This window comes from Pagrus major, chromosome 24, assembly GCF_040436345.1.
Source record: "Pagrus major chromosome 24, Pma_NU_1.0".
In the NCBI taxonomy this organism is placed as follows: Eukaryota; Metazoa; Chordata; class Actinopteri; order Spariformes; family Sparidae; genus Pagrus; species Pagrus major.
This window is the reverse complement of record NC_133238.1, coordinates 10,548,810-10,670,705: the sequence shown is the minus strand read 5'-3', so window position 1 is coordinate 10,670,705 and position 121,896 is coordinate 10,548,810. Positions and strand designations below refer to the sequence as shown.

Below are 121,896 nucleotides of genomic sequence, written 5' to 3'. Positions count from 1 at the left end.
GGCATAATACTCCACCTCTTAGCTTTTGACACGTCCCCCACCGCCCTCGGTTACTACGCCTGTCAAGCTTTCCATTCTCGCATGTAAGCAGTTTACAATTCAAAAGCTGATAGAAGTGTTTACCACTAATAATTCTGGGTAATTTCTAAAACAATGGCTAATTTATTTCAGACATAAGTGGACAAAAGCAGGCTCCTCTTTTTTTAGCCGGCTAGCGTCAATTTTGCCGGCTTTAATGGCGCTAGTGACTCAAAGGAGCTAGCTAGCTATTAGCTCAGTTAGCAGTTAGAGAACTCAGCTTTTTAACCTTTGACTTTTTAGGTGAATCTTTTTTAAAGGGGCTATGTGTAAGAATTGTAGTTGAAATGAATGTATTGTGTAATGTCTAACTTGTGTAGAGATATCTAGCTAAGTTAGCATGTGAACCAGCTAGCACCGGCACATCCTGGCATAGCTACCAACTCTCACACGAAAGCGTGAGAGTTGGCAGCTATGTCCTGGTCCAAAGCCTCTATGCCAGTCCCCTGATCCCTGAGCTCCCAGCCCAAACCACTATAGTTGCACGGCTAACTGAGCTAACAAGCTAAGGGCAGCTACAGTTAGCAGCAGTTAGCAGCTACTCTGGTATTTGATATATTCAACATGTAGCCAATCGTTACATATTGCACCTTTAAAACCAGAATCTTTTAAAGTGGTTATTTAATGAGCTCTTAATAGCCACATACACAATATAATGCTAAAAGACTTTAGAAGATTTAATTTCTAATATAACACTGTTTGGCTAATTAGCTTACACACCTTATAATGTAAAATAGTAGGTTTCACTTTAAACGCTAGGACAGAAACAGCTTTGAGGATTTGGAATTACTGATGTGTTTAGCAAACATAGCTAACGCTATCTCGGTTAAGATCGTCTGGGGGTTGCTTGAGTGTAAACAAATCCAATAAAGAGCAGGACAGAGCCGCTAGCATTACCCTCACCTCTGTTAGCATCCAGGAGCTAGTTCTAAAAAGGGACTGCACCTTTACCATGCTGAGAAATCCAAAGCTTGATAGACCCCACTGATCCTGGCTACGCTTGCTCATCTGTGATTGGACGATCCCTGCTCAGGGGAGGGGTTTAATGAACGGTCATTTGCAAACTTTTTTTCCTCAATAAATGAAAATCACATTATTCTTTGGAGAAATATCAACAGAACAATTACCATTAATAGACAATAAACAGGGGGGAGGGGGCACTAAAGTGACTGTGGCTGTGGTGCATTCATTTCCCCAACCTCTTCGCAACATCCTTATAGGCTAGCTCGATTTCCTCATTAGAAGCGCATGTGTTGGTGAACTCATCTCGTTCGTAGGCGTTGGTAAGGTAACGCCACACCCCCCTGAATTCAGACGGGATGTCATACTTTCTGTATTTCTTCGCAACCACCTGGCAAAAAACAAGATGTTGTCAAGTAAGTTACAGTCAAAGGCAGACTCGTAAGATCAACATGAACAAAGCCGAAAGCAGGTTACCTTGATAACATGAAGTTTGGGCAGAAGGTTGCAGTCGGCCAGCGTCAGTTCGTCTCCGTCCAGGTATTTGCGTCTGGATTCTCCTGAATGACCCTCGTCAGGAAGGGGGCTCATCAGATACTCGTCCAGCTTGGCCAGGGCCTTGTCTAGACTCTGCTCCAATGCTGGAACACACATGAACCACATATCCAGGTCATGAGGTCAGGAAAGTTGATAAACCAGTGCATTCTGTTGGGATCCTTATATATATCTGTTACATACTGAGTTGTGCCTACCTCGATTTTTATCCGGCCTTGTGTTTTTGACGAAAGCGGAGAACCTGGCAAACGTGTCATTTCCTGCTGTGTTGGATTCACGATTCTTTGCTGCAAGTTTGGGATACCTAAAATACAAAACGTTAACATGTTGTTAGTCAGGATGTTGCTCGCCCTGTTTCCTATTCTTGTGTGTGATTCTGATGCCTACTTTGGTGGAGCGAGCTCCGCCTCCAGGTACTCCTCTATCTTGTTGACGTCGGTAAGGACCTCCCCCTGGAAGGTGAGGAAGGGCGGGTGTGTCCCTGGAGCCAGGTTGTGGAGGTCAGCTGGTTTCCTAATCAGAGTGGAACCTTTTTACAACCTCTACTATAAACGTGGTATGAAATACTATTTCAATATCACTGATAATATCACCAGTAAACAAATGCCCCTTTATTTCTTTATCTATTCAGCCAAGGTAGCTATTGCTGCAAAACGCTAACTACCATGGGGCTCATTTCCCAATAAAAAATCCTCTTTAAAATAAATTGTTTTTAAATGTGACCCTCTGAGAATTTCTTTATTACCTTCATGTAATTCTCCAAGCAGCGCTTGGAGCCACAGTATAATTAAATGCATGTGTGAAAGCTGCTCTTAAGCTATCTGTTAGCTGCTTAGTCGCACATTAAGCCACAGTAGGTCCATGCAATTCTAGAAAGATATGTAAACAATTGAAACAACTACATATGTTTACAATGTTTTTTGAATTTCCCAGTATGTGATTTAAATAAGGATTAAGCCATGAAAACCACAATATTTGAAAAAATTCCCTGCACCTTATGGAACATTTCTTTTGAGCATGAATTAGCATGTTATATGTATGTATTGTTATATGTATTTTGCATCCTGGGTATGTATATAGCCTGTCACATTTAGCATTTTATGCAAGTATTCATAGTGTGCTAACATGGTAGCATTAGCCTCAAAGTGCAGCCAAGGCAGAGGGAAATTTGGTCATTACTTTTTAAAGTATCTGTTTTTTTTTCTGTTTAAACCTGCTTTTTTGGCCACTGGGAAGATAATACTGACATGTTAGCACATTTTAGGTTGATATGGCAGTTTTTAGCATTGAGCTGCCTAGCAGACACAGAGCTACATTAGCATTCAGGTGTTCTTTTGAATGTAAATCCAATATTTACTCTCATTTTTTTGTCTCCATTATCTCCTAAGGGAAATATGTGGCTCGTTAGCTTCTAAATGCTACACTATGCTAACCAACTTGTTGCTAACTTTGTCTGCTGTTTGATAGCTTACAGTAGGTTTATTAAAGCTTCTTTACTGATAACATCTACCTGCTGGAGCTGGAAAAGGTCAGGATAAAGAGAGTGAACTGAAACAGTAAAGATGTCTGCCAGAAGACCAAAATAATGAGCTGAAAGATGCTAAAACGCTCCATAGGGCTAATGGGAATTGCAGAGTTTGATGATAATTCTCTGTGGATTTAAAAGTTTGACCTTTAATTCCTTGTTAATACAGTCCAAAAAATATTGATCATAGCAGCTTTAACAAACATTTCTTCCATTTTCTCTTCAAGTTTTGTATCTCTTCGGTTTGCACACCAGGACTATGTAAAGCTAGAGCTAATATTGATCTTCTATCCTCTATTCTGAGTGTTTTACTGTAATACTATAGAGCTATAATATGATATTAGTATTACCTCTTGAGGTCGACGGTGGTGACATTGAAGACTACGCCTTTCAGCCAGAGGATCATAAAGAGGCGTTGTGAGAAGGGACAGTTTCCAATGCTCTCGCCATCACTCCCAGCCTGCACACACACACCAAGACAGATACATGAAGAATTAAAAAAGAGTTTAGACACACATATTCCTTAGCCCTCATATGCTGCCCTACTCCTGTACATGCACACACTCCTTAATGACTGTAATACACTGATTCACACACATACGCAACGCAAACACTTGAATCAATTAATCAAGTTGCAACTTCTACAAGAAGACCTTATAGTTTAAAGTAGTGGGTTTGAGGTCAGGTCTGTGTGTGTACATACTGTACTCGCATTTATAATTGGCCTATGATCAAATACAGTAGGATGAATGTGCGTGTGTGTGTGTGCTTGAGTATGTGTGTGCGCGCAAAGCTGCAACAGGACACTGAAATCAGACACCGAGTCCGACATGAATAATCCACACTGCTTCCATTAGCCGCCTCACTGCCCGTTTGGACTTCTTGTTCCTATAATACTGAAGTAGTGTATCAGCTTTAGAAATCATACAGCCTCCTGTCCCGCCATGATACTTTTCTGTCAATCAAAAGAAGTCGCGTGGTTCAAAACGTGTTTTATGAAATTCCCGAGGAACCAAGTCTGGTCATCTGACCCCATTTGGCAGATTTGCTGTGTACAGAAAACACTTTTAAGCCCATTTACTAGAAATCATGTATAATTTACATAAGAGCTAACTACTGTATAAAACATGCTGTGGTGTTTTGAACATTTAAATGAAGCATTGCTATCCCTTCGTGCAGCCATTGCTGTCCATTTCTTTCAGTACAATATGCAACTTAATTAGAAAAGCAGTCATTGTTAAATTAGCTTGATTACAATACTGTGCTGCATGCATTAAGCAAACATGTTGAGTATGAATCAATTGTAGTTCAGGAGCTAAAACAAAATATGTGTATTGAAAAAAACAGAACAAATAGAAAGTCATATTCATTTTTTGCCAAGACATAGATGAGAAAGTTATTAACACTCTCATATCTATAAGTCAAATGGGAAGGTACAGCCAGAAGCCAGTTAGCTTAGCTTAGCATAAAGATGAACAACAAAAAACAGAAGCATATGTGGAGAAAACACCATCTGTCCAGCCAAGAAATAACGAACAACCATTAAAACACATTTTAAAAAAAATATTAGTATTATTATTATTATTATTATTATTATTATTATTATTGCAGATAAAGCAAACCAGAAATAACTAGTTAATTAGCTTTATAGGTGATGGCAGGCAGATTGTGTTAGCTCTAGTAGCTGGTAACCCCTGATTCAAATGTAGCTGCTGGCTGTAGCTTCATATTTAACATTCACATATGAAAGTGGTATCGACATTCTCATCCAACTCTCCCAGAAAAAGTGCGTTTTCCAACTTTTTGTACTAATCCCTTGAATATTTTTTCACATACAGTCATTTCAACAGTCTGTCACAATATATACTGCCTTTTTTTCAGTGAATGACTGTAAGAGAGCAGTATGTCTAAACTGTGTTGGTCAGCTAACAAATGGAAAGTGCACACATGCATACATATAAATACATAATAATACTTATTGTATCATAACATTGGACCATTTAAAGCCGCTGTTCTCGACACTGAAAGGACCCCAGCAATAATTCATGGGAGAGAGAAAGAGAGAGATTGTCTATGCACGTGGGTGTCAGGTTAACACACGGAAAAATCAGCACACAACAACAACAACATGGCATGCACACGCTTAAAAGAGCCATCCCCAACATACACACACACACAACACACACAGCAAATATTTCACAGATGCAGTGGAAATTTTGTCATACACAAAAATAACAAGTGTGTGGGGTGAGATAGTGAAGTTTGTACAGGAATGTAATTTAGAAGTGAGAAGAAAACTGACCTAGTGTCGAGTTTGTGTTCATCACAAACTCTGCAAACACCAAAACACACACACACACACAAACACACAACTCCCCACCTTGACAAATAGCTCAATATCAGGGTCCTTGTCCTCCTCAGCTGCAGTATCCGTCATGGTCAAGAGAAACACGCTTTGCTTGTGTGTTTTGCTTCCACAAGTGTGTAGATGTGTTTGTCTCTCTCTGTGTGTGTGTGTGTGTGTGTGTGTAAGCCGTTTCAGTTTACAGCAGATTTTTACTCCAGGTCCATGTGGTGAAGTCTGCTCGGTCCCATAGCAGCTGTGTCAGAGTGTCAGCTGAGGACGAACGCCAAAGAGAGTGTGTGTAGGGAAAAGAGAGAGAGAGAGAGAGAGAGAGAGAGTGTGTGTGTGTGTGTAAGAGAGAGGTCCAATTTGTACCCGAGGCCTCAGCAGTGGGGCGTGACAGTGACGGGCAAAAAATAACCCCCTTAGGTGGGGTGGAGAGGGGGTGTCACTGAAAGCGTTAATGCAGCGAGGAGGGAAAGGGCAGAACAAATCACCCAAGGGTGCCCCGCTCCTCCCACCTCTTAGTGCTCTGATTGACATCACAACCGGGTGACTTTGAATCATAGAAAGTCATCGTCTCCATGTCAGACTCATCAGCACCCGTAGGTCCCATGCTGTGGAGTAACGTAGTAAAGTTTGGAATTGATCCCAAATACACTGAACTGGTGCTGTACATGCTAAAGCACGAAATGTGGATTCATCCGCAGCTGAAAGTAGTCCCGAACAAATGCGCTATTTCTGACTGTTTGGTCAACATTTGCTAAAAACTACAGTGCCCAGATGTTTAAGGTAATCACCGAGCATTTTCTCAAAATGAAGCCAGATCTTTTTAAAATCCATTTTAAAAGATTTAGATCATGTCACCTGTTAGACATTTAAGCTCAAACACGGGCTGCTTAATAGATGTATTTTCAGTAAAAGAAAAAGATTCTGTCTCACCAAGACTTTATGATCCTAGAGTACTCACAAATTGCAACTTCATATCTCTGCTTTATCCCTTGTACAGTGGGGATTGGTAGAATTAGATAGATGGCAACATTTACTGTATAATATTTTACTGTCAAGTTAATGTTCCATTACCACAATCTAGTAAAGCAATGTTTAGGTAGGGTTTATGAGGTGTGATTAATGGCTTTATTCATGGTAATTAATTATTAATCATGCTTCATGGATCAGTTACAAGCTATTGATAAGAATAACCTTTCGGTAGCCAGGTCATGGAAAACCTCTTTTAGCATAGCTGTGTCTTTTTAGCTAGCTCTTTAAGACAGATCCTTAAAAAAACAAAAAAAAAAAAACATCTACAGAGCTTGGAGAAAGGTGCAGAATAAAAGAATAAAATCTATTTTCATGTGTATTGTATTTATATTTATATATTTGTATTTATCATGTATTTAGGCCAAGATGCCAAAAGAGGAATTCAACAAATTTAAAAGCTAGCTAAGAAGCTAAAGCAAGTGTCACAACCTGGCAACCCTGAAGTTGTTTTATAAAGCTTCTACATGATCTATAAAGTATTAGGTAAAATGATTTGTTAACCATTAACAAAGTCATTACTTATAGCTTCTTAACTTAAATAAAGGGTGCCTTACTATAACGGTACTTAAATGTTAGCTAGCTAACGCTTGAATCATAGCCCACTGCTACTGTTGTAACTGAGGTAAAGTGACATTTGGCGATGTTAAATTTGCTAGATTTGTCTTTATATTTAATAAGTATGCTACTGAGTAATTCAAGCAAGGCTCCAATGCTAACACTTCAAGGAAACATTTGAAAAAGGCAGCATTAAAATAGTTTGGAGCCCGCTTAGCTTGGTGCTGCCAACGACAGACCTCAGTCACTCTCATTCTACCGCTATGACCTCAGGGTTATATTGTTATAGGTGTAGTTTCAAAGTGTCATATTTATGATGTTCCAGTGCAAGTGGACTGTTGTGAGGATCACGCCAGATTATGTAATAAGTACAGTTAGCGAGCATGTTTGGGTATGTTTGCTTTATAGATAGATAGATGGATCACATGGCCGTGCGACGGGAACCATCCCCAACTATCCCAGCACTGAGTCAGAACATTCTTGTCAGTTCAACTTAACTTATATTTAGAAACACAGTAACACACACACACACACACACACACACACACACACACCCTCACTCTGACGCTCACACACATGCAGGAATGACTAAACATGACGACCTATAAATAGAAGTGTATGTGCGAACAGCCCAGTCCGGTGTGTACAGGGCCCGAACAACGGGGCATGAAGTCCAACTCTGGATGAGCCACAATCACATTCCTCACACACACACTGACCTTGCACACTTGCTCATGAGCAACTGATATGAATGTGATTACGGCTGAGATTTATGATCCTGGTTCAAAGACAGTTTATAGGTTTGGGGCATGCAGGCTACATGACTTTGTGTGTGAGTGTGTGTGCAATATGTGCACAGCCAGAGTTTAAACTGAAGTAAATCAGAGAATGTAATGAATCCGACACTCTTCTTCCTTACCTTCACATAAAGTGTGACTTTCAGTTCCCCCTCTCCAGACTCTGCCTTCTCCTCAGCTTCCTCCTTCTCAGAGGCCGATGAAGATGATGATGACGAAGAGGAGGACCTGCGTGATGACCTTTCCCCGTCCACATCGGCCTCGGGAGACCCCAGCTCCCAATTCAGCACTGTGCTGCTCTGCTCCACCTCCTCCAACTTCTCCACCACCTCCTCCACCTCTACTTTCTCCTCTTCTGATGATGACTCTTCCTCTTTCACCTCCTCCCTCGTCCAGTCCTCCACCTCAGCTTTCTCTTCATCTTCTGCGTGCATGGAATGAGACGATGAGGATGAGGAAGAGGAAGAGGAGGAACTGCCTCGCCTCTCCTCAGTGGGGATGCGAGGTGGGGGCAGAGCAGGTGGACTGGGGGCCCGTCCAGCGTTCATGTACTCTCCCGTCAGGGCGGATGGCTCTTCGTACGGTGTCTCGTAGGTCAAGTCATAAATACCTGACGACTCGTTCTGGTAGGTGGCCTCTGGGTTCTCGTACACGTTCTCCTCACAGGGGTCCATTCTGGCTGAAGAGGTCAAACGATGGGTCGTCCTGAGATGGTGGAGCGTGTCAAGGTGTGGAGCAGAGTGACCGTGATGCCAGTGGTGCCTACCTTATCAAAAAGCAGCCCGGGCAGGACTTTGGACAGGGGAGGCAGATAGGCGATGCCAAGGTAAGACGGGGTGATCCTTAAAGGAGAATACAAGTTGAATAGATACGGCATATTACTGCTATTGTTGGGTAGAGTCATAGTAGCTGCAAAGAGTTAATTATTAGTAGCTGTGAATACAAAGTCCATCTTTTATTGTGGCGTCTTCAATATTTTTAAAGGTGCAATATGTAAGAATTGACAACCTGTCGGGCTCAAACAAACACGGGTCAGCATATTGCTCAATTAAGCACTAACTTCTCACGTTAGCGATTTAGCTCAGCGTGTTTACACCACTAGCACAGGGACTTGGAGCTAGTTAGTTAGCATGCTAACTTCAGGATGTATATCTTTGCAACACGATACATAGATGTCATCATCATCATTAGAAGTGTTATTCGCTTTCTATTGGTAATTTTAGTTAAAGGGCCACTATATAGTTTGGAGAAGAAATTCAAACTCAGAATTTTAATATTAACATTATTAATGAGGTAATAATACAAACTCAGAAATATTTATTTTGTCCATAACTGAATAAACAAGCTGTTCTCAGAGGAAAATAAGGTCCCCAGAACACTGTTTGAAGCTAGAAAAGGTGGCAGGGTCCGCCACATATAAACAAAGTAAAACAGTATAAATTGTGTTGTCCTTTAAGGTCAGTTTGTTTATTCAGTTTATTCAGTCGTGAAAACAAAGAGAGTTTGTTTGTTTAGTTAACAGTCAATGAAGATGTTTCTCTTCTGATTAAAGTTTCTTCGCCAAAACTACATAGTGCACCTTTAACTTTTGAATGTTTTCAACTAAAATTCGACATGCGAGGTAATACTGTACACATGCAAGCAGATCGGAACATTTTTTGGTACTTTCAAAGTAGGTTCAACATCTGCAATTTTAGAGAATGACCAGTTAAGTTTCTTGTAAATCTTAATCCCACATTTCCCCAAAATGCAACAGTGCCTTTCATTAAACGCTCTCTGTCTGGTAAATACCCACATCTTTCAAACTCAATGACCTGGTAATGATGAACTCTCAAAAGCACTGTATCAAAAAGTTCAAAACGTACCATACTGCTTTAAAATTAAATAACAGATTTGTTGACAAAAATGTTAAGTAGATTTTTGCTGGATTGTCTCATGTTTTTCTGCATTTTGGAGGATAATATGACAAAGTGTTTCTTAACATGAGACCATTCTGTGACGATTTCTGGCACCAAAAATGTGAAACCCTGGACACAAGCTGGCTGGACATTCATTGTAAAATGTAATAGTAGAATTGTAATAGCTGATCTATTAACCCGAGGAGTCTGACCTACAGTAAAGATCCCCTGCTACCCTACTACATCTATGTCATGATTTGACCAGGATGGTCAAACATGAACTTTGTATTCTTGTGTATAAGATTCAGAGATAAAAGTTCCTACTTGTCATAGAATTGCATTGGGATGGGAACAATGTGAGCGCCTGCCTGGTAAATACCAAGACAATGCTGTTATGTAATGCTGAGAGGTATTGTGTTGGAGTTGATCATGCACCTCTAATAAGCTAATTTACCACAACACTATCTCATAGACGTGTTGTGAGGTGATTTAACTAAAAGCTACAGGCAGAACCGGGCTATTCTGATCATAATTCATCTTCTACAACATTTAAAGATTATATATTTTTCAACAAAACTACAACAGCTGTTATTATTTTGGATGCAACCCTGACAGGGTCACTGTTGGTGAACGCTGATTGGCTGCTTTAATTGCCAATTAAGTTAATGCGCATGTCGACTGTTACGTCAAGGCGGCGACAACAAGAGCAGAGGCGTGCCGCTGCTACGTCAAAATAAAAGCGTGGCGTTATTAAACATATATGAAACAATTTATATATCTTGGTAGATTATTTTAATCATAAAATAAACCAACTGTAGTGCTATCTCTATTGAAAACATAACTATATACGACAAAAATAGCATATTTCTTTGTATTTCCGCATGTTAAGCTTCACGGAGGGATTTATTTTGAAATGCCCGGACGGAAGTTGCTGAAAATAGCCTTCGCTAGCTCCACAACATGTCAGTTTTTTGCGTACATTGAGGAAGTGCATTGACATGTTGCCACGAAAATAGGCTGAAGGGGAGAAGTTATCCAACAACACTGTCTGGAGGACACCTGCCTGTCACACCTCGACCAGGTAAGGTTATTAAACAAACCGTTTTCATAATGTGACCCTTGTAACATTAGCAAGCTAGCTAAGCAGACAGCTAACCGGCTCCTTTTGCTGGGAGCGAAAATGAAATTATTTGTGTTGCTCATTACATATCTGCCATTCTGCGTTTTCATTCTGTATTTTTCTTCCGTTCTCATTAATGTAATTAATCGTATTTATGACATGTCCTTGGTTGTTATCATTTCGTCGTGAACGGTGACTTCCTGGTTGTGGTTTTGAATTTGATACGTGTTGCTGAAGCATGTTGACAGTCCGGTTGGATCTGTCATGGACCTGTCGTGGGTGTTAAATTATAAGTTACAAAAAAGACAGAGAGACAAATGTAGAAAAAACACAAATTTGATTATACTTACTAAGATATTATCTCTCTAATCTCATCTAATTTTAGATTCAGTGCATCTCTGTCTTGCTAGTGTTTCTGCAGTCAATCTAATTTATTTAGATTGGCCTCAATTTCATGTGTCTTAGAGATCACTGAGCTGAACTGAATTACTTAACAGTAAATGAGTTATACTTGATTAGAAGTGTGTGGAATAGGAAGAGAGCGTGGAGGAAATGACATAATAGGCCAGTCAAACTGTGGCTGTGTGTGTGTGTAAGGTAAGATTTTTGCAATCCTGCAAGTTATTTGTCCTTGTTAGTAAAATACACATTTTGCTGTGTAAAACCAAGCTTGGAATAGGCTGTCGTCCTGAAAGACTAAATAAAAAAGTGGCCCAAGTAGACCCAACTCTGATAATAAAGTTTTTACAAGACTTCCTCGCAATTTATACGAGCCATAAACATAGCCTAGAAGTAAAAAGTTTCTGTTTATAGTCCTCCTATTAAATTTTTTTATATAGTCTCAGGGTCCACCAAATATAAACAAAGTAAAACGGTATGAAAATGGAAACTCAAAAAACACACAACATAGTTAAAAATGTTGAAATTTTGTCGCCTTTTTGTACAGCATGAATAAACCACCAAGTTTTACTTCCTAGAAAACAAAAGTGAGCAATTCAGTGACACATTAAGGGAGTCACTTTCTCTCTGTGTGTATCTGAAAATGAGAATGATAATTGGTTGGTTATGTTGCTTTCCAGCCAGGCATTTGTTCTCAGTTCTCCTTTTGTTCTTTTGTGGCTTTACCCTCAAGCCTGGCTGCTACTTTGGTCTCATGAGAGTTTAGAAATGTGAATGTGAAACTGCATGTTGACATCTAGGATGGGCGCCTCACAGAGCTGCTAACATGGCTGGAAACTCTTTGTCTCCTCTATAACTGTTTTTCTTCACACCTTTTCAGGATGTTACTAAAAATCCTGCTGGGCTTCCTGTGTGGCATCAGAGCTTTTGCCACAGGAGACAACAAACCCCAGCAACGTCCTCCTCCACTGCTGCTCGTGTCATTCGACGGTTTCCGGGCGGACTACCTAAAGACGTACCCCATGCCCAACCTGAAGCGCCTGTACAGCCAGGGGGTCCTGGTGGAGGAGCTCACCAACGTCTTCATCACCAAGACGTTTACCAACCACTACACCCTGGTAAACATGCTGCTCCTGCTGTTTGAAGGAATAGAAATTGATTTATGACGATCAAAACAAAACCAACAATGTTGCCATTGTTTCCTTCCCAGGTGACAGGGCTATACGCTGAGTCTCACGGCATCCTGGCCAGTAACATGTACGACCCCGTCAGCAACAAGACCTTCACCATCAGTAGCAACGACCCGATGTGGTGGAGCCAGGCAGAGCCCCTCTGGCTCACGGCGCTGGACTCTGGCTACAAAACGGCGGCCATGATGTGGCCCGGCTCCGAGGTGGTCATCAGAAACCGCACAGCGACCCACTTCATGCACTACAGCCCTGCTGTGACATTCCAGCAGCGATTGGGGAATGTGACAAAGTGGATGCAGGCAGATGGAAAGGTAGAAAAGCTACTTTAGTGAGCAAACGTTCACATGTAATGTATAGCTCTTTAGTTACATTATTTTAAAACTGTGTTCATGCCACTTCAGAGGAAAAGGGATTGGTATTTGGAAGGTCTGGAGAGGATAGAGGTTGTCTGACACTGTGTATCATGAACCCCATTCCACCAGGAGCAAGGAGCCATGTTTGCAGCTCTCTACTGGGAGGAGCCGGACCAGTCGGGTCACAAATACGGCCCTGACAACAAAACTGAAATGAGCAAAGTGCTGAAAGAGGTTAGTGTTTCTCACAGGTTAGGAATGTATATGTGGTGGTAATGGGTGTGGTGATGACAAGGCGTGTGACGCGTGTTGTGTGATTTAAATGTTGTGTGACGTTTAATAATGAACCAGTCAAACAAAGGTATTATTATTTTGAAAACTAGAACCATCAACTTCTGACAAAGTTCTCTAGTGTCTTTGAGCCTGTTGTTACGAAATTATTCATACTTGCACATATGACATTAATCAACACATATTCGTAAGTATTTGTCAACGTCCACAAGAATATCCTCTTCTCTAATTAGCCCCGATAGACACGTTTTTCAAGATTAGATGTAGTTTCATGATAGCAAGTCATTAGCAACATTGCTGCCATATGTCTTAGTTTAAATTAGCGAATAAATAACCTGTCAGAATGCTTGGTCGTGTCATTGTGGAGGATTTTGACCTGCAGGTATTTTATTGAATTAGAAAAGCTGGAAGCTGGCAGCAGGGTCTTTATTATCTACTATCAATGATAAAAAAATACAATAAATATGGAAATTCATTGTCAATATGTCATAAACTTGGCATGTTGCTATCACTCAGCACACTTGAGTTAATCGAATTTGTACAGAACACCTCTGACTACGAAATTGGCTCGATGGCAACAGTTGTTGATGGCTGTGACTCTCTGTATGCAATCAGGTGGACGACAACATTGGCCTGATCATTTCAGAGCTGAAGCGGGTCGGCCTCTGGGGTCACATCAACCTCATTATAACCAGTGACCACGGCATGGCTCAGTGCTCTTCTGAGCGCCTCATACGGCTGGACGACTGCCTCCGTCCCGACACCTACACATTGATAGAGCACACACCTGTCGCCACCCTCATCCCACATTCAGGTAATCAGTTTCACATCATCATTTAATCACTTATGGAAAAAATAAACTTTTCTGAATTTTGTATTATTACCTCATTAATATTGTAAACAGATGTTATAGTCCATTACTCACACTATTTCTGTGCGTGTGTTTTGCAGACCCAAAGGCCGTCTTCAAAAATCTGAGTAGTTGCCATCCTAATATGACCGCATACATGAAAAAGGACATCCCTGATAGGCTGCATTACATGAACAACGAGCGCATCCCACCAATCATACTGATTGCCGATGAGGGCTGGACTATCATGCAGCGAGGGATCAAGGTGGAAAGATGTACGTCTCTTAATTGTTCTCTCAATACTGTGATGGCAAAGTCATCTGTGCTGTTTTGCTCTGAAATTTGCTCTGAATATTTTTGCATTGAATATTTCTATTTATAAGTAAACATCCACCGCAAGGATCTTAACCCACAATGCTCTTACTATCCTTCCCTCCCTCAGTGGGCAATCATGGCTACGACAACTCCCTGCACAGCATGCACCCCTTCCTGGCAGCGACCGGGCCCAGCTTCCGTCAGAATTTTAAAATGCAGTCTTTACAGAGTGTGGACATTTACCCGCTCATGTGCCACCTGCTGTCGGTGCCCCCGCGGCCCAACAACGGCACCCTGGCCCAGGCTCAGTCACTGCTGGCTGCCGAGACCGCTTCTAAAGTTCCTGTGATGGTTGGCTTGGTGGTGGGCGTCCTGCTGGTACTCAGTACAATCACCGGTAAGTCGCAGTGTTTGCAACATTATATTTGTAAGTAGCATGGCGTAGCGTAACAATTAATCGATTATCAAAAGTAGAAACTAATATTCTACTAATGGTTGCAGCTCTAATGTAAATAGAGAATAAGAAGGGGACCCAGGATAGACTACCACTTGAATTATTTGGACTGATTGTTGTAAAATAGTGCTTGTATCAGAAATTGGTGAAGATATTTTGATAAATAGAAGCGGGGAAGATTCAAGCTCAGGTGAAATGTCAGTGTAAACGTACACTGTAGTGTTTACACAGGAAACCTGAGGTTTTCTACCTGCGCAGCGAGCTGTGGTTACCGGTTGTTGACAGAACTCTCAGTTTCAGTGGAAACACCGACAAAACTGAAACTTGCCGTTATACCTGGAAACTCCTAACCTGGTTAGGCTGAGATAAACTGAAAAGCACTTTCAGCTGATCAACAAACTAACTTTTCTCTCATTTTTCTTCAGTTCTGTTCTGGTTGGTTAAAAGACGTGATTCGTTAGGGCCCCGGCCCTTCCAGAGGCTGCAGATTGACGACGACGACGACGACAATCCCCTGCTGGAGTAAACCAATCAGATCCTGTCACCACACATTAACCTGTGTCACCTGTTCGTGCTGCAGTAGGTACATGACATGTCGCAGTTAACCCTGCTCTCCTACCTTTCCCACTGGCATTTGTGTGCGTACGTACATGTATGTGCAGTAAAACAAAACCTGTTGTTTTAAAAGCCTGCAGACAGACTGAAGCCTGCTGTGGAGTTGTACACTGGTATAGAAACAACTGTAGAAGGAAGTGAATACTATCGTTGTTACTGATTCTCTATGATGTTACTGTTATGATAGACTTGAAAATGCAACAAGGAGCCACCGGAGTGTTGTTATGGAATGTACCTTATTTTGAGGAAATATTCAAGACTTTCTGGAAGGAGGTTGATAACATTGAGATTAATAATTTTTCTTGTGGGAGTTTAAACAAAGACTTCTAAGATACCGAGTCAAGAGAGATATATATTTTTCTGTGGGAACTGTCTTTTATAGAAAACTTTATTTTGTATCTGTGTTTTCCTTTATTTTGTACTTGTAGTGCCACTTTTTGTCAGCAGAGGGAGCCATTGGCTCATTTAAGATTCATATTCTGTCACACTGAGTTCCTGTTTCTCATGAAGAGGAAAACTTGAACGATTATTCCTTATTACTTTCCTTTGTTACTGTTTTGGTTGGTTTGTTACACTGATATCTGAGTCTATGTCGCCTCTTACGTTTTCTTTTCATCCAGACTTACATGTCTAAAAGACTGAAATCTGCATTGAAACATTTTACCACTAACTTATAGTGTAATAGGCAATGATAGTAAGTAAGTGTTGGTGTGTCAGGTATCCATTCTGTATTTATATTATGTATATGAATTATACCAAAGACTGTTTTTAAGAAGCACAACAGATGCTCCAAAGAGATATTCACCCTCTGAATGACAAGAACACACTGGATTAGATGGATTTTTAAAAATAATGAATTAAAGGGGCACTGTGTAGTTTTGGAGAAGAAATTCAAACTCAGAATTTTAATATTTACAATATTATTGAGGTAATAATACAAACTCAGTAATATTTATTGTTTCCATAACTGAATAAACAAGCTGTTCTCAGAGGAAAATAAGGTCCCCAGAACACTGTTTGAAGCTAGAAAGGTGGCAGGGTCCGCTACATATAAACAAAGTAAAACAGTATGAAAGTCTGTTGTCCTTTAATGTCAGTTTGTTTATTTGTTTTTTTTCTTCTTTCCCAAAACTATGTAGTGCTCCTTTAAAGCTCGACAAAATCATTTTTATATACATAATTATTTGATGGTGCCTGTTTTCTTACAATCAACAAATCCTATGAAAAGACCAAAGCCAACAATCAGTGCATCCTATGAACTATGAAGTATTGTGTGTTTTTTAACTCTGATAAATCATCTGTGCTATAGAGCTCCACTGTTTTACAGCTATTTAAAACACATCATTGAGTCACACTGGTGATTATAATGAACGTGGGCAATGTAGTTTATTTCCATTCCATCCACCTAACAACAAACGTCCTACTGCTGTAAATACTCAGTGGCAGGAAATGAGTATTCATCCGCAGCTGTAAGTAGTCCCCTACAAATGCACTATTTTTTACTATTTGAGTCACGTTTGCTTAAAAAACTACAGTGCCCAGCTGTTTCAGGAAGTTATTTAGTGTTTTTCAAAGATGAAGTAATATGTTTCTGACCTGTTTTTGTAAGACTTATGTCTACAGTAGTATTCACAGACCCACTAACACGTTGTTGATTTTGGTCTTTTGGGGGGATTTTGTGGGTACCATCTGAGAAGTCATACTTGGAAACTTGGACGTCCCAGTTGTCTATAACTTGAACCAATCAGATCGACATTAGGAGAGCGCTACCAGCAGAGCTAGCAGCCACAAAGCCAGTTGGGAGGAGAGCTAAAACAGCTTTTCCGCCAAAATCTAACCTCTTTAGGTAGCTATTGTCACACTTAAAATCACTCCTGTATCTGCCAGTAGTTCCTTATTGGACACCGATAGTTCCGAACCACTGTGGTTAAGCCACGGGCATTTAACTTCAAGCCTGGCAAGATGGATTCACGCGTGATCTCGCAGATCCAACTGCCTGGCAAGGTAAGGGATTTCTTGATAACCAAAATAAAATATTGTCAGCCTCTAGGGATATCTAGTGATATGTATATATTGCTCATGCATCTATTTATGAGTGTGTTAATTATGCTTCCTGCTGCTTGAACTGCTGAAGAAGAAAAAACACACATCTAGACGTTTGGCATGTTCTGTTCTTTCTTCTCCATATAGCTTTATATTATCACCATTCGCAGATGAGACGATGTTCTACATGACTGACTGACTAACTTTAGTAGTATTGTCTTTTTAGGTACTTTTGGAAGAAACTTTATTTTTCCCCATAATAAGGAGGATAAACATTTTACAAGAGATTAGTGTTTTTATCTTTATCTGCATCCTCTTCTGTGCATTATACTGTAAAACATTATAATTTTGTGGCATAAAACAATCTCAGTGTAGTAGTTCAGACAAGTGGTATGTTGTGAAATCTCAAGACGATGGTCTCATCTTATTTATGTGTTTAAGCTGCATCTTTGCACTCTATTTGTGTTTGACCCTTTATGTTCCTGTTGTACAGTAGGTTTCTAGTTTTGATAAGTGTAGAACAATCCTTATGGTACTATGCAAATCTTGCCTGGCCTGTTAAAACTACATAAAGTTGATCTGAAAATCTGATGTCTCGTGTTGTGATTCACATCATGCGTCTCTAAATGTTTAAGGAGAAGCGACACACATTTGGAAAAATTAATTTATATTCCTTTATATTTTTTTTTCTCCATCGCAGTCACAACATTACAATGTAATAAAATGGTAAATATATAAAATCAAACTCAATACTGACGCATATACATTTCTGTATCGTGTTCAAAACCAAATGAACTGTACATATTTTCATTTATATCTGTTTTACATCATTTAAAATCTGTCATAGTTTCTATGTCATCTGTATTATTGTAAATCTTTGTCTCTTCACAGATAAATAGACTTTATTTTCAGGAGGTATTGTAACAAAAATAACACATTTCCTAACGCTTGGCCACCTGGAGCCATTTGAAAATATCATTCAACTCTTCCCCCGAATGCTTTTACACTGTCGCAGACACAGAATACACAGACAAACAAGAGATACACAAGGTGTCGTCTCGTTTCTCTTCCGTTTGTGGTTGGTCAGAAAACATTCGGTGTGAATTTGGGAATCCCATCGAAGACCAAAAGATTCCTGAATAGTGATTGTATGAGCTGACGCAGGAGCGGTTTGAACACGGTTTGATGACAGCAGCCATCGTTTCTACAGTGAAGTCAGGAGATGTCAGCCAGACAAGGTTGAGATATGTGCTTATGTACTAAACTGTTTATTGGCATGTAGCGCACCTGCAAATGTGACCATCTTACCAAGCTGACTCCTAAATTACTCCAATTTTTCTTAAAGGGTTGGTTCCCAAAAATGACAAGAAATCATATTCTCTCACTCAACTATCGGCTTCTGCCTCCACTGTATGTAACGTCATCTGAAAAATATACCATTAAAAAATACAACCTTTAAAAAATAGTAGTTTGACATTAGGGAAGGTGCTCGAGCCAAGAGCTAGTTAAGATTGAAACCACTCTCACGTCTCTATGCTAAAGCTACAGCTAAAGCTGAGACATAACTTAAAATTAAAACTGGAAAAAGGATTAAAAAAAAAGCTAACATGGCTCTTCAGTTTTGTATTTAATAAACAAGGTATACTCTGTTAAATAGTGAGCGTTGGAGGTTCTGGTAGGTGGCTAAATGTTTCCCACTTCTTCCAGTTTTCAGCTAAGGTAACTTTGTTGGGCGGATATTTGGCTGAAGTGAAACATTTTTGCGAGAACTTACAGCTTGTTTTTAAATAAATCAGTTTTCGACTTGACTTTGGCAAATAGACTTACTCACTTCATGGCAGAGAGTTAGATAAGAAGATTAATACCATTTGTACGCCAAATATGAAACTACACCCAGGAGATGTTAGCTTAGCGAAGCAGAGGGAAACCGCAAGCTAACTAGCTAACTGGACACTGCTTTTTTCCCTCCATTTTGGAATTTTTGAGACACTCAAGTTTCGGGTTCTCAGATAAAATGGCGGACAATAATTGTATTGTACGTAAGTAAACAGGGAGTGACTTCGGACACAGCCTAAGGGCTAACTTTTTAAACTTTTGACACAACTAGCTAGATGGCTAAGTCCAACTTTTAAAACTTTTTACCAGAGCTAGCTGGCTGTTTCACCGTGCTTCAACTCTTTGTGCTAAGTTAAGCTAACCGATTGCTGGCTAGAGCTTTAGCATACAGGTATGAGAGTGGTGAATCTTTGAGCACTTACCCCATTGGCAATTTGAACACGAGGGTTTAAAATAAACATTTTTGTACTAGAAAGTTTTCGCTTGTGTTGATGGTCTTTCTTTGCAGAACAATTAAGAATTATTATTAGCGTTCATCAGGAATACGAGAGACAAATATTACCTGTCTGGTGAGAGAAACAGAAGCAAAGTTTGGTTTGTGGCTGTCTGGCAAATCACCTCCAGAGACTCCATCCTGCCTACAGATCTAATATCAGTGTGCTTATACTCAAGACAACACGATGGCACAGACTCCTACGAAAACAGTTTTCCAGTTAAGCCGTATTTTTCTCCTCTCGTCTTACATTCTGGATATTTATAAAGAACATTTACTATCGGTACATTTGAAAGAGCCATCTAAGCGAACTCATCGAACATAGATCCAACTGAGGAGGATTACCAGAAAAAGGTATTTACAATCAAAATGCCAACCACGAGAACAGAAAAAGGTACTTTTGCACATCAAATTCTCTAGAGCTACTTTCCCCCCCCCCCCCCAAGCTGAAGAACACAGTAGAAAAGCATGACCCCAAGAAAATAAAAGTTCATGGTACATCTTATAGGTACATCCACATTAAGGTTTAGTTTGAGCCTGCCCTGTGCTTATAGTGTCCACACCTGAGTCAAACCACTGAAATCCTTCCGACTCATTTTTCCATGATTGAATTTTAGTATTTGTGCCAAAACAACCAAACGTCTGCGCTTCTAAAAAAGGATTTCAATGGTCGTCGGGACTCAGATCTGGTAGAAACTGGTCTGAGATCAGAAACATCTGAGCGTCTGGCCTCCATTTCTACAAAACCACGATGAGTAATGATGAGAATTTCACAGCTCTGGACCAAGCAAGTAAAACTTCGGCTAAAGAAAAAAAAAAAAAAAAAGCATATGAAGCATTGCTGACACATCACTCACACACACACACACACGCACGCACACACACACTGCCCATCAACAGGCCTCATATGCTTTGCAGACCCTGATAGTGGAACATTTGTGTGTTTATCCAAAGAAAATAAAACACCCTTCTGGTTTTGCACATTCTTTTGTCGGGAGGTTGCATCCCCTTCTCCCAACGTAAAGGTACATTACACTGTTTTTACACCCTCCCGACCCATTTTTAACAAGTTATCATAAACAAAAATGTTTCAAAAGATGTAAACAAATGGTGTTTGCATTGTAGCGCATTAAAGGTGCAGTACGTAGTTTTAGGGAATCAGAAGAAAAGATCTTCATAGTTAAACTCTTTGTTTTCATGACTGAATAAACTGAATAAACAAACTGATCTTAAAGCACAACACAATTTTCATACTGTTTTACTTTGTTTACATGTGGCAGACCCTGCCACCTTTCTAGCTTCAAACACTTATTCTCATTATGTTATTGTAAATATTAATATTTCTTCTCCAAAACTACACAATGCCCCTTTAAATGTTTTCACCTCTTTTCAAAACAACTGAATTAAAATAAGGACAAGCATAACACGAAAACAGTGATGTGGTATTTTTTTTTTTTTGTAAAGGTTATCCAAGCCCAGAACCTTGCATAGCTGTGGATGTGTAGCCATACAATAACACCAACTGGGTTTTACGTTCCGACAGAGCGGGCCTGGCTAAGGCTCTGGGTTTTTAGTGTGAAGGAAGAAACATGTCATCTGTAGCGTTTAGACTCGGCCGCGGGGTGTGGATTCATGACTTCTTGATTAAAAAAACAAAATAGAGATGATACCTGCAGTTTGAGTATGAGGCCACAGCCGAGTCTGAATGCCACACATGAATACTTCCGTATAAAGAAGAAACTGTATTTTTTTGGTTGTGTCAGACCTGATTTGGCTGTGTTAAACCTGATCTGTGACTGGCTGGAGCTCTGGGTGCAAAGGGGGCCATGGTTTGAGTCAAAAAGGTCTAGAGGTCAGCGCTAGGGGAAAGCTAGCTGCAACATAAATCTCCCTTTAACAACCCAGAAGCACATACGAAGCCGTGACTCTTCAAACCCTCGAAGCCTGCGCAGTGGCCACTTAGTTCCCTCGAAACTAGAACATTCATGCAAGAAATTCACGAGCACGATCTTGTGTAACGAAACAGAAAAATGTCTTGACTGTGTTCTCTAAATGTCACATATTCAGTTGTTTTTAGGACGACGTGCTAACACAGTTTTCCCTTTTTGATTGCTGTGCTCTGAAAACACTGAACCCATGCTTAATGTACAATGCATGTCCCAGATCAGAGTGTAGCAAAAAAAAAATAGCACCACCCTCCTAAGGTTCATCGGATATCTTAAAATAAAATCCACCTCCACTTCTGTCAAGCGGATAAGGCATCATTAGTTTCACCGAGACAGAAGGTGTTGCTGTTTTTAATGCACACTCTCTACATGAGGAAACGCAGACTGATCGGATCAACACCGTTCAATCAGTCTGAATGTGAAACACTCTAAACATATTTGGCTAAATTCTTCACACCACTGTAACCACGACAATACAAAAACCATCCAGCTTTACTCAATAGCACCATATGAATATTGTTCCCAAATTATAAAGGGGAAAGGGATTATTGGACATTAGTATGTGTGAGTGTGTGTGTATGTGTGTGTGTTCAAGCGGTGAGGTAGGGATGCATCCCATTGTCTGCATGTGTGCGCTAACTAACTAGCACATCTCCCTGCAGTGGAGGAAAACCCTGTGTGTGTGTGTGTGTGTGTGCGTGTGTGTGTTTTGTGAGCGTGTGGACTAAGCACATCTCCTCGCGACGGAGACTTGCATAGCTTCTGCAGGACAGGAAGAGCAGTTGTCCGTTTGGACGGAGCCTTTGGCACAGCCTTGGCCGATAACTGAAGGCAGTACTCAAGTTGCACCATAGAATTCAAAGTGACAATCTGCCCTTATTGCACCATAAGTACATGTGTGTTTTTCATATTTGCACCATATGAAGTGGGATTAGCAGCCAATTGACTCTGTAGCTTGAGCATGTTGCACCATATGAACACCGATGCTGCTGCTTCTGTTGGATCTACTTGCCAGTTTGCAGAAAATTAGCTGATTTGACCTTTTTTTCTTTTTCAAATCGGCTAGCACCACGGAAAAGTAATGTAGGCTCGCTCTTTTTTTTCCACGTTGTTCAAACTTAAAGGGATATGTCAACATTTTTGGTGTAAATCTCCTTTTTTTACCTGCAACAAATGCCCAAAAAATGTAACAACAACGGCAACGACTGATTATTTTCTTGTTGAAATAATCAGTTGATCATTTTTTAGATTAAAGGACCAGTGTGTAGGATTTAGCTGCATCTAACCCTCTACCATGTTGGCCACTAAAAATGTAAAATGTCATTCTTAGTTAAAAAAAAACAGGATTCTTACTTTAAATGTGCAGTATGTAAGAACTGGCCACCTCTTGAATTCCTACTCCAAACAAATAGGGGGCAGTATATCACCAGAGGAACTGCTAACTGCTGCTAATTGTAGCTTACATTAGTTAGTTAGCTCAGTTAGACATGCAGCTAGCGTTCAAGTCTGGGAGCTCAGGGTGGTATTGTGAAAAAGGACAGGCTAGCTAGTTAGCATGCTATCTTCAGTGGATATCCCTGCAACACAATACATACATATACATAACTAAAACTTACCAACAGAATGTAAAGAGATATCAGTTTTGGCGTTATGTCGAAGACTATGTATTGTGTCATAGAGATATCTCCTGAAGTTAGCATGCTAACTAGCCAGCCCCTAGACACTTTCTTCTGATAGTAAACAACAACAACACTACCCCTGTGCTCCGAGCTCCCAGTCCGGGCAGAGTCAGCTTATCAGAGCACTATTTGCCTGGCTAACTGAGCTAACTAGCTAACGGCAGCTATAGTTAGAAGCAGTTAGCGGTAAATCTGGTGATATGCTGCCTCATATTTGTGGCCATTTTTTACATATTGCACCATTAAATTGATTATAGCATATTATACTATTATTATAGTCCATTTCTTCTTATAGATCCTCCCTAAAACCTTTCTTAAATCCTACACACTAAACCTTTAATTGATCAATCATCCAGTCTGTAACAGTGGTTCCCAACATAGAGGTGGGTGTGGCTGTTATTTGCTTTCTTCTCCTATGAATTAATAAATAATTTGATCTCTTCAGGTCGTTAAACGTTTTTAGATAAAACAAGGTAAAATAAATAAATCAGCTTTTGTTGTACTACTACTGGATATAATACAAGCAGTGCTGAGGGGCTGCTTGTAGACTTTACTAGGATTTTACAGCATCAAAGTTTGTTTAGACATCTCGGGGAGCACTACTGATAAATTGCCTAAGGTGATGTCACTTTTAGCATTAGTTGTGCTGAAGACAGCAGCTCCAGGCTATATTGTAGGCACCAGGTTTTGACAGGGAAGAGTATTTCGTGGAATAAAATAAAATGGTTCTGCTGCATCAATTTTGATCCCTTTTTTAAAGTGTGAGTCAGACAATGTTATAAGTTTGCAATGCTAAATCGGTAGAGTACTCTCTTTAAGGGTCATGAGCCAAAAGGATTGGGAACCACTGGTCTATATATGTCCAAAATACAAAACTATTCAATTTATAATGATATAAACCAGAGAGAAGGAGTGAATTCTCATAATTAAGATGCTGAAAACAGGGGCGTTTTTGCTTCATTACTGACTTATCAACCATCACAGTTGTTGTCACTTAACTGTCTCACTACTCAAGGTGTTGTTTCAGCACTTAATTATGATTTCATCCTTAAAAAAGGCAACTTTTCCTACAACCTGACAGACCTGGACAACAAAAAAAAGGAAGCCTCCCTCCAAAAATGTTAAATTACCCCTTTAAACACTTTTCACGTGCCCTCAAATACAATATATTTTTTATCTTGACCTGTGTGATCTTTTTTGTCAGCAGCAATAATAAGAAGCATGTGTGTTTTTGCTCATCTTTTATAATTGCACCATTTGAAATGGCCGGGTTTCACCTGCTCTACCACAGACATGGGACTGGAGAAAAGGTGTGGAGCTTTGGATGGCGAAGATACTTTCACCGCCTTCCAAACCCTTTATTTTCACTCGCCGCCACGCAGTGTTAAGGTGTGTGATTTCAGGATCAACGTTCCCGCCGACGGGGGGCCGATGACTGATATCTTGGCTCATTTGTTATCGCCTGCCAATGTAACAGCTTGGATTACAGGGATAAACAAACAAAAAAATAAATAATGAGCCATACATCACAGCTCAGCCGTGGGTGGCTTTGGAGGAGCTGGTATTGGACGTTTTTCAGCACGACTCATCGAGCGGGTTTGGGACGATTGAAATCCGAAACTGTTTTATACGAGCTTCAGTGGCAGCACCCTGTTAGCGTGGGACCAACATGATTAAGACATCACACACTGGTAGGTGCTGGTAGATCAAAAATAATTAGTCTTGCATTCGCTCTTTCTGTTGAAAATTTGGAGACAATTTCCTCTTTGTTTTTCATTGCCTAGCAAAGTAAACCGACGCGACGAAGCATTTGCAACTGTGGACAACCTGTCGAAGCATAACAGGAAATGATGGAGAACAACTGTAGGACCCCTACACACACACACACTGAGAAAACAGTGTGATAAGCACATACTGCCCTGTGTTCCTGTCTGATTTAATGGTGATACTTATAAGATAGATATAACCATAAATTAGTAGGCTAATACTGAAAACATCAGCAGGCGCTAACACTTCTTCCACAAACATGGAGGCTTGTCTGTAAATCTTCTGTTTGACTCAGCAGTAGTAAGCAGCAACCTGCTTTTAATGGTATTTTTTTATGTTTAATGGCCTGCTTTTATACTTCAGGTGGGAGATTGGCACATTGACGAGAGTACATGTTTAGCAATAAGAATCGTAACATTAAAATCATCTGTCCTCTGTAGATCTTTAGCTCTAGCTCCATGCTAACACCTTAGCATACAATGTGTTGAGTGAGAGGAAGTCTCTAGGCAATTGAAAAGATTTGTTTTTTAGTACAATGTCTGTTCATTCAAAAAATTAAAACTTTATTCAGCTAATATCTGAATACATTGGCTATCTAACCTAGCATTGACGATTAAGCTGGTTTAGTTTTTTGGCGGGAAACCACGTACTATTTCACTCCACAGCCATTTTGGCACAATATTTAATGTTAAACATAGCTAGCCAGAAATTGGGTGTTTTGTTTCTAATTTTTTACAGCTTATGTTGCTAACTTTTGCTTAACATCATGTGCTGTATGCTCAAGTGTTAGCATGAGAAATAGGATTATTTTCTTTCTGGCAAAGAGACAGATTAAAAGTTTGACACCACTATTTTATCACTTGGTTAAGTATGAAGCTATAACTGTAACATTTAGATCATCTGTCCTCGGTAGATCTTTAGCTCTAGCTCCGTGCTAACACTTTAGCATACAATGTGCTTAGAGTTGGAGAAAGCGGCAACAACATATGGGCCTCTTGACAATGAAAAGGTTTGTTTTTTAGTGTTTTACCTGTTCATTCATAGCATTTAAAACTGAATCTCAGCTAGCTAACCCAGCATAGCCTATTTAGCTAGTTTTGTATTATTGTTCTATTAATGTTGGCACTATAGTATAATTTCACATGGCTATCTTGATTTTCGGGTCTGTTTTTGAGCTGCTACAACATGTCATGTTGAGCTAATGTAGCTAACTCTCCCTTAACATAGTGTATGCTTATGTGTTAGCATTCTTACAGGAATATATTGACATTTTGGAAAATCTGATTATTTTATTTCTGGAAAAGAGAGATTAGAAATCTAACATCACTCTTTTATCACTCGGTTAAGTATGAAGCTATAGCCAGGAGGCTAAATTTTAAATTTTGTGCTAAGCTAAAGCTTAGCGAATTGATTCCTGGCTCTAGCGCAATATTTAGTTCACAGATATGACAGTGGAAAACATATTGTTATCTAATTCTGACAGGAAAACGAATGTGTGTATTTTCCAACATGTCAAATTATTCCTTTAACAGACTGCAGCGCAATCTTTAGATGATATTTAGATTTTTTTTCAGTGCGCATTAAATGCCAATACTCTCTCCATCTCTGTCTCCATCTTTCCCATCATGCTCTGCCGCATTCCTCGGTGACCTCGTCAACCAACTCCAAAAATCCGACGTGCCCAACTGCTCTGTCTCCAACAACGTAACGGTACATAAAAAACATCCCCTCTGTACATAGAAAATATATACACTACCTTTTGACTAGACTAACGACAACAAGATCACAAACTCCTTTTATTAAAAGTGACATTTGTTCGTTCTTTGTGTCACGTCTTTTTATTCTACTGAAACCCGTGAAAGTGTGAGCAACGCAACGTAAACAGCATGCGGTGGTCGAAGACTCTAGAGTGAAACTTTGGCGCTCGTTTTTTCTGTTTTGTTTGTTTTTCTTCACAGCGCGGAGTGGTGAAATTAAATCAATGGGAACAGATGAGGACGGATCAGAGGAGTTGGAAATAGAGAGACAGAAGGATAAAGAGAGAAAGAGATGGACTCCCGCTGAAGCAGCTTGTTGAGTCATGGCCATGGGACTCGCAGGTCGTAGGTGCCCGCGAGGAATGTGTGTGTGAATGTTTGTGTGAGTGTGTGTGCTCATAAAAGTATGTTAGATTGCTTTTGTCTGTGTGCTTACATCAAGTGCCACATTGTGTGTGTGAGACTGGGTTTCTAAATCTTCTCTAAATCTGAACACCCATGTATACATGTCTTTTAATGGTGCCAATGTGCTTATGTGTGTGGACATGTCTGTGTGTCAGAGTGAGGACTCATACTGTAAGAGTTCATACAGCAGGGGTCCGTCACGGTAGCGGATACCCACAGCGGCCGGCGTTATGTACTGCAGGATGTTTATAGTCCTCCGCAGGCGCCTGTCTACGTAGTGGGCGTCCCACGCTGGGTAACGCTTCCTGGGCATGTCGATCTTTATCAGCGGGCCCTCGGGCTTGGCGGTTGGGGGCGCCGACCTCACCTGGAAGACAGGGAGACACGTCTCGGCCACATCCTCTTCTGTCTGTGACTTTGTCATGTGGGCCGGGGTGGGCGGGGCTGTGGGCGGAGCTGACGGGGGCAGGGGGAGGCCCCAGAGCAGCTGGGCGCAGCAGGACGAGGCGGGGCTCGGCTGGAGGTGAGTGGTGGCGGGATGCAGGAAGCCGTAGTACAGCAGCATGACCAGGACGCCACCGGCAAACGTCAGGTAGACGCCGCACAGCGCTGGGACAGCGTAGGAGTCAGTCATTACTGGGTCTCTGTAGGCGTACCTGCAGGATGGTGGTGACACAGAGGGTTACAGGTGCTCTCACTGTGTAGTTTTGGGGATAAACAAACTCTTTGTTTTCATGACTGAATAAACAAACTGATCTTAAAGGACAACACAACTTCATACTGTTTAACTTTGTTTATATGTGGCGGACCCTGCCACCTTCCTAGCTTCAAACAGTGTTCTGGGGACCTAATTCTTCTCTGAGAACAGCTTGTTTATTCAGTTATGGAAAAAATAAATATTTCTGAGTTTACCTTTAAAGCAGGTTACAAATAAAAACTTTCATTTTTGTAAAAGGCTCAAAAAACTTTCTGAAACAGCAGGGCAATGTTTAGCAAACATTACTCACACAGGACAAAACAGTTATTTGTTTGGGACTATTTTCAGCGGCGGATCAATCCACATTTGGTGCTCTAGTGAATATTTTTGGGCAGCAGGGCTGCGTAAGTGGGAAGGAATCAAAATAAACAACCGTATGTGTGTCGCCCAGTGCAACACTGTGGCTCATTCATGTGTTTTTTTTTATAGTTTTGGAGAAGTAAGCCCAATGGCACGGAGGAATAAGATATATCAGGCTTTAGGTGAACACACAATACTATTTTTACAGAACTTATTCGTAAGGAAAGACAAATATACCAACTTAACATTTGAGATCGTTTTTTAAAATGTGAGTTGGAGACCGAGGCGGTGTTTCATTACTCTAAGGTGGGAAGATGGAACATCGGAGGCTAAAATACTTCTTAAAAGCCATTTTTAACCACCTAAAACAACATTTTTATCTACATCGCTGACAACGTTTGCAATTCAATCCAAACCAACATCCTCAGGAAACAGATTTTTTTCTACCGTTTCCACATATTTTTTTGGAATAAACACCAAGTTACCTCAGGGAAGATAACTCTCTTGAGATTTTAAAACCCACGCTTTTTTTTAAGGGGTGTTTACCCTTCAATTTTGTTTAAAAAACAGTCTCTGTGGTGTAGGAAAGTAGTTCAGGCTTCGCTTAGGCATGGCAAGGTTTAGCATAGCTTTAGTTAGTAGTTTTCTTTAAGGTTTGTTGTCTGCTCTTTGAGCTACCTCAGGAGACTTGATGCTTGTCTTTCTTTTTGTATGGTATTTCTCCACTTACAGCTGCTATTGCATACAGTACTAAGTCACCCAAGGAAGAGGAGGATCAATTTTTGAATTTCATTTTTTTTGTGAATTTTTTTTCTTGTCTTCTTACACTTCTTACAAAAGGAAAGCCCATTGGGACATGAAATCTGACAATAAACCCTAACATCTTCTCCTATGAGGCAAGGCGACTGTGTTAGTTGCATTATATGCAAAATGACACTTGTTCTAACTCACCACAGCCCGGTGAGGATGGTGTTTTCAGCCAGCACCACGGTGTAGTACGCCACCATCCTGTACCGTGTCCGGCCCTCCTTCACGTTGAACCAGCAGAAGATGTAGACGATGCCGACCACCATGTTGAAGAGCACCTCCTCCCACTTGGACATGCAGAAGTCGGTCCCCCCGTGCACCACCCAGAAGGCCATGGCGCACCAGTGGACCACCACGAAGATGCCGAAGTAGATGTGGAAGAGGGAGGCGAAGAGGGCGAGCGAGAGGACGCGGGACGAGATGGTGAAGAGGCGCCAGAAGAGGTGCAGCAGCGCCCCGCGGTAGCTCATGCTGCGCTGGTCGTCACGGGAGTCTCGCAGGAGTTTGTGGTAGGAGGCCAGAACCCAGGCGAGAGACAAGAGGGAGCCCAGGGAGGAGATGCCTACAGAGAGGAGGACATGAGGAGGAGACAATCAGAACAAAGCAGAGTCACGGCTGAGACAAAAAGCACAAAATAATTATGAGTCATTGGAGGCGTTTTTGGCGAACAATGTGAGCATATTGTTAAATAAGAAGTCGTGTGTGACACAACAGAAACGTTATTTTTAATGTCCCTGCTGCTGTGTACATCCACCCCCTGTGCTAGTCACATATTTGCATCAAACTAGAAGGTGTCCCAAATCTGCAGATTTGATGGGGATGAATAACACCTGTGGGTGGCCGCCTAGATGAGACATAGCCTGGATGAATAAGGAAGAGGAGGCTGATGGACTTTGGCTAGCACATCCCCCGAAACACTTATGATTGTGCTTTCTTTCTTGGACTACCTGAACAAAAAACACAGTGTGAAAATCCAAAAGCAGCACCATCTGCAACCACAAATGACTGAGCGTGATGTGTGCAAATTGCTAATTACTGTTTGTGCAGCTGTTCGTTTGTGTGTGTGTGTGTGTGTGTGTGTGTGTGTGTGTGTGTGTGTGCTTCGTGGGCAACATGAAAACACGGTGTTAGGTTTGTAAATGTGGCAGGACGTAGGTTGTGTAGTCTGCGCTCCACCTACACTGCAGCGTCTCGGCTCGGTTCTCCTGGATCATGATGCAGAGCTGCAGGACCAGCTGAGGGGCAGACTCCAGGAAAGTCTCCAGCAGCCGCAGCATGTTGACATCCGCGTACTCGAACATCATGGCCCAGTACCAGCGCCGTTGGTGCTCCTTCTGCCGACGCGACATGATGCCCAGGTACAGGGTCCTGATGTACCTGCAGGGTACGAGTGCTGATTAGTGACACTGCTATACAAGTTTTCAGCCTTATAGTTTTCATCCTCCGTACCATCCTCCGACATTATCAAAGATGAAAAACAGCTTGCTTGATGAAGACATGGTGACTAAAACAATAAAAAAAATTTTAATGTGTTTTTTAATTTTTTTAATGTGTTTGTGGACTCTCGAGTCTCGAGTCCACAAACCAATGGCAAATGCAATACCAGTCACAGCAGTTCCCCTTTAAATCTACTGTAAGCGTTGTCGTCGTTTTAGCTAACTTCCTGTCTGTTTTGCGGTTAACCATCCCCTCCCGTCTCTCTACGTCACCACATGACATTGCAGCAACCAGGAGGATCCTGCTGTCAGCCCGTTCCCAAGCAGACAGGACCGCCTCTTTATGGAGTTCTCTGTCCTGATTGGATAAAGCGGGCAGGGATACCAGAAAATGCCTTTTCTGTTATACTGCATGAGCAGGGGGAGGAGAGACATAAGCTTTTCAGGATGTCTATGATTGTTATTCATCTGACTTTAGTGTTTGATTTTCCTTTTTTTTGTTTAAATATGATAGTAAATATTAACTTAATCTCTTACTTTTGCTTAATTTGACTTATAGCGACTTATAGCCCGACTCAACTTGTACTGTTAATAACTCTACCTTCATTTTGGTCTGAGTATTGACAGAAATTCTTCCTGAACAACATTTAGATCCATACATACTGAGTGGATTTCTACATCTGGGAAACTACAGTACACGTGGGTGGGAACTAAGCAGTGATTTGAATTGAAAGTGCCTCAGGGCACTCTAAGAGTGTGTGTTGGTGTGTAGGCATGTACTGTATGTGTACATGCACGTGTGCATCGATATCCTCCTGCTTCCCCCGTACGTGCATGGGTGTCATTGCGTGTGTGTGTGTGCGTACGCCTCTACATTATGCAGAGCTCTGTATGAACAGCTATTACAGCCATCTGGTTCGAAACACAGAAGCTTAATTGACAAAACATAAATAATGCACGAAACCATGTGAAAACGCCTACATGTGCACGCACACGACTCATGTATCGTTAGAGAGGCACGCTGATGTGATGCAGGCGTGATGCGGAGGCCGGGGCATGAACATCCACTCATGCTGCCAATCAAAGGAGCACTCCTGGCTAATTAATGATGTAGTGGCACAGATAGTGACTGCTTTATCCGTCCCATACTTGGCATGTGATGCTCCACCATGTGTGCTCTGATGACACAGTAAGTTTATTCTGGAAATTCTGGAAAAAACTTCTCCTGTACTGATAATACACACACCTACGCTATAGCAGAAAGTTATCCATTCCGACTTCCTGTGTTTTCACTGACGCTCCTGGGGCGTCCTATATATCCCCACCTATCCTTACCATTATATTCTATTTATATGTTAAAGGAACAGTTCACCTAAAAATGAAAAGTCTGTCATTATCTACTCACCTCCATGCTGATGGAGAGTCAGAGGAAGATTCATAGTCAACATAACATTTCTGGAGCTTCACAGCAAAACAGCATTGCAGCATTCTCTTAAAGTAGATGGGGACAAAAAACACCATAAAATGGCTCAATAAGGCTTGTCCGGCATAATCCAAGTCTCCAGAAGCCCTGAGATGCAAAATTGATTTGAAAAGACATTTTTTACACCCTCGTTATGCGGTTGAGTTGGTGCACACACTTCAGATGGGTTGCGCGGTTTTAGCTTAGCAGCTACATTGAAGACTCAGAAGCTTTAAAAAGGGTGTGGATAACATCTTTTCAAATCAATTTTGGATCTCTGGGCTTCCGTATACTTGGATTATCGCCTGATGAGCTGTATGGAGCCATTTTATGTGGCATTTTTTAGTTGTTTTGCTGTAAAGCTCCAGAAATGTTTTTCGGACTACAAAACTTACGAAACCACCTGACTTTCCATCAGCATGGAAGTGAGATGATAATGACTGAATTTAACATTTTGAGTGAACTGTTCCTTTAAGTATTTTTTCATTTTATCCATCCTGACTTCCTGTGTATTTACAGACACTCCAGGCGAGGACCGTCCTATATACCCCGACCTATCCTTATCACGCTTTTCTTCATATACGTTAATTCTTCTGAACAAACCATATAAGGCTGGATTGATGGATTTTATAGCTTTAAAATAAGATCCAAACGCCAAAATTGTGTTTGTCCTTGACTCAAGAGCAGTGAAGGATAAACAACCGGCACCATTTGTTTGGCTTCTTTCAAACACGTAAACAGGAAGTCCTCGTATTCACGTTCATGTTAGGGATTGAGGCTTCGCTGTGTGGCGCGGCAGCCATACCCTGACGACCACTTATCGCCTTCAAGACATGGAGGGTTTCGAAACCATATGTATCGAATACAGTAGATCCTCCACTCCTACACCCTCCCCCCACCACTCTCACTCCTCCTTCTCCCTCTCTCCCCTCGTTCTCTTTCTGCTCCCCTCCCCCAATTCACTCACACTGTGCAACCTTTCCTCCCTCCTCCGTCTCCCTCCTCACCCTCTCTCCATCTCTAAGCGATCTGTCTCAATCAGACGGTACCATTTCCTCCGCTACAAACATCCCCCATCCCTCCCCCCCTTTCTCCCTCTTCTTCTTCTTCTTCTTCTTCTTCTTCTTCCTCCTTCTTCTTCTGCCCCTCCACTTCCTCCAGGTGGGAGAGTCCATTCCGCAGGCTCGTGGGGGTGGCGACTGGGTGGGGTGAATGGAGATAGAGGGATGTGTGTGTGTGTGTTTGTGTGGGGGTTGATTTAACCCTACAACCACAGAAGCAGAGGAGTAGCACAACAGGATGTAAACACACACACACACACACACACACACACACACACACATTCACTCATTACTGTCCCTGCTGCCCGCCCAGAGGCAAGTGTGGAGACCATTAAGGAGTCTTCTCTGAGAGAGGGGTGGGGAGGGATGGAGGGTGAGCACCGTCCCTGTGCAGACACACACTCCTGCTACTACTACGACTTCTGCTGTCAAAGCTACACACACACACAAAACAAGAAACAAAGAGAGCAAAGAACCTACAGACTTGTGTGTGCACGAGCAAAAGTGTGGATGTGTGTTTCAGTTTTTTTCCCGCCAATGCTTTTAGCACTACAATTAGCACCTACCCATGTCCAAGTGTGTGTATGGTATATGTGTGTGTGTGCGAGATGGAAGAGGGTGATGTGTTGCCAGAAGCGCAGATGCTTTTCCTCTTTGTACTCTCCATGCCTGCTGACACTCATGGGAAGAGCCGTGACACCGTTTTTCCACTAGTCACACACACGCTGACACGCACATGCACAAACACATGTAGCTTTGAGTCCCGTCCTACAGTGACTGAGACCCTGTCCGTGGTGCTGGAAGTGTCTTCAGCACCACGGACAGCAGTCGGACCCTAAAAGCACACTCTAGTTGTGGCTTTAGATGAATATAGGAGGTAGTTTAGAGTTAGTCTCAGCCATCAGTCCAGCAGGTTGTTCAGTATGAGTTGCAGAATGAACTTTTCAGTCGGTGACCCACTAAAGAAAAGAAACTCAAAGAAGTTTCAACTGTAAAATAGGATCACTGTCTGTCCGACCGTCCCTGCATATCTGTCTGTCAGTCCCTGTTCCTCCTCCTGCTCGCCTGTCACTGTGGAGCAGGCTCTCCCTGCTTCCAGCTACATCGAGTGGACAACCCTCTCTATCCATTAGTGACATTAAAGGGGCACTGTGTTGTTTCTAGGAACAAATTCAGACTCACCCTGTTTGAGGTAATGAAACAAACTCAGAGGTGGTTATTATTTCCATAAGTGAATAAACAAGCTGTTCTCAGAGGAAAATAAGGTCCGAACACTGTTTGAAGCTAGAAAGGTGGCAGGGTCCGCCACATATAAACAGAGTAAAAAGAAAGTCAGTTTGTTTAGGTTTAATGAACTACATAGTAAACCTTTAAGTGTGTGTGTGTGTGTGTGTGTGTGTGTGTGTGTGTGCTGACAGGTCAGGATCAGGTGTGTGTTGTTGCTTTTTGTGCCCCCCCTCCACCCTCCTACCTCCACACTTGTCCCAGCTGAAGGATGTGAATGGTGGCCTGCCACAGCCAGATGGTGGCCAGCTGCAGGCGGTCCCTGCCGGGGTACAGGCACCCCAGAGCCACCGTGCCCCGCTTAGTCAGCCCCTCCACCTCCCCGAGCCCCCCGCCGGTGTAGTCCTGAACGAACCAGCGGAAGCTCAGAATCTGGACCAGCACCGAAGGCACCAGCACGAAGAAGAGAGTGAGGCCGAACCAGAGGTAGTCCTGCCTCTGATAGTAGTCCAGCGCCAGGCAGAGGTCCGTGCCAACGTCCCAGAAGAAGACGAGGAGGGCGAGGATGATCCAGAGGCAGTCCAGCCACAGCTGCTCCCGGGGCGGGCAGTGAGTCTCCCGGATGCCGACCCCTCCGGTCGGCTGGCCCCCACCGAGGAGAGAGCCGAGGCAGGCTGAGCGGCAGCCCCAGTAGCAAGCCGAGGTGCGGCAGCACTGACAGATGTGGATCGCGGCGGAGTCCAGCGGCTCCTCGGCATCAACATCGTACAGCTGGGCGAAACCGCCCCCGCCGCACCCGACCCCGGCTTTGCCGCCGTCCGACTGCGCGGCCATGTTCCCCTTCCCGCTCCTGCCCTCCTGCGAAACGCACGACAACCGCACCGTTTTGCTTGCTCGCGGGGCGCGTTTACCACGTCACTTCCCAGATACCTGCTGTCCCCTTCCCTCTCGCACCGCGGCGACTGCTGTGTCTCTTTCCCGCCCGGGGCGCGAGGAGCCATCAGAGCCGGCGGCCGCGCGACGGCGGCTCCCCTTCTTCCTCGTCCGCTCGAGACACCGCCACCGGGCGCTCGCGAGCAGCAGCAGCAGCGGAATCAGTTGTAGTCCAGCAGCCCCGCATCATCCCGTCCTGCGCGCGCGGTCATCTAGGGCGACGGGAGGCTATGACGTAATGCATCTCCCGCTGTTCTTAAGACGTGTGAGTGTGTGTGTGGATGTGTGAGTGTGTGTGTGTGTGTGTGTGTGTGTGTGTGGGCGCGCTGGACACCAACGGACCCTCAAACCACGACTCGTGCTAATAAGAGCCTCTCTGGTCAGGACCCCCGACTCCCGCCTCTCACTCCCCCCGCTCTCAGGCTGCAGGTTCCCGGCATCCGTTGCAGCCCGTGTCCGCTCCGCTCCTTTCCGCAGCTCCAGCCCTCTGCAGCTCCCGCTTCCCCACTCCTCACTTTCTCTCTCTCACTCTCTCTCCCTCTCTCTCCCTCTCTCTCTCTCCCTCTCTCTCTCTCTCACTCCGCCCTCTATCGGATGGCAACTTCAACCCCGAATCCACATCTGCACGCGCACGCGCGCCAAGATATAAGGGTCGTGCAGCAGCGCTGTGTAGACTCAGGGTGATTGTTTTCTAGTGAAGACAACTAGTTTTCTCCTTCTAGCAAAAATGAGATTTCCATCCATCCATCCATCCATCCATCCATCCATCCATCCATCCATCCATCCTCTCTCACTCCTTCTCCCCCCCTCACACTCTCCATCCATCCCTCCATCATCATCTTCCCCTCCAGTGGGCTGACTGCTCTGTGGCTCTGCCAGCCTAATCAGCCGGAACATATGTGTGTGCGATCCCTGCTAGGCGAACGTTTAGGATTTGGGAATGTGAGAAACTGGGATGGACATTGTGTGTGTGTGTGTGTGTGTGTGTGTGTGTGTGTGTGTGTGTGTGAGAGAGAGAGAGAAAGAGAGGGGATGGGGTAGGAACTAGGGGAGCTGGAAAGCCGAGAGCCTATAGAGAAAGAGAGATGGATTTAAGAATTAGAGGAGGAATGAATGTGTGTGTGTGTGTGTGTGTGTGTGTGTGTGTGAGAGAGAAAGGATGATTCAGACTGAAGCTTTTTTCCGAGGGATGAAAAGACTGACGGAAAGAACGCAGGAGAGAGGATGAGTGGAAGATTTAGGAATTGTTGGAGGGAAGAAAAGGGTGTGTCAGGAGCAGAAGAAGGAGGAGGACATGGAGGATAAAGCCACCAAAAAAGAGAAAGATTAATGAGGAGGAGAAGAAGAAGAATGGGTATATTTAGGAGTTGCAAGGAACAGGAAGTCATGAGGAGGAACTGGACAAGGGATTTTTTCAGGAATTTTGAAGGTCAGAAGGAGGAAAAATGAGGGAAAGTGATGGATTCAACATCACAAACACGTGCCTGCTGCTCACACACACACACACACACTTGATTTTGTCCAAAACACACACATTCTCAGAAATATGCAAGTATGCACTGCATCTCTTTATCACACTTGCTCCTCGTTCTCAGAGGCACGTTTCTGTACAAGCACTCCCTCTCTTCCTCCCTCTCTCTCCCTCTCTGTCTCTCTCTGTCTCTCTGTCCACTGGAGATTAGCCTCTCTGTTGTCATGACGACCGTGGCTGTGCGGCTGAAGGACAGGGAGAGCGAGTCGATGGTTGTATAGCTGCGTCTAAGTGTGTTTTTGTGCGTGTGTGTGCGAGCCGGAGAGAATGAGAGTGAGTGACAGTTATTCAGCAGCAGAGAAGGAGTGTGGGCTTTTCTTCACCCCGACGGCTGACTTAAAGGCTGAAATCCTTCAGACGTGCAGTGAAATATGACCTGAACACCTGAAGAGGCATGTGTCAGCAGCAAATCGGGTGGATGCCGGGAGCTGTTGTCCACATGCAAGTTTAGCTTTTTCTTCAGAAAACGTCAAGGTTGCACATTATTCACATTAGCACCCCTGGGAAACATGTACAGCAAAACAAATTCAAACTCTTTAGTGTTTTGTTGCGAGTGTGAGGCTCAATATGCCAAAGAAAGCTACAAGATTACACAGATCCTGGACAAAAATGTCATATGAAAGCAAGAAAAACCAAACCTCTCCAAAGGAATCAAAGGTTGCGCCTCACCCTCCAATATTTATCCAGACGAAGAAGCAAAAAACGCGCCAGAGAACTGGAGATCAAATGCTTCTTGTGTGCTGATGATTTGTGCTTTTCAAGACAAAAGTACAGGCAGCGGCAGGCAGCAGCTCCTGGATCAGCAGTAAAACCTCAAAAAGAGCAAAACAATGACGTTTCTCCGAGTTGATGGGAATCAGGAAGGCGCCAAATGAGAGTTTTAATCTGACTGTGAGGACAGAGCGAGATAAGAATGCGGAAATTTGGGGCTTTGTGGGAAAAACTCCATATAAAGCCGGCCGATTATAAATAACAGCTAACTACGGAGAACAGTCCTGAGTTTCTCTTAGTTTATTCAGTCAGACAAATTGAAGAGAGGCACTAACAATGAAAACACAAGGTTAATTGGAGCTTTATTTGGCTCTAAAGAGAGCTCCCACAGTTGAGGATAATGTGAGCACAGTAGGGAGGACAACAGCGGACGACAATGACTTACTTCCAGCACCTAAATAGAGTCTGACAGCGGTGGAGAGAGTATTCAGATCCAGCAGTAAGTAGTAGTAACCCACTCCCTGACTAAGCAGATATTTAACATTGGAGCCTGATGGAGCAGCATTAAAGGTGCAATATGTAAGAATTGGCCACTCCAAACCAGTAGGGGGCAGCATATCACAGATTAACCGCTAACTGTAGCTAACATCAGGTAGTTGGCTCAGTTAGCCGGGCAGCAAGCGGTCCGGACTTGGATCTCGGAGCAGCAGGGGGATTGTTGGCGTTTACGCCGGACGTTGGACCATGACAGGCTGGTGCTAGCTGGTTAGCATGCTAACTTCAGTACAATATATATCATTTCTTGAATGTTTCCAACTATAATTCTTACATATTGCACTTTTAAAATATAAAAATAAAGTGAATGTACTCTGCAGGCCTTTTTTTTTAGACATGTCATCCTGTCACAAGGAGAAATGTTTGAGAATATAGGCATCTCATAGGGGAATAAAAACACAGATTATGTGAATGTATCCCAAAACCGTGGAGAAGCTAACAGACCGGAGCTATGAAGAAAGTAATTATACAGGCTTGTCATGTCTTCTATGTTCATTTTGTTCAGCTCACAGAAGCAGTTTAACACCCTTTTCAATGGAAAGTGATGTGTCACCATTTCAATGCTTTGGCAGCATAAGAAATCTACTCGCAAGCTTATTTGAATTTGAAGCCAAATAAACAGGAAAGACATTTATATAATCGTATGTATAGAATGAAATCAAATGCAGAGAGTCTTTTCCCCGTGAGCCTTCAAGGATCTGTTTTCTCTTCCAGGGTTTGACGACTGATTACGAGAAGAACCACTTAAGAGTTGATGACTTTCTTGCTCCTTTGGGGGGGAGGATTTGTCAGGAATCGAGAGCAAGGCTGAGACTGAAGCAGGATGGGAAGGAGGTCTTGCAGCTTCCTTAAAATCAAAGGACCTTTCATGGTTTGGTGCCAAGGTCAATGTGCAGTGCAGCGCTGCGGCAGGCTTGACTTGACTTGTGAGTATCGGGAACCCGCGGATCAACTCTGGTCGAGAAGAATTTATTATTTATGAGGAAGCTTCTATGAAAAACAGGTTGACAACACATTTCTATGCAAAAGGTAGTAAAATGGAATGGAAAAAGTGTAGCCGACAAATTAATCATAAGAACAAAACACTGCGTGAAAATCAAAACAGGGAAAGGACTTGAGGCACCGCAGTGGTGACCAAGGAAGATAGCAAAAACACTGCCTCTTCACTGTTTTCTGCTTCTGTGGGAAAAAAGAAGGTGCAATATGTAAGATTAGCCACCTCTCAAACTCCAAACAACTGGAGTAACCGCTATCTGCTGCTAACTGTAGCTGCCGTTAACTAGTTAGCTCAGTTAGCCATGCAGCTAGCGGTCCGGACCAGGAGCTCAGAGTGGTATTATGAAAAAGGACGGGTCAGGGCTAGCTAGTTAGCATAGATAAATCTTTTAGCTAATGTCAAAACTCTTTTTTCTTGACTGTATGTAATGTGAAAGGGGTTACCTGTAGTGACAAACCACAGATAAGCATCACCTGACTCTGCAGTTCTATTGATCATTTTAGCACCTTTAAGCTTGCTGTTTTGGTTTTCGAGCCTCCAACCTTCCTGTTATGTTTCTCTCTCGCCGCTCTCATCAGCATCCCTTCCAGTTTTCAGCAAAAACCCACAACACCCACTAGCAAACAGATACAGTTATCACTAGCTGTTAAACATTTAGCATTTAGCGGCTAAAAAGACAGATATTTCCCTCGGGAGTTGGTGGAGAACAAAACAGAGGTAAAAGTAAATATTGGTTGGACTGTTGCAGTCACCATGTCACATGAAACTGCCAAAAATCAATGTTTACATATCACCCAAAATATTTGATTGAATGTTTAATTAGGTTTTTAGCTTAGCTTTTAGAGACATATAACCTCTTAATGTCACAGCGTGGCTTAGCTTTTCGCACTCAGTTCTGACACTTCTGTGTTGCTGCTGCCAACAAGCTACGAAGGCGCATCATCCTGACCGCCCTACGCACAGCTCGGGTGTTGACTGACTCAGAGAGGTTAACAACAAGCTGTACTTCAGATGTCTGATATCATTAATAATCAGCGTGAGCCAGTAATGAGTCGTACGAATGCATCACTCCACGGACAGACAGCCACAGGCCTTTGCAAGCGTACTGTAAAAACCGAGGCGAAGTTATGAAGTGTGAGGAGAAATATTTGTCTTTTCTTTGTAGATGGAAGTCGATGTGAAAAACGTCCTTGCCGCTGTGTCACTGACAGCAATTAGGCCGGCAGTTATGACAGACAGTAGTGGGAGTTTGGAGGAGTGAGGCACACTGCAGCAAACAGTTTGATCGAGTCCAGTGAAAGTGATGAAATGTATTAGACGCCACAATCTGCCGGGGTGTAAATACTTGCACACTGCTGAGAGTCAGTTGGATCTTTTGAACACTGTAGGGTTGACAAAATGAAGGCACAATATCGCTGTTAGAGGTTTTTTTTTATTGTGAGCCAACACGCTCTGAGCTCAGATCAGGGAGGATTTTTCTTTTTCAACCAGTCTCATGCTGAGTTTCAGTTTGATCTCCACGTTCTGACTGTTTTTGCTGTGGTGCATTTTGTGATTTAAGACTCAGGTATCAGTCATGTTTCATTTCTGTGTTTATTTCTCCCTTGTTTGCCTTAACATAGCTGCAAGAATGACTTCTGCCATTAATCCACAGGTACTCTGGGCATTTGAGCTGGTGTGTAACAGAGAAATCCATACTTCCTTTCACTCCTCGGTCTCAAAGGTCCTTAAGTGAACTTTGTCACTACAGATCGAGCCGAGCACTTTGTGGTTTTCATTTTAAATCGCCATAACTGACAAAAAGGAAGCAGGCAACACAGCGGGACGTTTCCTGAGACAAACTGTTTGTGGCAGAAGAGGACAGACTCGTGCACGATGGCAGGATCAGACTGGACTTGTAGCCTCTCCACTATGCGTGAATGGGAGGTAAGTTGAAGCAGTAAAGGAATCTTGGGTGTTTGAATTTTAAAGGTTAAGAGAATTTTTGAAAAGTATTTGCTTTCTTGCTTGGAGTCAGATGACAACACTGATGCAGCTCTCATGTTTGTATGGTAAATACAAGGCTACAGCCAGGAAGTGCTTGGCTAGCAGAAAGACAGGAAGTCTGCACTGTGCCAAGAAAAAGACTGGCATGTAGCCTCACACCAAAAAAACAGGAACTAGTTATTTTAACACATCTGTTCTTACACTGATTAAACAAAACAATGAATTAATGAGCTTAAGAGGTTCTGGTAGATTTTTTTTTCTTTTGGGCAGAGCCAGGCTAGCTTTATCATTAGTTTCTTAGACTTTATGCAAAGCTAGGCTAACCAGCTGCTAGCTCTAGCTTCATATTTAGCATGCAGACGTGAGAGTAGTATCAATCTTCTCGTCTAACTCTAAAAAATTTTTGCAAAAATGTGAATCTCTAAATTAAAGGTTCAATATGTAAGAATTTTTTGATGAAAATGTCCAAATGTGAACTTAAATTGTCAACAACATGTGGGAAAAATAGCAGTTTTGATGTTATGATGTCTTTGTATTGTTGTGCAGAGATAACAACGACACTCCCCCGGTTCCGTGACCTCCCACTGTGGACCGCTAGCTGCACGGCTAACTGAGCTAACTAGTTAACAGCAGCTACAGTTAGCGGTTGATCTAGTGATATGCTGATCTGTTTTGAGTATGAATTTGACAGGTGGCCCATTCTTACATATCGGACCTTTACGATACCTTATCATTATCTCACTCTATAAAACATAACACATAAACTAGCATGAAATCAAATCAACTACTGAAAAAAAGTCTTTTAATGAGTAGTTTCAGTTTACATTTTATAATCATTGGATTGAAGCTGGTAGGGCAGAAGTAATTGAATGCCACCAATATGTTGAATTATTCCTTTAATTGATATTTTCTGTTTCTCAGTGCCCAGATTATGAGCCCTCACTTCCTATTTCGGAGAAATCCAATCCCCTGACGCGTGATATCGACCGCGCTTCTGCAGATTCTATTGTCAGGATGTTGCAAGCCAGTGATGCCCAGATGTTTCAAGAAGAGACAGGAAACACGTACAAGGTACAGATAGTCCATAAACAATTGACCACATTCATACGGCGGCCATTTTCCTCGCTGCATATTATTTAAACATAGAGAATCTGGCAAATTGTTATCATTTCATCACTTCCTGATTGACCAGCAAATGAAAAGATGATTGGTAGTGAAAATATGGAGGGATATGGGGTCATATATCAAGGTAAAACAACATATTCGATAACCCGTTAGCAACATTAGCATTCAACTATTAGCAATGTTAGCTTTCCTAGCTAACATTACTGTTTGATTGTAGTGGTTGATTGTAGTTTGATCAGTCGTGGTTGGATGCTAATGTTAGCTGATGTCTAATGGAAGCTAATTGGTTATCAAATATGTCGTTTTACCTTGAACGATGGCTGGATGGTCCTCCAGTTTTCTCACTATCCATAGTTTTTTCAGTTGCTGATCAATCAGGAAGTGGTGAAATTACAACAATTTTGAGCTTCACACCCTGAGCGTGATGTCAGAGGAAAATGGCTGCCTTGTGAATATGGTCTATGAGTCACCTTAAAGTTTATTTATTCTGAAAAAAAAATGTCTTTAAAGAAATTATTGTTTGATTTTGTTGTAGAGGCTGTTGAGTGAACAAGTGGTCGAAACATTGATGGAGGTTGCAAAGAGGGTGGAGCTCATTCTCGAGGTATCTTCTCTTTGACTGCCTGTATTTCTGTTGATCAGTCAGGCATGTTGTCAAAGCTCGTCTTCTGTTTCTTTAACAGGATCCTCAGGACAGCCTTGTTGTACTGAGCGGATGTGGGACGTCTGGTCGAATAGCTTTCCTCATGGCGGTAAAAGTTGTCCTGAAATGCTCCCCACCTGATTTAGCCCTCTGTACGCACGGATTACAAGTGCATTATAACCACTATTCAAGTTATTTGGTCCCATAATGAGATCATTTTCCGATGTTCAAGAATTGAAATTGAAATTGCAAAGCAAGGCAGAACAAGCCAGACTAGGCCAGTAATATTAGATTATTGACACTCAGTCATCTAATCTAATCTCTCTCTTGTTTTATTGAAAAATGGCTTCCGGTGTTGTTAGTCCAGTTTCAACAGAGCACTGAGGGAGCTGAACAAGAGTCCTGTGTATTCATACATCATCGCAGGAGGAGACAAGTATGTTGGATTTTTGTCACATTGAACAAGATTAACACTCATGATTAAAAATACATAACCATCAGGAATTATTTACATTGTGACAAGGGCAAATGTAAGCTAATTAAGCAAACCTTTTTTTCACGTAGTGTAACAATAACACAAGCAAACACAATATCAGATATAGAAATACCTAGCTAAAGCTTGCCAACATTAGCTAACATTAGCCACCATAAGCTACTGGTCGTACAATTAAAGCTTTAGATTCTATCTATACTTCAAGGAAATGAAAATTTAATCGCTAAGCATTAAATTAATTTCGCTTTAGCTAACAGTGGCTAATGTCAGCTAATGTAAACAAGCAAAAACCTCAGCTAGCTTTTGCTGTGTGACCTACATTACCAAGTCCATGTGCTGACTTTATATTCTTTCTTTGCTTGTGCCACTGCTGTGCTATGTTTTAGCATGTTAATAATATTTTAACAAAAGCAAAAGAAGTTAACATTAAAATCGTATCTGCAACATGAAAATGTAGTGTAACAATACCACAAGCAAAGAAGAGTAATAAAGTCAGCAAACTTGTTCAATAATATCAGATACAGAAATAACTGGCTTAAGCTTGCTAACATTAGCCACTGTAAGCTAATGGTCATACCACCCCAAGTAAAGCTTACTTTAAATATGTTATAATCAAGTCTCTGTCTGTCTCTGATTTTCCTCAGAGCTCTGCTATCCTCCCAAGAAGCTCCTGAAGATGACCCCAGAATGGGCATGCTCAGTCTGAAGAAGGTCATGCACATGGTGGAGTGTAATGTGGTACTTTTATTTATTTTAGCTTACTCCGCATTTGACCATTGCATGTTTTTGCCTTCCTGCAGGTCTGTGAAGGAAAGAGACGTGTCTTGTTCATTGGTATTTCCTGTGGATTATCTGTAAGTCACTCTGATTGGTCCGAATCTGAATTTTGTGTTTGACAGGGTGTCAATTAATTAATCAGAACCTTGCAAACTTGCAGATAACTTAAGATAACCTTTTTACTTCTGCCTGCATAGGCTCCATTTGTGGCAGGTCAGCTGGACTTCTGCCTGCAGCACCCTGAGGTCTTCACTCCTGTTCTGGTTGGCATCAATCCTACACATCAGGCCAGGTGCTTCACTCTTGCTCCATTAATATCATATGATCAAAATTGTAGTAAATTAGTGATATTTTGTAATGCCCCTGTGGGTTCGAATAAAATAATAATGTTTTAGGGATGAGCCCATTCCAGGCTGCACCATCACTTTTCGCAGTGTGGTGCAAAGGATGCAGGAGCTTGCCAAAAGTCAAAAGGCCTTCCTCGTCAACCCAGCAGTTGGGGTAAGAACATCTAGCTGCTTGTTCTCATCATGCTCAAGAGAGCAGTGTGTCCATACTTTGGCTCTTGACTCTGTGTGTGTGTGTGTGTGTGTGTGTGTGTGTGTGTGTGTGTGTGTGTGTGTGTTCAGCCGGAAGCCATCAGCGGCTCTTCGAGGATGAAGGGAGGCAGCGTCACTAAGATTCTCCTGGAGGTTGTCCTGTCTGCTGCTCACGAGGCCACCTTCACAAACACACCCGTCACATACATGTGAGCATGGAGAAAAACACTGCAAAGCTTCCCAAGGGATCTCAGGCTTTATCTGCGGTTACATGACTATATCGACAATTTGCACATTGCTGTGTTGGTTTGCTGCGGCTGAAACTGTGCTAAGAGATTCAGTGTCAAAGACTAAATGAGGCTGCAAATGTAGAGAAAACATGATAGACTGAAATTAGAAATGATACTGAAAAAGTTGGTTTGACATTTGGGAAACAAGCGTATCTATTTTCCTGCCCAGACCTAGATGAGAAGATTGATACCACTCTCAAAATAACACTGACATGTCCAAAACACAAAAGACAAGGACATGTCCAAAACACAAACGACATGTCCAAAACACAAAACACAAGGACATGTCCAAAACACAAACAACATGTCTAAAACACAAACAACATGTCCAAAGCACAAACGACATGTCCAAAACACAAAACACAAGGACATGTCCAAAACACAAACGACATGTCTAAAACACAAATAACATGTCCAAAACACAACATGTCTAAAACACAAACAACATGTCTAAAACACAAATAACATGTCCAAAACACAACATGTCCAAAACACAAACAACATGTCCAAAACATAAACGACATGTCCAAAACACAACATGTCCAAAACACAAACAACATGTCCAAAACACAAACAACATGTCTAAAACACAAAACACAACAGCAATTTCTAAAACACAAACAATATGTCCAAATCACAAACGACATGTCTAAAACACAAAACACAACAGCAATTTCTAAAACACAAACAATATGTCCAAATCACAAACGACATGTCTAAAACACAAAACACAACAGCAATTTCTAAAACACAAACGACATGTCCAAAAGACAACGACATGTCTAAAACACAATACACATGTCCAAATCACAAACAACATGTCCAAAACACAAAAACGACATGTCTAAAACACAAACAACATGTCCAAAACACAAACAACATGTCTAAAACACAAACGACATGTCCAAAACACAAACAACATGTCTAAAACACAAACGACATGTCTAAAACGCAAAACACAACAGCAATTTCTAAAACACAAACAATATGTCCAAAACACAACGACATGTCTAAAACACAAACGACATGTCTAAAACACAACAGCAATTTCTAAAACACAAACAACATGTCTAAAACACAAACGACATGTCCAAAACACAAACAACATGTCTAAAACACAAACGACATGTCTAAAACACAAAACACAACAGCAATTTCTAAAACACAAACAATATGTCCAAAACAGAACGACATGTCCAAAACACAAACGACATGTCCAAAACACAACAGCAATGTCTAAAACACAAACGACATGTCCAAAACACAACGACATGTCTAAAACACAAAACACAACAGCAATTTCTAAAACACAAACGACATGTCCAAAACACAAACGACATGTCTAAAACACAAACAACATGTCCAAAACACAACATGTCCAAAACACAAACATGTCCAAAACACAAAACACAAGGACATGACCAAAACACAAACGACATGTCCAAAACACAAAACACAAGGACATGTCCAAAACACAACTGACATTTCAAAAACACAAACGACATGTCCAAAACACAACAACATGTCTAAAACACAATACACATGTCCAAAACACAAACAACATGTCTAAAACACAAACGACATGTCCAAAACACAACAACATGTCTAAAACACAAAACACAACAGCAATTTCTAAAACACAAACGACGTGTCCAAAACACAAATGACATGTCTAAAACACAAACGACATGTCCAAAACACAATGACATGTCTAAAACACAAAACACAACAGCAATTTCTAAAACACAAAACACAACAGCAATTTCTAAAACACAAACGACATGTCCAAAACACAAACGACATGTCCAAAACACGACATGTCCGAAACACAAAACACAACAGCAATTTCTAAAACACAAACGACATGTCCAAAACACAAAGACATGTCTAAAACACAATACACATGTCCAAAACACAAACAACATGTCCAAAACACAAACGACATGTCTAAAACACAAACAACATGTCCAAAACACAAACAACATGTCTAAAACACAAACATGTCTAAAACACAAACGACATGTCTAAAACACAAACGACATGTCTAAAACACAAAACACAACAGCAATTTCTAAAACACAAACAATATGTCCAAAACACAGCGACATGTCTAAAACACAAACGACATGTCTAAAACACAAGAGCAATTTCTAAAACACAAACAATATGTCCAAAACACAAACGACATGTCCAAAACACAAACAACATGTCCAAAACACAAACGACATATCTAAAACACAAAACACAACAGCAATTTCTAAAACACAAACGACATGTCCAAAACACAAACGACATGTCTAAAACACAAAACACAACAGCAATTTCTAAAACACAAACAATATGTCTAAAACACAAACGACATGTCCAAAACACAACGACATGTCTAAAACACAAAACAAATGTCCAAAACACAAATGACATGTCCAAAACACAATGACATGTCTAAAACACAAAACACAATGACATATCTAAAACACAAACGACATGTCCAAAAATTGTTGTGTTTTCAGAAAAGTCACCGTGTTTTGTGATATGTTATTTTGTTTTCAGAAATGTGGTTGTGTTTTCACCCTCAGTTCTGTTGAACTCCTCATCTAACTTTCAACAGGAAAGCAAATGAGTTTATTCCCCAAAAATGTCAAATTATTACTATAATATTAAATATATAAAGACATGATTCACATATCTGGACAGCAGGTTGACTGAGCTCCATCTTACAAACACTATTGCCATTGCAATAATAATCTTTCATGACCTTAAGTCCCCTCATAGTACCTCTGGTCTCCACCTCTGCACCCAAAGGCACAACATGCAGCTTGTTAAGTGCTTCTTTGTGTCGACAGCCATCACCAGCAGCAGCTTTCTTCCAACAGCCACCTTAATGAAAGCCTGTGAGAAAAAACCAGGACATGCTTTTTACATTACTGGGGGTGATAGGTGCATTTAGGAATGTCAAGTGTGTCAGTATATCACATCTTTGAGCACACACATGCCATTGGTGATAATGTAAATACAGAGGAAGGCACATGTGACAACATCTCTGAGTTTACATTTCATATACAGTATTTAAGAGCAACATTTTCATTGTTTGTTCCCACTGTGTGTTGCTGACCTCTAGAGGTTATTGCAAAAATGAGATTCTGTCATCGTGCTATTACTGAACGCTTCAGGTGTATGTGCAGGGACGTTTATTGGAAAAAAATCCAATCTTTAATAATTATTATATGTAGAATATAACATGCACATGCAAATACATTCATGATTGGTTGTCCAAACACCATTGCACCTGCCTGTATAGCAGAAATATCTGACGTTAGCTCATTTATGTTTGTTTTATTTCCAACAGGGGCATCCTGCAGCACATGAGAGCATACGAGAAAACTCTGGATATCACTTATGCTCAGAAGCAAGGGATTTCCGCTCTGTTGGAGGCAGCTGGACAGAGGTGGAACATCCTGTTTTACAGCTTTCACTTTAACCTTGAAATGTTTGCCGATGGTTCATGAACATCTGACAAAAACAGTGAAATAAGAAGGACTGAATGAAAAACAGCAATTTCAGTTGGTTTTAAAGGGGCACTGTGTAGTTTTGGAGACGTAATTCAAACTAATATTTACAATATTAATGAGATAATACAAACTCTGAAATTATTTTTTCTATAACTGAATAAACAAGCTGTTCTCAGATGAAAATAAGGCCCCCAGAACACTGTTTGAAGCTAGAAAATATGGCAATAACTGCTAACTAAAAATGTGTGAGATGATACAACACGTATCACTCGATGTGTTTCAGCTTGCGGTGCGGCAGGCGTGTGTGTTACCTGGGCTGGGGCTCCCTTGCTGTGATGGGTCTGATTGATGCCAGCGAGTGTATCCCCACGTTTGGAGCAGGTGAGAGGAGTTTGATGCACTGCAAAATCACAATTAAAAGATCCGTTCTTTTTACTCTTGTATGATACTGTGTATGTCCTGTTTGTGTGCGTAAGACTACAACGATGTCCGAGGCTTCATCAGCGGAGGATACAGAGAGCTGAACAACAGCGAAGGTCCTCTGATTTCACTGGTACGTGAAGGGAAACGAGGAATTACACATGGTCTTTAATGATGAATAACTGCCACTGTAAAGGAGATTTAACATTCCTGTGAGCTTCTTCTATAGTGGAGGTTTCTGTTCTGGCTCGTCTGTGGGTCTTAAACAAGTCTGAAAAATCCTAACGTGGCCTTACAAAGTATTAACATGTCTCAAATCCAGTGAAATCCAATTAAAGTGAAACCCAGCTCTTATGTTGCACAGTGTAATGACACATATGTCTCTGCGGATCCTGACTCGTAGATTAACCCGGAACAGGATTAATGTGAAATACATCCGACTTTACCTGCTTTATGATGTCTGTTTTCAATTAATCTGCTTTAGTCTTTTAATTAAACTGCTGGATGGATTTAATCCAGCTGGTCTACTACTTGAACTGGGCTTTTTTTTTTATTTGCACGCACTATTTATATCCATTTTGTAGAGGAAACAAAAAAAAATCACGTGCTGTGTCATTTCCTGTGAATCCCTTGCGCATGTGCACACCATTTTAATTCAGCGCAAGAATGGCGGACCCCGCCACTGACGATGCAAAATGCATTTTATCAAGGTAACAAATGATGCTCGCCATAAATCAAATCGAAAATTGGTTTTAAACCTCATAAAACTGTTATTTTGATGGGCTATTTCTATATAGTTCTGTCAACAGGTCTGATTTTCTTTAAATAATAACATTACATTGCTGGTTATTAATCATTTATGGCCACAAACATCTGTACAGGCAGAAAGAAATGTATTTATAATGTGTACTTTCTTTCACTCACTTCCAAAACATATGCAGACTCTAGCCAGATCATCTTTATGACAGGAGGCGGTGGTGCTCATACAGCTTTTGTCCGCCAGAATCAACAAAATATAAAAGTTCCTTTTAACTTCTTTAAAGGTGCAATATGTAAGAATAGCTGCTAACTTATGATAGCTGTAGCTGCTGCCAGCTAGTTAGCTCAGTAGGCCATGCAGCTAGCGGTCCTGTTAGCTTACTCTGCCTGAGCTTTACTATCGGACTGTCGCCTCTTGATGTACAAAGTGGTATTATGAGACAGGACGGGGCAGGGCTATCTGGTTAGCATGCTAACTCCAGAAGATATCTTTGCAAAACAATACATAGACGCCTCTAACATAACGTCAACGTTGTTGTTTCTCTACATTCTGATGATTATTTTAGTTAATTATTGAATGTTTTGAACTAAAATACTTACATATTGCACCTTTAAATAGAAACAATCAGAGTTAGAGTTTTGCGTTATAGGCATTAGTATAACAGCTCAACTAATTATCTTCATTAGGACTGCATGGGTTAGTTTGAGCAGATTTGATTGACAGTAGTGTGGCAGCAAAAGGAGGTATTTGAACGTATCATGTATTTTCTCTCCTCCAGGGTCCTGACTTTTGCATAGCACATGAGGATTTTCTGCGTCTGGTTCTGCCCTCTCTGAACGACCTGGACCTCGTTCTCCTCGTCTACACACACTCCGGTGAGAGAGAAACATATTGGCTCCCCTGTTTGGATTTGGTCCAGATCAAATCAACATGTGTCTTGACGGCTCTCTCTCCACAGATGATGTTGGCGACGTGGTGAAGCTGGCACGCCGAGTGAGAGAGAAGACGTCCAACCTCCACGCTGTTTATCATCAGGTTGATGGAGACGCTGCAGCTGCTGTACAACAAGTATCTATCTATCTATCTATCTATCTATCTATCTATCTATCTATCTATCTGTCTATCTGTCTATCTATCTATCTGTCTATCTATCTATCTATCTATCTATCTGTCTATCTGTCTATCTATCTATCTGTCTATCTATATCTATCTGTCTATCTATCTATCTGTCTATCTATATCTATCTGTCTATCTATCTACCTATAAATACATTCTGTTTTTTTGCAGGATGACATCAATAAGCTGTGTCTATCTTCACTAAAAATCACTTGGCCGTCACCTGCTTCAAGGAGCTTGCTACACATGGTACAGCACACACACAAACACACACATGGACACACACGTCGATTGAGCGACTCACTGGAGCATGAGGAATAACTGTTTTGCCTCATTTACTCTCTTTCTCCTTCAACAGAGCACTTTGCTGTAAGGACAGAAGGCGTGTCTGCTGGTTAAATGTTAAAAGACTCATTTAGACTGTATCGATTCTCAGGATTTTCCTTATTTCTCCTGATCTATAGCTCTTATTTGAAAGACTGCAGGTTATTTTTCTACGTCTTCATTGTGGGCTTATGTTATTTCTTCATCTCCGTCAGCAGTGGGAGCTGTCCACTAAGCTGCTGCTGAACGCCGTGAGCACCGGGGCTCACGTCTTAAAGGGGAAGATTTACCAGAACCACATGATCGACGTGCAGGTCACCAACAGCAAACTCTACAGCAGGGCCACGCGTTTACTGCAGGTACATCAAACTACACCCAGGATTTATACTATACATGTTTTGCAAAGAGACCCAGAAACCACCCAGTTCTGACCCTAGTTTTCCTGTGTTTTCCTATATTGAGCTCACGTGGTTTATTTTCCTTTATCAGCTAAAAGAAATCGAGGTTTTCCAACTAGGTTTTGACACAAGAGGGAGCCACAAGATCACACAGTAGTGCATTACCATGTTGACGTACAGCACATGCTCATGATTTGTACCTGTCTGACCCTGGAGTGGGAAAGCAGACGTTGAGCTTCCTGCTTCACAGACACAAGAATCAGTAATGTTTCACTAAACACTGAAAGTTTCCTTTTCCCTTAGAAGCTGTCTGGCTGTTCTGAGTCTCAGTGTGAGGACGCCCTCCTGAAGGCCATCTACCGAGTGGACAAGCTGACGGTGGACATCACGTCCTCCGACATGAACACACACACACTCACTGCTAGAAACAGGACCAAGGTGAGGAGGCAGGAAGGTGCATGAAGTGCTGGAGGATTTAACGGGTGTATTAAATTTTCCATCTGTGTCTAGGTGGTCCCTCTGGCTTTGGTGTGCTTGCTGACCGGCTGCTCTCTGGTGGAAGCGGAGTCTCATTTGGAGCAGCAGCCAATCGTGAGGGAGGCTGTGGAGGCGTGCCTGTCATAACTGACGCGGCGGGATGTCATCGTCGTGCACCCACATACATTATCCATCCTGCAGAGAGGTCATAGTCAGCTTTAATGTCGGTCTCACAAACTGATATTTGCTATATTTAGATTTCATTATATTTAATTATGACGGTTGATTCAAAGGAACTCCTCCTTTATTATTAGCTATTGTAAGCCTCAATGTGCAGAACACTTGTCACCTGGACCTGGTGGCTTTAAATGTAAAACCATGTTACAACACTGAGGGGCAGACTTGACACTCAGTACAAGCAAACCTTGTCATGATAACTGTCAGTTTGTACTGTTCTTAGAATAGATGGTCTTTTAAAGGGGCGTTATGTAATTTTGGAGAATAATTTTAATATTTACAATATTAATGAGGTAATAATACAAACTCAGAAATGATTATTTTTTCCATAATTGAATAAACAAGCTGTTCTCAGAGGAAAATAAGGCCCCCAGAACACTGTTTGAAGATAGAAAGGTGGCAGGGTCCGCCACATATAAACAAAGTAAAACAGTATGAAATTGTGTTGTCCTTCTAAAAAGAGCAATAAAACTTTTGACTGAATTGAATTGACTGAATTATGTTTACAAGTCTCAAACTGATCCTGGGTCGATGTTTGATGCTTCACCGACATTTTCACCCCGTGTTCTGTAACAGTTTTCAGAAGGCACAGCCTCTTACCATTCTGGTCCGCGTGATGTAAGTCAGCCTCAATCCCGCTGTGGCTCAGCACACACACACACACACACACAGACACACACACACAGGTACTGGATTAGCGTGACGCGGGTGCATCTTGAGAGCAGTTGAGCAGCTTTTCAGACAACTTTGGAGCGCAGCCGAACGCAGCAGGGGAGCACAGAGCAACTGCAGCCCCGGAAGGTCAAGTGCACATCAGATCTGGATCAGAGAGCATTAGCACGTAATGCTCAGTATTGAGATGAACATCTCTGAATTTGTTTTTAAAAAAAAGAAAATAAAGAAAGAAAAGTGGTATTGTTTGCCACCTAGAGACCAATTATTATTCACATAATTGCTGAGAGTTAGATGAGGACATTGGTACCACTTTCATGTTTGTATGCTAATTATGAGGCTAAAGCCAGCAGGCAAATAGCTTAGCTTAGCATAAAGACTTGAAGCAGGTGGAAAGAGCTAGCCTAGCTCTGTCTGCTGTAGGCCTATCATGTTTGTTGAATCCATACTAAACAGAAATTTAAACACAACAAATTATGGGTCGGCAGATTTTTTTTCTTTAGTTGAACCAGTTATGACCAGAAGGCTAGTAAACTGCAGGTATTGTGTGAATGCAGATTCTATGCTAGGCTAAGCTAATTGCCTTTACACATAAAAGAAGAAGAATAGCCAACATTTTGCAGAAATACGCTATTGTACTTTGTGAGTCTGTATGCTAAATATGATTTGAAGCTAAAGATAGGAGCTTATTAGCTTAGCTTAGCTAGCATAACGAGTGGAAGCAGGAGGAAACCGCTAGCTTAAGTTGTTTCCCCCTACTTCCAGTCTTTGTGCCAAGCAAAAAAACAGTATCTCCTTAGCAAGATACAACTCGAGGTCAGTGAAATAACATGATAATCAAGTGAATTTATTTTATTTATATCAACATGATTACATTCATATATTCATTGCCTTTAGGTACATGATGTTCACTTGGTGATGTCACAGAATGATGGACAGCCAAACAGACCAATAGCAGCATAGGCACACAAACACACACACACACACACACACACACACCCTCTTGGTACCACAAATACGAGGCTTTAGTCAAACTAATCAATAGGAGATACACGTTTTGCCTCGTTCACACTGTCCTGACCATGAAAAGTACAGTTAGGGAGTAAGCCCGGAGTCCAGCTCACTCAGCTTGATTCGGGTTAAATGTGAGAAAATACTCCTTCGGGTCATAGAAAGTATATTTTTCCAGCATTTTAAAAGAGCAGCTTTGATCCATTCCAGCCTCTTTAACAGACTCTCTGATTCTGCTGAAGAGCCACTCACAGAGAGACAAGATGTCAGGAAACAAAAGACAGCCACTTAACCGTGCTCTCCCCCTTCATATAACCATGGATACAGTAAGGCATCAGTAACATGCTTCACGCTGTTGTTCCACATGGCTGGTTATGCAAACCCCACCTGAATCTACAGCTTGTAACACGCACCTAAGAAAAGCTCTCGACTCGAAGCAGCAGAGAAAGGTTTACATCAACCTGAAATTCAGATGTTTGCCTCCCGGCATTTGCTTTCGTGTGTCGGACACACACGAATACGTGGTCACATTGTGCTCGTTTGTGCAAGTTTTTCAACTGGAATCCTGTTAAAGAAATGTACGTACAGTAAATGATCACAGTAATTGGGCTACATAAATATAATGAGGTAAAGTTAATGAGTTTACACATTAGCATGTTTAGAGGAAAAAAACATCTTAAATGTTAATATTCAAACAATACACAATAATACTAGGAAAATACAGTTTGTGATTTGAAATAAATTGATGATTTTTTTTTTAAATTACTTAACTTTCTGGCAAAGACTTAGATAAGATTCATACTTCTCAAGACTGTATGCTAAATATGAGGCTAAAGCCAAGAGATGGTTAGCTTAGCTTAGCACAAAGACAGAGGGAAACAGCTAGCCTGGCTTTTTGCAAAGGTCCAAAGATAACAAAATACCTCTAGCAACACTTTTAAACCTAAATAATTAAGAAGTTGAATGCCTCCGCTGTATGGTGTTGTTTATGCTAAATATTAGGCTACAGCTAGGTGTTTATTGTCTTAGCTTAGCTTAGTTTGGGAAAGTGGAAATAACTTGCCTGGCTCTGTCCAGAGGTTAAAAACTCTAGCAACTGTAGGGGACACTAACTAACCCAATGTATGTGTCCTGGCAACCTAATGCTAACTACAACATTCAAGGAAGTCACTACACTTGGCTAATATAGCCTAGCTCAGCACATAACTCCTTGTAGTCTAGCCTACACCACAACTTGAGATTTTTACCATTTGGTTTTTGCACAACTTAAACAAGAAACAGTATTTTGGGGGGTTTTGTTACTTTTGGACAGAGCCAGGCTAGTTGTTCCCCCCCGGCTTCCAGTCTTTGCGCTAAGCTAAGCTTAAAAAAGCTAAGCTAAGCTAACAGTCTCTGGCTTAAGCTTCTTATTTAAAGGTGTAATATGTACTAATTTTAGTTTAAAACATCTAAAAGGTATCAAATGAAGTTAGTATGTTAACCAGCTAGCCCTGGGCCTGAAAACCTCTTTTTCCCAGCGGTACAAAGCACCTGTGCTAGCGGTGTAAACACCAAGACTCCCCTAGCAGTCCAGCTAGCTGCAAAGCTAACTGAAGTAACAGTTATTTTTGGAGTATGAATTGAACAAGTGGCTAAATCTTAATATATTGCACCTTGAACATGAAAATGGTATCAATCCTGTCACCTAACTGAGAATAACTAAATAACAAACTATTCCTTTAAGGTAATCAGGTTACATCACAGAGTGTTAGTAGATCTGAACAGAAGTCTACTTTAAAGACTACAGATTTAAGCTGGTAGTGAGCCTAAGTAGCCTACTAGTGAGGAGATGACCTTTTAAAAACAAACTGGCTGTCCAAACCCCTGAGGATACAGCATGAGACCAAAATAATAATAACTGAGCTGATATATAAACCCAGCGTCAATACACTGATGCTGTCAATTAACATCTAACATATCTCTGAGGTACTTCATATATTAATGGCTATATGAGTCAATAAATTATTAAACCTTGTGGTCTACTGAACACAAACTGAGGTGTCATAATTTATCTTATTCATACATATACAGAAGAGAAATATACACCCCTTCATACATACAATTAACTTAAAAAAATAAAGATATAACCGTTACAAACATAATTAAATAGGATAAGGTGGTGATTTCAAGTTTCGATATTCTACACGTGACTCCAACTACACCAGATCTGGAGCGATAAAGTGCTTCAAGTGTTTTCGGTGACAGTTTTTTACCCGACATAATTGTACCCGTGAAGGGTTTACGAGAGTCTCTGTCTCTGAATCCACAGTTTGGTGTCTGTGAGAGTTAAATGTCATCCAGCTCCACGTCACACTCCTTGGGTTTGCGCCTTTTGACCCTACCTGGCGACCGGCTCCTCCTCTGGCCCGCACCACCGCCGGTGGACACATCATCAGCGGCCATTTTGGGCACTTCTATGGAGTTCACAGGGTTATGGTGCGATTCTGTGTCTATGTCCTCTAAGGAGCCGGGCTGAGACTCCACGGAGGTCCTGGTGAACTGATGGAGGAGAGCGCAATCCTCCTTTTTGTTCTTGTTCACCTCTTCCTCATCCTCCTCCTCGACGGCATCCTCCACGGCCTCCTCCTCGACTCCACTCTCTTTCTCCTCCTTGTTTTCAGTGACTCCACGTCCTGATTCATCAGCACTAGTGTCACTTGGACGTTTGCAGTCGGTGTCTGAGTCTTCGGCGTCGGCCTCCTCTCCCTCGGTCACCCCCTGGCCCCGAGGGTTAAACAAGACAACAGTAAATTATCTCTGAGTGGTCGTAATTAACTAAATTGGGTACTACTGGGGCAGTTAAGTGTCAGTAATTACACAGCAAGAGCTAAATTAATGGTTGGAATCCAAATTAGTTGCTGGAAGGCTGCAGTGAAAACTGAATTTTTTATTTAAAAAAGTACGTGAGCTTTTGACCAACAGTTTGTTGCTGACAATAACAGCAGAAGTACTGCGTTGCTCCCAAACAAAACAGATTTGTCCAGTCTGTCTAATTGGATAGCTGGATTATCTTTTCCCACAGGCTTAGACTTAGTGGTTAGGGCTTCAGTAGGTCAGATTCCTCTTTAAGGTACAGTAAGGTACACTTCAACCCGGCAGTCATGTTCAAGTACTCAGAGATGGTTAAAAATACAGTCGGTGGTGCTTAAATAGGTATTTCATAACTAGAATGGAGGAACATTCCCTTATGTGACCCTATTGTCTTTTTTTAAAAAAGCTTTACATCAAAAGAGGTAAATAAGTGTCATTACATCATCAAATCAAATTTGCTCTGTACCTTGTTAAAAAAGTTTTTATGGTTGTTTATTTGTCGATATTTAAAGCTTTCTTAGAACCTCGGCTTTATTTTTGTAGTTATGGTCATCGTCTATCTGTTACAATCAGAGTTGGGAAGGTTACTTTTGAAATGTAATAGATTACTAGTTACCCTGTCAAAAATATTACATTACATTCGATCACTTTTCTATCAAACGTTTTGAACCGTGCAATAAAGATTCGGCTGACTCTGGACATTCCTACATGACGAAAAAGACGCAAAGCAACAGAATGAATGTGATATTCTACATATAGGCTCCTAACTAAGACAATATATTCAAATGTAATCCCCTATATTTTTATTAGTAACTGTAACTTACTCACATGGGTAAATTTTTTTATTAGTAACTAATACGGTTACGCAAAATGGATGGATGGATGGATATTGATTATTTCAGTTATTTTTAAAAAGTCTTTACCATGTTGTATTTGATTCGTCCTACCTGTGGTGAGGCTGTTTCCTCTTCTGATGCCTCCCTCTCCTGCTGTTCACTCTCTCCTCCTTGTGCATCTTCATTTGACTCCCCCTCTCCTGTGCCATCATCCTCTTCATCTTCATCCTCTGCCTCTGCCGAAGCGCTGACGTTTCCCTCTGCGAGCTCCTCTACTGGTGTGGATTCTTCGTTTGCTGTGTCTTTTGCAGCATCGTCATCCTCCGTTTCCCCAGACGGCTCTTCTTCTCCGCTTTCTTTGCCGGTTGTTTCTTCTTCTTCTTCTTCTTCTTCTTCAGGCTTAAATTCAGCCACCTCGCACTCTTCCCCCTCTGCTTCCTCCTCCTCCTCCTCACCTCCACCATTTTCAGTGGTCTCTCCTTCACCTGCTGTTACTTCTCTTACGGTCTCCTTGTCACTCTCTTCTTCCTCTTCCCCAGTTCCTGTCTCCCCCTCGTTGCCCTCTGTTTCCCCTTCATCCTCTGGGCTCTCACCCTCTTTCTCTTCATCACCTGCTGCCTCATCCTCACCTGTGTTGTCACTAGTTTCCTCAGCATCTTCTCCTTCTGCTGTTTCCCCCTCTCCCTCTTCTTCCTCCTCAACTCTAGCACACTGGCATTGGCAATGTGCCTCCTCTTCCTCCTCCTCTCCATTTTCAGATGTCTCCTCTTCCCTGGCTTCCTCACCACCTGTTTCTCCTTCATTCTGCTCCTCATCGCCCACACTGCTTTCCTCTTTTTCCCCCTCCATGTCCTCCTCATCTTCCTCTGGGATCGTCTCTTCTAAAACAATAGCAGCTCTGATATCCTCTTTAGTTTCATCCTCCTCCTCTTCCTCCTCCAACACCTCTAAATTCCTCACTTCCTTGTCCTCAAACAAGGTATCAGCTTCCTCCTCCACAGGTGTTGGTGGAGCAACTGCAGGCACTGGGCTTTTTTTCAGCTGCAGTATCTTCAGGAGGTCAAACTCCATCATCACTGGTGCTTCGGCTGCCAGTGGGTTTGTCTTGAAAGGCCGGGCGGCCAATTTCTTGCGGACACAGGCATCGCAGGGGCAGTACTCGTCCTCGCTTCGCTGGTCGCTGAAGTCACCTATCGTCTCTCCGTCGCTGAGAGAGTCAGCCGTTTTCAATGACTGGTTCTTCATGACCTGAAAAATAAATCAAACATGATCTTTCTGCCTTTCAAGCAGCAGTAGACGTAAAGATCTGGATTTGTGGTGGACTTACCCTCAGCATTTGACGCCTCTTCTCCGTCATGGTGGAGTCCCGTGAGAGGTTCCGTCCTTTCGGTGGCCGAGGCGACCTCCCCAATCTGCCGGCACGACTCTGAATCTTCCTCATCTCGCGCTCAATGCTGCTCTGGATGCGCCGACTCACCTCCTCCCTCAGCTCAGACATCATGGTGTTCAGGATGAGGCTGTCGTCTAGGTCCCAGCGAACTTTGAACTCTGCCATGGCATCCACGTAGTGGCTCATGAACTGTTTCTCCAGCTTCTTCAGGAGGTGCAGGATCCACACCGGATCAGGGTCTTGGGATAGTTTTTTTGACAAAGGTGCTCGCAGGACAGTTGGTGGCGTGCCTGAGCTGGAGTCCTCCGGAGTCTCTCGTTCGTTATCGGTGGGGGATTTGGAGCTGTCGTTAGCGGAGCTCTTGTCCGATGATGAGGGGTTCTCAGTGGCTTTGGGGCTGTCCAGACTCGGAGGAAGTGTACTTTGTTCTTCACTCTGCACCTGTTCCTCTGCCAAGTCTGTCTTAGCTTCCTGTTGTTCTGCCTCAGCTTTTTCCTCCTCTTCTCCAACCTTCACCACTGCTTCATCCTCTTGTAAAGATCCTGCCTCATTTGCTTTGTTTTGCTCTGTTTCATCTCCACCTTGATTCCCATTCTCCTTCCCTGATCCGCCAGAGCCACTGCTCATATCCACCCCGGATGAGGACCTCGGCGGAGTCACCTGATCTTTTCCAACCTCCTTTGCCTCCTTGGCATCAAAGTCTCTGGGCTCAGTGAGCCAGAGGGATTGAAGGATGGACATAATTTCCTCGTACCGCTGGTTGCGATCCTTCTGTTGGTTGCAGCCGGGGTCAATGAGCTCGAGCTGTGCCAAACAGTCCAAGAAGCCCCTGGCTGATGTGCTTAGTCTACGACCGTAAACTGGAGACACCTATAGACGACAGCAGAGAAAAGAGATTATATTACAAACATAAATTGTCCTCATGGTCACATAAGCCATTCTATTTCATTGTTAATTCTTGAAGAGTACTGGTTACCAGTGTACAGACAGGCCTGCCTTCAGGAAGTCCAATGAATGGGCCCTCACTAAGTCTGAGCATGTCTGTACTCTCTCCTATATAAACACATAAACGTCTTTGCTATTATCAACATCATCCTCTTTCTCACAGGTGGTGGCAGCTCCTTCACTGATGCTAGCTACTTCTTGGGTTGGAGCATGAGTTGTAATGTTAGCCTCTTGGCTATCATTTCTTAAACCTGGCTTGAAGCAGTTCTTTTAGTTTTTTTGTAGTCAAATGCAGCCTAAATACTTTCTTCTTCAGGACACAGAAAGGAAAGCCTGAACCTTAATAGCATTTGATAGATTTTGTTACATGATCACAAAGACATTAGGTCATTTACGTTAAGTCACTGGCTCACCTCTGGCATGCTCTGACATCGACCCGTAGAAGAGCTCAGCAGGACTTTCATCACTGCAGCTGAAGAGTGCCAGTTCCTGGGCAGAGACTCGTCTCTCAACATGGGGCAAGGACCGGTCCCCTCTGCATCACCTGGAGCTGGATCTGCACTCTTCTCCTCTTCTGCTGCATCGCCTTCAGCTTCCTCCGTCTTTTCCTCCTCAGCCTCAACTTTCTCCTCCTCATCCTCCACTTTCTCATTTTCAGGACTCTCCTCCTCCTTTGCTGCCTCTTCTCCAGATTTCTCCTCCACTGCCTTCTCCTCCTCTTCCTCATGCAGCTCATCACCCAGTGCGAGCATGCTGCTGTCAGCAGGAATGCTCCGCAGCCAGTCACTGACGACCTCATTGGGGGAAGCATTGGGCAGACAGGCAGGCGTCAGTCTCAGCTCCTCCTGATCCAACTGGTGCCTGCTTCTGCGACTTTTCTCACTCCTGGGCTTGTTGCTGTTTTTGCTGGCTTTCGAATGTCGGCTGTGTGGACGTGCCGCAGCTAAGACTTCCTTCAGCAGGTCAGCAGCAGACAGAGAGTGAGACAGAGTGCTGTCACTGCATGTCTCCACTTTGCTGCATGGTCTGGAGCTGGGTAGCAGACAGGGGCTTGATTTGGCCTTGTTGTCTGTGCTATGTAGTTTCTCTTTGGCCTCACTAGCTGGTCTACTGACAGCCTGGTTTTCAGAGTCATTATTTCCCGAATCTCCAGCAGTTGTTTTGGTTACATTAGCACTTTTAATGCTAGCATTTGATTTGCTGCGAACGTTAGCACCTGCTGATGAGGTCTTGTCGCTAGCTTTTGTTGTTGAAGCGGACTTCACACTTCCTGTTTCGAGGTCAATTCCTGCTTTGGTGGGGCTCGTACTAGCATGTTGCTCTTTAGGCTTAATGTCAAGCATTTGAGCCCCTGGTTTGACGCCACAGTTGCGACAAGACTTGTGAGACCTGCTGCTTCTTGATGAAATTGCACTGGCTGCTCTCACTGTTTTTTGCTCCCCAACTTCTTCTCCTGGTGTTTCGATAGTCGGGATATCGACTGCCGGAAGATTGTGAGACAAAGTGCTCTTACTGCCATTGTTGTTGGACTTTTGAGACATTGCAGACCCTCTTCCCTCCAAGTTGCTTTTGGGGACATCAGGAGTCTTAACTTGGGACTTCCGCTCAGCGTTTACGTGAAAAGAAACACTGGACTTGCCACTGTCTGAGTCAGCTGTTTCTTGGTCTTCCGGCAACCCAAGGGAGACTGACCCTGAGGAGTTTCGACTAAGTGGTTGCTCGGTGCCTCCTGATTCTCTCCTAGTTCTTTTGGTTGAGGTTGACAGGATGCTTGTAGCCCGCTCAGAAGCTTCCTCATTATCTTCCCTTTTCTCCTCTTCTTCCTTCTCTTTCTTTGCTGAAGCGGCTCCACAGCAACATTTGGATTTGCCAGATTTGGATGACTTTATGGAGTGAACTGACAAGGCACTGGGTCCTCTTGTGTCTCCAGCGGCAGGGCCAGGCAACAACTGTTGCCCAAGTGATTGAGGAGTGCTGGGGGGTGTAGCTGGAGCTTTGGGTGACTGGGTCTGTGGGGACCTCCTGGGGGAGAGAGTTTGACCATGAGAGTGTTTAGAAGATTTAGTGCTTGGTGCATTGTCTTCTGCAACCTCCTCATCTACATCAGCTGCTCCGTTACAATTGGACTTGTGTGATGAGGCAGATGAAACATGAGATTTCCCTGATTTAGCCGATGCAGCGCTCGGTGCTCTCTCTGTTGTATCATTTCCTTCCTCGTCAGCTCCTTCTGTTATGTTAATAGTGACAACATTTGGATTTGGTGGTCCGGATTTCTTGCTGGAATTTGACTTGTGAGAAGATTTTGACTTTACAGACAAGGCACTCGCACCTCGCTCTAGATTTTGCTGTTCTTCTTCATTTGTCTCAACAGAAGGACCATCGGCTTCATTTGGACTTGGAGACGCTGTAGTTCGGTTTGACTTCTGGGACTTGGAGGACTTGGCAGACATGTGCGATTTCCCTGACATGGCACTGGGGGTTCTGTCCTCCACCTCTGTCTTTGTTGGTTCTGTGGCCGGAGAAGTCACTCCTGAATTTGCGTCACCTTCTCCTCTATTGTCCCCTGTTTCAGAACTTGCTTCTGCGTTCTCATTACAGTCAGATTTATGAGATTTAGAGGACGCTGCACTGGCTGCCCTCTCTTCATTTTCCTCATTTTCTTTTTCCTCAGCTACCCTTAAGCTTGGTGATGCTGCAGTTTCATTGCATGACTTTGAAGACTTAGCAGACACGTTAGATTTAACTGACCTGCTAGACATTTGACTCGTTGCCCTTTTCTCTTGATCTCCTCCAGGTTCTGATCGGGGAGAGAGTGACCTTTCCGAAGCTTTGCTGGACTTATTGGATTTATTGGACTTGGCAGACAGATGGGACTTGGCTGACATGGCACTAACTGCTCTCTCCTCTACCTCCATTACCTCTTCCTGTCCTGTTGCTTCCACAACAGGTTCATCAGCTACATTAGCATCTGGAGAAACTGCTTTCACACAATGACTGCAAGTGGACTTTTGAGATGTGCCAGACTTTGCTGACACATTTGATTTAGCTGACTTAGCTGATTTGGCAGACATGGCACTATCAGGTCTTTTTGACTTGCTGGACTTGACGGACACATTGGACTTAACAGAGAGGGCACTGGGAGCTCTTTTGTCTGTGTCATCCTCTTCCACAGCTGTGTCATCAGTTGGGGTGGCGTCCTTAATACCTAACTTGACTGAAGCATTGGGCTTGGAAGAAGCACCAGATTTGGCTGACAAAGAGCTCAATGCTCTCTCTACAGCGTTCTCTCCCTCTGCTTCCTCTCCTGGAACCTCACCTGTGCCGCTGCAGGTGGATTTGTGAGACTTGGCTGACATGGCACTGGGGCTTCTCTCCTCCTCTTTTTGCCCTAGAACACCAGTGATTCCACTACAGCCAGACTTGTGTGATCTATTGGACTTGTGACTTATGGCTGAGGCCACGCTAGGAGCCCTTTCTTCTTCTTTTCCCATTGCCTCAAGATCTGATGTCCCAGACATAGCACTAGATGCTCTGCCCTCCTGGACATTTGATATCGCAGAAATGCGGCCATGGTCAGTGAGGTTGGTCTTGTTGGATTGTGTTGACTCAGCTGAACCATCCGAGCCATCGTCATCGCTGCCATTACTGGCGTTCTCTCGGTTGGAGAGAGGCGTGACAGGCTTTGGAGAGGCTCGGGGGGAATGTTTGGACCTCTGTGATGCTCTACTACTGGAAACAGAGTTGACCCCACGTTTGCAGCCTCCACAGTTATGACACACACTGGATGCACTGGAGCCTCCTGAAAGTCCTGTGCGACCAGACAAGCCACTAACAACCCTCTTTATCTCTTCGTCCTCATCATCTGCAGCTCCCTCTTCCTCTGAGGTTGGGATCTTGGCTTTGCTGGACCTACAGGAGGCTCTGCTCATTTTGGAGCTGGCAGCTCTGTCCATCTCCTCTGCTCCAGCTGTTGAATGTGGGGTGGCTGCTCCACAGTGACAGGAAGAGGCTGCCGATACTACCCTGCTTCCTTTCTCTTCCCAGTCCTTTTGATTGGTGTGTTCGGTAGAGTGACCTGAACAAGCAGACATGTTGCTTGCTGGTTTGTCATCCTGGTGAATCTCAGATGTTTGGGATGGAGACGGTTCATTGCGATGACTGCATTGTGAGGCGCTTGGTGGCAAGTCATCGTCCTGGTCCTCTTTCAGTGATTGCAGGACATGAGAGGAGCTGCTGACTGTAGACAGTGGACGTTCGCCCCCTTCTTCCACCATTAGCTCATCCTCTACTGACTTCCGGCTAAGTGGTCGTAGGTTGCTATCCATGGCAACTACTTCACTGCGGCTGCAGCATCTGCTTACTCTGCACACCTTCACATGGGTGTCTCCATCCTGCTCCACCTTAACTCTGCGCTCAACTTGCTCAGTAACACACATCTCCTCTTGGACCAGTTGGCTCTGCTCTGAACCTGAGCCTCCTCCGCAGTTGGAGAGTCGCGCTCGACAGCGCACCACCCTCCTGGAGTTACCTGACGAGGAAGAGCTCGAGGAGTGTGTGTGTCTCATCACAGTATGGGTTTGCCTGGATGTATGTTGGGGAGGGACAGGATGGTGTTTGTGGCTGTGTGCTGGGTTTTCCCACAAGTCGTACTGCTGTTCTTGTCTATGGTAGCAGCAGGGGCAGTGGCTCCCGTCTGAAACCTGCTGCAGTGCCTCCACGCCCTCTGGGTCGAAGGATGTGGAATCAGGGTCGGAGCAGCTCTCTGATTGAGCCTGCTGTAGGTAATGGGGTGGGGCCTGGCTCAATGGGCAACATTCATTGGTCAGAGATGGGGATTTCTTAATTTGCGTAGACCACTGGAGGGACTCGTCATTCTGTAGGCGAAAACGCACCCTCATCTCTACTGAGAGGCTGCCATCTTTGTTGACCAGGACACGCTTTTCAATGTCTTCGTTGGAAATACCCGGTCTGGCCTGGGAATAGGCGCTGACGCCGTTGCTGTATGACTTCTCTGAAGACAAGGAGAAACGGGCGGAGCGGTTTGAGGAGTCTGAGCGAGGGTGGATGATGCTTTTTTTGGTTTCCAGACCAAAGTTAACTGAATTAAGAGAAGAAAAGCAAACATAAATATAAACTGAGTTGCACTGTTTCTGAGTCCTTTAACTACTCACATATTGGGTATGTACTCTCCTAATAGTGTTTATCAAAGAACATGTGCTTTTGTTGAAAACGTACCATTTTTCTTGCTTTCATGCCCTTCACTGTACTGGCTGGCTCTGGACTGAGCTCCATGAGGTGGGGATCTTCCACCTTGAGTAGCAGGGGATCGAGCCCCATTTCCAGGCGTCCTGGGGCCAAGACTAGGTGACTTTGTGCCCAGACAAGGCAGTTTTTCCTCTGAGCTCTTCCTGATAAAGTGTACCAGCATTGGACTGAAGGCCTCCCGGCCGACGCACACCAGCACACCAGGACAAGTCATCAGGCTTTGCACGCTGTCAATCTGGAAACAAATCACAGTGTCAGAAGTTTCCACTACACAGGGTGTCATCTATAATACAAAACCCTCCATGCATTCAAAAACAGAAGACATCCTACCCTGCGTCCCTCTGCGGTGTAGAGTTTGCGGACATGAAACTGCATCACCTCGGACACCTCATCAAGAAAGGCCCTCAGGCTCCTGGCTGACCTCCTGCTAAGCACCACGCTCCTCCTCATCCCCGGCTCGCTGTTCTTCACCAGCAGGATCCGTCGCTGCCTGTAAGGAATATGGCCGGGCGGTGTTGCAGACAAGGTTTCAGGCCGATGGGGCTTGTGGCTGTGTTGGAACCACATATTTTGGCGTTTGCCGGCTATCTCCATGTTGACTGGCTTAGCCTGCCGCCGGTCAGAGCAGAGGTAGCAGCCGCCATCTTGGAGCTGCTCCAGGTGTTTGATGGCATGGGTGCCACGGGGAGTGGTCACTGTGCGCACGCCAAATGGCAGGGGCACCTGTACATGGACACATAAGCATATGCACACAAACTTTATATACATCTTCATCCAGCTGTATATAACTACCAATGTGATCAAATTTCATGATTGGTAAACAACTATGAAATTCTCAACTGAGACAGTTTGAGCTTGATCCTCTTTGCAGAAACTTACTAAGTATGAAATCCTACTTTTATTACAGAAACATGTTTCAAACATCTCTCAGCAGGTAAAAAGCAGAGGAAGGAAACAGCAAATTCTCTTGAAAAAGATTAAAGTGCAGTACAGCTGCATCTACACAGTCAGCATCAAAAGAAACCTCCACGTCAGTGCTCTGAGACCTGTCACACTAACCTTTTGGGAAAGGTCGTCCAGCAGGGCGTCAAAGCATTTGAAGCTGCGCTTGTGGACCGCCATCCTGACGCCCCCGAACTGGCTGTCGCCGCTTTTATAGAAGGTGATCCGCTTGGCCGGGGTGGCTGTGGTCACATGGGCGAGGCGTGAGTAGAAAGGGGGTGGCTGGGGGTGGGGCGAGGCATGTTTAGATGGGGGGCGGGGGTCCCACATCTCTGCCAGGACTGTTTCCATGCTGCGATCTCACACACACCTGAGGGAAGCACACAAACGTGCAACACAATCAAAATATAAAGTAGTTGTTCAAATATATTCACATTTAGACCACACTCAAGTGTTTTATCTACTGAATGCCTTGACAACTGCCTTTTCGTTTTTCTGTTCGCACTTTCTAATCACACTCGCAACGTCACAACTGCTAATCAGGGTGTTTGACTGAGGATTCAGGACAGGACATACATTAACAGGACTACCTGACACATAAGGGTGTTACATGTGTCATTTGGCTACAACGGGGAAAGAGCTGCTTACATAATAATTTCCAAATCGAACCTGTAAAGTTCAAAGTAAATGGCTTGACATATGACAAACCTGAAAGTGCTGCTGTCCTGCATTATTTCCTGCACTGAAAAGCCAACATGCCTAAAAACTGACAGAAGACCTCTGCTTAATTTATTCAATGTTGGGACAAAAAATCCGTGGACTGGCACCAATCTTTTATCAGAAAACAGCCACATAATATGAAAAAATATCAAATACAGCAACATGTACATCTATATACTGTACATGTTAAAGACTGAGCTTCCCACAGCCTGCTATATTTAGTGGAGCAGCCTAACACACATCCAGAAATCCTATTTGGAGAGGACGTGAAAAGTTTCTGTCCTGCTTCTGAACAGCTTGCATCCCATACAGTGTATATATATATATATATATAAATATATTATATATATATATATATATATATACATATTTCCCCTCAATACTTTTGTACTTGGTTTGAATGGATAAGTGTATGGACACACATGCTAATAGAAGCATAACCAAGTTTAAACTTTACAGCAAAAACAAATGATGTGATCCCTGATATGAGAAGCAATATTAACACCCTGAACCAGTACACGAGATGACATCAAGACTGGTTACTGGGCTGACTTTCAGTAACCCATACGAAAAGGTGAATGTTATCAGCAGGCTTAGCAGGCTTTTAAGTCGCATGAGGCTAGACCACAGGACAGATCACTGCCCCCAACGTGATGCTCTGCTTCTTAATCCCTCTTCAGCTCTGTCTTTTTAACCACTTCACACCTAAAATATCATCCTGCGCATTTGACTTTTCCTTTCAAGGAAACGCAACAATTTAAACGATTTTTAAAACACATGATTTTGAAATGAGCCATGGCAGCAAATCGTTGTTTTCCAAGGTGACAACACACGAAGAAATAGTTCCTGAAGCTCGTTCTGGCCAGCATTGATTGAGATAATCCTTTCAAATAATACATTTGAAGTGCGTGGCGAGGACAGATTAAGCTATTTATTGTCACATTATTACAAAAGACCGACAGTGTGATGACATAATATTATGAAAGTCGGCCTGCACTTAGAAGATAAAGAACTCGGCTTTCACTTATGGTCTCCTGCTGAGGCCTGAACAAAAACCTGAAAACATACATTTATATTCAGGGATACGCTCATTCATTACAGAAATATTAGCCTGATTTACATTCCTTGTTGATATTAAGATTTAAAGGGGCACTATGTAGTTTTGGAGAAGAAATTCAAACTCAGAATTTGTATATTTACTATATTAATGATGTAATAATACAAACTCAGAAATCTTTATTTTTTCCATAATTGAATAAACAAGCCATCCTCAGAAGAAAATAAGGTTTGAATCTAGAAAGGTGGCAGGGTCCGCCACATATAACCAAAACTCTTCTGATTAAAATGCCAAAACTACGTAGCACTCCTTTAAGAGACAATAATCTGCATTTTCAGCACGTTATTGTTGTAATACATCGTCACTACACGTCGAATGTCGAACCTTTATAACTATAATGTCAAGTAAAAACCATCTTTTACCACTATTCACCAGTTTAAGACTTTTTAAATCCTGACATGAGAACTTAAAAACAGTTTACCCGTCTACTTCTATCCATCTATCAGGTGCACTACTCACATATTTAGGAAACATGGTCCAAAGAGATGTTAAAAAAAGAAGCTGGAGGGGAATCCGTTCCAGTCAGACCAAGAGTCAGCACTATTAAGTCATACACTAAGATGTACAGCGGAGACCCTGGCTCTCTGGCTCGCAGGGTAAAATGGCAGTCGGTAATCAGGCGCACCGGAGAGGGAGGGGGGGGCGGATGGAGAGAGGAGAGGACAGGCAGGAGGGGTAGGGCTAAGGATAGAACCAAAAGCCTGCTTAAGGACCTGTGTATGTGTTGAAGAAGGAGGGGGGGTTGTTATGGTGAGGTCAAGATGGTGGCTAGAAGAAGAAACGCACGCTGATTTGTGCTTTTTATTGTAATTCTAATTCACCTATAGATAAACATATGAGGGATCATTTGGTAGACTTGCTTTGAACTGGTGTGGTCCTACAGTTTGAGTTGTATAAATGGGGGTGCAAGGAGGAGCAAGTGGATGATTGTCCAATAAAAAGCTCATGAATTTTGATCATCATTAAATTTTCACACATCAATCTCAACCTTAAGCGGCCGCCACGACTCGGCCTGGCCTCTGGTGGTGTGTTTGTACAGTGTGTGTGTGCGTCAGGGTGAGGGGAAATGGTCATCTGAAGGTTTCTCTTTGAAATCATTCACCTTTTTTCATCACATTTCACTCCGTCTGTCTCTCTTTCTTGTTCTGCGTCTTCCTCTCGCACACACACATGCAGTGCACACATGGCTCCACTCGGAGAGGATTGTAATTACAGACAATCTGTCTGACAGCAGGGTGCCTCCTGTTTAGAAATCACTGAAAACACCAACTGCTCCTGTTGAACTGCGTCACGGCAAACTGGTTATTAGAGGAACGGGTGGAAAATCGATGATGACCTGTTCATTATTGCAGTGCCATCATTACGAGTAAAAAAACATTTACAATTGATTTTTACGCGCCATGTTTTCCCTCTGTTGTTGTTCTTTGAATGTTTCCATGAACTACAAGCTATTTGCGGGTGCAACAATGGAGTTGTAGCTGTATAGACGTTGTGTAATGTAGCTTGTGTTTGTGTTCACCCCAACAGGTGCAGAGAAGAGAGAGCGAGGACAGAGGGGGAGATGAAAGTCAGAGTCCTGAGATGAGCTGTCATCAGGAAATAAGTGAAAACAGCTGTGTGTGTTGAGCCTTCAAATAAATCAGGTAGAATCAAAAGTACAATATTTTTGCCTCTGAAGGTGGCTTGAGTAGAAGAATTAAGCGACACGAGAGGGAATACTTAAAGTTAATTACTTAAAGGTGCTCAATGGAAGAATCCGCCACGTGCCTGGGGGCAGCATATCACCAGAGTAACCGCTAAATGCTGCTAACTGTAGCTGCCAGTAGCTAGTTAGCTCATTTAGCCTTGCAGCTTAGCAGTCCAGACTGTGAGCCTGGGGCACCAGGGGAGTGTTGGTGATTACACCGCTAAAGCATCTCAACACTGTAACAATTAAACTGCCCCTTACTGTAGCTGTCATTAGCTAGTTAGCCCAATTAGCCATTCAGCTAACGGTTCGGACCAGGAGCTCAAGGACCAGATGTGTGTTGGTGTTTACACCGTGAGCACAGGAGCTTTAGATAGGGATGGGCTGGGGTTAGCTGGTTAGCATGCTAACTTCTCGACAACACAATGAATTGATGCCATAATGTCAAAAATGTTATTTCTTCATATTCTGTTGATGGTTAGTTCATTTTGGAATGTTTTTAACTAAATTCTTACATGTTGCACCTTTAAACCTGCATTGATTTAGTTTGTTGTGTGTTCTGCCATCTAGTGGCACCTTAGTTGCTGCGGTGGCAAGTCGTGGTGATGCTGCCTGCTGGGTAGTTGGATTGATGATATAAGATGATGGCCACCAGTTACTGATTAGGGTGCCTCATATGCAGGGCTGTGGTGGTAAAATAAAAAAGTGGGTAAACTTTAATATTTTTTTATCAGACGTGACCAGGTGTTAGGTTTGCTTGATTATGCAAAAACATTTTTTGCTCTCAGTTTGGTTTAGATTATGCATAATTAATTTAATAATGCTGCTGTCTTTCAAGGTTTTGTCTCAAAAACATCTACAAAAGGAAAGTCTCCTGTTGCTGTTCAGGGACAACATATAAGGGCAACTACACAAAAATGATCTCATATAAATATCTTTCCTCAGTTTACAATAAAATATTTGAGTGCTGTTAACACAACAATCCATTATGACCATTTACAATATACTCACGTCCTTGAGCAAATTATTACATAATTCATTTTTTCGTAACCCCTTATTCCATCAATCTGTATCTGCTTCACAGCTTTAATGAAAGACAGAGAGAGAGTAGGTGGGCCTCTGAGAATTCTGGGTAGACAGGAAGTCAGGGATGAGTAGTTCCTGTGCTGACAGGTGAAGCACCAGGCAGCTGCAGGAAAATGGTTGTTTCTAATGGGGGTATTCCTTGTGGATAAATCAAGGAAACCATCCCTTCTGCATTGTATCCGTTACTGATGTTACGCAACTTCATCCTGCACTGACTTTAAAACCCAAACTCTTGATTTCTTTCGGATACTGAATGATGCGCCTCACTTTTCATTTTTCTTAAAATTGACCAAAAACTAAATGAAGTTCTGTCAGCGCTGAAGTGGTTCAGTCAGCAGGACAAAAGAAGAAGAAAGCAAAGCAGGGATTATATGTTCTCAGTCTCTCATCCCATTAACAGGTGTGTGTGTGTGTGACTCACCTGATCCTCACAACTGGATCACACACACACACACACACACACACACACACACACACACACACACACACACACACACACACAGAAACATATCTACTGTATACATATGCAGACTAATATATATGTAAATAATTATGAGTTATAACTATTTATAACCAGGTCTTTGGGAGTTTGAGGCAGTAGAAAGAGATCAGTCTTACCTATATGGACGCATTCCAACAGCAATGATGCAAAATCAATGGCCGATTATTGATCCAGAAGGAAACAAACAAAGATATTTTAGATGATGAGATATAAAAGTCCAATCAGCAGCAGCAGCAGTGAGCCTGGACCGACGTGTGGTGCCCCGCTCCGTCAGACACATCGGCCACAGTAGCGCGTAGTTCCCCCCCGGAGATCTCAGATATGAGGCGCACGTTCAAACACGCGTCAAGTCAGCGGCGTCACCACCGGAAGTACACTGATTTAGACCTCCAAATTAATGTGTAACATCCGCTAAATGCTGAGAATTAAAAAAAAAATATAAATAATAACTTTAATTTGAGATTTTAGGTAGGTGTTATTTATTATAAATTTTAGGGATTTTAAAGAATTGACAAAATCAATAACCAACCAGTGTAGAGGTGGGAAAGCTCCAGGCTCCAGGCAATTGTTGTACATTTAAGGCCACTACATTTATTTGATACATAACTAGCTTCTTTGCAGATTGCATGTTGAGTAAAAGTAGCATATTTTTGAATGTATTTTTGTTTTTTGGCAATCAAAGAAAAACACCATATTTTTGAATATTGGATCTGATAGTCGCCCACAGTGTACAGTATAAACTTACATAGAAATATATATATGTATAATTTGCTTTTACTTGTATTATTAATAGGCCTATTAAAGTACATTCAGAAAATTACTTTTGATAGTTAAGTACATTCCATATCAGATGCTTTAAGACTTTATTCAAGTACTATTTCTTTCGATGGCTTTCACTTCTACCAAAGTAAAATATTTCAACTCTAATAATGGAACATGATCAATCTTTAAAGATGTTGAAAAGTGCACAATGTCCATAACAACAATAACATATTCATATTGAAGTCTGAATCTGTTCTGTAACAAAACCCTAGTGGGATGAATAGATTAGATAGAGCTTTCTCACGTGTTTCTTTTTAGATAGGAGAAATCAAACTCAGCAGAACAAGCCTGAATACAAGCCCCATAATGTTGAAAAATCTACGATTACTTTAATCCAACAAATCCAGATCATTGATCCTAAATTGATTACAACACTGGGTATGTTGTAGTAGCCTACTTTTAGTGTTTAATATTAAATGTAGAGGAGGGACCCCATTACAGTCATTTTAGGAAACATTCATTTTATGGATAAGAATGCTGAAACCCACATTTAAACTATGCTGTTATGAAAATACATGAAAACCCATTTATTTTCTAAATGTCCAACATTTTTTTTCTAGTATTAACATGTTTTTTTTTTTTTAAAAAAAGAATTAATTCTGCAGTCAGATAATCAAACTTTTATTTTTAAATCCACGACCAGAAATGTTTTGCTGATAGTTACCTTGACATAATCCCAATCCGTTATCTTTACATTAGAGACCCCTCTCACCTCCGAGTTATGCCTTGAGCAATCAGAGGAGGAGGAGGAGGAGGAGAGAGGCATAAAAAGAGAGAGAAGAAGAAGAAGAAGAAGGAGAGGAGGAGGTGGAGGAGGGGAGAGAAGAAGAGGAGTGGGATCCATGTTAAAGAGGATTAGACGTGCCTGAGCCATCTGTGTTCCCGGACTGATAAGCCTCGTTACGTACATGACAGATCAGTCACAGCTCGGTGTTCTCTCTCGCCATTAAGATTTGGAAACAACAGGTGTCAACCGACCTCAACAGGCTAATAACTATGTGGTTATTTTACTATATGTTGTGCATAATTAATTAATAAACATAATATGATATTATACATTTCCTTTAACGTCTAGTGATATGAAAGAAACCTAAAAAATAAAGCCTCTTTGAACAAGGAATCTGAACTCTGTACCCGGACGTTCCAACAGGTGCTACACGTCGTACGTACATGCGACGTAATCACGTTCACAGCGCCGTGCGTGCTTGCGTCCGTCTCCCATGGCAACCAAGTGGCCCGTCAAGGATGGATTCCCTTACAGAGAGGGAAGTAGCGCAGATAGCGAGACTGCAGGTAGGCGGCCGGACAGGTAACACCTGGAATTTGACGTTTATCGATAGAGACAGGAGGTTTTGTTATTATGGTGCATTCAAATGCTGCCAGGAATTTTTTGAACACGAACATTATCGACCCAAACATGAATTGACCGTAACGTCAACCCTAACTTCCGGTTTTTTCATAATGTCTTCCAGCTTACTGAGATGAATACTGTTTGTTTTCCTTTCTAAAGTTGTTAATTGTACGTGTACAGCCGCTAAAATACAGTAGTCAAGTACATTTTTCTGGCATTTGTACTTCAGTATTTAGCTACATTTCAAATTCATGCCACTTTATCACTCTCCTATGCTACTTTTCAAAATAAAATATCGTACGTGTAACTCCAGTTTATTTGACAGCCATAGTTAATTACTTTGCACATAACGAATTGATATACAAATAAATATAATGTGATAATAAATCTGATGCGTTGCTGTAAACTACACAAGTCTATAAGTTAAAATAGACTTTACTGTTACACCAACTAAAGAAAGTAAGATAGTAAGAAGAGTCACCTCAATAAGCAACAGTACTATATGTAAAACGAAGCATAAAAAAACAAAAAGATACCAAATACAAAGTACACCAAACCTTAATGGTCGCTATAATGACGCATTTGTATCAGCAAAAACAATGTGTGTACTGTACATGTGAGTTACTAGCTAGTTAGCTCGATTAGCCGTGCATCTAGTGGTCCAGACTGGCGGATCAGGGCACACAAAGTGTTTGTGTTTACTCAGCTCGCTCAACCTTTTTCGATAATTTTAGTGAACTGACATATTGCAGCTTTAAGTAAAACTTTGAATGCAGGACTTTATATAGATCCTACTGTGTTACAACTATGTGGTTGTGTGTGTGTGACTGTCTGACAGAGAGAGGCCGGCGTGCAGAGGCTCAGCTGTCACTTCTCGTGGCCCGAATTCTGCGATGAGCGACGGCACTTCCATCAGGAGTTTGTTTACGATGTTGCCATGTTCGCCGCGGCCCGTGGCTTCCCCTGGCCCAACGTGATCCGGGCAGCTGCGATGGCCAAAGGCATCTTCCCACAGCTGGACGGTCAGAGCAAACAGCAGGGTACTGTACATGCAGAGGCCTTGCAGGTGACGCAGTGCTTCACCTGGAGGTCATGATCACACACCTTTAATACGGCCGACAGAGACAGCACTATGTTTTTTGAGTCTTTATTTGCCAGTGATGAAAACAGGTCACTTTCTGTACCCAGTGACTCAGTGTGTTATTATCTCTTTTTGAATTTCACTTACAATAAGTGTTGATGAGATATCTAGCATCTTTTTTTAAGGAAATTGCAAGGCAACACAAAGGTAGATTATTTATGATGTAGGTAGGTTGAAAGTTGTTGTCCCTGGAACCCAAACTTGAGTGAGTCATTCCCAGTGAGTCATTCCCTGTGTGTCTTATTAAAACATTCTTCATGCTGTATTATCAATGCAGGTCCATTACACTTAGGTCTAGAAGCTTTTTTGAGCAAAGCCTCTTCTCAAAGCCACAGAGCTTAAATTTGATCTTATTCTGCTGGGGTTCTGTTTAATAAACCTCAGGCTTCCGGACTTTATTGTCTTCTATCCATCAGGTCTCGACGTACCCAAACTAGTGTCGTTCCTGGGAAAAGAGCTGCCGGAGTGTTTGCCAGACCTCGCCTCTGTCCATCGACATGAGTTCACCAAGTGGCTCACAGACACCTGCATCACCCGGAGGAGGCTTTTTCAGGCGGTGGTGGGTGGTGCTGCGAACTCGTCCATCGCTCAGCTACGCTTGGAGGTGCAGTTGCCACCCACGCCATGTCCTCTAGCACAGGTAACGAAGCCCTTCTGAAATACACTGATTACTCTGGTGATATGCTGCCCCCTATTTGTTCTATTCTTACAAATTGCACCTTTAATTTCAGGCCCTTGGAAACGTATGTTGACTTTGTACATATATTCCACGGGAGATTATTATACCTATACTCAGTAATAAGTCATATACGGTAACATTGAACGACTGAGGGACACTGACGGAGCTAGTAGCCACCATGGAGCAGAAGGATTCATTATGGCTGACCTGACATTTAATTGCAGATTGGGCTTGCATATCGAATGACTCTGCAATGAACTGATGTGTCTCTTAACCTCACTGCTGATCAGTGTATTGTGTTTTTGTTGCAGGGCACTGATGTGCAGGAGTGGGAGCGTCAGCGTCGTCGTGCCGAGCTCACCTCAATGTTGCTTGAGAAGGAGGAGAAGCTGAGGGTGCTCAGAGATGGTTCAAGGGTCACTCTTGGGGAGGTGGATTTCCCTGAGGATGAACTGGACAAAGAGGTAAGACTCACTATAAAACAGAAAACCAGGTGAGAGCATTTGGGAACATCTTTAATGAACTGACTAGCACTGTGTATGCCACTCTGTGTAGGGGGTTTTACCAGTGGTGCATGCAGCCGTGAGAGCCACAGAAGAGCAGATGATGGCGAGTCTGACCCAAGAGGCCTCCCTGCTCAGTGACATCATGCAGCTCAAACTGCAGCAGGCAGCATTGGCCACCGGGGGGCTCCACAATCCTTCAACGGCAGGTCACACTGGCTCACGTACAGCCACACCATCAAAGGCAAAGCAGCACTCAGCAAGAACAAAAAAAACAGGACTGAGGGAGTCTGGAAATTCAGGACATCAGTGAATAGAGTCAAGTGGAGGAACTGACTTTCTTGTTTGTGAATGCAACTGTTCAAAACCAAACACACCATGTTTGTGAGTGTTAATGATGATAAAGTCATATAAACTGGTTTTGAACACGTATTTATTAAAAAAAATCTGACAGAATGAAGACAGCTGCATTATAAATAACATAAATATTCAAAGAAAACAATCAGAGCTCAAATGCCCACTCCTGTTCTACACATCTCTTTCACAGAGTAAGTCATTAAGCTATTTTCCTGCATTAATTGATTCAACATCCACAAATATTTAGCACCGAGACTGCAGCCTCTAAACAGAAAGCAACAATAAAAAATAAGACAAAAATATTAAAAGCATCTAGTGCAAATGTCAAGTAGCTTTCAGAGCCTATTCTTCTTTAACTCAAACACTTTTTTTTTGCTTGCTATGACTCTCACATGCAAAACTGCATCAGGCAGCTACGGTTAAAGCACATGAGCATGTCAACTTTCCCTAAATTACCACTAGCTTGTGTTACCAGTTTCTATAGTAACAGTACCCGAGGTGTTTTTGGTCACAGTGATTATGGTGACCGGTTGGAGTGCATCTCTTTACTCAAAGCCAGCTGGATTTCAGCATGGCCCCTGAGGCAAAGCATTCAGCTGCTACAGATGACAGATGTATATTCAACAGGCTGTCATCAACTTCACATAAATACAAACATAAAGTACATTCAGAAGAGTTCAGTAACTTCAACCACACACAACAGCGATTTTGCTGGATTGATGGACAAGAAGAGGAAAATGAGACACGAGATGGATGGATGTGGAGGAAGATGAGTGCAAAATCAAATCAAAAATATGATACTGATTGGTCTAGCATGTTTTATGGCGCTGATAATAACGGTTATATCTTGGTTTCATTCTCAAATTGGTGGCCATTATCAAATCTTTAATGATGTCAAAGACTCATCTAGATTGTTTTGGTGAGTTTCCTTACGTATCACTGTCAATTGAGGATGACGCAAATAATGTTTACATCCCGTACTGTCATGAACTTGAGGCTCTCCTCCATGAGTGGATGCATGCTTTCTTCAGCTTGGTGATAGGGTGCAGTTCGGTAGAAAAAAAACAGTTCCTACATGAAAATGCTCACAACAAGGTCTGTGGACTGCACACAGAAACAATCTAGATAGACAATTACCACTACAACAAAAGTTTTCAAATTTTTGGTGATGAACTGTCCCTTTAAGGTGCAACGCTGAAGGCTCATACAAGTCACACACTTTCAAGTAAAGCTTTGAGGTGCTGCAAAAATGCTACAAACGGCTCAGTTGGCTTGTGCCAGCTGGTTGCCCGTAGTGATATGTGTCAGCATGGCCTGCACCAACTCTGAGAGGTCATACTCGTGCTTCCAGCCCCAGTCCTGCCTTGCTGCGCTGTCCTCTAATGCCATCGGCCAGCCGTCCGCTGAGGAGACAGAAAATATTTGCTGTTGTACTCAATGATTATAAAGTACCACCCCTCCATTTAATCTCACAGAAATCTCACCTATAGCCTGTCGGACAGGATCCACATTGTAGGTGACCTGGAAGTCAGGCAGGACTTTCTGGATCTCCTGGGTGAGGTTGTGTGGCGTAAAGCTCATGGCGTTTATATTGTAGGTGCGGCTGAGAAGTGTTTCTGCTGGAGCCTCCAGGATCTCCAGAGTGGCCCTGAGACAGTCATCTGGCCAGGAGGAGGAGGAGGAGAGGGAAGATAAAGAGGACGAGTACAGTGTGAATATCACTTGGAAGGTTAAATGTTGATAAGGAAAAGAAACAAACAATTTTACATACTATGGTATTACCAATGTACATCATAGGAAGCCGTGTGTCACTGCGCAGGTAGCATTCAAAACACCCACTCTTCACAGCTGCATGGAAGATCTGGACAGCATAGTCTGTGAGAGACCAGTGACGCAACAACAAGTTAGATCACATCCATTTAATGTGTTGGTGAGCTTTAGAAGTGCTTGTAGGCAGATATTATCAAGGCTAGTTGTTTCCCCCTGTTTCCAGTCTTTGTGCTAAGATAATCTAGCTGGCTGCGGAGTCCACTATCTTCCCTCTCAGACCTGCTTACCTGTGGTTCCTCCTCCAGGCTGGGAGTCAGCTGAGATGATGCCTGGATACCTGAGGCAGCGGAAATCCAGCCCGTACCTGTGGTGGTAGTACTGGAAAAAAAAAAAAGGAAACACAAAACCCTGGGCTTATAGGGACACTCAAGAAAAAAACGCAGGAATGTATTTTGAATCTGTGAGAATAATTGCGTCTCACCTCACCCATCAGCTCTGCGTGGACCTTTGCGACACCGTAGATGGTACGTGGTCTCTGCACACACAGCTCAGGCGTGGGGTCTCTGGGTGAGGATGGACCGAAGGCACCGATCGTGCTGGGGACAAACACACGCAGAGCATGTTTTGTTGCTATGTCTAATATGTTATGGAGACCTACAAAGAGAGAGAGGCTGTGCATAAGTGTCTGGCTCTAAATGCTGTCGCAACGCACCCTTAAAGAATCTTATCTTCACAGAAGTGTGTGAGCATGTACCCGTGATGTTGACCTCCTTGGCCAGCGTGACGTTGCTCTCTCCCACAGCCGACAGCACAGCCGAGTAGTGAACCAGCCAGCTGATGTTGTTGTTGACCACAATCTCCTCCAGGTTCTTAAAGTCCAGGATGTCTGAGAAGATGAATGGACCTGTGGAGGACACGTATGAACACTTTCTACCCACTCATCTGTGGACACTTTGACTCCAAGAGCCTAGTTTTAGCCCAAATTTCACAGATTAGGTTATACAAAAATACACACCATTATGGTAGACATGGTTGGGGGGTTTCCTGATGTCAGACAGGATCACGTTGTTTTTTCCAAATCGTTCCCTGAGGGTGAAACATCAGCATGGTCACTTCTGAAGAGTGAAATCATCCAAAACAAAACAGATCGACTAACCCTGAACATGACTTGATTTTTCAGGGCTTCGGGCACTTTGATCCCTTCCTGTCAATGCGCCCCAACTCTTTGCCTGGAACAATTTGATACTGAACGTGAATATGCAATTGAAAGAGTACGTTATGTGGACTCCTTACCTCAACAACTTGGCAAGCCCCACCCCTAGCTGGCCAAGCCCACCTGTAAGGATAGAAAAATAGGAAAAAGAAATAGAAAGAAACATTGAAGGGAAAATCCATTAAATCAGGAACATTTAAAGAGAGAGAATAACTGCCTGAAAAACAAAAAAAAAATGGCACAGATGATGACACGGTTCAAAACCAACCAGTGATGAGGATTTTAGGGTGGTCCGTGTCAGTGCAGGATGAAGGGGGAGTTCTCCCAAAAGCTGCAAACTGCCGTGAGGATGAGCTGATGCCACGTACTGCTGTGATCAATGCTTCCCCACTGCTCCCAGCATGCTTCACTGCACCCCTCAGCAACTGCGTCACCAGCATCATACACCTCCTACAAAGAAAAATGACAGGTGTACAGTACTTATCTTAAGTAGTTTAAAACACTGTGGGTGCATCTACTACAACAGTTAAGGTATTTTACTATGAGTAAGCAGTTGGTGCAGTCCTAAAGCCAAGACCCATGTCAGATTAGCTTCTTACAGCCTTCTGCTGACTTGGTCTATATATAAACCACTTCATCTATACATCAGACCACCTTTAAGCTTGTGAAGGAAGATTAATGTGGCCAAATCCAAAAGGCTAACCTTGACCTGTGCAAAAATAATGCAATCTAGCGAGTAGCCCTGTGTACAGTGTAGAAGCATAATGAAAACAGTACCCAAACAATTATCTAACATGTGCTGTGTATTGTTTACGAGTTAAAGACATAATGTGTGAGCGTTTTCATGTCCTTCTCGCCTTAATCAGCATCTGTGTTCAAACAAGACAGGTGCGGTTAACTAGCCGCGCTAGCCTGCTGCTAAGATAAGGCGACCTGCTACAGTCAGCAGCTGATAAGGCGGCTGTCTTTAAAGCCGCAGCAGCAGCTAACAACACGCACAAGCTAACGCTAGCCTAGCAACGGTTTAACGCCAAACGTCTGACTTTAGCTAACGTTAGCTGAAGCTTTCGTGCTTTATCTGCGCTAGCTAAAATTCAGCCGAGCCGACAGTAGACATGGCCACCCTGAAACGTTCAGTTAAAGTCCATTTGTTTCTTACTTCAGTGTGAATCCGAAAGTAAAAGACGAGCTGACAGCAGTTTGTGATGAAACAGGAGAGTAGCCGCGTGGCTATGGAGGAGGCTCCCTGCGCTGTGATTGGCTGACAGCTCGAGAGGCTTGACGACCGAGACTACTAACTTCCTGCTGTCACTTTCAAAATAAAATCATAATTGCAGACAAAGTGGTACAATTGCCTTTTATTTTGAAAACAGGATGCACACTTGATTTATAGCAAACATAATTGTCTAAGTGTCATAATAACTAATAAATGTCCGCTTTTGGAAGGGCAAATGTCTGAAAATTGACTTCCTTGTCTAATATTTAAACTCACTGACTCTATAAATACACACAAATAAAAGCTTAATGGCTTTTTGTTGTCAATCACGTAAAACTCACAAAATCATGTGATTCAATACATTTGCATTCTACTTTTTACAGTTTCCTACTTATAAAGTAGGCCACACCAGTGACATCAACTAAAATCTTCATATGAAATCTTGAGATGAATGTGAAAATTTCTTATATGTGAAAAGAGACAGTGGATTTTAACCATGTCATTTCTAGATCTGCAGGAAATAGGTCAAAGAAAGTGAAGGGATGTCATCAGTGTGATTTTCCAGCACTTTCCTTTAAGACATGGCTGTCGGGGAAAGTACTTATGTGAAATAAATGAAATGAAATAATGTGAAAACATGCAAAAAAAAATTGAGGAAAAAAACTAAATTTAATGTCACTATTTGTGCCTCGCACGCACGCACGTCAGTGAATGTCATGGAAACAGAATGATGGACAGGTATATAAGTCCTGCACAACTTTCTCATTTCTCTCTTTTCACTTGGATTTTGACCCGAGTTGACTTGTTGCAAACCCAAACTACTGGACAGAGAGTCTGTTGGACAACTGAACTAATTCTTCCACCTGAAAGCGGATTGAACAAACAAAACTACTGATTGACTGAACTACTGAGGGGAACCTGCTGCCTGACGATGGTCAGCAGAGATGTGGACCAGGAGGGACACCTGCCGACAGGAGCCCCCCCTGAGCCTGGACATCCTCCTGCAGGTAAGACAACTTTTATCATTTTATTTACGACTGATGTATCTCTTTAAAACTCTTACAGTCTTTATTAGTCCACAAATCAGTGTAACTTTGTGAATGTCAAGGTGGATAGTTCACACCATGTTATTAGGCCACAAAATTAGTGAAAACAGACTTTCACTCGACGATTTCTCCGTTTAAAATATTTTTTTTGTTGGATAACACGTCTTAAATTTCCCGGGACATGTGTGGAATATATTAATAGTCAGTGTAGTGGTTTAAACACGCTGTTATTTGGGTTTGGGGGCATCTAATTGTCAAAATATTGCCTTGAAATGATCAGAAAAAGATGGCGACCGGGCCAATTATCATAAAATGCTAAAAACATATGTTTCTTGTGCGCCATGGAGATTATGGAACGATGCGCTTCGGACGTCAGGACGCACGGGTGGAACCCAGCACGCCCTGTGTTTGTTGTGATTGTTAAAGCTAAAAAAAAAAGTATTTTAAGTTTCAGAGTTCATCACATTAAATTATTAGATTGTTTTCAGATTTCACAGATCAATGTCGTTAATAACTGAGTGGAGGAGATGAAGTGAGCGGTGTCTTCAGCCTGAACTGTTGTGTTTAATCATGGCGCAGCTTGTTCTTCACATTGAAATGCTTTTTCCCCACAATGCGCAGATTTTTCTCTTTCTTTATTTGAAGGGAGAATAGAGCTTTTTATCATGCACAGAGGTTATTGTGGTTATTATGGAGACACTGTTGTTGATTGCGCATGATTTAATCAGTGTGGATACAGTCCACTGTGCGTAATGGTGCGTCTATCATGTAGAGAGGGTCATGCAATATATATGGTATATATAATATTCATCAATATTACTATTGAAAGAGCCTGTTGTGTGTTTGATTGTGTGTGACTGTGTTTTTTCTAACTTTTACTTCAATTGTTGTGTATTTAGTCCTAAAGATTTCATGTTAAATAATTCAACTTTGCTTAAACTTCTCCCCCTCAGGTGGTGTGGACAACATCCTCGAGCGCCCTGCCGTCGGCCGTCTCCCTGAGTTCATCAGGATTGTTGACAGCGACGAGGAAGATGTCCCGGACCACATCCCCTCTAATGAGGAAGAGGTAGGTGAGGCTGAGGTAGGTATTGTGGATATTTTGGGTGAGGATCGGGTATCGGAGTCGGACGTCGTGGCTGATGGTGAAGACTCCGATGATGAAGACTCCGATGATGAAGACTCCGATGATGAAGACTGGAACTCAAGCAGCAGTGAAGATTCTGGTTATGAGACCATGTATGACGATGAGGAGGAGTCTGCTGAAGACAATGATGAAGAGGATGTCCAGCCGTTCCTCCAAGGATTTTTCCAGCCGGGATGGAGAGAAGAGTATCCTCCTGATCCCATTTCTCCTCTTCAAGTTCCTCAGAACATTTCTTTCGGGTCATCTCCAGAAGGTATAGTCCCGGTCGTCCCGCAGTGGGAAGAGTCTGCTCCCTCAACCTCAGGACTCGGCTCCTCCGAAAAGAGAAGCAGGGAAGAAGGGGACACGGAGCAGGTAAGTCCGAAGAGGCAGCGGCGGAACAGTGAAGAGGACTACGAGGACTCAGCTCCTTCAACTTCTGGCCTCGGATCCTCCACACACAAGAGCCCTGAAGAGAGCTACAGGGAGTCCACTCCTTCAACTTCTGGCCATCCATCCCTTGCATTCTGGAGATTGTGGATGTCTCGTTTTGAGGATGATGACAGCAACTCCGATTAGGACCGATTGCCCTGTTTGCTGCAGGACCGGAAAAAAAGTCCTTCAATGAGCTGCAATCATTTAATGCTTTGGGGTGGCTGTGGTTTAGGGGCTAGAGCAGGTCGTCCACCAACCGGAGGGTCTTTGGTTTGGTTTGCTGGCCTGATGAGGTCGGCATGGCCTGGCTTGGTTGATAGACTGTGTTTCAGATACATGGGCCAGATGTGGCCATCGAATCTTGTTCCCACATGCACGCACAGTATGAAATTGACGTTACAGCCAGTGAAATATCGACATCAGTAGGTCTGTATTTATTTAATAGTTCAGAAATGATTCATCTCGCTCTGTTATGCTTTTATGTATGTTTCTCTAGAAGGTGTAGATGGTTCAACTTAAAGGTAAGTAAAAACATAATGACACATGCACATCTTAATCTCAGTCACCAGTATTTTAAAGATTGTTTATATCACTCACACGTTACATATCTATCTTTACAGGCTGTGCATCAACCTGAGAAGCCCGTGAGAAGTGAAGACGAGGAGGACCGAGGCACTACATCCCGGATTTCCATGACGACAGAGAAAATCCAGACCAGACGAGAAGGATCGATGACCACAAGACCAGCTGGTGGTGGTCGGCTTTATTCAGTGGGCTGAGTAAGTCATCCTCATACATGCATATGTGTATTATCTTATAGGAAAACGATAGCTAAGGTTGTATAGTTATGTGAAAAATGTATACATGACTTCCTTTTCTTTTTCTCAGGGCAGGAGACCTGAAGACTGTCTGAAGACTGTCATCAAAACCCTCCTGCCCCTCTGTCCCAACCGCCGACACCACCTTCTTCACCCACCAGCCGGATGCTCCTCACATGCGTACACACAGGAAGCCGTCACCAGCTCTTTGCCTCTTTGTATACTGTATGTCCAGTATGTGTACTGTCACAATAAATATGACATACAGAGATCAAACTGTGAAAAAGTCTGAGAGCCCTGATTGCATGGTAACAGTGGACACACTGGTGTTTCCGTGCAGGTAGAGGACACGGCTGCACTCGAGAAACAGAAAAGTGTGTATCTTTGGGTTCAGCCTATCCACAGGAAAAGCATTTATAGAGTTAATAATAAAATGCACAATTAGTTTTAACAGCATTGTTTCAACACATAATATTGTTATGATGTGATGAGTTCTGTAGCACCTACATTACATCAGACAAACTGTTACAGACCTGGGATTTGTATTAACGACAGTGTTGCTGCACTCAGAAACTGTGGGGGGCGCCAAATCACACAAAATGCCAATTTCTACACAATGTTGCCTTAAAGTGGATTTCATTATTGATTCTGAGAACTAAGTCAGAGAGATGAGCAACAAGAATCAGGATCATATGGTTCAGCTTCAAGAGAACTTAATCTGGGTTCTGCTTAAAGTAGCTCCTAAAAGTCCAACTCAGGAAAAAAACAGATAATTGAAGCACTGTGTCTATTTTTATATACCAAGAAAGCAAAACACTACATTATTTTTTTTAAAGCAAACTAATGCATGCATATCATTAAAATCAAAATCTCCCGAAGAAGTGACCGCCCAGTTGTTGTGAGCATTAATTCCCGAGAACAGTGACAGGTGTGATTAACTTAGTAGAGATGTGTTCGTGCAGACCCCGTTAAATTAATGAAACAAATTTTCCTCCTGTAATTAAGATGAAATTTGTTGTCAGCTATAACGTCGCCCCTGCTAATTATGCACATGTGATTTATTCTCTGTTGCACGCGGGAAGATTAATCTGTGTCTTGCATCGCTCACTGAAAGCTGGAAAGAAAATGCACGCACACACGCGCGCGCACACACACACACGCTCTTAGACAAATGCAAACATCTATGCATGCATATCTAATGAAGCGCTGATCTGACATGTTCATGTTAAGCTGTAACCTCCAAAAAAACAGAGATATTCATTATGTCTGATTATCAGTTTTTGATTTCAGTGGAATATTCCACACAGTAAAAATGTAGATAATTTAGCATATGTCACATTTTTGATACATAGAAGTGTCTTACATTAGCTGTTTTAAAATTAAATGGTATTTAAATCTCAAAGATCTCCTCCACACATGTATTAAGGCGTACATACAAATTCTCCTATGTGTGTCTGACAGTCTTTTGCAGAAAAAAACAAAAACTACCATTTAAAATCCTTAAAATGGCACCTCCCTCATAAAAAACTACATAATATACCAGTTTATATATAAGGCAAGTTTAACTGCTGGACACAAGATGTCTCCTGCTTCACTTAAAAGTCCAGTCTCTGTATGTGAATGTGCCCTGCAGGCTTCACATTTCCACTTCATGCTTGTTGTAGCAGTCCAATTGTTTGAGACTTGCTATTTGTCTTTGTTTGGGCTGATTTTCCTCATGACTAATTGCAGGGGATTCAGATCACCTGTGCACAGGTGGGGAGACTGACTCCCAGCAAATCATGGTGTGACGACACCCTGTTCGAAAGACTTAAGAGAGGTGGGAAATGGCACACTGGTAGCTCTCTTTACAGCCAGTACTGCCACATTGTGCATGCTGAATATTGGACCAAGATTGGCTTCCAAGGTTTTTGTGATCATGCAAATCATACTCGTTAGCCCGCCTCTACATCAGATTTTCAATGAGCACAGAGACAGTTTACACTTTGAGCAATTCATGTGAAACAGCCTTCAGGTGTCAAACTCTGCACCTGCATCATTCTACACAATAAGGCTCAAACATTCAACTGTAGGAACAAGAGGAAAAACACATTTTTGACTTGAAGAGGACATAAGTGATGACACAGAATTCACTTGAAAAAAAGATACATGCAGAATAGTAAGTAAGAGGTGTTAAAGCAAACTCCATGCACGGACATGTCCGCGTCTATATCTGCTGGAAGCCACCAGGTGGCGCTAGATACAAAGAAATCCAAGAGATCAAGAGGCTTGTGTCTCTGTAATGCAGCCTGGTGGCCGAGCAAACGCACAAAAAAGGGGGGAACAGATCAGTTCCACTTTTGTAGTTGTCTGCTGTACACCATTTTCATTTCCTTGTATTTGATATCACTTGTAAGCTGTAACAATAACAGCAAAAGCAAATTATCAAATGTGACACATAACCAAATTAAGTTATTTGCATGTGTATTTTCATCAGTATTTTATATATTTACCTACAGTAACTTACTGTAAGATGAACTTTAAAGTTCATGTAAAAATAAAGAAACAGGGTGCTTTTATTTTGGTATAAATGGAGCAAGATTTATCCCTCCTGTCTACCTCCACATTCCAGCTTCTGGACATGAACCGATTTTTCTTCTGGATTCGGTTCCAGCCATGCCAAATGAGCCACAATAGATGATGCATGTCTTATTGTTCATTTGCTTAAATAGCCTCTGGTGTTTTGTTTTTTTTTTCCCGCCATGTTGGAGGTCTGCCAAATATCTGAATATGAGCTATACACAAATTCCAGGCTGGTTTTGCTCATTGTTGCCTCGTGTGAAATAATAGCGTGCCTCTCTGGCCGTGGCAGACTCGCCTCTCTACATGAGAAAGAAGATATTCTTTGTTTAATGTACAAATGATTGTTTACATGCACACAAATGTAATTACCACTGCCTCCTGGTTGGAATAAAGGATTTTACACTTAGGGTAACACAATGAAGTGATGGCCTATAGTGTCATTACACACACTACAATAAATCAGCTTCTCTGCAGTGTATTATGGTGGAGAGCAGGTTTTGTTACAGGGGTCTTTCTCATCACACACACCGTTTTGAATACAGAGCGTTCACACTTTGAAGCTGCATAATTACAGTTACACGCTGCTGCTGCTGCTGTTGCTGTGTGAGCACCCTGCTTCAACATTTGGGCAAATATTCTGTAACTTGTAAGGTATTGAGACCCTTAACTTAAAGGTGCACTGCGTAGTTTTGTGACATTTTAATCAGAAGATAAAGAAACACACTACATAAACAAACTCTCTTTGTTTTCATGACTGAATAAACAAACTGACCTTAAGGGACAACACAATTTCATACTGTTTTACTTTGTTTATATTTGGCGGACCCTGCCACCTTTCTAGCTTCAAACAGTGTTCTGGGGACCTTATTTTCCTCTGAGAACAGCTCGTTTATTCAATTAAGGGGAAGATTAATATTTCTAAGTTTGTATTATTACCTCATTAATATTGTCAATATTAAAATTCTGAGTTTGACACAGTGTCCCTTTAATCAATAGTTGAAATACTGTAGTGTGTGCAAGTCCTGTTGTACTTAGTGTAAAAGCACAAAAGTATTTGCAGCATACTTGATATTATTTGAATGTTGTTATTGATCCTTGAACATGTAAGCAGCATTTAAATATTACCGATTATGGGGCCGGTTCTAATTACTTTTTATAGTGTTAAGTGTTGTAATCTACAAGAATTCATCGTATTTTGTAAACTGATAAAACAGAAAACAAACCAATAAATGTAGCTGAGTAAAAATAGGGCTGCAACTAATGATTACTTTCATTATCGATTAATCTGTAATATTTTTTTTATGATTAATCAATAAATGTTTTCAAAATGTTTTTGAAAAATGCTCATCACAGTTTCCCAGAGCCCAATTTGACGTCTTCAGATCGCTTCTTTCATCCAACCAACAGTCCAAAACCCAAAGACTCTTCATTTACCGTAATACATGACAAAGAAAGGTAGCAAATCATTATATTTAAGAAGCTGGAACAAGCTAATGTTTGACATTTTTACTTGAAAAATGACTGAAACGATTAGTCGATAGTAGTCGAAATAGTTGGTGATTAATTTACTTTCAATCAACTAATCGTTGCAGCTTTAGTAAAAAATGCAATATTTTCCTAAGGTTAGTGTCGTATCAAGAAGCATAAAAAGGAAATACATAGTAAAATACAAACACCAACAAATCATACTTGAGTACAGTACTTGAGTAAATGTAATTACTTCCCACCACTGCTAATTGGTCACTAAAATTAAAGGGGCACTATGTAGATTAGAAAGGTGGCAGGGTCTGCCAAATATAAACAAAGTAAAACAGTATGAAATTGTGTTGTCCTTTAAGGTCAGTTTGTTTATTCAGTCATGAAAACAAAGAGAGTTTGTTTGTTTACATGTAAAAAAAAATCATTCAATGAAGATCTAAAACGTCCTCCCAAAAATCACATAGTGCACCTTTAATGGAGCTGTTGTGATTGTTGATGAAACTCTAAGTTTGTGCGGTAGTTGACACTGTTTGGCTTGATTTTCAAAATGGTACAAAACAAAAGCCTCCCAGACGTTAAACACAACTCTATCAATTTGCAGCTGTCTTCATTTGGACTCCTCGTTGTTTGGCTGCGCACAAAACGATCTCAGCCCAACACAAGCTACTTGTCACTACAACGCTGATATATTAACACGGTCTGCGACAAAGAGCACAGGCTCACCAATAGATAGTTTGAATAATTAAGTGATAAAACTACTTCCTGGAGACGGAACCCTCTCTGAAAATGCTCATATTGTACGTGAACGAGCTCAGCCTCGGCTAATTCTCCATCATGACTCTGGACACTAATGGGATCCTAGTCAGGCCTATTTATTGCCATTAGGGAATTGAAGGCTACATACAGTGGGTGAAGGGTTAATTAGAAACAACTGAAGGGGTCAGAGGTGTGTGTGTGTGTGGAGTGTATCATGAGAGGGCTGGACCTTTTTGGTAATAGGGGGTGGATTTAAACAAGGGGGAAGATTTATCCGCGGGCAGTGACACGGGGACAAATAGTGCTGATAGGTGAAGGCCTCTCGCTGTTAGAGTCCAGCCTGGATGACAAATGGCTTTCTACGTGTGTGTGTGTGTGTGTGTGTGGAAAATAGGATGCCAGAGCGTATTCACTTATCACTGAGTCGGGGCCCTTCCTAGAAATCCGCTCCCGACCCATTCGCTTCTCTCTCTTGTTTGCCTCTCTCTTCCCCTCCTATCTATCCCTCTTCTCTTTAATACTCCCCCGATCCCCCTCCACCCTCACCGCCTCTCCTCCAGCGCTCTCAGCAGTATCTCCCCAGCCTCTCAGCTTCCCATATTACACCACTAGATAAGAGAGGAAGAAGGCCCCCGACTGACAGGAACCCCAAATTAATTTACAAGCAATGATGCCGTTCCTGGGCTGATAGAACAGTCTTTATACAATATGAAGGGATAGGGAGTGACGCCTCGGAGCCTCCGCTGGGGAGGAGAGTGCGACTGTGCTATCTTTGTAATTATAGGGAGAGACCTTGATCCTTCTCTGTCTCTTTCTGTCTCCCTCAGTCTAAGTAAATGTTGTGGAAAGAGGAACCCCGGAGACAAATCCGAGCTCACCGCTGTGGATATCGGCGATGAAGAAATCAGTTTTTCCCCCTCAACTTTTCTTTTCGCGTCTTATATTACGCATGACCTGATCGCACATTACATACTGTATCCTTAAAGGGTCTCAGAAGACAATCGTGCCACAGTTGTTCCTCCCTCCTCAGTCTCCCACTGCTGCTACTTTCAACATGTATTGCCCCGATTCGCCACAGCTCTATGGCCTAATAGGCTTACCGCACCATAGAATCTAAAGAAATGTAAGTGGATTAAGGAAATCAGTTTTCCAGTTTATATAGCATTCATTAGCCAGTGCCAGCAGTTGGTGTTGGACCAAAGCTTTCAGTATGGGAGCTGTTGCACCCTGAGCTTTTTGGCGTTCGGGCTTCGAGGTCCCTCGACAATCACTCCAAAATGAGGGAATGATGAAGAAAAGTCTGGATCTAAGCTGGCGCCGATGGTTTGTTCTCACACAGTCGAGAGCTGGTCCTTGAGTCTACTCGCTCACATCGCATGCTGAATAGCTGGGGGACTTTTTTCCTATGGATGTGCAGGAGCTGTGTAAGGCCCTTTCATATATATTGTTTCTTTCATAACTGAAAGATGGCAGGGTCCGCCACATATAAACAAAGTAAAACAGTATGAAACTGCGTTGTCCTTTTAAGGTCAGTTTGTTTATAATGACGACTTTAGGACTTTAAACCAAAAGTTAAGGACTTGATTCTAGACTTCATATCCAAGACTTAGGTCAGCTCTTGCAGTTTATGTTTACAACCCTGCCCGTGATTTTTTTTCCTGCTCCACCTGCTTTTTGCCTCAACGTGAATACATTTTGCCAGATGGTCTGACCCTGTTCCGGTCATTTGAGGTGCCTCCGCTGCCAAAGTTAGACGGCGCAATCCTTCGAACATTAGCCGGAATTTCAAATAGAAATTGACGACCCTGAGCAGTGACAGTGCAACCACAAACTTCCATAAAGATCACCAGAGTAACTGCTAACACTGCCGCTAACTGTAGCTTCTGTTAGCTATTAAGATCAGTTAACAGTCATATTAGCTGATTCTGCCCGGACTGGGAGCTCAGAGCATGGGGGGAGTGTTGGTGTTGTTTACAGGTACAAATCGGCTAGGGGCTAGCTGGTTAGCATGCTAGTGTCAACAGATATCTCTGCAATACAATACATACATGTTTTTGACATATCTCCCAAAATGTTATTCACATTTTGTCGATCATTTTAGAAACTTTTTGAATGTTTTAAACTAAAATTCGAACATATTGCACCTTTAACAATTATCTAAATGTGCCTTTTTCAGTATTTGTACACACAGACAGATTTCATAATGACATATTAATTAAAGGTTTCAAACAGCAGCCAACAATCTGAAGACCTGAATCTGGCTGAAGAAGTGGCTCCATGGCACGAGGACCCCTGATAGAAATATTACATTCACATGTGAGTGGGTGTCCTTCCAAAAGCCCAGGAATGGATTCGTTCTCATAGTTTGGAGGCTAAATGCTTTGTGGGCTGTGAAATGGGTAATTTGTAGAAGCCAGTGTTTGGGGGCAGCTGCACGCACTTACACAGTCCTGCCCTGATGGCAGTCCAGCAATCCGACACAGACGAAACCCATTTAGGTCCAGTTAACACGTGAACGTCGGATTCCCAGCATTATCGGCACCGGCTCTTTGGATCACGGTGTAAGGACAGTTCATTCAGAGGAGAGCGACGACTGCCTGCAACGTGCTGCCATGTTGGAGGAGAGACAAGTATGAAACCTCTTCTTTTAAATACCTTATAACCCGTAGTCTTGTTTTTATGTTGGAGGAAGCTCTTTGCTCTCCTTGCTGTTGTTGCTGCACTAATTTTGATTTGTTTGTGGCATTTATGAAACAGAAATGCCAAAAATTCACCTGTTCTATCTTTTCAAATGTAGGATTGACTGATTTGTTTTTTCTTTCAAGGCACAATATACTCAAGTAATGGATCTAAAGGTGCAATATGTAAGAATTGGCCACCTGTCTGATTTATACTCAAAACAAATAGGGGGCAGCATATCACCAGAGTAACCGCTAACTGCTGCTAACTGTAGCCTCCCTTAGCTAGTTTGCTCAGTTAGCCATGCAGCTAGCGGTTCAGACTTGGAACTTGGGGACAAGGAGAGTGTTAGTGTTCACACCCCGAGCACAGCAGCTTTGGACCAGGGGCTAGCTGGTTAGCATGCTAACTTCGGTAGATAGCTCTTGCAACACAGTACGTAGACACCTTTATGTCAAAACTGCTATTTGTTCACATTCTTTTGATAATTTTTTGTTAATTTTTAAATGTTTTCAACTAAAACTCTTACATATTGCCCCTTTAATTTAATTTATGTACAATCTGACAAAACAAACCCTGTTTTTTTAAGTCCACGGTGGTAGTAAGACTGACATTTTTGGGTTTTCATGGCATGTATGTACAAAATTAGTGCTGTAATATATTTAAACCTCAGTTGCATTTGTTCAACTTCAGAGCATACAGTGAATATGCACGCTGTTTTGTTTTTATTTGATGAGATCATTAGTGTAAGCCAGGTTTAGTGCAATCACTCATTCACTAATCGTGAAGGGAACATCGCTTTTTGAAAGCTTTAGCGTTCATTTTGTTAAACAATAACACAAATTATAAGGGGACAATCTCGCACAGATGGATCTGGTGGAAAAAAGATAAAAAGTCAGACTCTGGGGTTTTTTATTACCACCAAATGATAAAAAAGAAAAAAAGTGTCCAGACTGTAGAGCTCAAATCTTTTGGCTACAATCTCGAGGATCCGTAACCTCTGATACACTCAAAACAGCATGAGGGAGACAGGGTTTGAGCTCCTATTGGCAGCGAAGCAAACATTTCTTGGTAACAGTTGCGGGACGAGATCACGTCGCTAACATAGCTGCCACAGAGACGTGCAGCAGCCAGCTTGTGCTTATGTGCGTCTCGGCTCCTCGCAGAGAGGGAGAAGTGTAAATCCAAAGCTGAAAACTCCATTAGGCCGAGTCAGTCATGCATCCGTGTGCTCCAGTGCCAGACAGCTCTGTAAATCAGCTTCCCCTTTTTTCTAGCTCCACTGAAGAAAACAATATGGGTAGTGTCTGGGTACTGAGCGTCGGGCCCATGGGTAACACACACACATGCAGACACACACATGCACACACACCCTAGGGGCCTGGCTGCCACAGAGTGAGACCAAATGCTCTGATCCAGGTTGAACTAACCACTGACATGTGCACCTGTCAGACATGGGCTGCTGACGGTGTGGTTGCATTTCTGTGTACAGTACATGCATGTTTTATGCACCCCAAAAAAATGGATGGAGCTCAACCAGACGGTGTGTTCACATTCATTTGTCTTTTAAATTTTTATTGAGTTAAATTCTGTTTTAATGTCAGTGTACTCCTTCTTCTTCTTCTTCTTCTGCTTCCTTCTCGTCCAATCGAAATAATATTTGAGCTCTTCATGCACACAGATTTGGATTCTCTCCCTCTCTCTCACACACACACACACACGCAAATACACAGACTGTAAAGTAAACGGATTTGGAGTGTGTCCGCCCGTCCTAATCTGTTGGCCAGTAAAGGCTGACTGAGGCCTAGCAGGTGCTAGACACTTGTCTGTGGAATGTGGAGGGCCAGACCTCAGACCTCCCACCAGGACTGAGCTTCCTCTGTGCCGCAACGTGTGTGTGTGTGTGTGTTGCATGTGGAGGGTGCGTGGGTGGCGGTCACCACCTGCTCTCGACCTAATTTCAGTTTTTTTTTTTTTCTCAGGACCAAAACATTGCATTGCACTGTAGGGTTTTTCGTCTAAATTAGGGTTGGATTGCAGAATTGGAATGAAGTGATCGTCTTCGATTTCACAAATATTTTGTGTTTGTACGAGGCGAAGAATGCCATCGCTGATAAAAAATATAAAAAATACAGTGTAGGTTATGTTAAAACTCACAATTTAATATTTACAATATTAATGAGCCCCTTTAAAGTACAGAAAGGAAAGCTGCATTGTATCCGTCTGCTCAGATTTGCCTCCTTTCATGCAGCGCTAATCAGAATATCTGTTTACACGTGTGACGCTCGGGCCACAATGAGTTAATTGCGGACCTCCCTCTTGTAGCTCGGCATTAAAAGATACTATTAATTCGAGCTTATCAGCGCAGCAACACGCAGCCTTTAAATGAATCAGCAGAAAAAAAAAAGCCCTCTGCCCGCTGTCTCCACCGTCTTTAACGTAGATTAATGCTACCTGCCTGCGTTTCCGCTGCCTCTGTGGACAGCAATTAAGAGCAATAATCACCTTTTCATGGTCTGCTCTCTTAGTAGGTCATTACCCTCCACCTCACACCGAGCCACAGTCCCAGTGCTTCCACCAAATGTAAGATAATGAGGAAAGTTTGGAGGGTGTGCTCTGTGTTTTTGTGGGCGTTGTTGTTGTTGTAACCACTAGAAAGCATGAAACAGTGCTTTAAACTTGTTTTTGACCAGGATGTGGAAGACGTTTCACACATCGAGATTCCACCAGAATTCAATGAAGGTAAAGGGTTGAACCGTTGATTTATCTCTCTTCCTCTTTCTCTTTTCCCCCCTTTCTTCCTTCCTCTCTCATTTTTCCCGTGTCAGAATGACTGATGGTGGCCAGCAGAAGCGGGTGTCCGGCATTATACCTCCGAACAAATGGCTGCGGCCCGCTCGGCCAGGCCTTGGACCGGACAGAAATCAATATTTCACCATTTAAAATCTATCAAAAGAGGATTTCAGAGAGCGCTACAGCTGCCTGCATTCCCTTCCACCCACCAGCAAACCACCTTCCCCTCCACCCCGCCACGCCACAAACACTGAATCAGACACTTTGTAGTTACAACTAGTAATCAATAAGCCAGCACCTTCACAGATCTTAACCGCGGTCGCCTCGGAGCGGTGATGGATGGCGAGGAAGGCCGCGATTCATTTTGTCAGGCCATTACGCCGGCGAATTCTGTCCACTTCATCCTGCAGACGATCATTTTTCACACTTCATAAGGAGCAGAAATGGGTTGCGATGGAGGAGAGGGAGAGAGGAGGAGGCAGACAAAGAGAAGGCAGACGGGGAGAGAGAGAGAGAGAGAGAGAGAGAGAGAGAGAGAGTTAACCAAATAGGAAAGAAATTAAGAATAAAATCGAGAGGGGAAACGCAGGAACGAAAGGGGAAGGGTGAAGACGAGAGAGTGATGACAGACGAGAAAAGGAAAAGAGAAAGCAGAGATGTAAACCAGACTGAGTGGCTCCTGGAGCGGGAAAGAGGACAAACACACAGTGTGACATAAAATCATTAAAACCTCAGTTTTGGTTTCATTTTCATGCTTAAACGTCTATTGAAAGATCACGGGGTGGGAAAAACAACCCTCTGACTTATGAAAACCTTTTCCAAACTGTGTGGAACAAGCCACAAGCGCTACAAAATCTACGTTTGTTAGCTAAAAACAAGACTACAGCGAGCTGCACTGTGTTTATGCCGTGTGTAACCAAATCACTCAGGGGGGAAATTGATTTTTTTCACCTCCTCCCCTCGCTGAAAGCGTTTTATCGCTGTAAAGCACACAAGAGCAAAGTAACCATGAACGAGTCCCACAAGTCAAACGTATTATGTTTACAAAACAGCAAAGTGGTAAATTAGTCGAGCTAAAACTTCCACGCGGGGAAAATATAGTGCTATTACTGCACTTCATGTTCAATTATAAAAGCCAAAGAGTACTTAGTGTAAAATATCTGCTTGTGTTGGAAAATGTAATGGTGGCAGGAAACAGATGGTCTTTAAAGGAGCAGTATGTAGTTTTGGGGAAGACATTTTAACCTGTTTTGCTTTGTTTATATGTGGCGGACCCTGCCAACAGTGTTCTGGGACCTTATTTTCCTCTGAGAACAGCTTGTTTATTCAGTTATGGAGAAAAATAAGATAAGAGTTTGTATTGTTGCCTCATTGATAATTCTGAGTTTGAATTTCTTCTCCAAAACTACGTACCGCCCCTTTAAATTGGAAAGAGAAAATCCTTCCTCCCATCCTTATTTTCTACCTTCCTTCCGTCACCTTCTGTCATTTGCATTAATATATCTCTCCCTCCCCTCCTCTCATCTCCCACCTTTCCCTTCCTTCCTCTCTTGGCGCGGCTCACCAAGAACCCACGGCGTTCTCGTTGGATCGGTCCTGCCTCGGAAAACAAGTGACAGCTGCTCCGTGTGTGTGTGTGTGTGTGCGCGCGTGTTCGTGCTGTCCGTTCGTCGTGGTCTCGCCCCATATGTTGGCCCTCACCTGCTGGCGGCCGAGGATTATGAGCTACAAGCCCTTATTAAAACTGGATTTGTTTACCCTCCCGCTTGCACGCGGCGACAACAAAAACAGTGTGACCCCGTCCGTCGCTGGGCCCACCGCCCGGCCGTGAGAAAAGCCACGGCGAAAACCCGGGCCAGCCGACTGGGGGTGGGAATTCAGTGAAAAATGCACAAACGCTGAAGCTCATTTGTAAAGAGACACTGTAAACTGGAGCTGGGAAGATAAGTTGGTCAACAGAAAGATAATTTATGATTGTTTTTGATGAATCCTTTAAAGGGGTACTATGTAGTTCTGGAGAAGAAATTCAAACACAGAATTTTAATATTTACAATATTAATGAGGTAATAATACAAACTCAGAAACATTTATTTTTTCCATAAGTGGATAAACAAGCTGTTCTCAGAGGAAAATAAGGTCTCCAGAACACTGTTTGAAGCTAGAAAGGTGGCAGGGTCCGCCACATATGAACAAAGTAAAACAGTATGAAACTGTGTAGTCCTTTAAGGTCAGTTTGTTTATTCAGTTTATTCTTGTCATGAAAACAAAGAGAGTTTGTTTATTTAGTTTGTTTAGACATAAAAAAAAACTTTCTCTTCTACTTCTTCTTCTCTGTGGAAATCTACATAGTGCACCTTTAAACGGATGTTTACACATCAGGTGGAATGACGTTTAATGGAAGTTTAAATGTCGACTATACAAGTAAAATTGAGCACAACTGAATCTATGAGGGAAAAACATTGTCTGGAAAAAACATTGTGTAAAATCGTAGACGTAACAATTAACCGGCGTTCTTCACATTATTAATAGATGCTCATTTTTTCTAAAGCAACATTATATTAAACTACTCAGCTAATCACACATCACCCAACTAAGATAGTCTACCTACACGTTGAGTTAGAACTTCAGGCTGAATATGGACTGAAGGTGTCTGTATTTAATGACCTGGGAATGAGACTCAACAATAAATTATCTTTCTATAGAGACACCATTTCTACCTTTAAGGCTGCCACAAATGAACCAATGCTGCAGGACCATGCTGCTCCAGAAACTGAATGATCTGGACAGAATGTATGTGGAATTGAGATCTGAGGTTGTCAATGCCAAAACGACTACTATAGTTTTGATCTAATCTAACATCATGTCTGATGGGAGACAAATTCACATAATCTCAGTATCGCCCATCAGTACATACTGTATATAACAGTACTGCATGAGTGACTCCTCAGTCTGTGCATTAATGAGCAAAGGATCTTTGTATCACAAAATTAAAGTTCTTCATAGCTGTTGTCTCCAGGCTTGAGAATAAGTTTAGCTGTTTCCTGTCCTCTCTTCACTTCCTTCTTCTCTCCAGATCTTACTAAAGCTTCGTCGGGTCATATATGATCTGTTGTGTTACACCTCAGAGACCTTTCTGTTTCTTTTCCCCTGTTTCTTCATCTGTTTTCTGACAGGGACAACAACCTTTTAGCTAATTTTCTCTTTTCTTTTGTCACCTGTTTGGTCAAAATCAACATCTAAATTCTCTCTCGTGCACCTTTCTCCTATCTTCTTTTTGTTTCCTTGCCTAATTTCTTGTCTCTCATATTTTATTTCTTCATTCTCTTGTTAATCTGTATTTAATATGTTCTCTCCTCGCTCCTCCTTTCTCTGTCTTACTTTTTATATCCCCCCTCTCTCTTGTCATGGCCCTCATTACCTTTCTCTCCCTCCCAACCTCCCTCTGTTGGTCTTCTCCCATCACGATGATACTGTTCCTTTAATAGGAAGCCATCAGTCACAATAACTCCTCACTGCAACCAGTTAAAAACTCATGTTAACGGTGACAATTCCCATGGACCCTACAGTCCCGTGCCGCCTCACCCCACCCCCTCAGCGCCAACGCTGAACGACTGCAAACTCAGCATCTTTTTATGGAAATTAATGGGGAGTGTGACGAGATACGGGGTCAAGACGGGGAGGGAGGATACACGGAGAGGAAATGAAAGGAATGACAAACGAATAAAACTGGAGAAGGAGAGGAAGGATGAAGTAAAGATGAGAGATGGGATGTCAGAGAGAAAGACTAAGAGATAAGGTGAGAAGATGAGAGGAGTAAATGGGAGAAATATGGTGGGAGAGATGGAGAGTGAGGCACAGAGAGGTAGAGAGTCAAAGTCGGCATCTGTCACGGAAATTAATGAGGAATATGACAAGTTATGGAGAGGGAAGGAGTGGATGAGGAAGATGGAGGTGTAGTTGGAGGTGTAGAGTACAGATTTGGTTCTGATTATTTTGCTACACCTAATGTTTTCCTTTTTTTGGTGTCACTTTTACCTGACTGTGCAAAATGAACCCATTTCTTTGTGTGGTACAGGTAATAGTTTGGCAAAGGTTTGTGTTAAAGAGATATTTAATAGTATTGAATATACTGTATATTTGAGGTTGTTGAATGAAATCCTAACAATCGTAAGTAAACTGCACAAAAACAATTGTCTTATAATTTGCGTGCATTGGTGGTTGTTGGCCCTTGGATAACAGCTATCACCACTGTATTACAGGCTCGTCTCATTCCTGTCCACCACAACTGTATCAGCTGGTCAGTTTTATGCCAGAAGGGGGCACAAAACTCCTGGCTTAGAGTCTCTCCAGGCCACACAGTCGAGAGCTGCAGGCCTCCACCTCTGGCCGGCTGGCTGGATTTGATTTCCAAGCTTGTAGTTTGTGACATTTTTATTTATATGGGAGCTTAATTCATGTATTTTTGTGTCAATTTGACTTTCTTTTTTTTTTTTTTTATAGTCACAACCCCCCCAAAAAGTCTGGAATTTCTCTCTGTGGACACCAATATTACTATTTACAAAAACAAGCTTAAGAGAATAAAATAACAATGTGTTACGTAAAGCACTTTGATTTGCCTTGCTGTCAAAAAGATGCCATATAAATAAACTAAACTAAATAGAGACAGAAAATTAAATAATGTAAAAAAAATCTGTATGTAAAAACAATGTAAAAAGACTGTAAATAAGATTTAAAAGAGTACAATGAAGTCAAGATAAAAGTTAAAGGTGCACTATGTAGATCTTCATTGACTGATATTTTTTTTATGCCTAAACAAACTAAATAAACAAACTCTCTTTGTTTTCATGACAAGAATAAACTGAATAAACAAACTGACCTTAAAGGACAACACAATTTCATACTGTTTTACTTTGTTTATATGTGGCGGACCCTGCCACCTTTCTAGCTTCAAACAGTGTTCTGGGACCTTATTTTCCTCTGAGAACAGCTTGTTTATTCAGTTAATGAAACTATACATATTTCTGAGTTTACATTATTACCTCTTTAATATTGTAAATATTAAAATTATGAGTTTGAATTCCTTCTCCAAAACTACGCAGTGCCCCTTTAACTCAACAATAATAAATCAGTTTACAAAAGTATTAATCTTCCATGAGTGAGTCTGTTTTAAATGATCTTTTTAAATTCAGTTTCAATTAATGCTGCAAATGAATGAATTATATTCTACTTTAAAAGCGACTAAAAAATAAAAACAGAAACTAAATAAAAAGCATACAGGACAATATAAAGCAATGAACCCTTTTGCAGTATTTGTTGTAAGTATGCGTGTTTGTGTCAGTCACACACAAACACAGTGTGTGTTTCATGACAGTTTCAGTTTTAATAAATGAGAAATCAGGCCCAGGTTAAGTAGCTCAGAGGCAGGGACAAAAGCCAATTTCCTTTCTGCTTGTCATCTTTTGTGCCAAAGCACATTGGAGGATTGAACCTGTCAATCAAGACTCAAACCAGCATGTTGCCCCCTGCAACAAGACAATGACAACCCCCCCCCCCCCCCCTCTTTTTTTAAGGCTTAACCCTTTGAAGGGGCTTTTAATGGCATTTTAGTGAAACAAAAACTGACACAGTGTCCATGTGAGACACAACATGCCATGTCATACAGTGATACGAGGGCAACAGAGCAGCAGCACACAAGTGTTTGACCTCTTGAATTCACTCAGATAATCTTCATTTTTTGCACTGGCTAGCTGTTTTGTTGTTTTATTGTAGCCTTTCCTGCAAAAAGCCTTCAAAGGTGCACCATAAAGAAGAAAAAGAAAAAATCTTAATTGACTTTTTATGCATAAAAAAATGTATTTTCCTCTGAGATCAGCTTGTTTATTCAGTTATGGAAAAAATACATATTTCTGAGTTTGTATATTACCTTATTAATATTGTAGATATTAAAATTCTGAGTTTGAATTTCTTCTCCAAAACTACACAGTGCCCCTTTAATATTGTATCGTATTGTTTCGTTAAACTCTTTAAAATCAGATCTGGAAAAAAAGAGACCTTTTAACAAGCTTTTGCAAATGAATCGATGACATTAATGCATTAAAAGTATGTGATTTATTTATACCAGCTCTCTGGACTCTTATTGCAATAAAATAAGTCAGTTTTTATGGATTTGAAAATAAGCAGTCGTTCACCTTAACTTGCATCAAACTTTTCACATTAACAATAAGAGTTTGAACTTGGTGCTGCATGTGTGTCGTACCTTTTATAATAAAATATTCAGTCCTTTTATTATTGGAGAAAGCCCACAAATCCATTGAATATAATATTAAAGATAATATACTGTACATGTGGAGATAAAAGTCGTTTATCACATTCTTGTAGTTTATTGGTTTCTCAGCAGGAAAGACTGAAAGAAGTGGGGAGAAGAGGGGGGGGAGCTGAGAGGGAATTGGGTGCTAAAGCACAGATTGAAAAAACTTCCCTCAGCCGGCCAAGCATCACAGACATCAAAGTGAAGACATTGTTTGTGAGGAACAATGGCTGCCGTCACAGTCCAGGAGTTTGTGTGTTGTTGCGTGTTTGCGCTCCCAGAATCCCCCTCTGACGGCGAAATCACTGGATTATCAAAGCAGCAGATGCAAACCGCAGAGAACAATATCATCGGCAGCCCTCAGAGGGGAAGCCTCAGAGGCCCGTCTGTAAGAGACGCACAGATAACATCAAACAAAGAAAGTAGGTACCTCTGCTCAAACCAAGGAAACTCAGTCGTACAATGGTATTTTATAAAAAGCACAATCTAATAAGCCACATTAAAACCCAAAGATTGGTTGATTCATCGCAAGGAAATTATTTTTGACAATCGATTAATCGTATCAGTCATTTGTTCTGCAAAAATGTCAAACATTTGCTGGTTACAGCTTCTTAAAATTTATGATTTGCTGCTTTTCTTTTTCATTTATGATAGCAAATGAAGAGTCCTTCGGTTTTAGGCCGTTGGTTGGACAAAATAAGTCATTTGAAGACGTAACTTTGGGCTCTGGGAAATTGTAATGAGCATTTCTCACATTTTTCTGATCCTATATGATTAAAGAATATGCAGATTAATCTATAATTTAAATAATAGTAAGTTGCAGTTCTAAACCCAATTAAAGTAGGTGTGACAATAACTATTCAATGTTATCTTCTTTACGTCTCACCACATGGTCATTTGAGTTTATAAATTCATATTTACTGTAAGATATTTTAGTGTACATCTGCCTTGAAATTACTTTTCACAATGTGCCTTTAAACTAAGTGCAACCATTAATTTACAGTGTGAATTGCATATAGTTCACACAGTAAAGAGAGAAATGTATAATGGGAAGATTTTAAAGCGGTTGCACATTCAAACCGCAGCAAACACCAATTAAGCAGAGCCCCTGGGGGTGTAAGGGCATGTTATAGTTCGTATACATTTTTGGTGGCTTGTGCAGACCTATAATCAGAAATTCAGTGCTTAAGTTCTCATGCACTAAACCTGGGAACATACACATTTCTATAGTGTATTCCCACTGACAGAAATGGCACAACACTTATTTTTTGGCCTGAAAGGATCTCGATATAATTTAATGCTTCATTCCGGCATCAGTCGGTTCAAGAAAAAAAGGTTTTTGTGCCAAACCCGTTCCAAAGAATTATTGGAGAACACCGTCGCGCCAAGCTCGTGTTCTCTGGAATGGACCATCCTGGTCAGTCGGGAGCATATGGGAATGCCATCAAACTGTGATTTGCTGTGTCGACATCCGTATAACCTCTGGGATGCTTCAGCCATGGAGGTCCGGGCTACCCTGACACTTCAAAACCACACAAGACTGGTGGGGATAATGCAAAACATAGATGAAGTGGATGATGGAGTAAAAAAAGCAATGAAACTGTTTTTCTGTCACTGGTACACTTAAAAGTAAAGGTTTTCATGTAATTCAAGTTATTTTCATAGCTGCTGCCTAGACTCCTTAAAGTCTGTTTGAGAGACAGAAATCCACGGGGAATGTCCACCTGGGCTTCTGCTGGCCAAACAGAAAATCAATAAAGATCAGAGTAATGGCAGGACACACTTGCAAACATACACAGAGGTCCAGTGAATAAAACTAACACTAATCTCACCTTATTAGCCGAGGCTCAATTGAATGCCAACGGGATCGATCTGTGAGTCCATTAATGGGAGTCATTAGCGTTTTAATGAAGCCCAGTTTGGCAGAAGAAAAGGTAGAGCGAAGGGAAAAGGAGTGAGGTGAGAAAAAGATTGGGTTTAGGAGAAATATGATAAAGAAATAAGTCAAAAAATAGATGATTGGCAGGTCTTTGGAGAGTGAATTGGCAGTCTGCTGAAGAAAGGAGCTCAACGTAATCTTAAACATCTCACTCATCATGCTCATATTCCTTAAATATCTGCTTTAAGTTAGGTGAGTCTGCGTTTCTGCACAATCAAACAATTAAAATCCCTCCTTCTCTCATGTTTCCTATTATTAGCATGTAGCTTGTTAGCATGAACAAACCTGTTGCTGACAGAGGCAGCAGCTTGTTGAAAGAAGCAGGGCGTAGAAGGCCACAGCTGACTGTTAACGCCAGCGTTATTCCTGCATAGGCACTGTAACTTCACTTTTATCTGCATCCTTAGGATTGTCTCCAACCCATTAAGCATTAGATTCAGAAGAACAGCATTTCTGAGATAAACAGTGATTCTAATCCTGACTTAATCCTTTTAAAATCCATGGGGTGAAATAAAGGATTGCTACCTTTTCAAAGGACAACACTGGAATAAGTTGCTCTCACTCTCTTCCCAGATATTCAAGGTTTAACGCTCTAAACTGTAGCAGCAGGCGACTAAAGCAATGAGGGACCTGCTGAAGCTAAATGTGTTAGAAAGGATTTTACACTTCTCTTTCACGCTCTAAGATTGTCTCTTTGGCAGTCACAATAAACTCATTGGTTGAGTTAAACCTCAAAGGGCTGAACCGAAAGAGTTTATCTTGTCTTGTAAAGAGGTACAGGTGAGCTGACAATCCAGCTTCCAGGAATACCCCCGAGACCTTAACCTGTCCGAAACACAACACAAAGGTGAAGTGTTTGGTGGTGGATGACTTACAAATGCGTTTCCACAGCGGTCAGGATGAAAGATAAAGAAGATGGGGCTGGCCAAAGGGAGTTCAGTTACTGTGGAGTTGCTACGGTAAAATAACAATTTAAAAAGGTAGTTTCAGTAGTTAAACTGCCGCACGAGGTCCCTCAATCAAAACAGTGAAGTGTGAAGTTGTGTGGGGTCATGGGAGTTGTCTTCATTGTTAAGAACCATCATTGTATTTATTAATATCTTCAATTAATATTTGAACAATTAAGCACAATCACAGTTTACATGTTTGCCCATTAATTCCTATGAAAGCTGCTCAGCAACGCATGAAGCGGCGTGCGGCCCATAGAGCGTGAGAACTAGAGATGTCCGCTGACCGAGCCGGCTGTGGCCGGTTTAGCGCCCGGCTAACTTGAATGAGGATAAAATAATTTGGGAGTGAGCCCCAAGAGGAGCTCCGCGGTCATGCTCCCTAAAAGGAAAGAAGAAAAGGAGTAGTAGTAGTAGTCTGTGAGTGGTTGAAATGAACCTGTTAGCTCGATATCCACAGTGAAATAAGCTACATTTCACAGTTACATTTCACTCCTTTCTAACCTACATTTAATCAGGGCAGGTAAGCGTTTAGCAAGCTAATTATACTCAATCAGTCGTCCCTGCCCCTCCTACCAGACTCAACAACAGATTCGTCAGCAGCCCTGTCTCCCCGTACCCCTCCCCAACCCAGTGAACCATTTCAAGAAGCTGAGCAACATTGTGTTGAATGACCAGCCAGTTAGCAGTTAGTTGATACCTATTTGGTAACAATTTGAATTGCCAGTAAGCTATTGCAACATGTAGCTAAACTGCCAGAAGGATCACACAAAGTGGTGTACAGTCAACCTCCAAAAACAGTGGCTCCTACATTCCCCATAACTCAACAGAAACAAGAAAGAAACATCTTTCTTTCGACCCCCAATTGGTGGAGTGCTCCTTTTTTAAGTAACTGGAAGTGGAAGCATGCACTCAAATTATATGATGGCTCCTCAGTTTAATTTTTCATACTTGAATTCGGCCCATAAGCATTTTTCCTCCACCACTGTTTATAGAAGTAAAACTCCAATCTGCAAAAAAAAAAGCAATAAAACAGGCCTGCAGACTTGACTTAGAGAACTGCTGACATATACAAATGCAGTTTATGCATTTAGCTGACACTCTTATCCAGAGCAATGTAAAAATAAGTGCAACAGTAGGAAAAAAATCCGAGATAACCAAAATCCCAAGCAGCTGTTGTGCAGCCAGACAATAGATGTGACAAACATTTGTCTCCCGCTGAAATGATGATGGGAAATAAAGAAGAGCTGGGTAAAGAAATACGAGCCGAGGCGCTGTGGTTGCAGCATTTATTTTGTCAAGAGTTGTTCCTCGGTGCCTGTACAGGAGGAAGAAGATACAGGAGGAGGCAGATGTGATTCAGGAGGGAGGGAGGAAGGAGGGAGGACGGGTGAGGGGAGGCTGTGATTACTACAGTGTGCCAACAGTAAAGAAAAATGATGTGCATGTAATAGTTTCCTGTCTCCTGCAGTAGCTGATGGGGTGTTTTATGCGCGAGTAGTGCCTCTGAAAACACAAACTAATGACTGGAGGGTTTTCACTCACTGGACAGTAAAACCATTGAGTTGTGGAATGTGGTGCCACCAGTGTTTAGTGATAACCTGCGAGGGGCATTTAAAATCTTTACCCAGTAACAAGTTTCCATTCGCTTCTATTACCAAATATGGTTGAAGCCATCTTGTACAACTGGAGTTATTCTAAACTGGATTCAACTCTTAATTTTGAAAATATATGGAGAGAAAAAACACTGGTGTAACTAAACAAAGTAGTTGTAGTTTTTTAAGGAAGTTTGCATTATATCTCCAGTCCCAATATTGTATTTTTACGCCACAATATTTATTTGAAAGCTAAAGATACTTTGCTTATACATATTTTACAGACTGTACAAATACAATCAGTTTATAAAAGTATGATTCATATTGATGTATTCTGAAAACATCCCAAGAATATATAAAATAGTTTAAATGCGTCTGAATGCAAAATAAATCTTTACGCAGACGATACTGTTTTGAGTCTGGGATTTTAGCATCAGTCAGCTGAAGCCATAGAGATGTTTTCCTCTAACGCACTTCAAGATGCACTTGCTATTCATAAATTAAGAACGTAATGATAATAAAACAAATTAACGTCAGTTTGAGATGGTCACATATTATGAATGACATTGTACTGTAACAGGGTAACGATGCAAAGACGTCTTTTTGGAAACACGGCAGACATTTTGACTTGTCAAAGCAGGAAAAGCACAGGTGTGACTTATAATGTTAGCGATGGCTTTATTCTATTGAGAGTCACAGTTCTTCATGTCAGTGAGTGAGCATGCACGACACCAGAGCCCAGGAAGTAGCTCACCTGAATGGAAAAAAGGCATCAATATGTCAGGCAGTGAAAACAGTCTATTGAACTTATTTTTTGTCCACGCCCCAGAACGACACATCAGAGCATTTTCTGAGGCTCTCTGACCTCCATGATTTAGAGGAAAGATGATCAGCTTGTCATCGAGCTCTGCTGAAGCCTGATAACGACCCATTCATTTGAATCAGGTGTGTTGGAGCAGGAACACATCCACAGGAACCCAGTTTTACTTTGTTTGAAGCTAGAAAGGTGGCAGGGCCCACCACATATGACCTTATTTTAAAATAAACATATCTGAGTTTGTATTATTACTTCATTAAAATTCTGAGTTTGAATTTCTTCTCCAAGACCTACATAGTTCTCCTTTAAGTTTTATCAAATCAGTTTGATTGTCAACCTCCCATGTGTTTAATTTTCTCTTTTTCTTTTCTCTCTCTTGTCCTTTCTCTTTCGGCTCCCAGTTGCTCGTCCTTGGCTTTGACCTTTTCCACATCCAATGCAATATTTTCTGGAGCTGAATGTCAGCAACCATCAAAAATGACTCTCCACCCAAAACGGCATCAATTTCAGCCTTGTTAGGCCTTTTATGTGCGCACACACTTTTACACACACTCTCTCTCTCTCTCTCACACACACACACACACTACAGACAATGTAAACCAATCCCTCTATTGCTGTCAGCGAACAAGTGGCTACCCGCTGGGTGAAAAAAGGGCACGGTGAGAAATGCTCTCAATCACTTTCAATTAATCCCCCCCCTCCTCTTTGCTCGAAGGGACAGTTTTTCCACGGGGTGTGTGTGAAGGGGGCACTCTGGCTGTGATGGCACACAGATATTGATTTATTATCCTTTTCAATATTATTTATGGCTGGCAGACCTCACAGTCAGACCTGTAGGCATCAGGGAACCATTAAGAAAAGGCTGCAGTCGCCTGTCGAAGCGGCGAGTGGTGCACGAAATATGTACAAATATTAAAAACATTACTCTTTCTCTCTTTCATACATTAAAATTCCCCCTGTTGTGATTTCCAGACAGTTCTTATCTGATGCTAATAGTGTGGATAATGATAATAAAAGAGTGGTGTGTGTGTGTGTGTGTGTGTGTGTTGGTGGTGGTGTGTGAGATCAGGAGCGTCCCTGCTTGAAATGATTAGAAGGTTGGGGCCATTATGAGCTCCTTTCTGCCTTTTGTATCTGCTGTAATGAATACTGAGGGGGGTATTTGGAGTACTTTGAGGAACTAACAGCCTTTTTAATCCTTTAATCCCGAGGAAAACCAATTTCACCCTTATACACACACATACACACACACACATCATTTGAAAAGGGGTTTCGCTGAACCTACTCTGTGTGTGTTTAACCTGCTCTCGTTAATTTCCCGGCTCAGAGACCTGGTGATCCTGGAGATTAGGTTCATTAAAATCACATATTGTATGCACCGTGTTGTGTGTGTGTGTGTGTGTGTTTTTGCATGTGTGTGTGCTGGGATCAAGTGAGCAGATAGGGAAGGGCCATCAGTGTCGGGGTTATCGCCCTTGTAGGTCCTCACACACACGCTTCCAGATGATCCCCCCCCCCCGCCGTGGCTGCAGTCAGCAGTGTTTGCTGCAGTTTGACCCTGACAGGCTCCACTCCTGCAGCCTGCAACGCCCCACTGTGAGGACTGCTACAGAGACCTTAAGCAAGTTTTATCTTTTAACCTTTACTTCATGGGGGGCTAATCTTTAGCTCGCTTAAGTACATAAAAGTCCTTGTTTTTTAAAATTCAAAACCAAAATGCACATTTTATGCAACGTATATTGCACAAAATAGGACCCATGTGATTTTTTTTATATAAATACGCCATTATATTTGCATAACATTAAAGGAGCACTATGTAGTTTTGGGGAAGACATTTTAATCAGAAGAGAAAGATCTTCATTGACTGATTTTTTTTAATGTCTAAACAAACTAAATAAACAAACTTTCTTTGTTTTCACGTATGAATAAACTGATACACAGTTTCACACTGTTTTACTTTGTTTATATGTGGCGGACCCTGCCAGCTTTCTACCTTCAAACAGTGTTCTGGAGACCTTATTTTCCTCTGAGAACAGCTTGTTTATTCACTTATGGAAAAAAAATAAATCTTTCTGAGTTTGTATTATTACCTCATTAATATTGTAAATATTAAAATTATGACTTTGAATTTCTTCTCCAAATCTACACAATGCCCCTTTAAGCTGAATAAACACCATCATTTTGACAGCTTGTGCTTGTTTTGTGCATGTGTATTGTTTTACCATTGACATTATACTCTATGCTTAAGCCTATTCAGTGGGGAGTACAGAATTAATGTCCTTCAGAGTAAATAAAAGTAGCATTAACACGATGTGAAAATAACAAATCGCTTGGAAAATCTCAAAAGTAATTGCAGAATCAGCTAAATGTGAAGTATCAAAAAAATAAAAGTAGTCGTTGCAGCAGAATCCTTCCTCTTCAGAATTATTTATTATGCTATTGGATTAGTTCGCTGATACATTACCATGCAAGCAGCATTTAAATGTTGTAGCTGGTTAAGAAAGGGCTAATTTTAGAGATTTTTTATACACTGTTTAGGTGGTTTAACCAACATATATGTATATATATATTATACACTATGATTCTGTATTCACTTCATACTGCTGCCATCCCACCAGCTCATTAGCAGCGGTTTATTGAACTCATCTGTTGTTCTAGTTGTGAATCGTTCCCAGTTTAGATGACACTGCTGAGGTTGGGGACTGAAAACCAAACAGAAAAGTTTTCAGTGAAACCTTCATACCTTCTCTGATGCAGCATGGGCAGTCAGTATTATAAAATATCTATCAGTGACAGCTGGATTCATGCAGGATTATGTTTAAGCAGAGCACATGCAGCCCATACAGTGGTTACTGAAGAAGCTTGATAAGGAAGCAGGGGAGGAGTGTGTGTAAATTCCTTTATGTGCTTGCGGCATTTCTTTTACGAGTGTGTATGTGCACGTCCGCATGTGTATGAGCGTGTGTGTTTTGTGCATCACTCCAGGCAGCGGCTCCTATCATTGCTTCATAATGGAGGAGTGTCTGGGGAGTTTTATCACTGAGCCTGGCTGTTCGGGGGACTCCGGGGCCGGGGGGCCCTGCTCAAAGGGCCCCGATGATGCCGAAAAGGTGACTGAATTGAAAAGAGGGTTGGGAAATTCTGCTTGTCTGTATATGTGTGTGTGTGTGGGAGAGACAAGAGAGGCGGTGTGTGTGTAAAAGTCAAGAGGGCAGCACACGAGAGAGCGGCAGAGAAGAATCGTCTTCCCAGCATGCCACAGGGCTCCCTTACTCCCTTCATAGGTGAGTAGCAACATAATTAGACAGATAAAAACCAACAGTGAATATGGACGCTCAGATAAGGTCTAATGAGAAGGAGAAGGGACAGAGAGGAGAGGGGGATGGAAAGAAGAGAGGGGGGGAGGAATGAAAAGAGGTGAAGCGAAGATGTAGAGGGAGAAAAAAGGACAAAACAGGCGAGAGATTCAGATCAGATGTAGGTTATTAGTGTGAGGTGACACATCCGAGGAGTCCAGGACAGCCGATCTGATGTCTCTGCTTTCCCGCCGAGCTCTCTTCCTCCTCTTCCTACCGCATGGCTGCTCGCTGCAAAAAGTGTCCAAGTCTCGAGTCTCACCTATGTGAAATGTTCTGCTTTTGTATCATTCCAGTGTCGATAAATCATTACTATAATCGTCGTATGTGAACCACAAGGGACTGGGAATATTGTCAGGACACGCCGCGTCTGCCAGCAGGGATTGCGGGTGAAATGTTCAAGTCTTTAAGAGTGAATGAGGCTTCCTGAGTTTCTGGAGCGAGTTGATGGAAATTTTCAACATGTTTTTGCTTCTGTAAATATACAGACGAAGAAGAGCAAAGATCCTGTTCATGGCAAAAAAGTGAAAGGGTTGCTGGGAACTGTAGTCGCTGGGAACTGTAGTCATAACAGCAGGGGTGACTAGAAATACTAGTCCACTAAACTCATTTTATTAAAGTGGCAATATGTAAATATTTGAGTCGAAAACATTAAATAAAATTAAGAACAGAATGTGAATAAATGGCAGCTTTGACATTATAAAGTTAGCCCTCGCCCATCCTGGTCCAAAGCTCCTGTGCTAGTGGTGTCAATACTAATTCTTCCTTAGGCTTCAAACTCCCAGTTCAAACCGCTAGCTGCCCAGCTAATTGAGCTAACTAGCTAAGGCAGCTACTGTTAGCAGCAGTCTGGTGATATACTGCCTCCTATTTGTTTTGAGTAGGAATCTGACAGGTGCCCAATTCTTACATATTGCACCTTTAACGTTCACATTCAAATTTAATATTGACACAATTTGCGCTGAAATGTCAAATGTTGCTTCATAAAAACGAGCATCCGTTGCTTATGTATGTAAACGGCCAATTAATGGTTAAGACGCTACGTGGGGGACAATTTTTAACCTTAGAAATTAAACTGTGCTCAGTTTTGACTGTAATTAGTCGTTAGGAACCTCCCCAATGCAAATTAATTTATTCTGAAAAATGTCTTGATTCAGTACCATTTCCTTGATCATTCTGTAATCATAAAAAAATTAAAACAGCACTGTAAACAGACCTGAAATGTTCTGTTTTTTAAAAAAAAGACAAGATTACGGGACATTTTTTGCAGTGTTCCCTCCCCTTCTGCCTCCCTCTCCGTCTACCTGATCTCCGTCTCTTCCTCTCCTGCTGCCACCAACTGCTCCGTGTCCATCTGGGTACAACATCCGCTCTCTGGGAGGCATGGCTGTTTATCTATATCATCCCGCAGCAGATTAGCTGACACCTCTCACCCCTCCTGCTCTGACCTGCCCTGCTGTCTAACCCCGATACACATTCTCCCACATGCCAATAGCTCCATTCCAACACTTTGTTAGCTCTCTTTGCTTCATGATTTTCTATTAACGCTCTTTTCCAAAAAGGAAGCACGCAATGTGTCGTCGTTATTCAAATTCAGTGTGTGGTGTAATGATTTGTTTGTCTGTTGTTTTGTTTTTTGGCTCCATTCCTTCCGATCATTTGTTGCACATCATTCAGCTGTGACTAAGTTGGCAGCGAAGACACAAACATGAAGTGGGCCACATCCTCACAATACACTGTCAGGTTATAATCAAAAATGCTCAGTGAGTAAACAAGTCTTCATTGTACCTGTTGGGGTGATCTGCTTAATGCACTTCTGCTTGGCTTTTGAATTACTGCATGCAGATACATTTATTTTTTGAATTTGGACAGCAAATGCATGTGATTTGGGAAAAATACAAACATGAAAGATCTGGTTACAAATCTTAAATTCAAGTGGACCAACAAGCTTTTTTGTTTTCCTTCTGAGCAACTTGTTGACACCTGAGCAAAGTCCATCCACTGATGAGCAGATGAACCTTGAGATGCAGTTAGCAGCTGCAGAAGCGGACTTTGGATTCAGGAAACCAATTACCTCAGAATTACCAAGAAAAGGTTTTAGGGCTCTGATTCACCTCACTCCAGTCCATTCAACATAGTTCAGACATGTCACTACTGACGAATACCCAAAAGAAGTCTCACAATGGATGTGATTTTAACTCAAACTTAGCGGTTTGAATGCAGCGCATGTTAACCTCACGGCTTTCTATGGGTCTGGCTTCGTTAACAGACCGCTGTTTAATCCGGAGGAGGTAATTGTATCGATTAACACAACCAAACCGGTTGAATACCCAGCAATAAGATGATCAATCATATCTTCAGGAGTCCCGGGCCACATGTTTTAGCCCCTGCATTAATTCAATCCCCATTATCCGGGCTAAGGAGGAGGCCGTAATGGATTTGTGCACTCTAACAGAAAATGGCTTTTTGAACCAACACACAATTAGCACAAAGAGTTTTGGCAAACCGTACCCATATTATCAACATAATGGGAAATAAGCCTGCAGCTTTTTAAATGAGTTAGAGAATGGGGGGTTAATAATGTGTACAGAAAGTTTTCAACTTTAATTTATCACTCCGGGAGAGGCCATTAATCAAAGCAACTGTGAAGTGGTGTTGTTCCTATTGATTCTAATCTATTATTTAATCCTTTTAGTTAATTTCCCCACAAACTACATTTTTTTTTTTATTGTTTACCGCTGCTAAGAAATGGGCTTCGTACTTATGTTCATCCCTAAAGCATTACAACTGTGAATAACAGAGTTTGAACTATTTTCAGGCTTGTAAGTGCAAAAACATGGTTTTAATTAAAGTATTTAAAGTAAATTGAAATGCATTAATTAATCCTGATTGGTTCAGAAGCAAGTGACATCACCTTTTTCTTTCAACTCGGCCTGACCAATGAGAAGGTCACAGAGAAAATAAAAATACTGAAATCTGTCATGACATAACCAAAACTGTTGATAACATGAATCTTTGCTCCTGTCTTTGAGAGTGTGTCTTACATGTGTCTTTTTATGTTTGTCTTAATACTGCGTCAGGGATAACATCTGTTTTGGGTTCAATGTCACTGAAGTAAAACCAAAGCGGCGGAATAATTCCAACACGAGTGGCATAGGCAAAAAAAGGGAGAGGAAAATGGAGGCTAGCGGGGATTTTATTAAACATGATGACTTGTCTGTCGGGTAAACAAAGCTTCCTCGCCTGGTGGCCTAATACTCTGAAAAAGTGCCAAATCAGCCGGTGAGGATTCAGTGTGTGTGGGGATTAAAGCTAAAACCCGCGAGGCCGTGGCACCCCTGTATGCAAACACAGTCCGCTACGTTAACCCAGTTTGATATCACAATGCATAATCTGCTTTTTTTTTAAAAAAACACACACACAAACACACACACAGGCATAATCTCTTCTTCCCGCAACTGTCGGGGTGTGACCTCCACGGCCTGATGCCTGCTGAGTGACGGGCCGCTCATCTCTGCACTGCACGCTGTGTTCGGATCATATACACACTGAAACACTTTTGTACCTACAGATTTGACAGCTAGTTATTTTGTGCGCTGGTGTATTTTTTTCAATCTATGACAAAAGCACATCACATGTTACTTTTAGACGTTGATACCATTTCTTCGATGCTGAGGTTTTTCTCTGAGTGGTGATGGTTTAGGTGACAAATCTTTTGGTATTTCTTGACTCTGATGACACATCATTTTGGACCATTATTATATCTGTGTTCAAGCCAGCGCAGATAATAAACAAACAACACACAAAAAGCTTTATAATTACCTCCGCCAAGGAGGTTATGTTTTCTCTCATGTCCTTTGGTTTGTTGGTTTGTGAGCCGACTTACACAAAAACTACTGAACCGATTTCCACAAAACTTGGATGGAGGATGGGTCTTGTCCCAGAATAGACCCCAATAATGTTTGGTGCGGATTCGGATAAAGGGACAGATCCAGGGGCCTTGGCGGAGGTATACGCTCTACTGAGTGCTTTGAGTTTAACATTCATTTGGCTTGGTGCCCAAAAAGGTGAAGGTGAAGTCTTAAAATGGTAGGTAAAACCATGATTTTGCATGTAGAATGAATGAATTAAAAGTCCTTCCCATTAACTTCTGTGGAGAGCAGATTTATAGTCAGGTGACGGTCGCCGTTTGGGAAGGTTTATATCGCCTGACATTTTTTATGGATGCTATCATGCTAACATCAGTTTTCCACAGAACTGAATAGGAAGAATTGGTGTATCTTATCTACTTACTGTACTACATGCAATTTGAAAGTGTAAAATCATGTTATTTGTCAGCAGATTGAAGTTACACTCGGACTGAAAGTAATCCAGCTGTTTTGGACTTAAGAAAGAGGTTTTAATTAGCAAAAGTATCTCCACACCTCAACGTCTTGTTCCCTTGTATATCTACACAACCTCTCCATGCACACAACTTTCAATCTCAACTTTCAAAGCTCATCACTCTGAGCTTGTCAGACGAATACGTCTTCAACTTTAGGTCTAATTAAACCAAACCTCCCGTTCAGTCTGCTGAATTTGTCGCTCTTGCATTGCAGCAGCTGCTGTTTTCACTGTGTGTTTTCTCAGATTATGGCCTCTGTTTCAGTCTTCCCACTGGTGTGGCGTCTCAGTAACAATATGAGGTGACACCGTGTGGACATAAACTTGGATGTGTTGACTACTTTCTATTTCCAGCGGTTCAGCGTCAGTGTAACCTGCCACCTTGACGCTCACGTCGGTTTTCAAACGGTTCACCAACTTCCCCTTCACATGAGCACCTGGCACACATCAGACCTGTGGCAAACAGCCATTAGTTAATATTTACACAGCATTTACAAAGCCACTTTTCCAGTCAGTTATAGGTGCTCTGCAGATGTTTATCATTGCGGGCATTGATCCATGTCTTTCCATGCAAAGGTTGGACCCCGGAAAGGTTAATTGGAAAACAAGACAGCAGAACAGTTGAGGGACTTTCAGTCATGCTAAACTAAAAGTTTGTAGGATGATTGTGTGTTTTCTGCTCTCAAGGACGGTGAAAATAGAAGTAGGCTTGTTTTAATGTCACACACACATAAAATCTTGGACATAATCTGTAGATTGTAGATCTGTAGATAACATTGTTTATGATGCAAATAGGAAAAAGTCGTGTCGTGCTAGTGCAGGTCTTGTGTCAGAGCGCACCACTGCTACAGTGACTTCCCATAAAAGATACAAATTGCCTGTCATTACAACATCTGCCACCAATTGTCCCCATAAAATCAAGGGCCGGATATAAGCTGTTAGCAGGCTTCTCAGTTTAAGATATTATAAATTCTATCAGTCTGTGAGATTATAACATTAGCTAACGTCACGTTAGCGCAGTGGCTAATGGGGAGCCAGAGATCTGTCAACAGGATTTATTTTGATTTCATCTGATATCTTGAGCTTTTCAATTGTAAGACAAAACAAGAGAGACATGCTGTGACAGAGCTGTTTGATATTTTTTACCAGATGTAGACACGATTGAACCATTTAGTCAAAAAACAGTGTTAGATCTGCGCGTTGTAGCTAGATAGCAGTCAAGCAATTACCAACTGCTAATGCTAGCAGAATCCCTCAGTTAGTTTTATGCCCTTTAAAATTTTAAACACCTTAATTGGGATCTCTGGATATTTAGTGCTGCAGCAGCTAAACAGCAGCTCCTTCCAATTTCTAGTGTTAGATAACGTCACGTTAGCGCAGTGGCTAATGGGGAGCCGTACAGCTGTCAACAGGATTTATTTTTGATTTCAGGTGTTATCTTAAGCTTAACTTGTAAGACAGGACTTTTACCAGAAGTAGATACCATTCAACTTTTGAGTTTTAGTAGTAGAAAAGTAATTTTGGGTATTTCAATAAGGAACATATTTAAAAATTACTTTAGGTCATATCTAAAATGGATTTAAGTCCCAGTGAACAACCAGACAACTTTTATTTTGGTGCCACACAACATCATGTGCTGATGTATTTGTAGATTAGCAGGAGGGTATACTGTATGTTGCAGCACGATAAAATTGCAAAAAATTACACTTTACTGTGACCGACAGCTCACCTGCCGTTACGTGAATGGTCCGATCACCTCTCTGCGAGCCCAGAATTGTTTGCAAACACAGTTCTCCCCAGGGTTTGTGCTTTATATCACTTTGTGGGAACCTGAAACTGGAGCCAAAAAAGGGAGCTGAGAGGCCCTTGAGCTTAAGAGGAGCCACTTTACAAGCAATTCATCACCTTGCTGCGGCCTGTCTCTCCTCTTTCCCTTTATGTCTTTCTCCCGCTCCCTCTCTTTCCTTTGCTCCTCTCTTCCTCTCAAAAAAAACCTCCTCCCCTCCAAAACCCCTCATCTTTCTGCCCCCCCCCCCTGCCGCCGTCTCTCGGTCTCTGCCTAATCCTGGAGGAGAAAAGCTTGGGTTCTGTTATGGCGTATGGGTATCTGACCTCAGCATCGCCTCTAATCCGGCTTAGTTCACTTAATGATGCCACTTGTGGTGCCACGAACGCCACCGAGAAGTCTATAAAAGCCTTCCATTAAAATGCAAATCCGACCTGGCGGAGAGAAGCTAAGCGACACAAAAGTGGGAGAATTTGACCGCAGACCCCTTCTTTTTCGTCTCTCAGCTATGCAGCCGATGCAGCAAACGCTCGCTCCAATAATAACTGATTCTGTGATTAGGACCACTGCTGCATGTTGGCGATGAAATAGACTCCCGTCCGCCGCAGAACAAAAAACGAGAAAGAGAGGGAACTCAACCTACTCCATTTCAGAGGAGACTCGTGCATTTTTTTTTTCCCCTGTTGTTGTCAGGAAATGAACAAATGGTTATCAATGTTCGGAGGGTAAATCTCCCATCTCTCCGCCAGGTTTTCCCAGCTGATACTATTTTCTCCGTACAAGGCAGGAAATGAAATTTCTCTGTGCGCCGTATCACCTCGCGTCTACTGCTCCCCCCTTCATCTTCTCTACCTTTTTATCAGGATATCCTTTACTGAGGGGAGAGGATGGAGCCTCCTCTCCATCTCCAAACAGAGAAGTTGTCTCGAGCAATAACATGCCATACACATCAACGCTGATACACGGCAATAGAGTAGTTTCAATTTACAGAATTATTTGGCTGAGGACGTATTTCTGACCACTTTTTTTTTCTAAGGGGGGATTATACCATATCATGTCCTTCACACTGCTGTGTGTGCATGTGTGTGATAGTGAATTAGAGAAGCGTATCAGATGGAGTGCTTTCAAACTCGTGTCTATTAAGGCTGCGCTGCATTTGAATGGAAAAAAAAAGTGTAATGCATCGTGAGTCTTTTTCATTTCAAACTTCTTGTATCTGGATGTAGAGTATAATGTAATGTAGGTTAGCTTCCTTCTGATCTCAGCTGTCATGGTTCCATTTTTACTCGACCATGTGGCACAAAAACCCTGTTCGTCTTACATACGCTCATATTCACATGTTGTATGAGATTCCATTGAGAAAACTGTTTTGGGTTTTACAGCAATTTGCTCTGAACTGTAATGCTTCTTTTTTGTATTTTTCCCACCGTAAATATAAATATAAAATGCATTTTATCCACCCAATCACTCAGTTTATCAAACGATTATTAAATCTTTGTCTCTCCTTAAATGTAGCTCTAATTAAAGAGGCAGTATGTAGTTTTGTAAAATAAATTCAAACTCAGTTATTATTTACAATATTAATGAGGTAATAATACAAACTCAGAAATATTTATTTTGTCCATAACTGAATAAACAAGCTGTTCTCAGAGGAAAATAAGGTCCGAACACTGTTTGAAGCTAGAAAGGTGGCAGGGTCCGCCACACATAAACAAAGTAAAACAGTATGAAATTGTGATGTCCTTTTTAAGGTCAGTTTGTTTATTCAGTCATGAAAACAAAGACTTTGTTTATTAAGTTTGTTTAGGTATAAACAATAAACAATTAAATTACATAGTGCACCTTTAATGTTTAGCATTGGAGCTGTAGCTATTGTTAACACTGATTATCCTCTGACAATACAAACTGACACCACTTACACGCAACTCACAATTACATAATAACAATGATAATACGACACACAACCAAAGGCGTCGCTGACTTAACAAATTAGAATGACATGATATACACACATATGATAGATTGACCTTTTACCAGGTGATTGGCTCGGCTCTATTATAGCAATTTTAACTGATTTTGATAAGCAGCTTGATGGTGTTTAGTTCATGAGTGTTTTATTTGGGATATTATGTGAACATTTTCCCACAGAATCCATTCTGGCACCGAAGTACTGTCAGTAAAAGAAACTGCCAAATGTTTTATTTCACACCAGACGCACAACATTTCACTGTCACATGCTGCAACATAAACCCTCCTGAACCCAAACAACACAAATCTGAAAAAAATAAAAGAACATTAGAGATTAAACGACTGCAAAAATGTACTCCACACAACAAAAATGTTCTACTTTTGTTTCAAGGATAACGGGTAAATTTGAGTCCTTGGTTCCCCCAAATGCTAACATTTTTATCAGCTCAGGCAGTGCTCCTCACTCCAAACAGCGTCTTGGAAAAAGAAATTCTTCAGACAACACACAAACATTGTTTTTGGCAAAGCAGGGGTGATGAGGCGCTGTTGTTGGCTCTGCAGTGAAAACCTATTGAGAGTCAGGAGAGTGGATTTTGGGTCGCTTCAGTGCCCCGTCGCTTGCCAGTGATTGGCCTGATTCCTGCTTTCAGAAACGTGGTCATGGTCAACACACACACACACACACACACAAATGCACTGAATAGACCTTTTTTTCAGGGAATCTTGTACTATTCATATAATATTTGCAGAATATGTAAAGGTCAGTGGTTAAAATTGCAGGTTGGGCTTAATATGAAGCTATAATTTTAGATTTTTTGTGAAAAAGCGGATTAAAAAGAAATCCCTCAGAGTTCAAACAGAACCCATTTTCAGATAATACACCAGCAATATATCTCCACTACATAAACTTCAAACATTGAGTATAAAGCTCATATTTTTTTTTGCACAATGTTGCCACCTCTACCTCAAACTGTACGTGCTGCATTTGACAATACAGGCGCAGTAAAATGTGTTTCTCATTATCGGTGTGAAAAGAGAACAAAAAGCGTTGGGAGACATGGGTCTCTTATGGTGAATAAAAATCATCTATTTTATATGATGCATGGCAAAACAGCCTAATGTTAAGGTGTAACGTGGTTGGTAAATGTATGACGTTTAGTGTACACTTAAACGCTACACTCTATAATACTTTTTAAATAATAAAAAAATAAAATTCAACATTTTTAACCTGATATAATTTATTTACAACGCAAATTCTGACTGTACATTACAGTGAGTAATGTGCTACAGAAGGACAAAAATAAAATCTATTTAGTTATGTATTGAATTAATACTGAAACTATGTATTGTTTTCATTTTTTGCCTAAACAAACTAAATAAACAAACTCTCTTTGTTTTCATGACTGAATAAACTGAATAAACAAACTGACCTTAAAGGACAACACAATTTATACTGTTTCACTTTGTTTATACATGGCGGACCCTGCCACCTTTCTAGCTTCAAACAGTGTTCTGGCACCTTATTTTCCTCTGAGAACAGCTTGTTTATTCAGTTATGGAAACCTCATTAATATTGTCAATATTAAAATTCTGAGTTTGAATTTCTTCCGCAAAACTACATAGTGCCCTTTTAAACTCTGTAGTTTTACAAATAAATTATTAGCTCAAATGAATAAAAAGTAATTAAAGTATTGTAGGTCAACTTTTACAAATAACATTGTATTTATAGTGCTTCATTATAAAGACAGAAGCTTTTTACATGAACTGAAACTGTTTTATTTCTGTTAGTTTGATGTCATCCGCCAAATTTTCGCGATACCTATTAGTTAAAAAGTTGCAGATGCGTTTCTTGATTCAATACGTTTTTCAGTGACTTTCAGCGCGGGAGACAAAGTGTGCTATGTAGAGTGTGAAACAATAATTTTGAATCCAAATCAGTCAAATGAACTGTTCCAAAGCACTGAAAATGTCCCATCTGTGCTCATTTGGCCTTCAAGTGCCCAGAGGGAATTGGGAGAAATTAACAAATGGCATTAACTCAAGATTGCACTCTAACAAAAACTTCAAACTTGCACTATAGAAAACAACAGAAATGTCTTTAAACATGTAAATGGTTGAAATATAAAGCAGACAGAAGTATAATGTATGTTCTGGTTTAATCACGATACCAAACTACCAGTTAAATACTGAGAGAGTAGGAACAGATTTTTTTTTTACCTCACAAGTCTCGAGTCCACTTTAAATTATAATCAGCTACAATAACTTACAAAAAAAAAAAAAAGTGAATATACCATGAGCCTCGCTGGAACAGCAGTGTTAAGTTAGTTGTGGGAAATGGAGGGTGTAAAGTGGGGAAGGCACGATGAGAGAGAGAGATGTGGGGAGCATCTGCCTGTGGTCATGGTTCATTCACTTTCGCTATGGCCTCTCAGCTCTTTGAAAATGCAAGATGGTGAAAGAAAGAGAGAAGGAAGAGGAGGGGTGGAGGGGGGGAGGTAGAGAGTTGGCATGGCACTAAATTCCCCCTCATTTTCATCTGCTACATTCATCATATCCTCGAGTCGATCGCTGCTTCCCCCTTTTTAAACCGCCCTCGTCGCCAGAAGCCGAGGTCTCAGAGGAAGTAAATAAAAGACGGGATCAAACTTAGGAATGATGAGATCTCACAGCCTGTACAGCCCAGGGGAGCGCTGCTCTCTTTACTCTTGTCTCATCTCGACATAGCTTGTTCATACAGTGTAAAAAAGGGGGGAAAAGGTCAATGCAGCTCTCAGGTTAAACGGATGTTTTCTGTGTTCAAAAATAAAGCGGATTGACAAGCGCACACCACCTCTGAATCAAAGTGTATTGCGATAGAAATGCGCAACCATATTTCTGCTAATCTCCTCGATCTTACTCAGATTTGTTCTTCAAAAACACTTCATTTTCTTTTCCTTTCTTTAAAATACGTCTTTCACGCTTGTTTGTTGCCAGATCTGATCAACAGAACAGAACGAATGCTACGAAAATTCAGTTGAAATCAAAAGAGGCTCCATCATGGGTTGTCTGAGGCTCCCCTCTGCTTCTTGGATAGGCCAGGGGTGTTTGGGTGCTAGAGGGGGCGGGGAATTGATTTGTGTGTGCGGCGTGACAAAGGCAGTGTGTTTGCATGTTAAAGAAGACTTTTTGGGGAAAAGAGAAGGATCACTGTTTCAGAGGCCTGTGGCGCGGCGCTGATAAGGCAACACAAGCCAACGCCTTCGACAGGGGAAGATGTATCTGCTTGTGATATCGCATCGCACCCGGCCCTGCCCCGCCCCGGCCCCGCCCTGACCCACTCTTACCCGCCCCCCGCCACCCTCGCGTCTATAGCGTCAGGAAGCAAACCGTCACTCTTCCGACTCCTTACCAATCACATGTTGACCTCGAGGGCGTCAACGTTCTAAACTGCCCCGAGTTGTAATCACAATCGACGAGTAAGTTCAACTACCAAATTGGCGCAACCGGAGGTTCGATATCTTGACAGCTGAAAGGGTGCAGCCAAACACTGCTCAGTGTCCTACGAGCACATTCAAAAGATAATTCCTTTATACTTCTTGAGAAAGCCTTCCACATGCGGACATGAGGTCTTTGTCAGCACTTGTCGTATTCTCATGTCACCAGTTTGTTGTTGGTTGTAATGGTAATATAATGACAAGATAACTGATTAGGTAAAATGAGTGATTACGTTGGCGGGGTAAGGAGCTGAATACAGAGCAAGCCAAGACGGAAGAATGACCAAGCAGAAACAAACCCTGCCATCATTTCTTTAAGTGAATGATTTTTATATTGTATTGAGGGTTTGGTCACATTTGAACCAATACTGGCTCTGATACCGGTTCCTGGAATTCGGTACCAGTACCCAATGGTACCATTTTTCAGTGCTTTACTCTCTCTGTAATAACAAAAAATGTAATTTCAGTTTTAACCACTTAAATCATTCACTTCTAGAGACGATACATGATGAGTCGTATTTCTGGGAACAACGCAGATCACATGTCAGTCAGTCTTTCTAAGTTTGATTTCAGTAGCATCGTGCTATACTGCATATAAATCCGGTAAATAAAATACTTTTTTATGCAAAACGGCCTAAATAAATAGAGCCCCTGACACCCGAACACAGCACAAATGTGAGCCTTTAAATTAACATCCTTCACATGTACAATTGAACGTGTTAATTCTCATGATGTGTTAGCATTGAGCTAGCAGGCTAAGCGCTTGTTATGTAAAATTGATTTGGGAGTGCATACTGAGTGTACTGTACATATTGTTGGTTTCATACCGAGGTTTCGGACATACTAAAAACATAGGGTGTTAGTAAACGAAACAGCATGTGGGTAAGAAATTAAAAATGGCAGCCAGTGGGGTGACGTCTCACTCTGTTTCTCTCTCTGTGACGGTACTGGAAAACGCTCTCACGTACCAAAATTTGGCACCAATTGATTTAATGTGAATTGGTACGTGAGTTGTACCGTAATAGTACAGTGTTCGGTACCCAACCCTAGTTGCATTGGTAAAGATTTGGTACAAAATATGTAACAGCTCATACACTGTAATCCTATTTTGCCATTTAAATCGAGTTCATGTGTTTTTAAGACTGCATAACTTGTGTATCATCTGATGTACGTTGTACAGACTTAACATTATCCAGGATTACATTCGACAACTTTGTTTTAAAAGGACAAAGACCAACAATAATCTTACTTTGGACTCCTGAGCCAAGATCTCTTGCAACTCATCTTTTATTAAAGTTTCCTCAGGTCACTTCGAAGTACTTCCACTCTTTCCTCTCTTCTTCTTCCTCCTCTGTGCCGTCTTTGCTGCGTCTCTCTGTCGGCTACACTCTTTCATTTGTGAGTCCTTTGTCCTCTTGTGCG

The 121,896-nt window shown here is 42.0% G+C and overlaps 7 protein-coding genes across 7 annotated transcripts; 3 read left to right on the top strand and 4 right to left on the bottom strand.

Moving 5' to 3' along the window:
• Positions 1–1,264: 1,264 nt before the first annotated feature.
• clic5a (chloride intracellular channel 5a) lies at positions 1,265–5,555 on the bottom strand. The gene is made up of 6 exons (XM_073462502.1): positions 5,499–5,555; positions 3,469–3,578; positions 1,981–2,106; positions 1,791–1,897; positions 1,516–1,679; positions 1,265–1,429 (listed from the first exon to the last, which is right to left on the bottom strand). The coding sequence occupies exons 1-6, from the start codon at positions 5,553–5,555 to the stop codon at positions 1,265–1,267; spliced, it is 729 nt and encodes a 242-aa protein (XP_073318603.1).
• Positions 5,556–10,730: 5,175 nt separating this feature from the next.
• enpp4 (ectonucleotide pyrophosphatase/phosphodiesterase 4) lies at positions 10,731–17,974 on the top strand. The gene is made up of 8 exons (XM_073462697.1): positions 10,731–10,834; positions 12,153–12,390; positions 12,483–12,773; positions 12,945–13,049; positions 13,722–13,920; positions 14,058–14,231; positions 14,399–14,668; positions 15,151–17,974. The coding sequence occupies exons 2-8, from the start codon at positions 12,154–12,156 to the stop codon at positions 15,249–15,251; spliced, it is 1,377 nt and encodes a 458-aa protein (XP_073318798.1). The 5' UTR covers positions 10,731–10,834; position 12,153; the 3' UTR covers positions 15,252–17,974.
• A 9,443-nt stretch (positions 17,975–27,417) lies between these two features.
• On the bottom strand, positions 27,418–35,147 carry xkr6a (XK, Kell blood group complex subunit-related family, member 6a). Its single transcript, XM_073462554.1, has 4 exons — positions 34,561–35,147; positions 30,311–30,507; positions 29,275–29,692; positions 27,418–27,922 (listed from the first exon to the last, which is right to left on the bottom strand). The coding sequence occupies exons 1-4, from the start codon at positions 35,145–35,147 to the stop codon at positions 27,418–27,420; spliced, it is 1,707 nt and encodes a 568-aa protein (XP_073318655.1).
• A 5,680-nt stretch (positions 35,148–40,827) lies between these two features.
• On the top strand, positions 40,828–52,617 carry gckr (glucokinase (hexokinase 4) regulator). The gene is made up of 19 exons (XM_073462458.1): positions 40,828–40,966; positions 41,948–42,097; positions 42,687–42,755; positions 42,835–42,903; positions 43,157–43,230; positions 43,932–43,998; positions 44,088–44,141; positions 44,262–44,356; positions 44,460–44,565; positions 44,694–44,812; positions 48,240–48,338; positions 48,686–48,783; positions 48,879–48,955; positions 50,361–50,457; positions 50,541–50,650; positions 50,870–50,947; positions 51,238–51,381; positions 51,724–51,858; positions 51,931–52,617. Exons 1-19 carry the CDS (start codon positions 40,916–40,918, stop codon positions 52,042–52,044), a joined length of 1,806 nt encoding a protein of 601 aa, XP_073318559.1. The 5' UTR covers positions 40,828–40,915; the 3' UTR covers positions 52,045–52,617.
• A 3,497-nt stretch (positions 52,618–56,114) lies between these two features.
• Positions 56,115–66,396, bottom strand: rp1l1a (rp1 like 1a). Its single transcript, XM_073462744.1, has 11 exons — positions 66,163–66,396; positions 65,434–65,826; positions 65,074–65,338; positions 63,585–64,936; positions 60,420–63,212; positions 60,252–60,371; positions 58,831–59,763; positions 58,214–58,751; positions 57,989–58,114; positions 57,615–57,847; positions 56,115–56,574 (listed from the first exon to the last, which is right to left on the bottom strand). Exons 1-11 carry the CDS (start codon positions 66,394–66,396, stop codon positions 56,143–56,145), a joined length of 7,419 nt encoding a protein of 2,472 aa, XP_073318845.1. The 3' UTR covers positions 56,115–56,142.
• Positions 66,397–72,857: 6,461 nt separating this feature from the next.
• c24h8orf74 (chromosome 24 C8orf74 homolog) lies at positions 72,858–76,073 on the top strand. Its single transcript, XM_073495411.1, has 6 exons — positions 72,858–72,945; positions 73,130–73,272; positions 74,169–74,370; positions 74,888–75,111; positions 75,462–75,614; positions 75,706–76,073. The coding sequence occupies exons 2-6, from the start codon at positions 73,150–73,152 to the stop codon at positions 75,964–75,966; spliced, it is 963 nt and encodes a 320-aa protein (XP_073351512.1). The 5' UTR covers positions 72,858–72,945; positions 73,130–73,149; the 3' UTR covers positions 75,967–76,073.
• Positions 76,070–80,252, bottom strand: LOC141020360 (L-threonine 3-dehydrogenase, mitochondrial-like). The gene is made up of 10 exons (XM_073495410.1): positions 80,153–80,252; positions 79,262–79,443; positions 79,074–79,116; positions 78,796–78,866; positions 78,535–78,684; positions 78,262–78,434; positions 78,068–78,158; positions 77,793–77,885; positions 77,495–77,671; positions 76,070–77,413 (listed from the first exon to the last, which is right to left on the bottom strand). The coding sequence occupies exons 2-10, from the start codon at positions 79,434–79,436 to the stop codon at positions 77,274–77,276; spliced, it is 1,113 nt and encodes a 370-aa protein (XP_073351511.1). The 5' UTR covers positions 79,437–79,443; positions 80,153–80,252; the 3' UTR covers positions 76,070–77,273.
• Positions 80,253–121,896: the final 41,644 nt, after the last annotated feature.

Excerpts from the sequence above, each read along its gene's own strand:
- clic5a (XM_073462502.1), bottom strand. The coding sequence starts at position 5,555 with ATGACGGATACTGCAGCTGAGGAGGACAAGGACCCTGATATTGAGCTA. Across the intron at positions 2,107-3,468 it reads ACCACCGTCGACCTCAAGAG|GAAACCAGCTGACCTCCACA; the intron begins GTAATACTAATA and ends CACTCTGATTAG. Across the intron at positions 1,680-1,790 it reads AAGGCCGGATAAAAATCGAG|CATTGGAGCAGAGTCTAGAC; the intron begins GTAGGCACAACT and ends TGTGTGTTCCAG.
- LOC141020360 (XM_073495410.1), bottom strand. The coding sequence starts at position 79,436 with ATGATGCTGGTGACGCAGTTGCTGAGGGGTGCAGTGAAGCATGCTGGG. Across the intron at positions 79,117-79,261 it reads CCCTAAAATCCTCATCACTG|GTGGGCTTGGCCAGCTAGGG; the intron begins GTTGGTTTTGAA and ends CTATCCTTACAG. Across the intron at positions 78,159-78,261 it reads ACGCAGAGCTGATGGGTGAG|TACTACCACCACAGGTACGG; the intron begins GTGAGACGCAAT and ends TTTTTTTTCCAG.
- c24h8orf74 (XM_073495411.1), top strand. The coding sequence starts at position 73,150 with ATGCGACGTAATCACGTTCACAGCGCCGTGCGTGCTTGCGTCCGTCTC. Across the intron at positions 74,371-74,887 it reads CGGTCAGAGCAAACAGCAGG|GTCTCGACGTACCCAAACTA; the intron begins GTACTGTACATG and ends TCTATCCATCAG. Across the intron at positions 75,615-75,705 it reads AGGATGAACTGGACAAAGAG|GGGGTTTTACCAGTGGTGCA; the intron begins GTAAGACTCACT and ends CACTCTGTGTAG.
- enpp4 (XM_073462697.1), top strand. The coding sequence starts at position 12,154 with ATGTTACTAAAAATCCTGCTGGGCTTCCTGTGTGGCATCAGAGCTTTT. Across the intron at positions 12,774-12,944 it reads GGATGCAGGCAGATGGAAAG|GAGCAAGGAGCCATGTTTGC; the intron begins GTAGAAAAGCTA and ends CCATTCCACCAG. Across the intron at positions 14,669-15,150 it reads GGTACTCAGTACAATCACCG|TTCTGTTCTGGTTGGTTAAA; the intron begins GTAAGTCGCAGT and ends ATTTTTCTTCAG.
- gckr (XM_073462458.1), top strand. The coding sequence starts at position 40,916 with ATGGCAGGATCAGACTGGACTTGTAGCCTCTCCACTATGCGTGAATGG. Across the intron at positions 44,566-44,693 it reads TCGTCAACCCAGCAGTTGGG|CCGGAAGCCATCAGCGGCTC; the intron begins GTAAGAACATCT and ends GTGTGTGTTCAG. Across the intron at positions 51,859-51,930 it reads CTGCTAGAAACAGGACCAAG|GTGGTCCCTCTGGCTTTGGT; the intron begins GTGAGGAGGCAG and ends ATCTGTGTCTAG.
- rp1l1a (XM_073462744.1), bottom strand. The coding sequence starts at position 66,396 with ATGGAAACAGTCCTGGCAGAGATGTGGGACCCCCGCCCCCCATCTAAA. Across the intron at positions 60,372-60,419 it reads CGGAGGAAGCTGAAGGCGAT|GGGACCGGTCCTTGCCCCAT; the intron begins GCAGCAGAAGAG and ends GGTGATGCAGAG. Across the intron at positions 57,848-57,988 it reads CGTAAGAGAAGTAACAGCAG|AAGAGCCGTCTGGGGAAACG; the intron begins GTGAAGGAGAGA and ends AAAGCGGAGAAG.
- xkr6a (XM_073462554.1), bottom strand. The coding sequence starts at position 35,147 with ATGGCCGCGCAGTCGGACGGCGGCAAAGCCGGGGTCGGGTGCGGCGGG. Across the intron at positions 30,508-34,560 it reads CAGCTGGGACAAGTGTGGAG|GTACATCAGGACCCTGTACC; the intron begins GTAGGAGGGTGG and ends CGTACCCTGCAG. Across the intron at positions 29,693-30,310 it reads CCGAGCCGAGACGCTGCAGT|GCATCTCCTCCCTGGGCTCC; the intron begins GTAGGTGGAGCG and ends TCCTCTCTGTAG.